This window comes from Schistocerca piceifrons, chromosome X (genome assembly GCF_021461385.2).
Source record: "Schistocerca piceifrons isolate TAMUIC-IGC-003096 chromosome X, iqSchPice1.1, whole genome shotgun sequence".
NCBI lineage: Eukaryota > Metazoa > Arthropoda > Insecta > Orthoptera > Acrididae > Schistocerca > Schistocerca piceifrons.
In genome coordinates, this window is record NC_060149.1 from 771,201,126 (window position 1) to 771,345,304 (window position 144,179).

General features: G+C 43.7%; 1 protein-coding gene across 1 annotated transcript; it reads left to right on the forward strand.

The window, feature by feature from the left end:
- The first annotated feature begins 6,958 nt into the window (after positions 1-6,958).
- Positions 6,959-120,697, forward strand: LOC124721114 (histone-lysine N-methyltransferase 2D-like). The gene is made up of 4 exons (XM_047245931.1): positions 6,959-7,035; positions 81,110-81,395; positions 107,317-109,854; positions 118,398-120,697. The coding sequence occupies exons 1-4, from the start codon at positions 7,017-7,019 to the stop codon at positions 118,621-118,623; spliced, it is 3,069 nt and encodes a 1,022-aa protein (XP_047101887.1). The 5' UTR covers positions 6,959-7,016; the 3' UTR covers positions 118,624-120,697.
- The last annotated feature ends 23,482 nt before the right edge of the window (positions 120,698-144,179 follow it).

Here is a 144,179-nt window from a genome sequence, read left to right on the forward strand (position 1 = left end):
TAAGTTCGCCTTTTTTTGAGAGGTGACTTTGTTCGATTGGCTTAATGTATAGGACAGCTTGCGCTACTTGTAAGAAGATATTTTGCTTCTTGTTCTTTAACGCTTCGTAATTCACATGATGCAAATATTGTGCTACAGGGTAGGAACAGTGATCAAGAAAGGCTGACCTTGGGATCTTACTAAAATGTGGGAATGATGAAATAATGTTTATCTTATATGGAGAAGCATTGCAAATTTGTATCGCACTGTTTGTAATGGAACTTTCATAAGCATGTGTCTTTATTGATTGGACATGGTACTGTCCTTTTCGTGGACGATGGAGGAAATGTGCCTTTTAATAGAGCTAACGTGGGGATTTTACGCCCGCCCATTTAGTAAACAGTGTGATTTACGAGCTAGAAACATCCCTCAACTGCCGCTGGAGTGCGTTGCGATCGCGTATATCACGTTGGGGCCCACGTACTGTATGCACAAGTCTCATCGTTTCTAAGCGTTCAGCAGCACGTTGAACTTAGCACGCTCAACGTTCACGTTCGACAACACGGACCATATGCTGACGGCTTTAGGCGCGATAAGGGGACTAGAAATCTGAGGATGACGTGGATACTTGCAGGGTGCAAAAGGTTACACACAACATCTGCGGATATCAGACTGTAGTCACATGAGTCGAGAGTGTAACGTAGCAAATTATTACGAGTCGCCATCGTGCGTTGAAAGCGTAGCTTGCCCTGGAGCCGGGAGGAGAGTAGATATGGTTCTCAAGCTCGCACAACTCACGTTGGCTTCTGTGCTGCGCGAGCGGTGTACTTGGCTAACGCTGCGTGCAATACGTTACACACATTCTCTCTGAATATGAAAAGCTACTATTAAATGTTAATAGATCTTCTTCATACTTATTGTACCTAATTCTATGGATAACACAATCATAGTGCTAAAATTTCATAACAATAACATCCGTACTTTTGGAGATATAAATTTTTACCTAAAACACATAATAACCGTGCTTTCATTGTGAAATTTGAGTCGCGGACTATAATGTGTTCATGTATAGTACCAATTAAAACTAAAACCAAGAGGATAGGTTCACGTAATCTAATTTTCTGCAATTTTCTTTAGTTTCCTTACCACAGATTTCTAACGTAATTAAAAATATTTTGGAAAACTATAATTTTATAGTGTTTTGATCGTGTGAGTGTTTTGGAGAGACTGAGTGAATGGAGGACATACGTGTAAGCGTGAGAAAGTTGTTCTGCAATAGCGGAATTTGTGGCGTAGTCCGAGTAAGCTTGATTTTGTTAAAAGGCAGCCAGAAGGGTCGTTGAGTACAAAATTTATTAGTAATTTATTCTGTGTAAAGCAATCGTATTTTGTTTTCATTAATTTCGGAATTACGAAATTTCTAGTCTAAATTACTTGCGGTTATCTCACTGGCTGACGTAAGAAATACCGTGCGTATAGAAGTCCTCGAGATGATTTGGGTGACTGCTTAACATATTAGCCAATAGCATTTCAGCACTTCCCGCGCGTTTGAGAATGGCTTTGTGCCTCAGATCTAAGAGTCGAGATAGTTGGTCGGGAGCCGTCTTCTGGTTACCACCTATGTTAAATCCCGCTGGTCAAATTTGTACCAAAACGAATAAATCTGCGCATTTCGTCGGTTCTCGTGTAGTTGATAAAAATCGACTACAGTGTTAGGTATTTTGAGAAAGTTTGAGCTTTGTGAGTGTTTTTTTTAGGAGATTTCTCGTGTGAACATTTCAATTCGTACATAAACTCCGTGTGGCGTGTTTCGTGGAAATTACGAGACATGATGGCGGGCACTTCTGTACAAGAAGACTACTGAACGACTGACTGTGTTAACTCGTAAATAGTCGTGTGTCAGTGACTGTTTAGGACGTTTACAGTATCGGGACGGATTAAATATCTTCTTGCTGCTTTTGGGTGTGAACTTGTTATAGAGACAGTCAGCAGCATTCCACGACTGATGTTGAGATATTAAATACGGGCTTGACAGCCATTTTTAGCGTTTTAAAGACAATAAACAACTAAAAGGAAATTTTTTACTTTTTTATTTTCAAACGATCCATGGAAGAATCCTGAACGCTCGGTAGTTTAACTAACTTTCAGTTACCGCCCATAGACTGGAGTTACGTGGCCTTTGCGTGGTAGGTATTTAGTTCTGCAAAGAGATTATAAAATGAATATCAACGAAAGTAAACAAGTTTAATGGAATGTAATCAGTTAAATCAGATGATGCTGAGGGAATTGAATCAGAAAACGAGACGCAATGGATGGTAAATGAGTTTTTCTGTTTAGGCAGCAAAATAACTGATGAAAGCTGAAGCGTAAGCCATTATTCAGACTGGCAATAGCAAGAAAAGCATTTTAACAAAGGTATTTGTTAACATCGAATAAATGTTTATTGTTAGGAAGTGTTTCTGAAAGTATTTATTTAGAGGAGCGGCAGTCAACGCAGTCCGTACAGTCACTACTAGGGCGTTCCTGCTTCCATGGCAGTAGGTGGCTTGAAAACATTTTCATTAGGTTTTCTTAAAATTTTGCCATAAACTATTTAGAAAGTAATTATTATTATATGTTTCAACTTGCTGTAACTCTGCTTTATAAATTTTGTGAACTAAAGTGGCTTCCCTACTTCATAGATCACCGTTACTGAGGAACCCGTGTGTGGTTAGAAAATTTTACTGTTAGCATAGATACTTCAGTGGACGGTAAGTATAAAAGGTTGACTAATTCTGGTCTAGAGTGTAGTCTTATACAGAAGCGGAACATAGACAATAAAAATTTCTGGCAAGCAGAGAATAGAAGCTTTCGAAATACAACGCAACAAATAATATAGGGAGACTTGACAACTGAGGAGGTGCTGACTCGAGTTTGGAAAATGAGAAGCTGTGACGCAACTTGATTAAAGAGCTGGATCAGTTGACAGAAAACGTCCTGAGCTATCAGTGAATCTCAGTTTGTTAATGTAGGGATGCACAGGGGGTAAAAATTATAGAGGGAGATTGACGACAGTAAACAAGTTCATTTGGATATAGGTTTATAGGTTGCTGTAGATGTGGAATTCGTGGTGGGCCGCATCAAAACAATCGGAAGACTGATGAAAACAAAAATGTAGATATGAAGAGGGTTGCACAGGATAGTCTAGGGCGGAGAGTGAGATCAAAAAATGGTTCAAATGGCTCTGAGCACTATGGGACTTAACATCTGTGGTCATCAGTCCCCTAGAACTTAGAACTACTTAAACCTAACTAGCCTAAGGACACCACACACATCCATGTCCGAGGCAGGATTCAAACCTGCGACCGTAGCGGTCGCGCGGTTCCAGACTGAAGCGCCTAGAACCGCATGGCCACAGCGGCCCGCCGAGCGACATCAAACCATTACTCGGACTGAAGACCACAAGAAAAACCACAATCTGGGAACCCAACGCTTCTGAGTCTCGTTCCTTACAGGGTCCGTCATAAAAGCCTTCAAATTGGTTATATCCAGGTTGAGCGACTCTGTACGAGCACTTGGTAACGACCTCGTGTATGAAGGCGTGTGCCACGTGTAAATGTGTGAAGGGCAGTGGATGAGCCGTTACAGGGGTGTCGTGAACTTTACGACCACGGGCTTTGCAATCCGTGAGGTCAACATGGTGTTTGCGACTACAAGTAATGTTTTAGCCGCGAATTTTCTGACCGATTTATTGGTGAGAACGTACCTTCACATTTTATCTGGGCTTAGGCATGTAAATTGGCATGTTGATACTTTTATTTCTGAATTACTGCAATACTGCAGCAAATGTCGTACTTAATATATTTTAATTTCCAACTCAATTTTTTGTTAGAAAAAAATAGATTTTAAACTTCTTAAATCCCTCTTATTGTCAAATATTCTTGTCTTTACCTTTAGTCAAGGTTAAGGTAGATGTTATTTCTTTCTTGAAGATGTAAGCAAGAGGAATACTTCTAACTTTCGGCTGAAGCCTTTACTGAGTCGCCCGCACCTCGTGGTCGTGCGGTAGCGTTCTCGCTTCCCACGCCCGGGTTCCTGGGTTCGATTCCCGGCGGGGTCAGGCATTTTCTCTGCCTCGTGATGGCTGGGTGTTGCGTGATGTCCTTAGGTTATTTAGGTTTAAGTAGTTCTAAGTTCTAGGGGACTGATGACCATAGAAGTTAAGTCCCATAGTGCTCAGAGCCATTTGAACCATTTTTTACTGCGTCCTTCTACGGATTATTTATTAGAAAATATACGTTTGGATGTTTTTGACTTATTGAGGACTTTAGTTTCTTGTGCTAGATTTCGACTGCAGGTATCGTCCTGTGCCGCTAGGGTTTTCCATTCACTGATTTACCATACAGTCTGCGAACTGCGTGGCCCTTTTTCCACAGGTCAACTCTTCCAGTTTCATCATCATCTGAGCATCAACACTGTTTAGCGAGCACTGCATCACACGTACGGAAAAACAATCGGACTTCATCTCTGTCTTTCTATTCGTCCATTAATCCCAGTTCTTGTATTTTCTTCCACAGACGTTGGTCGAAGTGAAAATCGCAACCAGGAAGGGATAGTTCGGGGAACATTGTTTTCATAGCTGTGTGTAACACTTTGGTTCAAATGGCTCTGAGCACTATGGGGCTTAACATCTTAGGTCATCAGTTCCCTAGCACTTAGAACTACTTAAACCTAACTAACCTAAGGACATCACACACATCCATCCCCGAGGCAGGATTACAACCTGCGACCGTAGCAGACCCACGGGTCCGGACTGTAGCACCCAGAACCACACGGCCACCGCGGCCGGCTGTAACACTATGGTTTTTGGTGACCACTCAGACATCTTATTGCACTGAAGCGCCAAAGAACCTGGTATACGCATGCATATTCAAATACAGAGATATGTAAACAGGCAGAATACGGCGCTGCTGTCGGCAACGCCTATACAAGGCAGAAAGTGTCTGGCACAGTTGTTAGATCGGTTATTGCTGATACAATGGCAGGTTATCAAGATTTAGGTGAGATTGAACGTGGTGTTATAGTCGGTGCACGAGCGATGGGACACAGCATCTCCGAGATAGCGCTGAAGTGGGGATTTTGCCGTACGAACAATTCACGAGTGTACTGTGAATATCAGGAATCCGGTAAAACATCAAATCTCCGACATTGCTGCGGCTGGAAAAAGATCCTACAAAAACGGCACCAACGACGACTTAAGAGAATCGTTCAACGTGACGGAAGTGCAGACCTTCCGCAAATTGCTGCATATTTCAATGCCAGGTGTGGCCGAGCGGTTCTAGGCGCTTCAGTCTGTAACCGCGCGACCGGCACGGCATGGATGTGCGTGATGTCCTTAGGTTAGTTAGGTTTAAGTAGTTCTAAGTTCTAGGGGACTGATGACCTCAGATGTTAAGTCCCATAGTGCTCAGAGCCATTTGAACCATTTCAATGCTGGGCCATCAACAAGTGTCAGCGTGCGAACCGTTCAACGAAACATCGTCGATATGGCCACTCGTGTACCCTTGGTGAATGCAGGACACAAAGTTTTACGCCTCGCCTGGGCCCGTCAACACCGACATTGGACTCTTGATGACTGGAAACATGTTGCCAGGTCGGACGAGTCTCGTTTCAAATTGTATCAAGCGGATGGACGTGTACGGGTATGGAGGCAACCTCATGAATCCATGGACCCTGGATATCAGCAGGGGTCTGTTCAAGCCGATAGAGGCTTTGTAATGGTGTGGGGCGTATGCAGTTGGAGTGATATGGGACACCTGACACATCTAGATACAACTCTGATACGTGACACGTACGTAAGCGTCCTGTCTGATGACCTGCATCCATTCGTGTCCATTGTGCATTCCGACGGACCTGGGAAATTCCAGCAGGACCATGCGGCACCCTACACGTCCAGAATCGCTACAGAGTGGCTCCAGGAACACTCTTCAGATTTTAAACACTTCCGTTGGCCACCAAACTCCCCAGACATGAACATTATTGAGCGTATCTGGGATGCCTTGCAACGTGCTGTTTACAATAGATCCCCACTCCCTCGTACTCTTACGGATTTATGGTGTCAATTTCCTCCAGCATTACTTCAGACATTAGTCGAGTCCATTCGACGTCGTGTTGCAGCACTTCTGCGTGCTCGCGGGGGTCCTACACGATATTAGGCAGGTGTACCAGTTCTCTTAGTGTATTTCAGTGTGTAACAATGTGGTTTTCGGTGACCACTCAGTCATCTTATTATTAAATCCGGAGCCGGCCGCTGTGCCCAAGAGGTTCTAGGCGCTTCAGTCTGGAACAGCGCGACTGCTACGGTCGCAGGTTCGAATCCTGCCTCGGGCATGGATGTGAGTGATGTCATTAGGTTAGTTGGGTTTAAGTAGTTCTAAGTCTAGGGGACTGATGACCTCAGATGTTAAGTCCCATAGTGCTCAGAGCCATTTATTAAATCCGGAAAAAGGTTTTTCATATTTATTTTGGATTTTATCTGGGAGCAAAAAAGTAAACAGGAAACACATTCGTCTCCTCTTCTGCGCTTCTGATATCGACATGTATTGTGCTAAACCTACAACAGGCTCGGGAGACGCCACAGTCGGAAAGTTCACTTGGCCATCGTAGGCTACTGCTGCTATGTCGCGAAACGGAGGGAAGGAGCGAGGGTCACCGCATGCGGTCACAGCCTGTCGACCTCTGTTAACGGCACATCGTCAGCTGGTCCGATGCGCCAGACTCCACGTCGGCGGCGGAAGGAAACGCTCTACTCGTATAACCAGAGCTTCCGATATTTGGAGCCTGTCGCCTCGAAAGTGAAACTGAGTTTTCCCAAAGGCTCCGCGGCGGTAAGGAAAAGGGGGGAGGCGGGGGGGGGGGGGGGGGAGAGACTGCGAGTGCCCCTCCAGCCTGTAGCGGCTTTGGCCTGCGCCGGCGTCCTTTCTCCGGACTTATAAAGCGGCGGGCGCGCCGCCCCGCGCCTAGATCGCTACACGCCGGCCGCGCCACTCCCTGCAGACATGTGGCTCCTCATTGCAGGTAAGTCGCACCTCGCAATCACCTACTGTTCGCGCTGAGCTCGTAACTTAGGCTGCAGGGTTCAATACCTTTTATGCTTTCGATCTCTTCCTCCTGATCGGCACTGGTAAATATTTCCCGGTTTACTCCTTTGCGGTTTCGTTGGTGGATAGTACCCTGCGTTGCGGGCACCATAAAATGAAGACACCACTAACTTGTTCTTACTACTGTGATAATGTTTTGGTTCTATTCTGCGTAATTGTATTACTGAACAGACAGCAGTTATATTGCTCGAACAGTCCACGGGTATACTGCCGGTTCATGGTGTCCAACGGGCACAATATTTCGGCGATCAGACATGTCGCTATCGTCAGGTGCGCTGACGATAGCGACATGTCTGATCGCCGAAATATTGTGCCCGTTGGACACTATGAACCGGCAATATACCCGTGGACTGTTCGATCAACAAATACGCCGGGAGAAACTCAAGAATCACAGCAGTTATATTGCTTTTGTTTCTTAGTTTTAACCTTTGTTTTCTCTGCAAAGCAATCGCCGATGCGGGATTGTGGGATATCTAGTAACTGATACTATGCGACAGGGCGTCACGGAGTGCGCGAGACGATTTTAGGAAACAATGGTTTAAATCGAGGTGTAGGCGGAAGGCCCGCGCCGGTTACTTTCACCGGCGCCGCGTGCGTTGGTCCGTTAGGTTGCAAAGTGTGGCTAGGTCCTTGGGCGGCGTCAGCTGCGGGCCTCGACAGCGATACGAAGGCCGAGGCCCCTCTGACGTCACGCCCACAGGCTCAAACGGCACATACAGCTCCGTTCTCTCGTTTCACAGGCTTAACAATTACAGTACGCTACCATAGTTCTTCAAGAATGTGGCGATTGTTTCGTTCTTTTTCCTCTCAGACTACTCTTCCACAGTCCTCTAGTACTGCCACAAACTTGGCATTTCATGCTAGTGCTTGTCTCGTGATAGAAATACAATGAAGCATTTACATAGTTACTTGTTTTTACTTTCACGGAAAAATATGAACGAATTATCTTACTTAATCGTACAATGTCTCCACCGCCGCTCTCAGGTGCCATTGATACGTAGCAGAATTGTCTGTTTCGGTCCGAGTTGTGCTTACATAAATTTATAAAATAGTTCGCGAAGAAGACCGTAAATGTGAAATTATGTTTCAGGCAGAGAAAGACTGTCAGTCCATTCAAACAAAAGCATTTAGGTCATTGCATAATTTATCTCTAAAAGACCTAGTCAACATTTTTCTTTAAATATACTCTTTGGCCCAACGAAAAATTTAAAAAGACTAACCAACAGTTCACTTTTTGTCCATATGAGAGGTTATCACACTAAAGGAATTGCATTCTGTTTTGCTTCTGTTCTTGTATTTATGTTGCTTTCGTTCATAGACCTTGTCTGAATTATTTCGGAGGGAATGATTTTGGTGTGTCAATTATTGGTATAACTGACGTTACTGTGAAGTTGCTGCTTTGAGTTTTCCCACTGAGTGGATTTTATATCATGTTGCTTTTTCAGTTCTAAATAATAAATGTTAGTTATTGAAATCAAATACTGGGGAGTGTTTAGTGTAACAGGTTCGAGCATAAATTAGAATCATGGTGTAGTAAAACTCTATGGTACACGCACTGAATGATTCGGAATAATCAAAGTTACTATGCACAGAAATGTTATAATAGGTTAAAGAGTATACTAGAATATCCGACGATTGCGCTATCGGTATTTAGATATAAAATGCACTCATTTTGAGATGAATACAGAGAGTGTAACTGATAACAATACTTTTCAAAATAAAAGCCATTTCCATACTATTTCCGTACATCGGGAGTAAGGAGACAGATAAATACGAATATGCTTACGCAAGATTACATAGAACCATGTTCCTAAAACAAGTCTGAAGATGATCGAACGTTACAAAGTTTTCAATGTGCCCTGTTTCACCCTATTTATCTTCTTAGTTTCAGTTAATTTTAAATAAAACATTGGTTGTTTAATTGATTACATCTTATTTTCTTTATTATTATTGGTTGTAACAAGTATTATAAGTAAGTAGTGGAAAAAGCCACAGATTTAATCAATAAATTTACATTAGATTTAACAATTATTTACATAAATTTATGGGATCCATTTGTATGATTCTGTACTAGCTCCGTTTCTTGGAAAGACAGTGTGTGAAAGCAGTGGACAGTAGTCACCGACTCTCCGAACTTCTTATGCTATTTATGTCGTAAGTACTTGTTAAGGAGCCTGCCTTTGGAACGACATTCCCTGCTTACCGACCTTTGAACTTGATAATCGAGGGCTCTCTTTATGCGAAACAAATTCGACCTCTTTGGCTCTATAAATTACAGCGTGCTGAAAAGCGAACTCATAAAAAAAGTTGCGTAAGTCACGAATTACGCAACGCACCGTGTGCTGTGATGCAATGCTGCAGAATGCGAAGCCGAGAAACTTGAAACAGGCAAGTTGCTTCCCACGTTGGATACCAGATACAGCTTCAGCCATGTGGTCCTTCAGCGTCTCAGATTCGGCGCAGCGGTTTATTGTCTCCTCCACTCTGAAGTGCGACCGTGAGACATGATTATGCAGATGCCGTCTGCCTTGTTTTTCATAAACAGCGCGATTATAGCATCAAGCGACGGTTCTGGATGGTAGACGAGAATGAATTATGCAGTGGAAATAGTATTGAAGAACTAAATCTTAATATTTTTTTTTTAAAAAAGGAAATGATGTTGCTTGAAGACTACACTTGACATCAGTGAACCATATACTTCCAGTATTTCTTATTTATCAACAACACTCATTACCGGTTGCTTGTTTACATTATGAATTTTTATTGTTCAATTTTGACCCGGGAGATGTGAATTATATGCTGTTTTGGACATATACTAGACACAAAACTAAGAAATTAAAATAAAGCTACTGGAGCTTTTGGTCATATCTAAACTTTAACGATTGTTGTGGTATTTTACTCCGAATATACTTCTGTGACGAAGCAGGCGGGTTTTTAAACCTAACGAAACGGTGAAAATAATCATGTGCTTATTTCAGATCATGTTAGCCTGTGACTCAGGAACTTCCGCATAGCAGAATAGCGAAAAAGCCGTTAAACGTTGAACACTTGCCTCGTAAAACTAAATTGCTTCTCGTGGGTGCAAATTTCAGTAATTTGACTCTTAAGTAGAGTAACGTTAAAGCCACTTAGAGTTCAGTGTAAACAATTAGGTGTCGTCAAGGATTTTTCGGCGCTCTCAGGTTAGTCTGTCGCGTCCTTGCGGCAGTGATTTGCATGTAAAGCAACGCTTGGCCTTGGGTGGTATTGCCGGTTCGACTGACGGAGTCAGGGCGAATATCTCAGCCACGTGTACAGTGCTGGGTGCATGAGTATCAGAGGAACTCGTCTGTAGTTTTCTGCGTTTGCTTAGAAGTATAGGCTTTAACAGAAGGAATTCTGGAAATATGTTAGTTTAGGAACGTAGAGATAGCATATCTCACTGCAGATGCTAAAGTAAGGTATTCTATTGGGCCGACTCAGCACATTACCTATCTCAAGGCGCAGAGAGTTAGTCACTCATAGTGAAGCGTTTTCTGTAAAGTATGATGTCTTCTTCGTTTATGACAACTATAGTAATCATGGACGATAAATAGTTTGGACAAGAAGAGAATAGAAACTTTCGAAATGTAGTGCTACAGAAGACTGTGAAGATTAGATGGGTAGATCACATAACTAATGAGTAGGTATTGAATATAATTGAGGAGAAGAGAAGTTTGTGGCACAACTTGACTAGAAGAAGGGATCGGTTGGTAGGACATGTTCTGAGGCATCAAGGGATCACCAATTTAGTATTGGAGGGCAACGTGGAGGGTAAAAATCGTAGAGGGAGGCCAAGAGATGAATACACTAAGCGGATTCAAAAGGATGTAGGTTGCAGTAGGTATCGGGAGATGAAGAAGCTTGCACAGGATAGAGTAGCATGGAGAGCTGCATCAAACCAGTCTCAGGACTGAAGACCACAACAACAACAGTAAACCTCTTGCTAGGTTATACGTGGATGGGCAACGAACTAGGGCGCGGAAGTTCTCTAGATACTTGTTCCTAAATGTAGGCTTTGTTCAAAATGATATTGCATATTCCTTAATTGAATTAGATATGGAGTATAGGTACATCATTCGTGGCAGAATGTTGCGTCATTCAAAGACCTTGTGGGAACTATTTCTAAGAAAATAACATTGATATACTCGCAGGCTCGATCGATATACTTAGTCAATTTCGAAATCAAAGTTCATTCAGTTCTTTGAGTTGTTTGGGATTATTTCCCTAAATCACTTACCCGAATATCACGATCTTTCTTTTTTTCTTCTCTTCTACTCCGCCTCTAATGATCTAATCTAGAAATCCGCCGCTCAGACCGCTCAGCTACTGAGCCGAACGAGGAAAAGGTAGACATGCTACTTTTATACGGCGAATGCCAAAGAAACGCTGTCGAAACAGTACGGCGGTATAAGGACGGCGAACCCGATCGTCGCTGTCCGTCGCGACAGGCAATTGCCCGAATTATGAGGTCACTAGTGTGAACAGGCAGCTTGAATGTCAAAAAGAGGACGAGCAGGAAGACTGCAACTGACAGAGCACATAAAGAAGCTGTTCTGGCTACGACACACTTATCAGTCCGCACGGTGGCACGAAACGCATTGCCAAGGAGTGTGGGATCAGCCAGGCGAGTGCCATTCGCATCTTATAGCGACATAAATTCCATCCCTGTCATCTGTCTCTACATGAGGCACTCGAAGGACTTGATTTCGACCATAGCACAGAATGTTGTCGGTTTGCTCTGCAGCGCCTGGGAGATGACACGACGTTTTTCCAAAGTGTGCTCTTTACCAACGAAGGCCGGCCGATGTGGCCGACCGGTTCTAGGCGCTACAGTCTGGAACCGCGCGACCGCTACGGTCGCAGGTTCGAATCCTGCCTCGGGCATGGATGTGTGTGTTGTCCTTACGTTAATTACGTTTAAGTATTTCTAAGTACTGGGGGACTGATGATCTCAGAAGTTAAGTACCGTAGTGCTCAGAGCCATTTTAACCGACGAAGCAACCGAGCGAGGTGGCCCAGTGGTTAGCACACTGGACTCGCATTCGGGAGGACGACGGTTCAATCCCGTCTCCGGCCATCCTCATTTAGGTTTTCCGTGATTTCCCTAAATCGTTTCAGGCAAATGCCGGGATGGTTCCTTTGAAAGGGCACGGCCGATTTCCTTCCCAATCCTTCCCGAGCCCGAGCTTGTGCTCCGTCTCTAATGACCTCGTTGTCGACGGGACGTTAAACACTAACCACCACCACTACCACCACCGACGAAGCACATTTTACGAACCACGTAATGTGCATTTACGTAATATGCACTACTAGGCAGCTCAAAACCCACGCTAGCTTCGTCAGGTACAACATGAACAACAGTGTAGCGTAAACGTATCATGCGGCCTGGTTAGAAATTCCATTGTGGGACCTTACATCAACCCAAGGGTGTTAAATGATAATACGTATGCACACTTACGATAAATTCCACACGTTTTTCTGGAAGATGTAACACTGGTTAAGCGACAGTATCTTTGTTCCAACAAGTCTATTGTGGTGTCACCGCCAGACACCACACTTGCTAGGTGGTAGCTTTAAATCGGCCGCGGTCCATTAGTACATGTCGGACCCGCGTGTCGCCACTGTCAGTGATCGCAGACCGAGCGCCACCACACGGCAGGTCTAGAGAGACGTACTAGCGCTCGCCCCAGTTGTATGGACGACTTTGCTAGCGACTACACTGACGAAGCCTCGCTCCTTTGCAGAGCAGATAGTTAGAATAGCCTTCAGCTAAGTCAATGGCTACGACCTAGCAAGGCGCCATAGCAATTGATAGTTATCGTATGAAGCATGTCTCATCAAGAACGATGTATACAAATGATGGATTAAAGTTAAGTATTCCAGAAGCTACGTACTTTTCTTTATAGCATTCATTACGTATCCTGTTTCAGACCTATCTCTAGCCTGCGTGGGTTAACGCGTGCATATCGGCTTCCTCACTCAGGTAGTGTTCGTAGTGTTGGCTAACTGCTAACACTACATCTATTTTGTGGTAAGGTCTTATAGGACCAAACTGATGAGGTCATCGGTTCCTCAACAAGTCTATTGCTCAGCTCACTCTTCCCAACAAGTCTATTTTGTGGTAAGGTCTTATAGGACCAAACTTCTGAGGTCATCGGTTCCTCAACAAGTCTATTGCTCAGCTCACTCTTCCCAACAAGTCTATTTTGTGGTAAGGTCTTATAGGACCAAACTGCTGAGGTCATCGGTTCCTCAACAAGTCTATTGCTCGCTCACTCTTCCTGCGTTGCAACGCATATACTAAACTAAAAGTTTCCTGACCGTTAAATAGACCGAAATGCTTCAGTACAATGTCCGGCCAGTTCCCCTGATTTCTCTCCTCTCCAATGAAAGATGCAGTCTATCGTGAAGCCCCATAAGCATAAAGCAGCTTTCATCCAATGTGTTTTCATCTGTCCATCTCTCTCTCAAACGATGATTTCAAATTTACCTCGCATTCGATGGCAAACAGTGTGAGCACAAGCTTAAGTAAAGTGTAAAACCACGTTTCGTTAAGAAAAGCATTTATTTTGTAGGTGAGATTTCGTCAGTCACTCTGAATAAAGTGTTTAGTTTTTTAAATGTGTATTCATTCTAATGACAATTTCGAGTAATTTATACAGACACATTCGTGCGGCAAATGGTTCAAATGGCTCTGAGCACTATGGGACTTAACTGCTGAGGTCATCAGTCCCATAGAACTACTTAAACCTAACTAACCTAAGGACATCACACACATCCATGCCCGAGGCAGGATTCGAACCTGCGACCGTAGCGGTCGCTCGGTTCCAGACTGTAGCGCCTAGAACCGCTCGGCGACTCCGGCCGGCTTCGTCCCACAGTAGGGTGTTTTAAGAAGTATTCAGGCATGACCAGACAAGGAAACGTCAGATATTATTATTATTATTATTATTATTACCATTATTATATAATTCGAAGAACGTTAATTAACTAGTTTATTTCTTCCGTGACTAGGGCTGTTTATCATTATGAAGTATGAACGACCGACGTTTCTGTTTCGGCTTTGACAAGCAAGCAGCAGCAAGGAGGTTTGAAATGGAAAATTGCCAGACAAAGTAGCCTCTGTTTCCACAAGCATTTGGAAATGTACCCATAACTGAAACAGTTTTCCTAAGTTCCATACGATGCGCCGAAGACCCATATACGAAACTCATAGCTGATCCTTTATCTATGTCGTACCGGGAATGGGGTTTTTCTTAGTGGCATAGGATTTTCTTTCCGGTCACGAAAGCTGACAACGGCCGGGAGAGCGGTGAGCTGACCACATGCTCCTCTATATTCGCATCCAGTGACGCCTATCGTCTGAGAATAATAGTGCGGTCGGTCGGAACCGTTGGGCCTTCCGGGACCTGTTTGGATGGAGTTTAGTTGTACTTTAGTAGGACTGTCTTGCTGCTTATAACGATGGAGCCTGACGCGAGATATGTGCTTGCCGGTGTTTACACCGCAATAGTCGCCTCTGATGACATTGCTTTCCAATTTTAGTACATTTCTCGGATTCTTTTGCGGAACGTTTCAACTTCATTATTCAAAAATGGTTCAAATGGCTCTGAGCACTATGGGACTTAGAACTACTTAAACCTAACGAACCTAAGGACTTCACACACATCCATGCCCGGGACAGGATTCGAAACTGCGACCGTAGCGGTCACACGGTTCCAGACTGTAGCGCCTAGAACCGCTCGGCCACCCCGGCCGGCCAACGTCATTATTAATAAGAAACATATCACTGCACTCATCTTTTCATGCGATTTCGGATGCTATTTAAAAAGGTATATCATTCCATTAAAAATGATACTTGCTTCAGTAGCTCGATCTGTATGATTTTTAAGACTCTTTATCACACAACAAAGCATGTACCCCTTAGTGTACTATCATTTGCTGAAAACCTCTTTTCTCTATCTAGAACTGTTCACGAAATAAAAGGGGTGTTACGTCTTATGTTACTCACCCTGCATACAGAGTGATAAGCCGCCCGTACTTACGTGTTTCACGCAATGCACAATGCCTTCAAAAACCAAAGGGAAGATTTTCATGTCCTCTTGCTCTCTGTGCGCAAACTATTAGTCCTACAGAAAAACTGAAGAAGTCGTTTTTGTAGGAAATTTAATGTAATGTACTTATTTAACTTTTTACTGCGATACGTTTTCGTTAGAGGTCACGGTTTTCAGATATTCAAAAGATACGCATATTAAGACCACTCTTATACATTATTCTTAAATAAATCGAAATCTATGTCGTTCAGCGAAAATGAATGTCAGTACAAAATTTAACTACATTAAATTTTCTACAAAAGCTCTTTTACATGTTTTATGTAGAACTAATGGTTCGAATGTAACGAGCGAGAGAATGTGATAGACCCGTGTGTCGTTTTTGAAGGTATTGAGGGTTGCATAAAACCCAGAGGTAGGGGCAGTGAATCATCCTAAGGCCAATGTCTACTGCGAGGTTGGATATTGCCTGGTGGCGTTGCGGAAAATGATATGGTAAGGAAAGTATATGAGAGGATCAAAGATAGATGGGGAATCATTCTAGCAACGACATGGACCACAAATGTACAAATCTACTGACGTAAGTGACTTTGACAAAAGTGATATTAATATTACCCAAAGCCTGTGAACGAGTATCTCGAAAACGGCGAAGCTGGTCGAATTTAACGTTCTGCTGTAGTGAGCATCTACAGGAAGTCGTAGAACGACAGTGAAACAACCACTGAGCGAAAAGTGGTTGGACGTCCACGACTCGTCATAGGACAGGGAATTTAGAGAGTTGCATGCTCTGTAAAGCAGGACAAGTTGCGATCTGTGGCATCTCTGCCGAAAGAGTACAACGCTGGTGGACGCATAAGTGTTTCGGAGCACGCCGTTCATCGGACATTGTTGAACGTGGGGCTCCACAGCAGACGACCATTACGTGTTCACATGTTGACTCGACAACACCGTGAATTACGACTGCAGTGGCCACGGGACCGTGGGACGATGACCCATATGTGCCCGATTCGTGATCGAGTAGGCCAATACACGTTTGTGCTACGCCAGGTCATTGTCGTCTCCACAAACGCCGTCATCCATGCGAATGGCAGTCTGAAATACGCACCCCGCCAAGGACGCTGGTTGGTGGGAACAGTATTATGCTATGAGAGACGTTCGGCTGCGCTCGCGTGGGACCTGCGGTGGTAATCGAAAACACGCCGACAGCTGTGGGCCACCTGCAGCCCTTCATGCTTATGTCTTTCCCGCTGGCTATGTCATCTTCCGGCAGGATTATTGTCGCTGTCTCAAAGTCAGAATCGTGTTACGGTGGTTTGAGGAGCATGGTAGTCTACTCTCGTTGATGTGTCTTCCACGAAATGTGCTTGATGTGAATACAATAGAACCCATTTGGGTCGCTATCAGGCGCCATCACAGCATACACAAATCAGCGGCCCGATGTTTAATCACATGACTTGTGGGTGGTCATCTGGTGCGAATAAACGTACTGTAAGTAGGCTGTTTAGGTTTTTATGTTGGTAACGTCACGTAGCGCTCTGTATGAAAATCACTGGCTATGCTGTGTGCAGTTTGTGGCTGGTTGGCATTGTTGGAATATTCGCTATTGTTGTGTTGGGCAGTTGGATATGAACAGCGCGTAGTCCGCAGCTCGTGGTCGTGCGGTAGCGTTCTCGCTTCCCACGCCCGGGTTCCCGGGTTCGATTCCCGGCGGAGTCAGGGATTTTCTCTGCCTCGTGATGACTGGGTGTTGTGTGATGTTCTTAGGTTAGTTAGGTTTAAGTAGTTCTAAGTTCTAGGGGACTGATGACCATAGATGGTAAGTCCCATAGTGCTCAGAGGCATTTGAACCATTTTGAACAGCGCGTAGCGTTGCGCAGTTGGAGGTGAGCCGCCAGCAGTGATGGATGTGGGAAGACAGATGGCAGAGTTTTGAGAGCGGGCGATCTGGACGTGTGTCCGTCAGAAAAACGAAATTTTAAGACTGGATGTCATGAACTGATATATATATATTATGACTTTTGAACAATATTAAGATAAATACATTTTTTGTTCTCTATAAACATCTTTCATTTGCTAACTGTGCCTATCAGTAGTTAGTGCCTTCAGTAGTTAGAATGCTTTATTTAGCTGGCAGGATTGGCTCTCGCTGTACTGCAGTAGTTCGAGTAACGAAGATTTTTGTGAGGTGATTCATGAAAGGTATAGGTTATTGTTAGTGGCGGCCATTCTTTTGTAGGGATTATTGAAAGTCAGATTGCGTTGCGCTAAAATTATTGTGTGTCAGTTTAGTGATGATCATAATAAGTAAAGAGAGATATGTCTGAGTACGTTCAGTTTTGCTCAGATGTTTGAAAATCAAATAACTTAAGGGGTTTAACAGCACAGTAATTCATAAATTTTTCTAAGGGGATGTTTCATAGTACCAACAAACTGTCGAATCCATGAAACGCTGAATAGGTGACGTAATCCGTCCCAAAGATGGGCCTACAAGTTATTAAGCAGGTGGTCATAATGTTTTGTCTGATCAGTGTATACAATAAAGGAAAAAAATCGCAGCTCCAAAAAATAATTAATGTAGAGTAATGAAATTTCTGGAATAAATTTGTCTAGGCAACATGTTTAAATGGTTAGCATTGTAAGATGACAGGTTAATGTAAGCGCGAGATAAGCCATTGCAGACGTCAAATGCAGGTACATTAGTAACCGATGTAACCGCCAGAATGTTAAATGCAAGCATGCAAACGTGAATGTATTGCACAGGTGCCGGGTGTCAGTTTGTGATATGAATTTCCACGCTTCTTGCACTTTTTTTTTCTTCTCTCATTTTGTTCGCTTTCGTTCGTTGCATCGACTCGGGGCGGACGTCGGAAGACACCCGTTTAAGTTCGTCGTTGATCTATTAACTCAGTTTTTTTTAATTACAGAGGGGAGTTAACCCTCTGACTGAACACGCTGAGCTACTGTGCCGGCTACACAACAATCAGTCCCTGACCGGAGAAAATCTCCGACCCAGCCGGGAATCGAACTCGGGCCCTTAGGATTGACATTCTGTCGCGCTGATCACTCAGCTACCGGGGGCGGACTACACTAGGTCGGTTAATATGGGGCCGCTTATTGCTGGTTATGAATGATGCTGCAGTTGTCGTCCGATGATGACCCACATGTGCCGGATTCGTGATCGAGTAGGCCAATACTGTAGAGCATGTTGGGTTACGACAGCAGTATGTGGGACGAGCGTCATCCTGTTTGAAAACACCTCCCAGAATGCTGTTCATGAATGGCAGCACAACAGATCGAAACACCAGTCTGACGTACAGTTTTTCAGTAAAGGTACGTGCGATAACCACGAGAGTGATTCTCCTATCATACGAAGTCGCATCCCAGATCATAGCTCCTGGTGTAGGTCCAGTGTGTCTAGCACTCAGACAGGTAGGTTGCAGACCCTCAAATGGCCTGCTTCTAACAAACACACGGTCGTCACTGCCACTGAGGCAGGGCCAGTTTTCATCAGAAAACACAACAGACATCCACTCTGCCCTCCAGTAAGCTCTCGCATGACACCACTGAGGTCGCAAATGGTGTTGGTTTGGGGTCAGTGGAAGGCACGCTACGGGGCGTCTCGACCGGAGCTGTCATTGAACTAACTGACTTGTAACAGTTCGTTATGTCACTGTGGTGCCAACTGTTGCTCAAACTGCCGTTGTATACAGGGTGTTACAAAAAGATACGGCCAAACTTTCAGGAAACATTCCTCACACACAAAGAAAGAAAATATGTTATGTGGACATGTGTGCGGAAACGCTCACCTTCCATGTTAGAGCTCATTCTATTACTTCTCTTCAAATCACATTAACCATGGAATGGAAACACACAGCAACAGAACGTATCAGCGTGACTTCAAACACTTTGTTACAGGAAATGTTCAAAATGTCCTCCATTAGCGAGGATACATGCATCCACCCTCCGTCGCATGGAATGCCTGATGCGCTGATGCAGCCCTGGAGAATGGCGTATTGTATCACAGCCGTCCACAATACGAGCACGAAGAGTCCCTACATTTGGTACCGGGGTTGCGTAGACAAGAGCTTTCGAATGCCCCCGTAAATGAAAGTCAAGAGGGTTGAGGTCAGGAGAGCGTGGAGGCCGTGGAATTGGTCCGCCTCTACCAATCCATCGGTCACCGAATGTGTTGTTGCGAAGCGTACGAACACTTCGACTGAAATGTGCAGGAGCTCCATCGTGCATGAACCACATGTTGTGTCGTACTTGTAAAGGCACATGTTCTAGCAGCACAGGTAGAGTATCCCGTATGAAATCATGATAACGTGCTCCATTGAGCGGAGGTGGAAGAACACAGGGCCCAATCGAGACATCACCAACAATGCCTGCCCAAACGTTCACAGAAAATCTGTGTTGATATCGTGATTGCACAATTGCGTGCGGATTCTCGTCAGCCCACACATGTTGATTGTGAAAATTTACAATTTGATCACGTTGGAATGAAGCCTCATCCGTAAAGAGAACATTTGCACTGAAATGAGGATTGACACATTGTTGGATGAACCATTCGTAGAAGTGTACCCGTGGAGGCCAATCAGCTGCTGATAGTGCCTGCACACGCTGTACACGGTACGGAAACAACTGGTTCTCCCGTAGCACTCTCCATACAGTGACGTGGTCAACGTTACCTTGTACAGCAGCAACTTCTCTGACGCTGACGTTAGGGTTATCGTCAGCTGCACGAAGAATTGACTCGTCCATTGCAGGTGTCCTCGTCGTTCTAGGTCTTCCCCAGTCGCGAGTCATAGGCTGGAATGTTCCGTGCTCCCTAAGACGCCGATCAATTGCTTCGAACGTCTTCCTGTCGGGACACCTTCGCTCTGGAAATCTGTCTCGATACAAACGTACCGCGCCACGGCTATTGACCCGTGCTAATCCATACATCAAATGGGCATCTGCCAACTCCTCATTTGTAAACATTGCACTGACTGCAAAACCACGTTCGTGATGAACACCAACCTGTTGATGCTACGTACTGATGTGCTTGATGCTAGTACTGTAGAGCAATGAGTCGCATGTCAACACAAGCACCGAAGTCAACATTACCTTCCTTCAATTGGGCCAACTGGCGGTGAATCGAGGAAGTACAGTACATACTGACGCAATGGAAATTAAGCATTTCCGGACACATGTCAACATAACATCTTTTCTTTAGTTGTGTGTGAGGAATATTTCCTGACCTGAAAGTTTGGCCGTACCTTTTTGTGACACCCTGTATACTGGACTATGCGCCAGAGCCATACGCCCAACACGATGGTCTTCCCTCTCGGTTGTGCCACGTGACCGTTCAGAGCGTTGCCTTCTTGCGATCGTCCGTTCTCGTGACCATCGCTGCCAGGAATCATGTACAGTGGGTCCATTCCTGCCACGTCTTTCTGCAATGTCGGAGAAGAAACATCCAGCATCTCGTAGCCCTATTAGACGACCTCGTTCCAACTCAGTGAGGTTTTAATAATGGGGTCTCTGTCGCCTTAAAGGCATTCTTAACTAACATCAACTCGCCACATCCAGTTTCAAAGGCAACTAAAGCTCACGACCAGTACAGCACGTATTTAAAACAGATCAGATTTGCATTCCCATAGTGTTGCTTCTAGCGCCACGTTTATGTGACCGGCGCTAAATTCGAACAGACATCATATTTCAGAGGTAGGAACACGTTTACCAATTTTTATGTTGCGAAACTCCTTCTTGGTGTTGCGAATTTTTTTCCGTTACATATATACTCCCTTAAACCAGTGCAACACTTCTATCAACTTGAATCCAAGACTTTGTGAACCGGTGCTGAGTGTCGTACAGAGGCAGTTTATACCTGACGTGATCCTCATTGTTAAAGAGTACTATTCTTCAAATTTCGCAAAGTTGGCTTGAGTTTGATGATATATAAAGGATTTTCACCATCAAGAGACTATTTCACATCTTATCAAATGGCTCTGAGCACTGTGGGACTTAACATTTATGGTCATCAGTCCCCTAGAACTTAGAACTACTTAAACCTAACTTACCTAAGGACATCACACAACACCCAGTCATCACGAGGCACAGAAAATCCTGACACCGCCGGGAATCGAACCCGGGAACCCGTGCGCGGGAACACATCTTACCCATTCGTGCTGTTGTATACAATGATTCTTTTTCCTCGTATGGGCTCACAGTCCTTGAGACTCATTAGTTGATGTATATCACTTCACCATGAAGCATAAATCACTGTTTTGCGACGCCATTAGGTGTTATAAGTTTATATAACGCCATATAGTGCAGCTTAATACATACGATGCCTTGTATCAGGAGGATGACGTTTCACCTTGTAAGAATACATGGCCAATCCACTCCTTCACAAAAAAACACGCCCATATTTGCTGCTGGGGTAGTAACGACGACAATCAGTTCTTAGTTCGTCATTTTGTTTCCTTGTATGCAGATAGCCAAGAAACAGCAAAAGCGACATAGTAGGGGCCCTGGGTGACACTACAAGAGCAGTGTCCTCTTACTGCTATATGAAATACGAAACAGTTGTCCATGCAGTGAATGCGTCGGTCCAGCTTGGCTAGAAGACCGGCCTAGGTGGCCGAGCGGTTCTAGGCGTTTCAATCCGGAACCGCGCTGCTGCTACGGTCGCAGGTTCGATTCCTGCCTCGGGTATGGATGTGTGTGATGTCCATAGGTTAGTTAGGTTTAAGTAGTTCTAAGTCTAGGGGACTAATGACCTCAGATATTAAGTCCCATAGTGCTTAGGGCCAATTTTTTTGGCTAGAAAAAAAGCCTCCCACCGCTGGACTAGCAGCCTCTGTAGGTCAGTAATGGTCTGAGGGTGATGTTGATCTGGAGTCCTTTGGCCGAGAGTTCTCTATGCATGCTGGATCGGATTTAAGTCCAGGGAGCGAGCTGGCCCTCCTAGATGTGGGATGTGCTCATGCTGCAGGTACTCGTCCACCAGCCTACCATCAGATGGAGTCAAAAACCCTAACACACCCCTAAGTGTGTACGGTATCTTCCATTTGGGTTGTGAAGCACGGCTATTGGCAATCATTGCATGTTCCACGAAATTCCATACCTGATGAGAGCTTAAATTCGAAATTTTCCTGCTGCTAAAATTAACTAACTGAATACTAAATTCAGTAAGACGTAAGATACAAGGTAGAGATAGTAGTAAAAACGGTACTGACTGTTTCAAAATGTACGGCGTACCGCGATTGCCATTATACTTTAGACAATGCTTGTAAATTTTAATTTAGGTAGGTGGGGCAGTGATAAGACACTAAACTCGTATCAGGAAGATGCTTCAAATCCGAGGCTTGAAATCCAGTTTTAGATTTTCCGTGGTTTTCCTAAATCACTTAAAGCGAAAACTGGTTTGGTTCCTTTGAAAGCAGACGGCCAGTTTCCTTCCCCTGGCCAAGCTTAATCTCCTGCGCTAATGAAGTCGTCGTCGCATGTTAAATCCTAATAACCATTCCTTGCTTCATTGTAGCTTTTAACGTTAATGATCCTTTATACTCCAAGAAAACGCATAACGTTTACATCCCATCAGAAAGAAGGCAACCGTAATTAGAACTGGAACACTTGCGGACATAGATATTGCTGTAGTAAGGAGGGAGACGTTGAAGCTGGAGTTAGAAACGGAATGAAGGTGACTATAACAATAATAACACTAGCTACATTGCGAAATCTCCAATGACTCACTTCTGAGTTGCTTTGTTTCCTACCCAGTCAAGTAAATATTTGTGAAATCGAAGTCGATGTAGTGCAAGCATCCAGGAATTTGAATTTGTGGTTTTTCTGATGCTTAACACTGATACTTTGAAAGTGTAAATCTGAAAACGTAATGTTTTTAGACGCCAAAATCGCTTGGCAGAGACCAGTATTCTAATACTAATACTGACGCTGAAATTCGCTGGCAAAAATTCGTTTTATTGAATGCTAACATGGAATAAACATCAAAGACCTGAATTACAAAAGAATAGTCTACATATATGTGAAGTACAGCAAATCACAAAACTTTTGATTAAAAAAGTTCGGATGTTGTTGTTGTTGTGGTCTTCAGTCCTGAGATTGGTTTGATGCAGCTCTCCATGCTACTCTATCCTGTGCAAGCTTCTTCATCTCCCAGGACCTACTGCAACCAACATCCTTTTGAATCTGCTTAATGTATTCATCTCTTGGTCTCCCTCTACGATTTTTACCCTCCACGCTGCCCTTCAATACTAAATTGGTGATCCCTTGATGCCTCAGAACATGTCCTACCACCCGATACCTTCTTCTAGTCAAGTTGTGCCACAAACTTCTCTTCTCCCCAATCCTATTCAATACCTCCTCATTAGTTATGTGATCTACCCATCTAATCGTCAGCATTCTTCTGTAGCACTACATTTCGAAAGCTTCTATTCTCTTCATGGCCAAACTATTTATCGTCCATTTTTCACTTCCATACATGGCTACGCTCAATACAAATACTTTCAGAAACGGCTTCCTGACATTTAAATCTATACTCGATGTTAACAAATTTCTCTTCTTCAGAAACGCTTTCCTTGCTATTGCCAGTCTACATTTTATATCCTCTCTGCTTCGACCATCATCAGTTATTTTGCTCCCCAAATAGTAAAACTCCTTTGCTGCTGTAAGTGTCTCATTTCCTAATCTAATTCCCTCAGCATTACCCGACTTAATTCGACTGCGTTCCATTCTCCTCGTTTTGCTTTTGTTGATGTTCATCTTATATCCTCCTTTCAAGACACTGTCCATTCCGTTCAAAGCTACGATAATGCTTGCAATAACTGAAGCGTGTTTCGTACAAGAGAGACTCAGATACTTGGAGAAGCAGCGGTGGTATCTGTTGATGACATCGTGCAGGAGCCTTCGCCCAAGTGAAGGGGGCTGCTCCACTTATTTATTATGCAAGAAGAAGGCAGTCCTTTCCAAGTACCACTCGACTCAACATAAAACTAGAGCCTAGGAGTAACTAGTCTGGCGAAAGTCTATTAGATGGACGTGGAGTATCGTGATTACATCATGTTAACTTGAAAGTGAACGACTACCACAATGGAACTGGAGGCATTGCTATTAATCTGTTGTGTTATGAGGCAATACACGCGTGTTAGGATCATGACGCCGTATGAGAAACTGATATACCACACGTCAGCTGTACAGAGCTAACGGCCTACACGTTTTTACCTACCGTTAAATCTCAGCCTCCAGTAATTTTAAGTACTACTGCTGTTGTTGCAGCTATCAAATATTCATACAATTATATAAGTTATCAGTGAAATGATCACCTAATGTAGCCTTTCGATACACGTCAGGAGAAAAACTTCTATTTTTCCGTTGCCAATATTTCTCGTAATATGTGTATGCCATTTCAGTGCTTGGAATAAATTTCATTCGTCTTTAATTTATTCCAACTTGAGTACTCTTCCTTTGAACTGCGCTAACACTGCAGCCCACTGCCGAATAGCTTTGAAGTCGCATAAACGAATATTTAAAACCATGTAAAACTGATTTGTCAAGCCAGTGTGTAGCCGTGCTAAAATCGAGTAGTACTTCGCAGCGACTTGATGGAGCCATTTCCTGCAAGTAAGTTTAGTACTTACCCACTCGTCAGATCTTCTAGCACTGAAAACTGTGTTGAATAACAGTTGAACCGAATAATTGTTCACACATTATTCGCTGCTTGGCATGAATACGTGCAAATTACATTTAAGTATGCGCAATCTTATGAAACCTTTAAATATTAAAAGGAAACGTTAAGGATAATTACGTGAACTATTCTTAGAGCTTATGTTTGTTCAAAAAAATGATTCAAATGGCTCTGAGCACTATGGGACTCAACTGCTGTGGTCATAAGTCCCCTAGAACTTAGAACTACTTAAACCTAACTAACCTAAGGTCATCACACACATCCATGCCCGAGGCAGGATTCGAACCTGCGACCGTAGCGGTCGTGCGGTTCCAGACTGTAGCGCCTTTAACCGCGCGGCCACTCCGGCCGGCTTTTGTTCAAATAACCTTTATTTCTGCATTCAGGGAACGATACAAGGTCAACCCGAACTCTTTGCAATCGAAGATGATTTCGACGTCTCGTGGAGCTTTAGGAATGCAGACTCTATACGATGTGCTGTTCTCACGACAATCTTCAGTAGGTATGATTCGTTAAAATGGAGGATACACGCTACAGGGCCTATTTCCTTAATGAGTGGGAGATACGATCAGCAGGAATAATTCATAACAAAACCAGATCACGTGCCATTAGAAGTATGAAAATAAGGAAGTCTGGTGAGAGCCTGTCGAATTGTTGACAGTAAAAGGAAAATGGGTCCAGCGGATGACGAGGTGACTGAAGACTAAGAAAAGTCGTACAGGACAAGTATGGGTTGCAGAACGGTCATGGCCTTTCCGAAAGGGCTATCTAGGCGTTCGTCTTTGCAGATATGGGGAAACGACGGAAAATTAATCTGAATTGTCGGTAGGGATTTCAGTTTAACTCCTCTAGAATGTTAGCCCTGAACCGTAGAATAAAAGTGCCAAGGCTTTATATAATTACTATTAAAAACAGTCTTGACCACAATTTATTTAATAAGGTGATCGGTTTCGACCACTACTGTGGTCATCTTCAGACCATTGAGTAGGAACCTCTTTGTTGAAATTTCCGTGTCCGGCAGTGTGCCTTGGTAGCTGTTGCTTCAAGTCTAAGCTGACGTCTTTTGAAAACTCTGAAAACTGATAGTATCAATTGCTCAACTGACCAGACCGGTACATGCGGTGGACAGCTAGAACTGATGGATACTGTATTCAATCGCAGCCAACAAGGATCAAGTTTTAGCAGATTATTTGGTGTCTTCATGACTGTACTCTGTTCTCGTCTCCATTGAGAGACAAAGGCTTTTCCTAAGTCAGAAGAATAAGATCGGCTTACTCCTAGGAACGGCGTGTCAGAGGAGAATGGTCGGCATACTGTTAATTACAAGTCAGAAAAGAAAGATCAGGTAAGTGGTAAGAACGACAGATTGGGACGCTTTCTGTAGACTTTTTTATGAGGTGTCTGAAGGTATCAGCGTTAATAACGAAATACTGATTCGAAAGCTTTCGGGGAACAGTTCTTTCGTGATCTATCAGTTGCAGGATCGTTTGAGAACCTTCTCTTTTCCTTTCCTAACTAGCACTCTGCATACTCTAATAGCTGTCATATTCCTTTCACTTTCCTTGTAGCTGCCATACAAGTAGTTTCCCAATAGCAACACTGCGCAACTTGGTAATAATTGTGATTACTTGATGCTCCCTTTCTAACTTTTCCCTTTTCCTAACATTACATATAGAAAATGTTTCCTGGTGGTGTGGGCGTACGCGATAATGCCACTAGGCAACTGTTTGCTACTTTTGAAGCTGATTGCAGAACATGCTTCGAACTGAAATGTCTGTTTTTATTCAGAAAAGAACTACTGATGAAACAAATAACATAGATATCTGTAACACCTGTAATTACACGGTGCAGAAGTAGTAAAGGGTCATTTCCTTGGAACTCCGTCCTTGTCCCCCATTGCGTCACAGAAGCTTTAAATTTAGCTGAAAGGTGACTATAGCTTTCCTCTGTAATTTTTTAAAACGGGTGGTGTCTTGCGAAGTCACTGTCGAGCTTGGCGACGCTGCGAACAGCAACGTATCGACACAGGCAAAAAAGGGCTAACGCTCAGAAGTTATTCTGAGTTGTAATGTGGGTAAGAGAGGTCACATTGGCATCAAATTTCTCCAAAACTCTGCCAAACGCCGCCGTGAACTGGACGTGTCACACGATGGGAAGGTCGTCCACACCCCCTCCCCCTCCCCGCCATTACAAACATCTCACTATTTCTCCTGACGCCTCTGCGATGGAGGTCAGAACTGAGACATCCAGCACTGAAATCACACATTTTTCTTATGAATGGCCGAGAAAAACAGTTTGGCCACGCCGCTGCTCAGAGTCGTGACGAAAATGCCTGAGGAGGTGACATAAAGGACGTTAATGACATCACCCCTACCCATGGGACGTCCATTTAACACATTTCGCAATCTAAAATGACTGTTTGCAGTGCAATGTGGAACAGAACGACGATCTTGATAAACTTTAACCATACTGACATCTCCCATACAATTGACTCTGTCTCTAGGGGCATCGTTTGAGCCTGCAACCACAATGAACGTGATCTGACCCCTTGTGAATGTACCACGGCCCTCAATTTTTGGTCTGGTATACACGATGGAATCACTAGGGTCACTTAAAATCTATTCTTTGAAATTTGAACGCGATATGAAGCAGCAAAGGATGTTTATATTTTTCTGTTCCTCCTATTCGTGGCCTCCTGTGGTGCGATCACGAAGGGAAGTTGGTCAGGGTGAGAGGTTTGCGACATGGACACATGCATGAATAAATGGTCCCTCTAAGACCCTCAATTCTGGGTCATCTGCACTCGTTTATTGAGAACTGAAAAAGGTACCTGTACAGACACAACACTTCACCGTTTCCTATGCGCCTGCCGGCAGGCAACCCTTTGAGACCCTTCAGATTGCGCATGCCCATAAGCAGGAGTTAGACCAGCAGTGTAGCACTACTAAATTGTGTGCCTGGGAATCAGCCAGGGGTTGTCTCTGTACAGGTACATTTTTCAAATGCTCAACAAAGGTGCTTAGGTGACACCGAAAGTATTGCCGAACTTGGGGTTCTTAGAAGGACCAACTGTCGTTTTATTCATAGACCTGTCAAATTTCGCAAACACTCCCCCCACCCCCACCCCGCTCCGCACCTCGCCATAAAGGCACAGAGGGGCGCGAAATAGAAACAGAAGGGGTGGAAAAAGCATAAACACCCTGTGCTACTTCGGATCACGTTCAAATGTCGTCGAATGGTTTTGAACGCTCCATAGTGATTCCATCATGTGTGCAAGAGCAACAACTGTAGTCGCGCTGAATTCCAATGTGTCAGGTCACGTTCACTGGGGTTACAGCCTTACAAATGTTATCAAGAAAAACTCTCTATTGGACATAGCACCGCAAACTGTCGTTTTCGACCGCAAGAGTGTGTAAGTGAACGTTCCAAGGGACGCCCTTTATAACATAACTGAGGTCCCTTCATGGCGATACCTAGCGCTGCTGTGAGTGAAATGTTTTTCTCAGCCTGCCAAAAGCAAACCGCGTGATTTCAGTGATATCTGTCGGGGTCCTGACCTCCATTGCAGAAGCGTCAAGAGAAGTGGGTGAGATGTGAGTAATGGGGAGGGGGGCTCTGAACACGTTCCCATCGTGTATCACGTCCACTGTGGCATTGGGAAGAATTTTGGCGGAATTTGGTGCCAATGTGACCTCATTAATCCACGTCACACTTCACATGAACTTCTGAGCTCTGGCCATATTTATGGCGTGTGTCGGCCATTTGTTGTTTGAAGCGTTGCTGAGCGTGAGGGTTACATCGCAGGGCGCCACGCTTCTGCACCATTACAGAGAAGGGTTGTAGGCACCTTTGAGCCAATTTTCAAACATGTAGGTCGTAAAGGGGGAGAAAGACAGGGTTCCAAAATAGTGATCCTTTAATTCTTTTGCGTGGTGGATTTACTTTTAATGCCCATCAAAAAATATACAGTGTGTATCGAGGGCATCGGGAATATGTGATCCATGAACTACAGCGTAAATGCCGTAAGTGTGCATGTACTGTAACAGATTTCACCATCATGCAACTTCTCCCTTTTACCTTGAACCATCTTCGTGCTTAACTATAAAAAAAAAGTATATCTTATGTTCCACATTTTCTCCAACTGCAAGTTACGAGCACCCCAGTTTCAGTTCAGACCGGAAAACTTCTAGTTTTGTAATTCTGAATGTGCTATTAATTTTGATTTCTAACGATACGCATCCTACCTCTCACTTTGAGAAGCTCTAAAGTCTCTTCGTCTCCAGAAATACAAATTTTAGACACTCCCACCTACCTTTGTTCTAATTTATTCACTCTCCTCCCTTTCTCCAGTACTAACTTCTACTTGTTTCTTAGAATATTGTGGTGCTGAGGAAACGCGAATTTCTTCTTTTATCTCTTACCAACAAGTAGTCGTTCCATTGCGCTGGTCATCTCGGCTGTTTTTATGTCTTGTGACTGACATGGCATCTGTGCCATTTATCACGTATCATAAGACGTCAGGGGAACCTCAGTATAAAATTGTTCCCTCACGTTTACAACACTGACATGCGTAACACGTAAAGTAAATGTGTCATGAATTCGGATAAACCGTAACCGCATGTTTTATATGCTGTTTGTATTTCAATGCCAACTGATTGCGTAGAGGGGCTACAATGTTAGTCTGTGTTCATCCACAATGGGTTGTGTAAGTACTAGAGAACATTCAGTGAGGAGGGAGGCAGGCAACCTATCCATGATGTATTTCAGCCTACAGCTTTGTCGTTTCTATGGAAAACACAACCATTACGAACTGTCTGTAAAACTACAGCAAACCACCCACTTGTAGTACCTCCTTGTCGTTCGTTGATGGTAGGGCAGCACATCGACAGAATTTTGCAGTCATATATCTGAACACGCGTATAGCTGCCCAAGAGCACCGCATTCCAACAGAATAACGCCTATTCACGCTAAGCGCCCAGTAATGCCAATTTGTTCGTATCACGGCATATTACCCAGCTAGAGGCGGTAATGATATCGTGTTAATCAAACCAGTGAATTGAAAGATCTCGTGCAATAATTGGTGTATTATCCTAACGAGCTCTTTAATAATATTTTACCCTGCATACCTGCCCAATTTCGGGCCATTACTGACGATTACATTACGGTTCTAGATCTTCTCTGTAAACGAGTGTGTGTCAACAAGTACCAGGAAGGTGGTTGTTGTTGCGCCAATCGATAGTTTTCTTGTTAGTCTATACGGATGCTGTGCATGATACCGTGCCGTAGTCCCACACATCCCGTTCACCTGACAGGCGCTAAGATAAATGTCTGGACGGTTGCGGGGCTACGGCACGGTCACTCACGTAACTGAGCGAGAGAAGGCAGCAGCCGACCCACAGGCAAGGAGAACCTCCACGCCTTTCTCCGCCAGAGTGGAAGCCAACCTTTCCATTCCAAGCTACGTATCAGATCCGCATAAAGGCCGCTGTTAATTGAGCTCGGCTGTGACACAGCAAAGAACGAGCAGTTTTACTGAAAGTAGCCGTAAAACGTTGATAGCTGCATTTAAGTAGTCGTTAGTACTTCACATTAATTTTTTTCCGCATAGTTCTCATTGCGAGAATCCACAAGCTGTTCTCTTCGCTGCAGATATTATGCAAAAGATGTTTCAACATTTTATGAACGATTTGCCTGAAATTTTCCCGCTAAGAACGCCGAGACGGTAGCACCTTAATCTAACAACTGGTGCGCTGGATCCAGCGGTCTCTTACAGTCGGTTGCACAACGCTGCGTCAACAAGAAGATTATATAGGTTCTGAAATTCCTATTAAATACATGTAGAAGGGACCTAGTAGATCGATTTTTATGGAGGATCCGCTATACAGGGTCATATTCGTTGCATAATTTTTATATGCTCATTAAGTTATACGTATACTCCGTCCACGGGCTCTGGCGGGCCCATCGGTAGCGACCCACCACCGTGTCATCCTCCGACAATGGCTTCATTGGATGCGGTATGGAGGAGCGTGGAATGAGCACATCGCTCTCGTGGAAGTTTTCACTTTTCATGACCTGGAGCCGATCTACCCGGTCAAGTAGCAAATCACGAGCCTGATTTCATCCCGTTCGTGGTCTCCCACCAAGGAAAAATCCCTGCCAGTACCAGGAATCGAACCAGGGTCTTCCGCATGGCAGGCAGCCGCACTGACAACTCACCTCCTTTTTTTCATCTTTCAGTTTGTATCGAAAAAGGCTTCTTTGGCTAGTTTCTCACACTATATTACTCACCGTGCTTGTTTCCTTTTTCCTCCACTTCTTTTTCGTTTTTTAAACTTAACTCTGGAAATTAAATTTCTTCGTGTTGAGAAGGGGAAAAAATTAAATTAAAATGCTCTCTTATTCGGGATTCGGATATATATATATATATATATATATATATATATATATATATATATATATATATATATATATATATATATCACTTCATAATATTCAGTATTACAAAGTTACTCTTTCTGGCGGACACACGTCCAGATCGTCCGCTCTCAAAATTCTGCCATCTCTCTCCCCACATCCACCACTGCTGGCGGCTCACCTACAACTGCTAAGCGCTGTTCACATCCAACTGCCCAACACTACATTAGCGAATATTCCAACAATGCCAACCAGCCACTGACTGCACACAGCACAGCCAGTGATTTTCATACAATATCCAGTATTACAAATTTACTCTTTCTGGCGGACACACGTGTATTTAAACCGACAAACTCTGGGGGGTTGTAGGGGACATCAAAATAAATATTTTTCCCTAACGTCATTTTTTCCTACGAGGATTATTTAAACCGCTGGAGGCCGTATTACGCTCTTCAGTTGATAGAGGCAGTATTACGATCTTCAGTAGTTAGAGGGCGTATTACGCTCTGCAGTTGTAGGCAACTGCTGTCCACCAGTGTAGCAGTGCATTGTCTCTGTTTACTAATGGAGCGATACACCTGGAGTGAGTACATTGATATGGTTGGTGCGTACTACATAGCGCACCACAACGGACGAGCTGCACAGCGGGTTTATCAACAACAATATCCTAATCGCCGTACCCCGCATCATACGACCTTTGATGCTGTGTACCAACGTCTGCGTGAGACCAGGTCATTTAGCAGATTACCTGGACAGGGATGCCGTCGCACGGTAAGAAAGCTGCAATTTGAGGAAGCTGTCTTGCAGCATGTGGAGCGGGATCCTTCAATCAGCACTCGTGCAATGGTACGTCACATGGGGACGAATCAGACGAATGTAAGAACAGTCCTTCGAGGGCAGTTGTTACGTAAATTTCACTTACAGCGTGTCCACAACCTGGAACCAGTTGATTATTCACCCAGAGCACAGTTTTCGCAGTGGTATCTGGAACAGTGTGAAATGCATCTTAAATTTCCATCCTAATTATTGTTTACCGATGAAGCAACGTTCGGGCGTGACGGAGTCTTCAACATACACAACTGGCATGTTTGGAGTGAGGATAACCCACATGCCACAGTTACTAACGCTCATCAAGTGCGGTTCTTTGTTAATGTGTGGGTCGGTGTTGTTGGAGACTGTTTAATTGGGCCGTATCTGCTACCTAGTTGTTGTCTCTTGGTCATAAAAAAATGGAAAAGTGTTTGTTGGTTTAATTAATTTGCCGCCAGAGAAATCTTCCTCTACCGGTTTAAATACTCCTCATAGGAAAAAATGGCATTAGGGAAAAATATTTGTTTTGATGTCCCCTACAACCTCCCAGAGTTTGTCGGTTTAAATACTTTTCACCCTGTATAAACGGAGAATGTGCTTTCTATGTTACTAAGAGCGTTGGAACTTCAATAGTGACAACTATTTATTAACAACTTATACACAATAGACACGTGTTTCAAAGTTTTACTGTCGTTCAAAGTAGTCACGAGTATTGTCTAAAATCCGTTGCCAGTGATGTGGAAGTCTTAGGATACATTTAGGAGCGCCGGTTGTGTTGACAGTTCGAGTGGAACGGCCAGTTGCCCGACGAATCTCTCTAATAGCTCTGAATCGAATGTCATGAAGTGCTTCCTGCAATTTAGAAATCGATTTGAAATCACAAGGGCTTAAAACCGGGTAGTGTGGTGGGTGGTACAGCACTTTCCCAGCCTCGTCAATCGAACAAATCAGTCACAACTCGTGTCATATGCGCCCGATCACTGTTCTGCAAAATGCTGGACGAGTTTTGCAGAAAATGTCGCCGCTTCATTTTCTAAGCTGCTCACAGGCTGCGTTCCAAAAATGAACAGCTTAGAGAAAGAAGTGGTGACATTTTCTGCAGGTCCCGTCCATCATTTTGCAGGACAGTCGTCTGGCGCATATGGCGTAAGTTGTTACTGATTTGTTTGATCGTTGAGGCTGGAATGTGCTGCACCACCCACCGCACTCCTCGCACTTAAGCCTTGTAACTTAAACTTGCTTCCTAAATTGCAAGAAGCACTTCATGGCTTTCCATTCAGAAATATTACAGAGATTCGTAGTGCAATAAACCGCTGCACTCGAACTATCGACAAAAATGGCGCTGCTAAGGGTATCCTACGATTTCCACATCGCTGGCAAAGAACAACAAAACTTTGAACCGTTTATCTATTGTGCATAAGTTGTAAGCAAATAATTGCCGCTATTAAAGTTCCAACCCTCATACAAGAACAAAATCGACCTGAGTTTCAGGGCCACACGCTAATTTTGATCCTTCTTTCGCAGTTAACTATGGAAATTGACCGGTATGACGACTGGCATATTCGTTGCATAAATTTTATATGCTCATTAAGTTATAATATACGTATACTCGGTCCACAGGCTCTGGCGGACCCATCGGTAGCGACCAACCGCCGTGTCATCCTCCGACAATGGCTTCATTGGATGCCGTATGGAGGGCCGTGGAATGAGCACATCGCTCTCACGGAAGTTTTCAGTTTTCATGACCTGGAGCCACTCTACCCGATCAAGTAGCTCCTCAGTTGAAATCACGACGTTAATTTCATCCCGTTCGTGGCCTCCCACCAAGGAAAAATCCCTGCCAGTACCAGAAATCGAACCAAGGTCTTCCGAATGGCAGGCAGCCGCACTGACAACTCAGCTCCTTTTTTTTCATCTTTCAGTTTCTATCGAAAAAGGTTTCTTTGGCTAGTTTCTCACACTATATTGCTCACCGTGCTCGTTTCCTTTTTTCTCCACTTCTTTTTCGTTATTTAAACTTAGCTCTGGAAATCAAATTTCTTCGTGTTGAGAACGGGAAAAAATTAAAATAAATGCTCTCTTAATCAGGATTCTGATATTCTTCCGGTTCAGTAAAAGACCATTAGCACTCCAAGAGCGTCGTCAGTCCTCATTGCAATTCAACTCGAATTCAGGCAGAGGTGATTAAAAACTTTTGGAATCACTCAACATATTTTCTGCCGTATCTTTGTCGCGTGATCCAGTGTTGCTGTTGCAGGTAAGACTGGTAGTCTAATACATGCAGAGTAGCTGTGGTAATCGAGTAATGAGTGAAATGAGCCGCGTACCAAGTATACCGTCGGTGTTTTGCAGCTGGCAACATGTGCCATTCTGGTTGAAAAATAACTGTCCTGTCGATACTGGTAGGGCTAATTAAGGTCAATTTATTTCTTGCCCACGACTAGATTGATGTTTGACCAGAAAAAATAAATCTCTGTGCGAGGATATCCTGTAATTGACACTTTATGGAGAGATGATTTGGGGTTACACTGATGTTGTCTGACTTCGCTATAGTAGGAATTTTCCCACTGACTACATCCAATCAGGTGGATTTAACATCTGACAGTAGTAATTTTGACGAACTTTTCGCCAAACTCTGCTGCAGCCTGCCGATGGATAACTCCAATAAGGTGGGTGCACTGGTACACGCTAAAATGCTTGTTAGTATAAAAAAGCTGTGGAATGATGGAAGGATTGCACCTCCATGTAATTTGTACGGAGGCGGACAAGTTTTGATATGCTCTGGCCAAAATGCTTGAAGAATGGCGGATAATTTCTCCCGAACCCATAAACAGTGCAACGAAGTCTCCCTCCACCTGTCCGGAATTCTCATAAACAATTATTCCCATGTAGCACCGCAAGAAAGAGTCTAATGGCGTTAAATACGAGAACTATGCCCGCCAACAGTTTCGGTTCATCTCCATCTATGAACTCTCATCGAGTGTTTGTTCGATACGATCTATAACGGGAAAAATGGGAAACGGAAAGTGCACTTCTTCAACAATGTTCACAGCCAAAATTTCCAATAACTCCAGCAGTACTACCTGGAGGAAAATATCGTACCTCTGACGCGTTTCGAGGGGAGGCAGATTGTCAGCACATTCAAATCTCCGTCAATAATATAAAGTATGTCCAAATGGAAACGAGACTAAGTCTGTCACACGTAAAAAAGTGTTAATAACAATATTACAATTGCAGTTCATGTGGAACTGCACAACTGTACATAATTGCATTGACATTAATGGTAGAAGCTGAATAACTGACTTAAACGTTGTGCCACGTCCAGGACTCGAACATGGGTCTCCTTGCTTCCTAGGCTGAAATGCTGACCATTACACCACCGCAACATTATGATCAACACTGCTGCACGAACTATTCAGATCGAATGCCCTCCCCAACACAAACTTCAGTTCATATCTTCAGCTTATTTTCCCCCTAAATTGCCACTATTGCCAGGGCATTGGAATAGCACTCCAGCGTTGGACGCAATGGGGAAGTCCCGTAGCACAGGTCATCGTATAGATCTTCTTCAGCTTCCAGCATTATTGTAGATAAAGATGAGACTTAAATGTCTTTGGGAAAATTTAATTGTGATGTGCAGTTCCTTTGCTTATAGACAGTTCAACAACAATGTCACGTGTGGTAATGAGACGATTCGTCCGTATGAGCTCTTCCACAGAACAAATCGTCGCACTGGCGGTGACAACGTGCGCCAGCCCAGGGCGTGGCGTGTCCTTGATGCTTAGACTTTCCGCCTCATTACGCTGACACGACCAGGATATTGTACATCGAGAGATACTGCTCTCCTTACACCTCTTTCAGCCTGCGATAAATCTGGGCGATGAAAATGGATAACCACTCCTTGTGCCGACCGGGAAAAGTCCCTCGTGCATCCAACTGTGGATACAGATCTCCAGAAATGAGGAAATTGCTGCGAAGCCGTTAACTCATCTTTTGCAACTGGGAATGCCATCACACCATCTCTCAGCAAACACATTCACCCACTGGGTTTACATAAAACTCCGCTACAGAAATAGCCTTCTTTTCCATTGGACGTGCCCTTTATTTTTTCAAAAAATGATGCCCAATGATTTCTGAAATCAAGAGGAATGGGCGTCTGGGGATTTACGTAATCCTAAGTGTGACTATTTCGACTGTCGACATTATCTTCACCAATGAAATAACGCTTTGGTAGCGTCTAAATGTTTAGCGACGGTCGAATTGGTGAGATGCCTTGTAAACATAGGCCAGCCAGCCAGTGTGGCCGAGCGGTTCTAGGCGCTTCAGTCTGGAACCGCGCGACCGCTACGGTCGCAGGTTCTAATCCTGCCTCAGGCATGGATGTGTGTGATGTCCTTAGGTTAGTTAGGTTTAAGTAGTTCTAAGTTCTAGAGGACTGATGACCTCAGATGTTAAGTCCCATAGTGCTCAGAGCCATTTGAGCCAAACATAGGCCAGCTTGTGAAAACAAGTACTCATACTATGTAAGGAGACACTGTGAGTAGCTTAAGATACAGAAATTTGTTGTGAGAAACGTCAACAACAGGGCGGGACTTACAAACGGACATACGTCAAACATTATACAGTAAGCCTCCTCCACAACTTCTAGAACTTGCAGAATGCATTGTATACGTTGAAAAGTCCACTAGATCTCCAGATAAGATTTCGTTTGCTCAGTTAGTGAGAAGGCTATAGGCTTTCTTTCGAAATACTAGGCTAACTGAAACCAAAAGCATTGCGGCTAATTATCACGCTTGTTCTGTAACAAACTTTGAATTGACTGTGTCCCTGATTCTTCTGTAATTTATTCAAGTGAAATATTTGGGGCCTAGAACGCACAATGAGACAGCTTCAATTTACAAATCTTCATAAACTGTGAACATCAGTCATTCAGTTTTTGAAAAGCTCTAATTGTACAGATGACTCTGACTAAAAAGATAAGAGGGAACATTAGAGCTCACCGTTTATCTACATACATACTCCGCAAGCCCCCTTACGGTCCCTGACACTCGAGTAGTATTCGAGAGTGGGTCGCACTAGCGTTCTCTACGCCGTCTCCTTTATAGACGAGCTACACTTTCCCTAAATTTTGCCGACAAAACGAAACCATCCATTCACCTCTCGTAATACCAGCTTAGTGTGCTCATTGCATTTCATATCGCTTTGCAGCATTATTCACAGATATTTAATCTATTTGAGCATACTACTAATGCTTTATTCGAACGTTACAAGATTGTTTCTCCTACTCGTCCACATTAATTTACATTTTAATACATTTAGAGCACCGGCCGCTGTGGCCGAGCGGTTCTAGGCGCTTCATCCCGGAACCGCGCTGCTGCTACGGTCGCAGGTTCGAATCCTGCCTCGGGCATGGATGTGTGCGATGTCCTTAGGTTATTTATGTTTAAATAGTTCTAAGTCTATGGGACTGATGACCTCAGATGTTAAGTCCCACAGTGCTTAGAGCCATTTTTTTACATTTAGAGCAAGCTGCCATTCATTACACCAACTAGAAAGTCTCTCTAAGACACCTTATACCGTCGCACCTTAACTGAACTGCGACACCATCCCGTACACCGCAGCGTCTTCAGCAATATGCCGCAAACTACTGATCACTCAGTCCGTCAGATCATTTGTGAGTGCAGAGAAAAGAACGGTCTTACCACAATTCCTTGGAGTACTCCTGACGATACACTTGTTTCTTGATAAGCACTCGCTATCGAGGACAATGTGCTGGGTTCTATTACCTAAAAGTCTTCGAGCCACTCACATATCTGGGCACCAAACCCTTATGCTGGGACCTTCATCAACAGTCTGCAGTGGAGCATCGTGTCAAACGTTATGCTGAAATCTGATGCGCCTGTCATGGTTTTATTTATTTAGGCTTTAGTTAACATAGCTGAAAAGTTCTCAGGTTTCCAACAGGGTGGCGGTTTTAAAGTAGCGCGACGGAAGAGTTTCCATCAGTATCGAATCCCTTTCCGCAGCATAGGCTTCTACAGCCATAAAATGTGATGACTCTCTACTCGGCGGTCGAGATGATTTCCCCACAAGTCGCAAGAGGTGAGAAGGTGACAACATGCGATTTTTGATCGCAAAGCTACGCGCCAGTCTCCACGGTCAAGTTACAAACTTCTCAGCGGTGTCTCAGGGAAAGGATGTGTCAAGCTGTTGATGGTGATTAGTTCATCGGATAAGAAAATTACGCAGAGAGGTCTTTTAGTGTTATTTGGGAGAGGCAGAGTATCTGTAAGCGGTAGGTTTCAATTTTACCTTCTCTCTCAGTCGCTACAGAGCTGATTATGGTTCGCCAGTGCTGTCTTAACGGATACATCGTTTTACTAAGCTCTACCTGAAAATACTAATTTCTGCAGGACCAATTGTAAACTAGCCGAAACGCTTGAAATACCTTATTTACGCTTCAGTAATAACACGTCTTTCAAGGATTGAAGTAAACCGGTTTTTTTTAACTTTACTCTGAAGAGAATATGCCCTAAAAAATTACATGGGGAAGTAACCTACGACAAAATAAAAACCTTAAATAGTGTGGTACAGTCAACTGGCTGACAAGACTCCAACCCAATGGAGTATTTCTAGAGGAGGCTCACTACAGCTGTATTTGCTTTATGCTACTTAAGGTAACACTGTCGATTATAGGCGAGATAGGTTTATAGGTTTACTCATTCATTTGACAGTGTTCATAATGCGATTGGAACTATACGACGAGAAATGAAGGGACGTTGTGAAGTTTGTGTTGAAATGTTTCGAGCGCATTTTGAAAAGAGGATACTTTGAAATGAGAATGAAAGAATTTTGGATGTTGGTTGATTTGCTGGAGCGGACCAAACAGCAAGGTCATCGGTCCCATCGGATTAGGGAAGGAAGTCGGCCGTGCCTTTTCAAAGGAACTATCCAGGCATTTGCCTGAAGCTATGTAGGGAAAACATGGAAAACCTTAAATCAGGATGTGGGATTGAACCGTCGTCCTTCCGATTGCGAGCCCTGTGTCCTGACCACTGCGCCGCCTCACTCGGTAATTTTGGAAGTATTGCGTTCAAAATACGAGGGGGCTTCAAAAATGAATTACTCGTTATTATGGGAGGCCAAGTAACTTTTACTGAATGCTCCACTAAGCTGCAGAGTGACATTAATAAATGGCAAAATTTTTCAACATAGTCAAGAGGTAACTGTAAACTACTGTCGGAACATTCTACTAATCTTTCAATTTGTCAACGACATAAATTCGCTCCTTGGTCTCGAAGCCATTCAAGAACTGGTTGTGAACTTACTCATCACTGTAAAATCTCCTTCTCACCAGATGTTCTCTCACCATGCAGGAAAGTTGGAAATCACACTGTACCAGAAATTGACTTCCAAATCGTCATCACCCACGTCTCTGCGGCCTTGGTCAAATTGTTGGTATCATTTCATTATGGCTCGAAACAATATTGATTTTTTTACATATAACGTCAGAATTTCAACATGAATTTTTGTGCTATTTAGACGTTATGACCATAATAATCGTACTACCCGCGTTTTTCGACTTTGGGGCACGTTTTTAAGGAGACCACTCCGTGGTTCAGGTCGAAAAAAAATCGATTTTCGGTTTTCATCATATTTAGACAATTAAGGTTTTATTTAAGTACTCTGAAAAGGACTTTGCTGAAAAAATTTTTTTTCTAGCATTTAAAGAGCATTTTCCTACAACGTGTGTCCCCTACATTGCAAGTTACAGATTTTTTTTTACTCCCGAGTGTGTTGGCTATCCTTGGAATGCAACGACCAGTATTCTTTTGTTTCTGCTGATTGTAAACAACACGCTTTCAAACACGGGGTTAGTTTTGTTCAAGTGTAATTGCGAGTAGTTGTTATAGAAAACTTCAGGTATACTATGGCAGGTAATTAGGAGAAATAAAGAAAATCTGGAGGCAATGAAGAGAGATGTTTGGGCCATATTCTTCCATAAGTCCTCTACTGGTGATAAGCCATGTCATGGATTGTGTCCATCAGGAGAAGATTCGTGGTGAAATACAATAGGGCTCAGGCAACTGGAGAATATTATTCTCGCCAGCATTCTCTTCCTGCTGCTGTTATTACAGCAATTAAACCTATTTTCAGAGACTTGGATCATCCTGACCTTCTAAGAAAATGTCTGGATGGGCAGACACAGAACCCAAGTAAATGTTTCAATAGCATAATTTGTAACCGCCTTCCTAAAACGGTATTTGTAGGCATGCATACAGTGAAACTAGGAGTTCATGATGCTGTTATTACATTCAATTGTGGTAATATTGGAAAGTGCTGGGTACTGAAAAAGCTGGGTATTAATCCTGATCACTGAGCTGCAGCATTGCGATAAAATGTGGATAGCCGATGCAGACAGGTCTGCATCTAATATGGCCAAGAATGCAAGAGAAACAACCAGGAAGGTGAAAAAGAAGCTGGAAGACCCGCTGGAGGCCAAAGAAGGGCCATCATATGCATCAGGACAGTTTTAATTAACTTTAAGTAACAAATTTTACATGTTTTTTCTTTAAAGTCAATTTCCCGCAAACTAAAATTTTCAGTACATATGCCCCATAATATCAGAAACTATCATAGATAAATGAATAAAATTTTCAGAGACTCTGCATAACAAAAAAAGCCACCTCTGGTACTACATTCATTAATATTCCCCCATTAGGAAGTTCACAAAAAAAATTCTGCAGAAAAAACTTAATATTTTTGTTAATAAATTTAAAAAAGTATTTCTTAAAAACTATAAAATGTATAAAGTAGATTTTAGTACAGTTGACTCTGTTAGCATCATGTAACATACAGTAAAAATATTAAGGTCGTGCATAAACTAGTTTCTTCAGAAATGGGTCAAATACTTACCTAAATTAACGTGGGTTCGATAGGAAGGGTGTGGTTCCCTTAATTGCTGTGCCATTTCAGTCGTACACTGTGATGCACCTATTATTCGTTTTGTTTATTTAGGCTTTAGGTGCCATTGGTGAAAAGCTCTCGAGATTCCACCAGAGCGGCACAGTTAAGATACCGCGACGTTTCGAAGAGTGTCATACTCTTCTTCTGACGAAGACCAAACAGCCAGTAATATAAAAATACAGAGTTAACATAAAACTTTGAGAACTGTATCTGGAGGAAACCGTAAAATGGATGTCTCTGCAGGAAATTGTAACATGCACTCTCTTCTGACCATGATCACTCTTGTAGTGCAATGAAAGGAGGAACGGAGATTAGTGTTTAACGTCGCGTCGACAACGAGATCATTAGAGACGGTTGATGTGAAATGGTCTTAGCTTGTGTTGGCAAATATGTCACTTTCTCATTTCCCTGCTGATATTAGGGGTTCTCATCTACAATAATATTCAGAGAAACGTCGATTTTCCTATTTCCTTTGGCCCGGGAACATTTTTCCGGACCATGTCTCTGACACCCTGTTACACTGAATCGCTAAAAATCTTCTTTTCGGACCCGTTACGTCGCAGTACGTTCGCAGTGACCTGAGTGGTTGTGATGGGGGCGAGCAGCAGCAGTATTTTCCATTGCGAACGTTAGTGAATTCTGGCTACCCATTAAAGAAATGATTCGTCGGTAACGGGTTACGCACTTTTAACTCGGTTGTGATGGCGATCATAGTCGCCGTCTTCAGAGTTTTGTTCGAACTACTACATTGAAACCTTCTTAGAACTGTTTCGACATCTGTCAGCACCTGAACCACAAAAACCATAAGCCCGCCTTAACGACGACGATAAAAACTTTCCAGGAAGGGAACGTACAGTACAGCGACTGTGTAAAAAGTGTAACTGGCGCGTTCCGTAACTGAAAGGAAGAATGCGAGCGCGATAGAACAAGACACGACTCGCGTTACGTGAGCTTTACGAGTACGCTGGCTCCGATTCCCAGACGCCGGCTATGCTCTCACACGTCGTTGCAAAAGCAGTTCCCTTCCTGCTCTCACCTTTCACCGTTCTGGTTCACTGGTAATACACACATCACACGCATTAACTGTAACAGCCGTGGTGGCGCGGTAGTTAACACGATCATCGCTTCTGGCACTACGAAATAGCACTGCTCGTGCCTGCAATCTTGGAAGTGCTGGCGCTAGGAATGGGAGTGTTCGGTGCTAGAAGAAGCACAGTCTGCATCTCCATCCGATCTACACTCCGCAAGGCACCTCACGGTGTGTGTCTGCTGCTACTTTGCGTAACACTGTTAGTTCCCCTTTTCCTGTTCCAATAAATATATGTAAATGTCGTGTGGCTAGGGCCCCCCGTCGGGTAGACCGTTCGCCAGGAGCAGGTCTTTCGAGTTGACGCCACTTCGGCGACCTGGGCGTCGATGGGGATGATGATGATTAGGACAACACAACACCCCGTCCCTGAGCGGAGAAAATTTCCGATCTAGCCGGGAATCGAACCTGGGCCCTTAGGATTGACATTCCGTCGCACTGACCACTCAGCTACCGGGGGCGGACCTGCCTGTTCCAATCACGAATGGTTCGCGGGGAAGAACGATTGTTGGTAAGCCCCTGCTTGACTTCGATTCTCTCTACTTCATGGTCTTTGTGCAATACACAAGTAAGAGGTATCATAGACTCTTCCAGTTACGTAAGTTATCTAAACGTTAACAGCAAAGGTTTGCCACTGGAGTTGGCGGATCATCTACGACAGCCGTGTTCAAATGGTTCAAATGGCTCGGAGCACTATGGGACTTAACACCTGAGGTCATGTCCCCTAGAACTTAGAACTACTTAAACCTAACTAACCCAAGGACATCACACACATCCATACCCGAGGCAGGATTCGAACCTGCGACCGTAGCGGTCGCGCGGTTCCAGACTGAAGCGCCTAGATCCGCTCTGCCACACTGGCCGGTGACAGCCGTGTCCTAGAGTATAGAGGGTGTCCCATTCTATCGGAGACAGATCTTCTAAAGCGACTAGGTTCAGCAACTTTTGCAATCAGAATAATTGTCAATTTTGAGGATATAGAAATTAGTAAGCTAACATACTGTGCATACTTTCACTCTCTGATGTCATACGGTGTAGTATTTTGGGGTAACTCAACATTTAGACAAAAATTATTCACTGTTCAAAAGAAAGTGGTTAGAATGTCTGCGGTTCATAGTCGCACATCTTGTAGACATCATTTAAAAGATTGGGAATTCTTACAACAACCTCACAGTACATTTACTCACTAATGAAATTTGTTCTCACCAACATGGACCAGTTTAAAAACAACAGTGACATTCGTGATTATAATATCACAAAAAAAGACTAACACTATCCTTTACTCAACCTATCTTTGGCACAGAAAGGGGTAAAATATGCTGCTATAAAATTTCTCGACAAATTACCAGATGAAATAAAATGTCTGACAGACAGCAGTAATAGCTTAAAAAATAAATTGAAATCATATCTCCCTGGCAACTCTTTCTATACCATAGATGAATTCTTGAATAGGAATAACTAAATCTATAAATATAGTAAATGCATTTAGTGCTGTTTAAGGTAATGGGGTAAATAATAGAAATATTAATCCTTAACTATGTATATTAAAGAATCTTGTTTCATATGTGCATTTCTTGTGCACTTGACACGTTCACATCATAACGGCTATCGTACCATGTGATTGATCAATGGAACACGAAACCAACCAACCAACCAACCAACCAACCAAGTACTGCAGTTAGGATTTGATTTGTATTAAAGAATTGATATTCAGTTCGCCAGTTCAGAACATAGCCAACTGGAACGATAAATAAATGTGTGGAAAATACTGCTCCAACACATTGAGCATTTAATGAAGAAAATGATTGTAACAAAATTAGTTACAAATGTTTATTTTGTTAATAAAACCGCCTTTTCTTCCTGCAACTTAATTTACGTTTCCCAGACGAGTTTCGCCTTTCTCTTTCTCTCTCTCTCTCTCTCTCTCTGTGTGTGTGTGTGTGTGTGTGTGTGTGTGTGTGTGTGTGTGTGCGTGCGTGCGTGCGTGCGTGTGTCTCTCTTCAGCAAACTCTCTCTCTCTCTCTCTCTCTCTCTTTCTCTTACACACACACACACACACACACACACACACACACACACACACACACAGCGAGAGAGATAAACATCATCAGTAGACGTTAGTTTTCAATGTATACTTCGTTTGGTAAACAAAGTAAACAGGAGGAAACACATAATGGACTCACAATATTTACGTCTTTTTCGAATAAATATCTATAACTAGTGGCAAAAGAATAATAGTGCACCGCAAAGAAGAATGTGAAACATGGTGTACAGTGTGAAAGAAAAAGTTCAGAATATAAAATTGTGCTTATATTTCGGAAATGAAGTGGTAGTGGACGAACTCCGACGAGATGAGAGAAAACGCAGATGCCAACAAATTGTAAGTAATTACTTATTTGCAAAAAAAGAGACGTGAACTGTTTTATAATCTAAAAATAACAAAACTGTATCGTTCTAGATTGCACTGAAGATGCCTTAGAGTAAGAAAAAGGCGAAATGCGCCTGGGAAAAATAAATTAAATTGCAGCGGTTTTATTAACAAAACAAAATTTACGTACTTGCTGCGCAAACAAAGTCGTTAATTACAAATGTACCAGGGTTGACTGAAAAGTAAAGCCTCCACCTTCGTAACTCTTCAACAGTTGGCAGCATTGGTATGCGTTAGGTACTGGCTTGTTCCGTAGCCTCTTCTCTACAGCTCCAGTTGGCGGGAAGCCTTAGTATCGAACGGTTGTGTTGTTACAGTGTAAAGTATGGAACCCTGCGCAGACGGTCGGTCAATGCGTGCTGTCATTGAATTCTTGACACCAGAAGGTGTCATTCAAAAGGAGGTTCATCGGAAAATGAAAACAAACTCTGAAACGACGGCTAACAAGGATCCGAAAGGAAAAGGGAAATGGCTTCCTGCAGCATGACAGTGCCAAACCACACACTTCACGTGCCGCCACAGCACAACTTCAGAGACTGAATCTCACCACCGTACGGCATCCTCCATACAGTCCAGATTTCGCACCGTCTGACTTCCATCTGTTACCAATAATGAAAGACGATCAGCGCGGACATTATTATGCTTTTGATGAAGACGTTGAGAGAACTGTGAGACTGTGTTTGCGAAAACAGAGTGTCAACTTCTTCCGTGACGGCTTCAGAAAACTAGTTCATCGTTGGCAGAAATGTGTCCAATTGGTTGGTAATTACGTGGAAAAGTGAATATTGGTAATTAAAGATAAGAGTCTAAGGATTATTTCTACGTTTGATTTATTAAAATATTCCCATCCAAACCCAGTTAGTGAAGGTGGAGGCATTACTTTTCATTCAACTCTCGTATTACAGCGTAGAACAAAGAAGTGGATATAAAAATATAAGACAATATTAATGTATCTAAGAACTATCTTTTGCGTCAAAGAACACTTGACATATGTCATCGCCGTATTTTTCGTAATCTGCTGCGTTATTTATTGAATTATACGGCTGACTTTCCCGTCCTAGTTCAGCATTTCTTGTACATCAAATATTTCACACAAACACGGCAATCACAAATGGTATCGAGGGTGGTCTTCTTGCTTCGTCGACCATCTCCCAATGCACCGAAAGATAGAACTGCTAGGCGACATGGTTCGTTGTTGATGTTGTCGCTCTGATTACGTCGCACAGCTCCGCGCTACCTCACGACCTTGCTATGAAGTGTCACGCTCGTATAAGGTGCAGACGAGGGAGTCGCGAGGATCATGACACACTCCGTCCCAAATAACAAAAGATTAATAAAATACAAAAAGACGTGGTTATTTTTCGACATATTTAACTATTCAGATGTCTTATATAATATCCGGAGAATAAACTGGTGTGTAAACTAAGAGTCCCGTAAATGCAAAGAATTCTAGATATTACGAGCTGTCTTCAAAACAGGATACTTTTTAGTTGCCTGTCCACGTGGATGGGCTTCTTCCCTGAGTACCTGCAGAGAAAACTTCAGCCAGGTTAAATGTACTCATTCACAGGCTGACGCTACCTACGACTAACAACGATCCAAATCCGAAACGGTTCGTGAGTCCGCAGGTGGAATTAACAAACCAGACGAAGTTCAATAAGGCAAGACTGAAAGAGAAAGAACCTCGATTTAAAAAAAAAATTAACAGAAAGGCTGACTTCCCGAATGTAGAGGGCAATGGCTCAACGAAACAGGATTCCTCTCATTTCACGCTCACATAGCCAATTCTTGGAGACCTGTTTACACAGTGGTAACGTAAGAGAAATTCTGATAACGGTGAGCGCACACTACGATTTTATATTGTGTAAATTGTGACATAACTTAAGGTGTGAGAGCTTTTTGCTATTATAGCTCATAAACCAGTTGCATAACAGTTGTATTTCTCGAAATTTCCGGATGAACGCTTTTAAAATGCTGCACATCTCTGAAATGAAATTCTTGACATTACACAAAAGCAGTGTAGCAAGGACTTACGTGAACAAATGACTTACTTGACTTAATTCCTTTGGCCCCTATGGGGGCATAGAGCATCCAGGAGAACTCGCCATCCGTCTCTGTCTTTGACCATTTGCCTCAATTCTGCCCAGGTCTTGCCAACTCTTTTTGCTTCCCCTTCCACTGTCCTCTTCCATGTTCCCCTTGGTCTTCCTCTCTTCCTTGTTCCCTGGGGATTCCATTCCAATGCTTTTTTCTCGATGGCTCCATCTGGTTTTCTCAAGGTGTGCCCCAACCAGCCTCACTTTCTCTCTCGTATCTGGTCTTCTATAGGTATCTGGTTTGTTATTCGCCAGAGCTCCTCACTACATATTTTTTCTGGCCACCAGATATTCATGATGCGTCGAAGGCATCTATTTATGAAGCTTTGTAACTGGGATGTTATCTTTTTATCCATTTCCAGCTTTCACTGGCGTACAGAAGGACAGCCTTCACATTTGTATTAAAAATACGGATTTTTGTTTTGTACGTGATATTTCTACACTCCTGGAAATGGAAAAAAGAACACATTGACACCGGTGTGTCAGACCCACCATACTTGCTCCGGACACTGCGAGAGGGCTGTACAAGCAATGATCACACGCACGGCACAGCGGACACACCAGGAACCGCGGTGTTGGCCGTCGAATGGCGCTAGCTGCGCAGCATTTGTGCACCGCCGCCGTCAGTGTCAGCCAGTTTGCCGTGGCATACGGAGCTCCATCGCAGTCTTTAACACTGGTAGCATGCCGCGACAGCGTGGACGTGAACCGTATGTGCAGTTGACGGACTTTGAGCGAGGGCGTATAGTGGGCATGCGGGAGGCCGGGTGGACGTACCGCCGAATTGCTCAACACGTGGGGCGTGAGGTCTCCACAGTACATCGATGTTATCGCCAGTGGTCGGCGGAAGGTGCACGTGCCCGTCGACCTGGGACCGGACCGCAGCGACGCACAGATGCACGCCAAGACCGTAGGATCCTACGCAGTGCCGTAGGGGACCGCACCGCCACTTCCCAGCAAATTAGGGACACTGTTGCTCCTGGGGTATCGGCGAGGACCATTCGCAACCGTCTCCATGAAGCTGGGCTACGGTCCCGCACACCGTTAGGCCGTCTTCCGCTCACGCCCCAACATCGTGCAGCCCGCATCCAGTGGTGTCGCGACAGGCGTGAATGGAGGGACGAATGGAGACGTGTCGTCTTCAGCGATGAGAGTCGCTTCTGCCTTGGTGCCAATGATGGTCGTATGCGTGTTTGACGCCGTGCAGGTGAGCGCCACAATCAGGACTGCATACGACCGAGGCACACAGGGCCAACACCTGGCATCATGGTGTGGGGAGCGATCTCCGACACTGGCCGTACACCACTGGTGATCGTCGAGGGGACACTGAATAGTGCACGGTACATCCAAACCGTCATCGAACCCATCGTTCTACCATTCCTAGACCGGCAAGGGAACTTGCTGTTCCAACAGGACAATGCACGTCCACATGTATCCCGTGCCACCCAACGTGCTCTAGAAGGTGTAAGTCAACTACCCTGGCCAGCAAGATCTCCGGATCTGTCCCCCATTGAGCATGTTTGGGACTGGATGAAGCGTCGTCTCACGCGGTCTGCACGTCCAGCACGAACGCTGGTCCAACTGAGGCGCCAGGTGGAAATGGCATGGCAAGCCGTTCCACAGGACTACATCCAGCATCTCTACGATCGTCTCCATGGGAGAATAGCAGCCTGCATTGCTGCGAAAGGTGGATATACACTGTACTAGTGCCGACATTGTGCATGCTCTGTTGCCTGTGTCTATGTGCCTGTGGCTCTGTCAGTGTGATCATGTGATGTATCTGACCCCAGGAATGTGTCAATAAAGTTTCCCCTTCCTGGGACAATGAATTCACGGTGTTCTTATTTCAATTTCCAGGAGTGTACTTTTCCATATTGGATACAATTGTATGAAGGCAGCATTTGCCTTTTTAATGCGGTTTTTCACGTCATCTCCAGCTCCACCATCTTCCGCCACTATACTACCCTGAATTTACTCTCATTTCCCTTGTTTTGCTTATATTTATCTTGAGGCCAGCAGTCTCTGCTTCTTCTTTCAGCAAGTTTAATTTAGCTTGCGTATCAGTCAGGCTTGGAGCTAATAAAACTATGTCGTCTGCTAAATCCAAATCCTCCAGACGTTCGTGGATCCCCCACTGGATTCCTCGTGTCCTGCCTGCTGTGACTCTTCTCATAACAGAGTCTAGAACGAATAGAAAAAGTGTTGGTGACAAAATGCAACCCTGACGGACTCCAGTTGTTACTTTTATGGGCTCTTTCATATTTCCCTTGTGGGGTACACAGCATTTTTAGCCATCATATAGATCTTTTCTGATGTTTAAGATCTTCTGTGGTATGCCATACTTCCGCACGCTTTTAAAATGCTGCACATCTCTGAAATGAAATTCTTGACATTACACAAAAGCAGTGTAGCAAGCACTTACGTGAACAAATGATATAATAATAATAGTAACTATTATTATTATAGTTATTATTACATCAAAACGATTTATACATGGTGTAAACGAGAATTGCTTACAACGTACCAGAGCGGTTTAGGGGACATCCAGACGATCAGTTTGATACAGGACACTTGTGGTATATCATGCCGGGAAACCACCTCAAATTGACCTATAAAAGTCAACCAAGCTACGGCGCTCGTGCACCACAACGTGCTTTCACACATAGAAATTATAGAACTAACCTTTTTTTCAGTTTTCTCTCAACATTTGTTAATTTTACTACCGTAAAATTAACAACTAAATCGATTTGTTTCTCTGGTGCCGCGCGGGGTAGCCGCGCGGTCTGAGGCTCCGTCGGAGGTTCGAGTCCTCCCTTCGTTTATGAAATAACACTTAAACTAGTTAACAGTTTAGGTTTACTCTAGCCGCAGAAGGATCAGAGGTCAGTTCTGTATTATCTCTTTTCATAGTTATAGACTACAAAGTGCGAGGCGTCAACTGATTTCCTCTGCTGGTTCCCACCAGTATGTCACAGATTTTCCTTGCACCTGTCATTAATAATTATAATTGCCTATTTCATAAACGATGCGGTATACTGGCACAGAATGTGGCACGTACACAGTTTCAGCAGGCGTAGATCGTCTTTAACATTACAAAAAGAAAAAGTCGCATGGTGCTGTTGGCTGGGAGACGCCTCATGAAGGAGCGCCCCCTTCATCCAAGCACAATGATCCCTTTCCTCTGCATGTGTGATAACTTTTTCTTAACTTTATCTGTTAACTGTAGGTGAACGTAATGGTTCTGTGTTTAGTGTGATGTCACGTTTGTGTTTCATGAAGATGAGAGAAGGGATAGGGTGAAACCAGGTGCTGGCACATAACCTACTCCCCTCATCTACATCTACATCTGCATCTACATGGATACTCTGCAAATCACATTGAAGTGCCTGGCAGAGCGTTCATCGAACCACCTTCACAGTTCTCTATTATTCCAATCTCGTATAGCCCGCGAAAAAAAAAAAACCTATATCTTTCCGTGCGAGTCCTGATTTCCCTTATTTTATTATGGTGATCGTTTCACCCTATGTACGTCGGCGTCAACAAAACGTTTCCCATTCGGAGGAGAAAGTTGGTGATTGAAATTTCGTGAGAATATTCCGGCGCAACGAAAAACACTTTTGTTTAAATGATGTCCACCCAAAATTCTGTACCATTTCAGTGGCACTCTCTCGCCTACTTCGCGATAATACAAAACGTGCTGCCCTTCTTTGAACTTTTTCGATGTACTCCGTCAGTCCTATCTAATAAGGATCTCAAACAGCGTAGCAGTATTCTAAAAGAGGACGGACAAGCGTGTTGTAGGCAGTCTCTTTAGTAGATCTGTTACGTTTTCTAAGTGTCCTGCCAATAAAACGCTGTGTCTGCTTAGTCTTCCCCATAACAATTTCTATGTGTTCCTTTCAATTTAAATTGTTCTTAATTATAATTCCAAGATATTTAGTTGAATTTACGGCCCTGAGATTTGACTGATCCATCGTGTAACCGAAGTTCGGATTTCTTTTAGCACTCATGTGGATGGCCTCACACTTTTCGTTATTTTGGGCCAATTGCCAATTTCGCATCTTATAGATCTCTTTTCTAAACCGTTTTGCAGTTTGTTTTGAGATCCTGATGATTTTACTACTCGATAAACGACAGCGTCATCTGCAAACAACCTAAGAAGGCTGCTCAGATTGTCTCCCAAATCGTTTGTATAGATAAGGAACATCAAAGCGCCTACAACACTATCATGGGGAACGCCAGTTACCACGAAATGGTACAGGATTTTGGGTGGACATCATTTAAACAAAAGTGTTTTTCGTTGCGCCGGAATATTCTCACGAAATTTCTTATCAACTCTTAGGGAAACAGGACGTCTGGTGAGTTGACCTCCAGCTTAAAATGCCTCCTCCATTGCCGAGGTCGCAATCGCACGCCTGTGCACTGGCACTCAACATGAAGGTGGTTTGTTCCAATCCCGGTGGTAGAATAGTTATTCACCATCGGAATTTGGCCGGCAAGGGGAGAAGAGGTAGAGGCGTAAGATTTCTGATTACCAAACCCCGCGCCACTATCCTAGACTAAATACCAAAGTTTGGTTGGGTTGGGTTGTTTGGGGGAAGAGACCAAACAGCGAGGTCATCGGTCTCATCAGATTAGGGAAGGACGGGGAATGAAGTGGGCTGTGCCCTGTCAAAGGAACCATCCCGGCATTTGCCTGGAGCGATTTAGGGAAATCACGGAAAACCTAAATCAGGATGGCCGGACGCGGAATTGAACCGTCGTCCTCCCGAATGAGAGTCCAGTGAGCTAACCACTGCGCCACATCGCTCGGTAAATACCAAAGTTCTCCCCAGTGTTTCACGAAGTGAGGATATGTGACATCATTGATTGTGATCCGTCTGTAAGGTGGGGACGTTAAGCCCGCCGGTCAAGCTAATACCATGCAAGGTAGTAGGAGTAAACTTCTTTGTGTTCTGCCTTCAGGCCTTGTCATGCGGGAAGCCTCGTCAGAGAGGTCCACCGCATGAGCGTCTAGGGAAGTGATTCCAGTGGTGGTTTCCCGTTGCCTTCCACTGAGGATGATGAAATGATAATGAGGACAACACAACACCCAGTCCCTGAGCGGAGAAAATCTCCGACCCAGCCGGGAATCGAACCCGGGCCCCTTCGCGTGTCAGTCCGCCGCGCTGACCACTCAGCTATCGGGGAGGACGTAGTAGGTGTAATCCACTAAATTACGGGCCCATATCATTAATACCGATAAACAGCAGGATTTTGAAACGTATATTGTGTTCGAACATTATGAATTATCTCGAAGAAAACGGTTTATTGACACACAGTCAAGACGGTTTTAGAAAACATCGTTCTTGTGAAACATAACTAGCTCTTTACTCGCACGAAGTGTTGACTGCTATTGACAAGGGATTTCAAATTGATATCGTATTTTTGGATTTTCGGACGACTCTTGACACAGGACTACACGGCGACTTGTAGTGAAATTACGTGCTTGTAGAATATCGTTTCAGTTATGTGACTGTCAGTTATGTGTCCTGTCAGAGAGGTCACGGTTCGTAGTAACTGTCATATATCTTCGGCGAGATTCACTTTGTCTGACAGCGCGAAGGAGCTATAGACTAGAGTCATCAGCATGGTAGTGAAACGGAACGCATATAAACAATCGAGCTCGATTACCATGTATCTTTTACTGTTGGGAATGAACCAGCTTTTTGACGATAGGTGGGACTGTCGTTCTTCTTGACTCTGCACTGGCTGACACTGTTGGCAAGAGCCCCCAAACCAAGTGTGTCTTCCATAAAGTCGATAATCTACTCTAAAAATTATCCTTATGTAGACGATCCTTATGACAGGCTTCTTTGAGGAGATTTTATTTTACAGCAAAGAGAACAATAACTGCATAGCGTCGCTTTCTTAACAGTCTGAAGCAAAGATACGATTTTCCATTTTTTACTTGTGCAAAATTCCCTCACGTTAACCGTATGGCACTCATCCTTGAGGAGCACGCGTAGGGACTCCGTTGTTCTCTGCCGTCTCCGAATTGGACATACGCGGTTGACCCACAACTATCTCCTTCGCCGTGAGAACCAGCCCAAGTGTCGCTGTGGTGCAGGGCTAGGGCTGACAGTGGTCCATCTTCTGATGGACTGCCCCCTTTTAGCCCCCTTGCGGCAGTCCTTTAATTTACCAGCTGCACTTCTTTTAATTCTAGGTGACGATGAATCTATAGCTGACTCAGTTTTACGTTTTATCCGCGCAGCTGGGTTTTATTACTCACTATAGTGTGGGTGCTCTCGCATGATTTCTCAGGCTACACCCACTCCAGCGCTTTTAATTGTGACGTGGATACCAAAATAGTGTCTTTTATGGTAACAAGTTGTGTTGGTACCTCTATCAAAGCTTTCCAGCTGGAGGTTCTTCGTTTGTAGTTGAGTGGTTGACCTTTTACCTGATCCATCAACCACTGTAGTCTGTTTTACTCTAGTCAACTATTTGCTCTGCTCCTTTTAAGTGTCCTCTGTTTTGTGTTATTGCGGTGTTCATTTTAGCTCTGTACCCCTTAGTGTTCCCTCCCTCTGGGTGCAGAGGTTAGCTTTTACTGTATAGGCCTTTTACAAGTATGTCTGTTTGGAACAGGGGACGATGAACTCGACGTTTAGCCCCCACTGAACCCCAAAACCAACCAACATACCTCACATTAAAAACATTCAAAAAGCTTTGATTCTGGTTGGTTAGGTATTATGGTGGAAATTGTGGCGCAGAATAAGTGATCATAGTATTTTTGTTGAGAGTGACAGATCACACATGAAGGCTACATCATTGTAAGTGAAGCTGTAGAGGTGTCCGATTTATTCCTAATCCGCATACAGTGTTCAGTGAATCGTGTCTCAGTGGATCCATCGGTCGTGATGTTCAGGATTTAAATGTCGTTCACAGTGCTAGCGAGAAGAAACGAAACAATTCGAATCACAGACCTATCTATCCATCCGAAACCAGCTGAACGGTGAGTAGGAGAGTAGCAGCATCACTCTCTTCTTTCGTTCATTATAAGAGCCGTTTTAACGCCCTGATAGAATGACGTGCAGAGAATATTTCTACCCTGACATGGTTTATCAAACATTAAACTCAGGTTCATTAACTGAAAATTCTATGTGACTGAAGAGCATAAGCAAACTCTGTAGTGTTAAAAACGCTGTTTTTGTCTTTGTTTCGTCGCCTTAGTCTACTCGATAGCAACAAAACTCAAGCAGCTCCTCATTAACATTACCTTTAAAATTTTTGTACAATATGAGGTCAATGTTAGCCTTTTACAGTTTGACTGACAGTATGATGTGGGGGTGAACGAGAGGGACAGTGGGAAAGAACGAGTGCGACTTTAACCGCGATTTTATTCTATTGTTTAACGCTGTAGACGTCTTAAATGTGCTAATAACTCCACAGCTGAGTGCCCTTAACCCTCAAACACACACACACACACACACACACACACACACACACACATACACACACACACAAACACACACACATACACACACACACAAACACACACACACACAGCCTCGATTATGTATTAAATTCATTCACAGATCTCGCAGGATACGAATTGTCTTTTATAAGTCAAATGACAATCATCTCATCTCATGCAGTATCTTCCTAGGGTATCTAGGGTTAATATTTGTCTGTCTTACAGGTGGACCGCGCCTACTCGTCATGACTGATTTTGTCCAAATTTATGGTCTATGCAATTTGAAGTGACACAAGTGAAAGCTCCAGACGACTGAGCATTTGGAAAAAAAAGTAGTTTTGGCGAGTGTCAGACGAGCCATGTGTATTTCTGTTAGTGTGTTGTCTTGGCGGTGGAAAGTATGCAGTTGTGGGATCGTGTCTCTAGGCGGAAGTTTTTGATTTTTGATTTTTACGTTGCTTCAACAGCAAATAAGCGCAAATATTGCTAAAAATATCGTATTTATTAATATTTTCATAAAGACATGAAACGGAAAGGCACAGGAAAATTTGGGAATGCAGATAAATTTCCAGGAAGGGATTGTAAGGCGTACACGAGAACTGTGTATGTCATACACGTGCTGGGATGATATTCATCGTAAAACAGGGGAAGCAGTAATTTTCTCAGCATCTTCCACACGTTGTAAACCTTGCATTTTTACAATTACATGGCTTTTTTAAAGTTTATATTAAAACAAACTCATAAAAATTTCTCTCTTATCACTTATTTGGCAGTAAACCACGTGCAACGCATCATTTCGGCAAATATTGGCGAGGGTAGCTGGTCATGTGTAGTGAAATGCATTTATATGCAATCTTCTCGGGAAGTGATTTCTTTTTCTCTGTCGATGTGATTAGAGCAATTTTTAAGATTTTTATCGAATTATTTACCTCACGGGTAAAATAGACATGGTAGCTGCCGAGGTCTACGCGAAGATCAAAGCTAAACTATCGCAGTACGCAGCCCCCTACACTTTAATTACAGTTCCTTTTTGGAAGTTAGTTACAGATTCCTCGTGGACGCTGTAAGTACAACCTTTTCTCGGAAATGACCATACGACCTTCGGCTTATCTTTACACGCCAACCGCTGCCTGGGCAGCACGCTAACATAAACGGTTCATACCTAGCCCAACCGGCGCCACGAATGTTGTTTTTTCTAAACACTCGGCCATCTGGAGCTCCCATTTTGTCACTTTCATCCCTGGCAAAGCCATTTATATACCATACATGTGGACGAAATCGATTATGACGAGCAGGCACGGTCGCTCTGTAAGACACACAAATATTAACCCTGCGTACTCTAGGAAGATATGAGATGAAACGACTATCATGTGACTTACAAACGATAATTCGTATCTTCAAGATCTGTGAACGAATTTCATACATAATCAGTGCTGTTACTGGAGGTTAGTAAAAAAAACGTTCATCTAATCAGTCTTTTGATGTAAACTGGATCACAGGAAACAGGTGAACGAAAATAGAGATAGGAATCTGACGGGGACATGCTAAAGGAATCATTGCCCAATTCTCCTTAAATGATTTAAGAAAACCACGGAAAACCTAAAATCTGTGTGACTGGATTGCGACTGGATCCGCCATATATGAGTCCCGTATCTTAACCAACGTAACATCACAACATTAATCGTCTAAGACTATATCTATTTCAATACTCATCAGATCACAGGAATCTATTAATGACTCCTCATTCTGTTCACATGTCGTGCCCGTGGACACATTACAACTATTCCAAGACTGCAGAGAATAATCGAAATTACGGTTCCACGTTCTTGTCCGTTAAAAGCACATACATTACGGGCGTTGCCTTCGGAGTACCGTGCCAGTCGCGGTGTATAGGGACGACATTCTGCAACGGCAGGAAAGCCTCTTCGTGGTTTATTTAGATGTAGACGCCATTTAATGGACAATAATGTCCACACAAAGCCCGTTCGATGTTGTAATACATGAAACATGAATAAGTCACAGGGCTAGAGTGGAGCGCTCACTACTCTGATTTAGATAATAATGAACAAGCGTTGGACGCGACTGGTGTGAGGAAGGTGGTCTTGAAACCACCGTTGCTGACTGCTATCTTCTAGATGGTTCTTACCCAGCAACTGACGGCGTGCTCCACAATATACGCAGCCGTTTTGCATCCTATACTTCCCTGTGAGCGCTTCACACACACAGCAAGCGTGGCCCACAGCCCGTGGTGACTTTCTGGGACGCCTTGCATTCATATCAGTTTGTTACGCCTCAAAATATTATAAAGGCACGTTTTGGCACACGTTATCGCCGTGTTTCGTGCTAGGTTTGGGATATAAGCCAGCTTATGAACTCGCCTGCTTAGCTAAGTGCTAAGAGTGCCTGACTTATGTGAACAACACGGTTCGATTCTCGGTACAGCCAGGGACTTGTCCATCGTGGGAGGACAAACGGCATGCATTCAGCATCGTGATGCCGAGTGAGGAATATTTGAGTGACAAGGTCTGGGTAGCTGGCAACTGTGGAGAGAGCGGTGAATCAATCCAGTACCCCTGCACATCGCAACCGAATGACGCCACTAGCAGAGGGTGACACGGTGGCCAGTCGGTACTGAATGGCCCAACAGAACCTTTTGGTGGAGGTTTCGCTTTTTAGTCAACTTATGAACCTGAGTGCAATTATCTTGTAGCTTTACAATTATTTTTGTGTAATTAACTTGTAGTTTCACAACGCATCAGTTAGGTCAGGTCGGATCAGTTTTCCCTTACTCAAGAAAATAGTTCCGGTGAGTGAAAATTGAGAAAGAAATTGTATATGCTGTACTAAGCAGCGTTAGATTACATCATTGTCTAAAACCCGCACGGAACAATACCAGTAGCAACCATCCAGAATGAAGTAAAGTAGCCGGCCGCGGTGGCCTAGTGGTTCTAGGCGCTTCATTCCGGAACCGCGCGACTGCTACGGTCGCAGATTCGAATCCTGCCTCGGGCATGGATGTGGGTGATGTGCTTAGGATAGTTAGGTTTAAGTGGTTCTAAGTTCTAGGGGACTGATGACCTCAGAAGTTACGTCCCATAGTGCTTAGAGCCATTTCAACCATTCGAAGTAAAGTAGAATGACCACACAAAAAAAGGAAGAAAAGCAGATGCCGAGCTGTCATTCATTGGGAGAATTTTAAGGTGAGTTTCCAAGGCCTATGTTGCCAATTTGATACACTGAAGAGCCAAAGAATCTGGTACACATGCCTAATATCGTGTAGGGCCCCCGCGAGGACGCTAAAGTGCCGCAATACGACGTGGCATGGACTCGACTAATGTCTGAAGTTGTGCTGGAGGGAATTGACACCATGAATCTCCCAGAGCTGTCCACAAATCCGTAAGAGTACGAGGCGGTGGAAATCTCTTCTGAACAGCACGTTGCAAGGCATCCCAGATATGCTCAATAATGTCTATGTCTGGGGAATTAGGTGGCCAGCGGAAATGTTTAAACTCAGAAGTGTGTTCGCGGGATCACTCTGTAGCAATTCCGGACGTGTGGGGTGTCGCATTGTCCTGCTGGAATTGCACAAGTCCGTCGGAGCGCATAATAGACATACATGGATGCAGCTTATCAGACAGGATGCTTACGTACTTGTCACCTGTCGGGATCGTATCTAGATGGATCAGGGGTCCCACATCAGTCCAACTGCACACGCCCCACACCACTACAGAGGCTCCACAAGTTTAGATATAAATGTTAACACCGATGCTTCACTGCTCAGAGAAACTTCAGGGCGAGATGGATGAACTAATGTAACATATGAACTACTCCAAGGAAATGAATGGAAGTTCAGGAGCATGTTGCCATTTGTACAGAATCCCAATCCGGATTTTTTTAAATTTTGAGTTTTACGTTACTTACACTGCAAATAAATCGGAATAAAGCTTAATATATTGGATTTATTAATACTTTTATTAAATGCATGTTAATAACAGTAAATGACACTTTGGGAGTGCAAATAAATTTAAATAAATTTCCAAGAAAGGATTGTAGCTACAGCGTCCGCGAATACTCCTATTCCTAATTTCATTTTGACCTTCCAGCTGCCAGCCCTCGGCAGCTGCACGCGAACAAGTTTCCAGTGCAAGTAAAATCAGCATATCTGGAGAAAAAGAATTACATCTCGAGAAAACTGGATCACAATACATTCCATTGTACATCACCGGCTATCCTCGCTAATATTTCGCAAAATGATACGTTACGCGTGATATACTGCCAAACTGTGCGACAAGGCAGAATATTCCATGAATGTCAACGAAGTCTGTTTTTTGTGGAAACTTTAAAACAAACATGTACTTGTAAAAATGCGGCGTTTATAACGTGTACAAAATGACGAGGTAATTGCTACTTCCCCGTTTACTACGCGTAAATATCACCCGAGCACCTGTAAATCATCAACTACAAAATAATAAAAAATCTTCATTTATATACGAATTTCTTGTGTGTGGGTTAAAACCTTTTTCTGAAAATTTATTTGCAATCTGAAATTTTCCTTTGCCGTTCCTTATCATGGATTTTACGAGAACATTAATAAATATTGGGTTCGTACCTAAGATCGTAGCGTTTATCCATAATTTAATAAACACAACAGATACAGATAACAGAAACTTTAGTAATCAATAATATATTCTTCTTCACGAGTTACAACAGTCTGCCAACGCTGGGGTAACTTTTCGATTTCGCAGCTGTAGAAATCATGTGGTTTTGAGGCGAAGAACTCGCCGAGCCATGTTAGGAGTAAATCTTCATTTGAAAAGGAAGTTGAGAGAGGACAAGTTACTCTCTCACCTATTTTTCGCATACGGAGAATTATTAAAGATTTTATTACAACCTGACGCACCTTGAGCGAGACTCCAGAAAGTTAATGGCCTGACCAGACGTTGATGGAGCCTGGTAGGGCGCTAAAAGCATGAGGTATTTTTATCGTACAAGCGGCTTGTTGGGAGTTGAATGCAATTGGTGGCGAGCCCCTCCCATAGTAAATCTTGCCGGACAAGTCCACAGCCGTACAGGGCAATTCATATTACACCACACCGTCACCGTTCCACCAGATGACTAACATTATCTTTTGTGGGAGCGCGCAACACTTTGTAAGGGGAGTTGTTGCCTTGTTTGCGGTCAGCCATTCCTTTCTTTTCCTTATGTCAACATAAAGACACCAATTCTCGTCACCAGCAGCGATACAGTATAGGAACGGTCTGTGTTGTTCACAAGCCAATTGTGCAGGGATGCACAATATGGCCGCCCGCTGCTTTTTGTGGTTTTGGCTTGGAGCTTGTGATACCCATACACCCGATTATTTGAATCTTCGCGACTACATGCTAATGTCACACGATGGTCGACTGATCACAGTTCATCTCATTTACCAGTTCTCGAGATCACTGACGTGTATCATTGCGTGTTAATGCATTTAAACAATCTTCATCAAACCCCGTAGGTCTTCTTGAATTCAGAGAGTCACTAATGCCAAAACGATCATACTTAAAACAAGAAAACCATATTATTGTCGAGCTCTGTCCAATGGTATTAATCCCATACACGGAGCAAATTTTTCTGGCTGCCTCCGCTTCTGTAACCCTTCACTTGAATTGAAACAGAAAAATATGACAGAAATGTTCCGTGTACTCCTTTGGGCACTCCAATTTCTAGGTTCGCAACTCCACTCACTATCTCCTACTGACAAAATGACAATATGTAAACTCAAATAACAACAATGAACTACAAATAAAAATGACTATCCGTAAACAAACTTAGGGTAACGGGAATAACAGCTTACAAAACAAACACGCTATGAACCTATGCACCAACCTACACTTGTGGCCATTAAAATTGCTACTCCAAGAAGAAATGCAGATGATAAACGGATATTCATTGGACAAATATATTATACTAGAACTGACATGTGATTATATTTTCACGCAGTTAGGGTGCACAGATCCTGAGAAATCAGTGCCCAGAACTACCACCTCTGGCCGTAATAACGGCCTTGATACGCCTGGGCATTGAGTCAAACAGAGCTTGGATGGCGTGTACAGGTACAGCTGCCCATGCAGCTTCAACACGATACCACAGTTCATCAAGTGTAGTGACTGGCGTATTGTGACGAGCCAGTTGCTCGGCCACCATTGACCAGACGTTTTCAGTTGGTGAGAGATCTCGAGAGTGTGCTGGTCAGGGCAGCAGTCGAACATTTTCTGTATTCAGAAAGGTGCGTACAGGACCTACAACATGCGGTCGTGCATTGTCCTGCTGAAATGTAGGGTTTCGCAGGGTTAGAATGAAGGGTAGAGCCACGGGTCGTTCAAAGTGCCATCAATGCGAACCAAGACGCCTAACCAATGGCACCCCATACCATCACGCCGGGTGATACGTCAGTATGGCGATGGCGAATACACGCTTCCAATGTGTGTTCACCGCGATGTCGCCAAACACGGATGGGACCATCACGATGCTGTAAACAGAACGTGGATTCATCCGAAAAAATGGCGTTTTGCCATTCGTGCACCCAGGTTCGTCGTTGAGTACACCATCGCAGGCATCCTGTCTGTGAAACAGCGTCAAGGGTAACCGCAGCCATGGTCTCCGAGCTGATAGTCCATGCTGCTACAAACGTCGTCGAACTGTGCGTGCAGATGGTTGTTGTCTTGCAAACGTGCCCATCTGTTGACTCAGGGCCGGCCGAAGTGGCCGTGCGATTAAAGGCGCTGCAGTCTGGAACCGCAAGACCGCTACGGTCGCAGGTTCGAATCCTGCCTCGGGCATGGATGTTTGTGATGTCCTTAGGTTAGTTAGGTTTAACTAGTTCTAAGTTCTAGGGGACTAATGACCTCAGCAGTTGAGTCCCATAGTGCTCAGAGCCATTTTTTTGTTGACTTAGGGATCGAGACGTGGCTGCACTATCCGTTACAGCCATGCGGATAAGATGCCTGTCATCTCGACTGCTAGTGGTACGAGGCCGTTGGGATCCAGCACGGCGTTCCGTATTACCCTCCTGAACCCACCGATTCCATATTCTGCTAACAGTCATTGGATCTCGACCAACGCGAGCAGCAATATCGCGATACGATAAACCGCAATATTGATAGGCTACAATCGGACCTTTATCAAAGTCGGAAACGTGATGGTACGCATTTCTCCTCCTTACACGAGGCATCACAACAACGTTTCACCAGGCAACGCCAGTCAACTGCTGTTTGTGTATGAGACATTGGTTGGAAACTTTCCTCATGTCAGCACGTTGTAGGTGTCGCCACCAGCGCCAACCTTGTGTGAATGCTCTGAAAAGCTAATCATTTGCATATCACAGCATCTTCTTCCTGTCGGTTAATTTTTGCGTCTGTAGCACGTCATCTTCGGGGTGTAGCAATTTTAATGGCCAGTAGTGTAATACAATAGATTGAGATTTATTTCCAATTATTTGCAGTGTAAGTAGGGTAGAAATGCAAAATAAAAATGGTTCGGCATAGGCATTCGACGCACGACTCTCGGATTACGTTTCTGTGCTCTTTCATCTGCACCAGCAGCTACCCAACACGGATTACTCATGCTTCGGCCGACTCGCGCCAAAAATGCTATTTCTTCTAAACGCGCCGCCATCCGGAGGTTCCACTTATTACGCTTTCACTTCTGTCTCAGACGTGGATACTTTACAAATTTGGACGAAATCGGAGATAAGTAGGCGCGGTGCCCTTGTAAAGTATCCTATCAGGATGAATTTTCGCACTGCAGCAAGCTAAATGTGCACGGATTTGTAACATCTTGTCAGATAAAAACTACACTCCTGGAAATTGAAATAAGAACACCGTGAATTCATTGTCCCAGGAAGGGGAAACTTTATTGACACATTCCTGGGGTCAGATACATCACATGATCACACTGACAGAACCACAGGCACATAGACACAGGCAACAGAGCATGCACAATGCCGGCACTAGTACAGTGTATATCCACCTTTCGCAGCAATGCAGGCTGCTATTCTCCCATGGAGACGATCGTAGAGATGCTGGATGTAGTCCTGTGGAACGGCTTGCCATGCCATTTCCACCTGGCGCCTCAGTTGGACCAGCGTTCGTGCTGGACGTGCAGACCGCGTGAGACGACGCTTCATCCAGTCCCAAACATGCTCAATGGGGGACAGATCCGGAGATCTTGCTGGCCAGGGTAGTTGACTTACACCTTCTAGAGCACGTTGGGTGGCACGGGATACATGCGGACGTGCATTGTCCTGTTGGAACAGCAAGTTCCCTTGCCGGTCTAGGAATGGCAGAACGATGGGTTCGATGACGGTTTGGATGTACCGTGCACTATTCAGTGTCCCCTCGACGATCACCAGTGGTGTACGGCCAGTGTAGGAGATCGCTCCCCACACCATGATGCCGGGTGTTGGCCCTGTGTGCCTCGGTCGTATGCAGTCCTGATTGTGGCGCTCACCTGCACGGCGCCAAACACGCATACGACCATCATTGGCACCAAGGCAGAAGCGACTCTCATCGCTGAAGACGACACGTCTCCATTCGTCCCTCCATTCACGCCTGTCGCGACACCACTGGAGGCGGGCTGCACGACGTTGGGGCGTGAGCGGAAGACGGCCTAACGGTGTGCGGGACCGTAGCCCAGCTTCATGGAGACGGTTGCGAATGGTCCTCGCCGATACCCCAGGAGCAACAGTGTCCCTAATTTGCTGGGAAGTGGCGGTGCGGTCCCCTACGGCACTGCGTAGGATCCTACGGTCTTGGCGTGCATCCGTGCGTCGCTGCGGTCCCGTCCCAGGTCGACGGGCACGTGCACCTTCCGCCGACCACTGGCGACAACATCGATGTACTGTGGAGACCTCACGCCCCACGTGTTGAGCAATTCGGTGGTACGTCCACCCGGCCTCCCGCATGCCCACTATACGCCCTCGCTCAAAGTCCGTCAACTGCACATACGGTTCACGTCCACGCTGTCGCAGCATGCTACCAGTGTTAAAGACTGCGATGGAGCTCCGTATGCCACGGCAAACTGGCAGGCACTGACGGCGGCGGTGCACAAATGCTGCGCAGCTAGCGCCATTCGACGGCCAACACTGCGGTTCCTGTTGTGTCCGCTGTGCCGTGCTTGTGATCATTGCTTGTACAGCCCTCTCGCAGTGTCCGGAGCAAGTATGGTGGGTCTGACACACCGGTGTCAATGTGTTCTTTTTTCCATTTCCAGGAGTGTATATGGAGGACCGAGACTTGAATCCGGAATATTTGCCTTTCGTGGGCAAATACTCTTCCGACTGAGCTTTACAGTAAGACTCACGAGCTTCCCTCAGAGCTCTCCTTACACCAGTCTCCTATCTTCCACACTTTATATAAGTGCAGTGCTGCATACCTTGTGCGGTTAACACCCTTTTATTCTAGGAATGCTAGCCCCACAAGGCATGCAGGGGAATTTCTGTGCATTTTCGACAGTATGAATAGGAAAGCGGTACTGATGGAAGTAAAGCTGTGAGGAAGGGTAGCACGTCACGCCTGGAAATCTTAGTCGAGAGATCATTTTCCTACTATAGACAGAGGTTCCTGGTTTGAGTCCCGGTCAGCCACACAGTTTTAATCTGTCAGGAAATTTCTAAGGTGTGCTTATCGGCAGATGTTTCGTCTCCGGGAGTCAAGCAGATGTGAGTCCTTAACTTTTCCCGGCGAACTGGATGTTCAAATAACATACGGGTTTGCTGCCGGGTGACGTCGTCGACCACCGCCGATATTTCGACAGGAGCACACCCTGCCATTCTCAAGGCACAAATGCAAGGCGGAAGCAATGTGCAAGGGAATTTAATATCTCGCTTCACAGAGGAGAAACAAGGAAGACACCACACACAGAACAAGTAACCGCAGAATCAACACACAACCAAAGAAAACCAACATCAGAAATATCGATAGTGACTATTAATCAACAATTCAATCCACCCGAATATTCAGTTCACTATGAAGGTGGAAAAGAATGGACGCCTTCTCTTCCTTGATGTGTTGGTCACAAGGAAACTGATGGTACGTTGGGACATTCTGTTTATAGGAAGCCTACTCACACTGACTTGTATCTGCGAGCTGATAGTTGTCACCATCCACCTCAGCGTGAAGGAGCACTTCGTACCTTGGTTCACAGGGCCCATGTTATCTCAGACCCTGAAAGTTTGGCAGCTGAGCTATCACATCTCGAAGTCACCTTTCGTCAGAATGGTTATAGTGAGAGCTAGATCAAACTTGCGTTGCGCTATCAGCCTTCTGTGCAACGGGTGAGTAACGATAGCAACGAAGTTGCATCTACGTCTACGGCCTTTTTGTCTTACGCAGGAAGGATTTCCAACAGGATTGGCCGTATTTGGCGGAAATATGATGTGAAATGCGTTTTTAGACCGCCTTCTAAGATTAAGGTTCAAAATGGTTCAAATGGCTCTGAGCACTATGGGACTTAACATCTGAGGTCATCAGTCCCCTAGAACTTAGAACTACTTAAAGCTAACTAACCTAAGGACATCACACGCATCCATGCCCGAGGCAGGATTCGAACCTGCGACCATAGCGATCGCGCGGTTCCAGACTGTAGCGCCTAGTACCGCTTGCGAGCTAAGATTAAGGCCCTGTAGGCGTCCGTAAAAGATGATCTTGGTTTGTGTAAGGCTGGTGCCTATCGTATCCCTTGCAGTTGTGGCAGTTCATATATTGGTCAGACAATCAGGACTGTGGAAGACTGGTGTATTTAACATAAGCGTCACACACGCTTACAACAGCCGAGCAAGTCCGCTATTGCAGGACATCGACTTCACACCGGTAATCCTATGGAATACAACAACACGGAGATTCTGGGTTCAAAAAATTGCTCTGAGCACTATGGGACGTAACTTCTGAGGTTATCAGTCCCCTAGAACTTAGAACTACTTAAACCTAACTAACCTAAGGACATCACACACATCCATGCCCGAGGCAGGATTCGAACCTGCGACCGTAGCGGTCGCGCGGTTCCAGACTAGCGCCTAGAACCGCTCGGCCACACCGGCCGGCACGGAGATTCTGGCTTGCACGTCCAGCTATTAGGATAGTGTTATTAAGGAAGCTGTTGAAATCAAACTATCAAGTAACCTTATAAACAGAGATGGTGGATTTTGTTTAAATGCTGCTTGGAATTTGGCTCTGTCTCTCATAAAAAAACAGAGGGACAGAATTAGTGCTACCTCATCTGTTGATTAATAGTCACTATCGATATTTCTGATGTTGGTTTTCTTTGGTTGTGTGTTGGCTCTGCGGTTACTTGTTCTGTGCGTGGTATCTTCCTTGTTTCTCCTCTGTGAACCGAGGTATGAAATTCCGTTGCACATTGCTTCCTCCTTGCATTTGTGCCTTGACAATGGCAGGGTGTGCTCCTGTCGAAATATCGGCGGTGGTCGACGACGTCACCCGGCAGCAAACCCGTATGTTATTTGAACAGTCAAGCAGATGTTTAACAGCAGGCAGAGTCGGAAGACCATCGTCGATTCACATCATCACATTCTTGTGGCGAGGAGGATGGTAGTTCGGCTGTTTGAGGACACGCCAAGCGGAGAGAGGGCGGAATGCATTGGCAGCCAGCGGTCCGCGCTCTGCTTCGTATTGTGTGGCACCGCGGGCTCTGGCCGGCTGCCCGCGGGAGAAAGAGCACAGTGAAAGTGTTCCGTGTATCAGCAGCCGGCCGTCTACTGGCACCGACTGGCGCCCTCTCCGAGTCACAGCACTGCGCTCCTTCCCAGTTTCTCTTTCTGTTCCATATCCAGAAACGTCTACCAAGGCAGGGAGAAAATTTCTCGGTCAATCCAGAAATTGCGTTCATATAAGTGCCATTACGTTTCTGTTTTGGTGCTTCATGTTTTCCAATAAGCCAACTGTCAGTTTCAATTATTTTCAGCCATAATGTCTATGTTTGTAAACCGTGACTGTGTGCGAAAATTATTTATTTCAAGTTTCTGCTACCAGCCACTTTTTATTTTATGCTTAACTTAACACAATGCAACGCGTTTCGAACATGTTTCCTTCATTTTCAAGCGTTAGTACATACATACATACATAGAGAAATGTTATTTAAAAATAAACAGTTTTAAACTAGATTAATCTAGAACAGTTTGTTTTTTACTGTAGCTGCTGGTGTGGCATTTGGGGGGAAGGAGGGCGGCTGTGTATACAAGGTGTTACAAAAAGATACGGCCAAACTTTCAGGAAACATTCCTCACACACAAAGAAATAAAATATGTTAGGTGGACATGTGTCCGGAAACGCTTACTTTCCATGTTGGAGCTCATTTTATTACTTCTCTTCAAAGCACATTAATCATGGAATGGAAACACACAGCAACAGAACGTACCAGCGTGACTTCAAACACTTTGTTACAGGAAATGTTCAAAATGTCCTCCGTTAGCGAGGATACATGCATCCACCCTCCGTCGCATGGAATCCCTGATGCGCTGATGCAGCCCTGGAGAATGGCGTATTGTATCACAGCCGTCCACAATACGAGCACGAAGAGTCTCTACATTTGGTACCGGGGTTGCGTAGACAAGAGCTTTCAAATGCCTCCATTAATGAAGGCAAGAGGGTGAGGTCAGGAGAGCGCGGAGGCCATGGAATTGGTCCGCCTCTAACAATCCCTCGGTCACCGAATCTGTTGTTGAGAAGCGTACGAACACTTCGATTGAAATGTGCAGGAGCTCCATCGTGCATGAACCACATGTTGTGTCGTACTTGTAAAGGCACATGTTCTAGCAGCACAGGTAGAGTATCCCGTGTGAAATCATGATAACGTGCTCCATTGAGCGGAGGTGGAAGAACATGGGGCCCAATCAAGACATCACCAACAATGCCTGCCCAAACGTTCACAGAAAATCTGTGTTGATGGCGTGATTGCACATTTGCGTGCGGTTTCTCGTAAGCCCACACATGTTGATTGGGAAAATTTACAATTTTATCACGTTGGAATGAAGCCTCATCCGTAAAGAGAACATTTGCACTGAAATGAGGATTGACACATTGTTGGATGAACCATTCGTAGAAGTGTACCCGTGGAGGCCAATCAGCTGCTGATAGTGCCTGCACACGCTGTACACGGTACGGAAACAACTGGTTCTCCCGTAGCACTCTCCATACAGTGACGTGGTCAACGTTACCTTGTACAGCAGCAACTTCTCTGACGCTGACGTTAGGGTTATCGTCAGCTGCACGAAGAATTGACTCGTCCATTGCAGGTGTCCTCGTCGTTCTAGGTCTTCCCCAGTCGCGAGTCATAGGCTGGAATGTTCCGTGCTCCCTAAGACGCCGATCAATTGCTTCGAACGTCTTCCTGTCGGGACACCTTCGCTCTGGAAATCTGTCTCGATACAAACGTACCGCGCCACGGCTATTGACCCGTGCTAATCCATACATCAAATGGGCATCTGCCAACTCCTCATTTGTAAACATTGCACTGACTGCAAAACCACGTTCGTGATGAACACCAACCTGTTGATGCTACGTACTGATGTGCTTGATGCTAGTACTGTAGAGCAATGAGTCGCATGTCAACACAAGCACCGAAGTCAACATTACCTTCCTTCAATTGGGCCAACTGGCGGTGAATCGAGGAAGTACAGTACATACTGACGAAACTAAAATGAGCTCTAACATGGAAATTAAACGTTTCCGGACACATGTCCACATAACATCATTTCTTTGTTTGTGTGTGAGGAATGTTTCCTGAAAGTTTGGCCGTACCTTTTTGTAACACCCTGTATCTAGAAATCGAAGTCAGTGATGTCTTCTGCTGGTTTTCTTCTTTGTTATTGACTATGTATATCACAGCCTGTATAGGATGCAGATAGATTTGCATCAGTTATGTGTTACGACAATAGTGTGAAAGACTTTAATATGACAGTTGATCACTTACAGTTACATCCTCTTGCTGCTTCAGTTGTATCACTGGTGTAATGGCGGAGCTGTTGATTGACATTACACTATTGCACATTATATTTTGTCACTGAATGCCACTGCATAAATTACTTCGATGTTACACACGCAACACACGATGTCGGACTGTAGCATGTGTGTCCGTATCGATTATCGAGGTTTTGTATCGATATTCTTGGTTCTAGTCGATTATTTACATTGAAATTTCGTGAATCTATTGAGTTAGAACTGGCTTCAGACTGTTGAAGAATTTTGAGTTTTCGAATACGGTTATTTCATTAAGAATGTTATCTCCATGCTTTGTGTTATGTATCAAAATTTCCATTTCTTCTATGATATCCATTCTTTTACTTTTTCCTATTTTGTCTAAAATTTCGAGTTTGTCTTCGATTTTCAAAGTGTTGTGGACTGGCAAGACAGCCAATCCACTGTGACGGGTAGCCGAAAGGCACGCGTTTAAGCTCACGCAGGCTGACGTGAGGTCTGGAACAGTTAAAGGAGTTGAGTCTAGTAAAAAAGGTACATAGCTGCTGGAATACTTAACTTTAATCCATAATTGGTTGAGCCGGCCGTGGTGGCCGTGCGGTTAAAGGCGCTGCAGTCTCCGCAAGACTGCTACGGTCGCAGGTTCGAATTCTGCCTCGGGCATGGATGCGTGTGATGTCCTTAGGTTAGTTAGGTTTAACTAGTTCTAAGTTCTAGGGGACTAATGACCTCAGCAGTTGAGTCCCATAGTGCTCAGAGCCATTTGAACCATAATTGGTTGACATCGGTCGGACGGTACATGCATCACAAGATAAATAGCAAATGATAATGTCGCCTTGCTAGGTCGTAGCAAATGACGGAGCGGAAGGCCATGCTAACTATCGTCTCGGCAAATGAGAGCGTAATTTGTCAGTGAACCATCGCTAGCAAAGTCGGCTGTACAACTGGGGCGAGTGCTAGGAAGTCTCTCTAGACCTGCCGTGTAGCAGCGCTCGGTCTGCAATCACTGATAGTGGCGACACGCGGGTCCGACGTATACTACCGGACCGCGGCCGATTTAAAGGCTACCACCTAGCAAGTGTGGTGTCTGGCGGTGACACCACAATAAGGATCGGCAAAGGAAAATTTCAGATTGCAAATAAATTTTCAGAAAAAGGTTTTAATCCACACACAAGAAATTGTGGCACAACTTGACTAGAAGAAGGGATCGGTTGCTAGGACATGTTCTGAGGCATCAAGGGATCACAAATTTAGCATTGGAGGGCAGCGTGGAGGGTAAAAATCGTAGAGGGAGACCAAGAGATGAATACACTAAGCAGATTCAGAAGGATGTAGGATGCAGCAGGTACTGGGAGATGAAGCTTGCACAGGATAGAGTAGCATGGAGAGCTGCATCAAACCAGTCTCAGGACTGAAGATCACAACAACAACAACAACAAGAGCCTTTGCTGCGGAGGTCGCTAACTCAGGTCTGTGCGGTGGCGCTCGAGTCTAATGTAAGCTGGTACCAAACCAGGTGGTAGATGAAATTTTCGCTGCCAGTATTTAGCCGACAAGGCAATGAGAGTTGATTACTAGACTTTGTGGCAATATCCTTTTCAAAATCGAAATTTCCCCGCAGTTTATCGTGATGTGAGGTCATGAGTCATTGTTGAGGGTGATCCATCCGTCTGACGTGAACGTTAAGCCCGACCATTGTCTTCGTGCTAGCCGAGAGGAGTAGGCTATGTCCCGGCACCGGGTTTTACCTTCTCCCTTCTGCCATTATCATCATCATTATAATAATAATACAGCATCAACAAAACACCACACTGTACGCACAGCCATTAGACTCACCCTTATTCAACAAACAGACATAAGACACAGTTCTCACATATTCGCATGCGAAGTGGCTGCTGTGCGAAGAGGAAGTAAACCCATTCCCACTAGGCACCTAACCAACCTCTTGTGGTCTCCCAATCTACAATGCCATATGATTTTACCGTTTTCTAATGATCTACATCTACATTTGCATCTACATGATTACTCTGCATTACACACTTACGTATTTCGCAGAGGGTTCTCAGAATAACATTGTTTATTCTCGACCGTTCCACTATCGAAAAACGCGTAGGAAAATGAACTCCTAACTTTTTTCATGCCAACTCCGAATTCTTTGATTTCATTAAGACGATCACTTTTCGCTCTGTCGGTAGCAGTCAACAAAACATTTTTATACTCTTGGTGGAGAAAGTTAGAGGCCGAAATTTCGTCAAAAGAGCTGGATACAACGAAATTCTCCTTTGTTTTAATGATTGCCACCCAGTCGCTTACAATATCCGTGACACTCACTCCCCTATTTCGCGCCAATACCAAATGTGTTGTGTTTCTTCGAACTTTTTCGAGATCCACCGTTATTCGTATCAGGTAACAATCGCATACCGTGAAGCAATACATCAAAAGAGGAGAGTCAAATGTAGTGTAGGCAGTCTCTTAAGCAGATTTGTTACATCTTCTAAGTGTTCTTCCACTAAAACAGTCTTTTTTCCTCCTTCCTGATAACATTTTCTATGTAATGTTTCCATCGCCGACGGATCGTTAAACCCTTATCTTCCCTTCTTTTGACAGTCGAGATAAATCGCGACGCGTTGAATGCGCCACACTTATTTGTCCAGCTGATTTTTTTCGTTTAGAGCGTGCAATGGTGGTGTTCCGCGCCATACTGATTTACATGCTCTGTGACGAGCGGCTAACTGAGGCTTTGTTGTGGGGCGACGGCATCCTTACCTCGTAACGAGGAGGGAGCGACTGATCACGGCTCCCGTCGGGATGAGGTCACTGTAAATTTCTGACAAGATATTAGTGGGAATTGATTACATTAAATAATAATTCGACAATTGTATTCATTTCTTAGTTACGAAATACTATTAATCACTCATGTTCTCGGCGCCAATTCTTAATGGACAGAGATAGTACTAATTGAAACCGTCTTTGTCAGTCAAAGTCCTGCGTCGCAGCAGCAGCGTAGTTCCGGACTGAAGGGCCTAGAACCGTTCGGCCACTGCGGCCGGTCGAGAGGCAAATTCAGAAATTAATTTACATATTAAAAATTAATGAAATTTGTGTTAATAAATATGTGAGGTGACCTTATAGGTATCAGAGGATATGGCCACCTGTCTCTAGATCAAATCAACTGTCTCTGGTTCAATGGTTTATGAGTTCAAAAATGGCTCTGAGCACTATGGGACTCAACTGCTGTGGTCATCAGTCCCCTAGAACTTAGAACTAGTTAAACCTAACTAACCTAAGGACATCACAAACATCCATGCCCGAGGCAGGATTCGAACCTGCGACCGTAGCGGCCTTGCGGTTCCAGACTGCAGCGCCTTTAACCGCACGGCCACTTTGGCCGGCTGGTTTATGAGTGCGTAAGAACATGGAGAGCGTTTTCCTTTTTAGTGATGATGACACATACAGTGGTCCGTTACGTGACTGATATGTAGCGAATATCTGAAATATTTCACAGACTTCTGAGAAATTTCTTCTTTCTTCTTCATTCGCTACTGCCTTTATCCCTCAGTGAGCGCTGTGTCGGCAGGGTTAAGTATGGAATGGGCATGGTTAATTTTAAGGGGTGGCCGGATGCCCTTCCTGCCGCCACCCCATACCCCGGGACGGAAGTAGTGTACCCCAGCTGTCTGCATCTAGTGTAAATCGTGATATAGAGTGAATGTGTTTCAAATGTCTGCGAGTCGTGGAACTGAGGCGGACGTAGTGACCAGCCCGGTATTCACCTAGTAGGTTGTGGAAAACCGCCTAAAAACCAAATCCAGGCTGGCTGGCACGCTGGCCGTCGTCGTTAATCCGCCGGGCGGATTCGACCCGAGGCCGGCGCGCCTACCCGAGTCTAGGAAGCAGCACGTTAGTGGCCTCGGCTACCCTGGCGGGTTCACAGACTTCTGACTAACATAGTCTAGTTTTCCCCCTAATTGGGGCTTTGCCGGCTGGGGTTGCCGAGGGGTTCTAGACGCTACAGTCTGGAACCGAGCGTCAGCTACGGTCGCAGGTTCGAATCCTGCCTCGGGCATGGATGTGTGTGATGTCCTTAGATTAGATAGGTTGAAGTAGTTCTAAGTTCTAGGTGACTTATGACCACATCATTTAAGTCCCACAGTGCTGAGAGCCATTTTAAGCATTTTGTTAAGTTCCATAGTGCTCAGAGCCATTTGAACCAATTAGGACTTTCCGCAGGATGTTGTGTTTTCACATCAATTGTGCTCCAAAACAAGGACTGAGACAGGCGTTCTGTGACGTGGCGGAGACAAGGCTGCGCCAGTAATTGGCCGCGTCGGGCGCCGCGTGTCGCGGTTCTGCACGGCTGGCAGTGAGAGGTGTCAGATGGAAGTGAACGTGCAGGGAGCGCAGCCGCAGCCTCTTTCAAGAACGACTACTTGATCTGCATCACATACCAGCCACTTCATGACCTAACTGCGTTTGCAGGAAATGTTACACTCTCTCAAGTACTTCGGTATTAAGAAACCTAATGTTCTTTAACTCATACAGGAGCGTTAGCACGTTGAACATGAGAAACTTCAAACGGTTCAAATGGCTCTGAGCACTACGGGACTTAACATCTGAGGTCATCAGTCCCCTAGACTTAGATCTACTGAAACCTAACTAATCTAAGAACGATCACACATCTATGCCCGAGGCAAGATTCGAACCTGATACCGGAGCAGCAGCGCGGTTCCGGACTGAAGCGCCTAGAACCGTTCGGCCACAGAGTCCGGCCATGAGAAACCACCCCATTTCAAACTGTACTGCACAACATAGTTAGAGAGTCACTTCTTTGAAACCCCGTAATTGTCTCTCAATGCGACGCAGAAATTTGAAACGTGGCTCAAAGGTGTCTATAATCTACCTTCGCAACGGGGCAAAAGCGTGGCGTCCTATGACGTCAACTTGGGGTTTAGGACACTTCTAACAACAAGGTGTTGGCACAAGCGAAAAAAATTCCAGAGCTCAGAAGTTCATGTGAGGAGTAACATGGGTTACTGATATCATATTGGCACCAGATTTGGCCACTAAGAAATGCCCAACACCACCGTGGACGTATCACACAATGTGAAGGTAGAATGAGATTTTCACTCTGCAGCGGAGTCTGCGCTTATATGAAACTATCTGGCAGATTAAAACTGTGTGCTGGACCGAAACTCGAACTCAGGACCTTTACCATTCGCGGGCAAGTGCTCTACCAACTGAGCTACCCAAGCACGAGTCACGCCCCGTCCTCACAGCTTTACTTCTGCCAGTATCTCTTCTCCTACCTTCCAAACTTTACAGAAGCTCTCCTGCGAACCTTGCAGAACTAGCACTCCTGAAAGAGAGTATATTGCGGAGACATGGTTTAGCCACAGCCTGGGGGATGTTTCCAGAATGAGATTTTCACTCTGCAGCGGAGTGTGCGCTGATATGAAACTTCCTGGCAGATTAAAACTGTGTCCCGGACCGAAACTCGAGCCGGCCGGAGTGGCGGAGCGGTTCTAGGCGCTACAGTCTGGAAACGCGCGACCACTACGGTCACAGGTTCGACTCCTGCCTCGGGCATGGATGTGTATGATGTCCTTACGTTAGTTAGGTTTAAGTAGTTCTAAGTTCTAGGGGACTGTTGACCTCAGATGTTAAGTCCCATAGTGCTCAGAGCCATTTGAACTGAAACTCGAACTCAGGACCTTTGCCTTTCGCGGGCAAGTACTCTACCATTTGAGGTACCGAAGCACGACTCACGCCCCGTCCTCACAGCTTTACTTCTGCCAGTACCTCGTCTCCTACCTTCCAAACTTTACAGACGCTCTCCTGCGAACCTTGCAGAACTAGCACTCTTGAAAGAAAGGATATTGCGGAGACATGGCTTAGCCACAGCCTGGGGGATGTTTCCAGAATGAGATTTTCACTCTGCAGCGGAGTGTGCGCTGATATGAAACTTCCTGGCAGGTTAAAACTGTGTGCCGGACCCAAACTAAAACTCAGGACCTATGCCTTTCGCGGGCAAGTGCTCTACCATCTGAGCTACCCAAGCACGACTAGCGCCCCGTCCTCACAGCTTTACTTCTGCTAGTACTTCGTCTCCTACATTCCATACTTTACAGAAGCTCTCCTGCGGTTCGCAGGAAAGGCAAAGATCTTGAGTTCGAGTTTCCGTCCGGCACACAGTTTTAATCTGCCAGGAAGTTTAATGTGAAGGTAGTCGAGTCATTTCTTACCCACACCTGACTCCTTCTTTTGAGGCCCTAGCGATGGAGTCAGAACCGCGACGCCTAGCCTTGAAATCACGCGGCGTTCTTATGAGTGGCCGAGGAGAATATTTCAGTCACACCGCTGCTCAGAATCGCCACAATGCCTCAGGAACTGGCGCAAAGGACGTCAACGATACCACCCCTTCTTCTGGAGCGTGCTTTACACGCATTTTGGGGTCGAAAATGACAGTTTGCGGCGCGATAAGCAATAGGACGACGTTCTTGACAATAAGCAATAGGACGACGTTCTTGACAATGTTACAGAAGTAAATTATAGGCACATTTGAGCCAAATTTCAAAGTGCTGCGTCACAGTGGGTTAGAATTACGGGGGTTTCAAAGAAGTGACTCTTTAATTGTGTTGCGTAGTGTATATGTGTATTACGTACATTCCATTTCCTGTGATCTACTTTATGTAAACAAGTCCATTTTGCGTCTACTTTAGGTATAATTTCGTAACTAATACATCTGTACATATTAAAGTTTTCTGAAATTACTTGTAGTACGGCGTCCCCAGGGTAAATGGTCGGCACAAGGAAAAACATTCTCGATTCTTGTAGTTCAAAATGGTTCAAATGGCTCTGAGCACTATGGGACTTAACATCTATGGTCATCAGTCCCCTAGAACTTAGAACTACTTAAACCTAACTAACCTAAAGACAGCACACAACACCCAGCCATCACGAGGCAGAGAAAATCCCTGACCCCGCCGGGAATCGAACCCGGGAACCCGGGCGTGGGAAGCGAGAACGCTACCGCACGACCAGATTCTTGTAGTCTCTCCTCATTTGAAAAGCAACTTGGTTGATAGCGAAAGGCCACTTACTAAAATGGCTCTGAGCACTATGGGACTTAACATCTATGGTCATCAGTCCCCTAGAACTTAGAACTACTTAAACCTAACTAACCTAAAGACAGCACACAACACCCAGCCATCACGAGGCAGAGAAAATCCCTGACCCCGCCGGGAATCGAACCCGGGAACCCGGGCGTGGGAAGCGAGAACGCTACCGCACGACCAGATTCTTGTAGTCTCTCCTCATTTGAAAAGCAACTTGGTTGATAGCGAAGGGCCACTTACTAAAATGGCTCTGAGCACTATGGAACTTAACATCTGTGGTCATCAGTCCCCTAGAACTTAGAACTACTTAAACCTAACTAACCTAAGGACATCACACACATCCCTGCCCGAGGCAGGATTCGAACCTGCGACCGTAGCAGTCGCGCGGTTCCGGACTGCGCGCCTAGAACCGCGAGACCACCGCGACCGGCGGCCACTTACTCCCACTTCCAGAAATATTCTTCGAAACCACTACAACTGCCTCAAAGGGTACACCAATTCTACGCCGGCCGGAGTGGCCGAGCGGTTCTAGGCACTTCAGTCTGGAACCGCGTGACCACTACGGTCGCAGGTTCGAATCCTGCCTCGGGCATGGATGTGTGTGATGTCGTTAGGTTAGTTAGGTTTAAGTAGTTCTTAGTCTAGGGGACTGATGACCTCAGATGTTAAGTCCCATAGTGCTCAGATACATTTGAACCAATCTTTGAACCAGTTCTACAACCCACATGCGCAGCCGGCTGATTTCTCTATTTCATGAGCTTCAAATCGCTACACGAAATTATTTAATCCAGGCCTTCCTACCAACCACTATCAGTGGCCGAATGCAGGAATATCAGTTGTCCTTTTCGTGGTCCTTCTAATAGCAGTAGCATTCTGCCAGCATTCTCAAAAGTTTCTTTGACCCATCCAGGTAGCCACGCGCGTTGACACACCGCTTCCGGTATTTATGGAGGCGTGCCACTCCTGGGTCGAATCCACCTGCAGATGAACGACGAGGGCTGGTGTGCTGGACAACCTAGATGTGTTTTTTAGACTGTTTTCCCCATTCTACTCGCTGAATACCGGCATGGTACCCGCATCCCACTTCAGTTACACGATTTCCAAACATTCAGAAAACGTTCACACACTTTAACATACCATAACATTAGATACAGACAGTTGGAGTACAAAACTTCCGTCGTGGTGGGGGGGGTGGGGGCTATAGCGAGGGCAGCTGATCACCCTCTACCACTAATTCTGACATATCCAATAATTAACAAGCACAACAAGTGAAGATAGGCTAGGAAAAAACGAGAAAAAAGATTATCAGTAGTTCCTTTCCAATGTGCGCTGGGAAATATCAGCCGTCAGGGGAAGGTGACAGGCCCTAAAGCCAGTCCCAGGGGCCTGAGCACTATCAGTTTACTAGAATTATGGGAAAACCACCCTATCGGCTGGATAGAAGACCTCATCCCCCAGATACTGGTAAATAGCCTTAGCTTCCTCAATAGCGAATGGGAATAGCAAACAGGTACGACTGGGAAAATATATTATGGAATTGTATTGGTGTGGAGAATGTTAAAGGAATGCATTCTCTATGTTTGGCCTATTAGTGGATGCAGTCTCTTATTGGTTGTCCGTTGGACGGGTAGGTGAGGTTTGCGTATTATTCAAGTGTTTGCGTATTAGTCTAGAGTTAGTCCATCATATTTTAGTGTGTTAGTTGACTGGATGGGACAGTCGTGGATGGTTAGGGAGAAATTGGAAATTTGTGGTAAGTTCAATGGGACCAAACTGCTGAGGTCATCGGTCCCTAAGCTTGTTGTTATGGTCTTCAGTCCAGATACTGGTTTCATGCAGCTCTCCATGCTACTCTATCCTGTGCAAGCTTCTTCATCTCCCAGTACCTACTGCACCCTATGTCCATCTGAATCTGCTTAGTGTATTAATCTCTTGGTCACCCGCTACAATTTTTACCCTCCACGCTGCCCTCCAGTACTAAATTGGTGATCCCTTGATGCCTCAGAACATGTCCTACTAACCGATCCCTTCTTCTAGTCAAGTTGTGCCACAAACTCCTCATCTCTCTCGAATTCTATTCAATACCTCCTCATTAGTTCTGTGATCAACCCATCTAATCTTCAGCATTCTTCTGTAGCACCACATTTCGAAAGCTTCTATTCTCTTCTTGTCCAAACTATTTATCGTCCATGTTTCACTTCCATGCATGGCTACACTCCATACAAATACTTTCAGAAATGATTTCCTGACACTTAAATCTATACTCGACGTTAACAAATTTCTCTTCTTCAGAAACGCTTTCCTTGCCATTGCCAGCCTACATTTTACATCCTCTCTACTTCGACCATCATTAGTTATTTTGTTCCCCAAATAGCAAAACTCATTTACTACTTTAAGTTTCTCATTTCCTAATCTAATTCCCTCAGCATCACCTGAGTTAGCTCGACTACATTCCATTATCCTCGTCTTGCTTTTGTTGATGTTCATCTTATATCCTCCTTTCAAGACACTGTTCATTCCATTCAACTGCTCTTCCAGGTCCTTTGCTGTCTCTGGCAGAACTACAATGTCATCGGCGAACCTGAAAGTTTTTTTTTCTTCTCCATGGATTTTAATTCCTACTCCAAATTTTTCTTTTGTTTCCTTTATTGCTTGCTCGGTAAACAGATTGAATAACATCGGGAATAGGCTACAACCCTTAACCTTACACACTACTTAATCTAAGTTAAACTAACTTACGCTAAGGACAACAAACACACCCATGCCCGAGGGAGGACTCGAAACTCCGACGGGGGAGCCGCGTGGACCGTGACAAGGTGCCCAAGACCGCTCGGCTACCCCGCGCGGCGCTTAGGGAGAAGTCATGGAAGCAGCACCTGTGGTCTTTTGTCTTATAATTACTGAGATTACGAAAGACTTATCTTGAGGAGCTGCTGGTTACACCAGGAAGTAAACTGGTTGGAGGGAACGTTGTGACCCCTGTAGTACACGGTAGACGACTAGGAAACCCGTGTCATTCACGTGCCGAAGTAGGTGAACGAGAAAAGGCGGAATAATCATGTCTGCAATGTAGAGCTATAAACGAGAGAAGAGGGAACAGTGCCTCGGGGCATACCCGCAACTGGGTGGAAGATACAGGTACGCATCGCGTTAAAAATTTGAATTAGACACTATAGGCCTATATTGTTGACATCGATCTGTTGTCGAATTTTAGAACATGTTTTTTGCTCGCATATCATGTCATTTCTGGAAACCCAGAATCTACTCTGCAGGAATCAACATGGGTTCCGGAAACAGCGATCGTGTGAGGCCCAACTCGCTTTATTTGTTCATGAGACCCACAATATATTAGATACAGACTCCCAGGTAGATGCCATTTTCCGTGACTTCCGGAAGGTGTTCGATACAGATCCGCACTGTCGCCTGATAAACAAAGTAAGAGCCTACGGAATATCAGACCAGCTGTGTGGCTGGATTGAAGACTTTTTAACAAACAGAACACAGCATGTTGTTCTCAATGGAAAGACGTCTACAGACGTTAAAGTAACCTCTGCCGTACCACAGGGGAGTATTATGGGACCATTTCTTTTCACAATATATATAAATGACCTAGTAGATAGTGTCGGAAGTTCCATGCAGCTTTTCACGGATGATGCTGTAGTATACAGAGAAGTTACGGCATTAGAAAATTGCAGTGAAACGCAGGAAGATCTGCAGCGGATAGGCACTTGGTGCAGGGAGTGGCAACTGTCCCTTAATATAGACAAATGTAATGTATTGCGAATACATAGTTTTGTGTTGGCAGAAGAGCCAACACCGTGTTACGAGTGGAGGCCGAAATGCACGCGTTTTAGCTCACGCAGGCTGGCGTGAGGAGGGAAGAACTATACTGACGTGAGGTCTGGAACATGACAAGGAATGAGAATTCAGAAAGCGGACGTAATAAGTTTGATACTTAACTTTAATCCATTAATGATGAACGTCGCTCTTGACGGTACATGATTCACAATATTATCTGTTCAGAATACATTCTTGAAGTAATTATAGTACTTATAGTAACTGAATACGGCGCCTTGCTAGGTCGTAGCAAATGACGTAGCTGAAGGCTACGCTAAACTGTCGTCTCTGCCAATGAGAGCGTATGTAGACAGTGAAATTCAGCTGTACAACTGGGGCGAGTGCTAAGGAGTCTCACTAGACTAGACCTGCCGTGTGGCGGCGCTCGGTCTGCAATCACTGATAGTGGCGACACGCGGGTCCGACATATACTAACGGACCGCGGCCGATTTAAAGGCTACCACCTAGCAAGTGTGGTGTCTGGCGGTGACACCACTCATAGAAGAAAGAAGGATCCTTTATTGTATGATTATATGATAGCGGAGCAAACACTGGTAGCAGTTACTTCTGTAAAATATCAGAGTATGCGTACGGAACGATTTGAAGTGGAATGATCATATAAAATTAATTGTTGGTAAGGCGGGTGCCAAGTTGAGATTCATTGGGAGAGTCCTTAGAAAATGTAGTCCATCAACAAAGGAGGTGGCTTACAAAACACTCGTTCGGCCTATACTTGAGTATTGCTCATCAGTGTGGGAACCGTACCAGGTCGGGTTGACAGAGGAGATAGAGAAGATCCAAAGAAGAGCGGCGCGTTTCGTCACAGGGTTATTTGGTAAGCGTGTTAGCGTTACGGAGATGTTTAGCAAACTCAAGTGGCAGACTCTGCAAGAGAGGCGCTCTGCATCGCGGTGTAGCTTGCTGTCCAGGTTGTAATGGTACTTGAATTACGTAACCAATATGGTACCTCACCTGAACCTCTCGATACGAGCAATATTCTACTGTGTTTTTGTAGAGTAGTTAACATATTTCTGAGACAACATTCAGATTTGATTTCATTAATGTAGAGGTACTTTGATACATCGATATGTTTATATTGCAATGATATTATTTTTATGTGTATTCTTTCTTTTCTCACTATGATCTTTGACGTACTTGTAACTCTGATTTTTGGGCGCGTAAGCGGTTATTAGTTAATTGGAGAGTCGGACATTGAGAAAGTCAAGTCTTGGACGTCATGTTGGAAAGATGCATATTGTAGTTAGCTTATAAAATGTAAGGAAGATGTTTTCAAGTATGTTTTGTATTGTTAAGTGATGTTTTGTGTGTTACGCGATATTGCAACAAAAGGAATAAAAAAGAAGTGTAACTTAAATTTGGAGTGCTGATTATTTTTTTTACATCACCATTGTGCTAACTTTCAGAGGTTTAATCTTCAAGAATGGTTTGTGAAACACATCTATAAAAATTTTGAATATAGCATCCGAGCTTGGAATCATCACCACCTAGGTTTTCGACGATTGAGCCATGATTTTACAACAAGACCAGCGTGTGAAACACGAAAAGATGAGTGCCTAGTTTATTCATTGTTACATTTAATGACTTTATTAACTGAGCTCTAATGACACCTGCCACATAATAATTTTGTTGTTGCCGGAAAACGCAGTATTTAGCAGCGTGAGCAACACCACAATCATTATTAAATTTTTACCTTTGTTGTGGGAGGGTTGTTAGAATGTTTCGAGAGGGTGCGTTTCTGGATGAGGTATCGCATATATTGCTTCCCCCTACTTATTCCTCCCGAGGAGATCACGAATGTAAGATTAGAGAGATTCGAGCGCGCACGGAGGCTTTCCGGCAGTCGTTCTTCCCGCGAACCATACGCGACTGGAACAGAAAAGGGAGGTAATGACAGTGGCACGTAAAGTGCCCTCTGCCACACACCGTTGGCCGGCTTGCGGAGTATTAATGTAGATGAAGTACGAGAAAGGGGTCGTGTAATGCGGCAGTGGTGGAGCTGACGAGGTGGTGTGTGGTTGCAGCGTGCCTCCTGGCAGCAGGCGTGCGCGGCCTCCAGGCGGGGTCCACGCAGGCCCTGTACGGAGCGTCCCCCGGCCAGTACGTGCTGCGCTCGCAGGAGCCGCAGCCGCAGCCGCAGCCGCAGGCGCAGGCGCAGCCCCAGCAGGCGCTGCAGCAGCTGCCTCCAGAGTACCTAGGGCTGCTCCAGCAGCTGGTGGCCCAGCCGCAGCAGCAGCCGCAGCAGGCGCCGCCGGCCGCCGCCGTCCAGCAGCAGCAGCAGCCCGGCCTCAGGCAGATCGTCATCACCAGGTACTCGCCTCTACGTTCTTTTCTTCTGGGTCGTCAGTCTTCTCACTAGTTTGTTACGGCCCACCACCAGTTCCTCTCCCGTGCCTACCTCTTCACCTCAGAGTAACCCTTGCACCCAACATCCTCAATTATTCACGATATGGGGGTTCGTGCACTGTTGATGGAGATCCATCCGTCAGATGAAGATGTTAAGCGCGGCGGCCCTCTGGTTGCTATTCAAGATGAACTGTCTATTTGCGTGCACTCATTCCGACAGGAGCCTGAACTCATCCCAGGGGATATCCCAGCCAACAACGCTCTATGCTATTTACACTTTTAGTAGGGGGTTCATTTCAATCACCGCTTTCTGTTCAATTACACTACAGGCCATTAAAATTGCTACACCAAGAATAAATGCATATGATAAACAGATATTCATTGGACAAATATATTATACTAGAACTGACATGTGATTACATTTTCAAGCAATTTGGGTTCATAGATACTGAGAAATCAGTAGCCAGAACAACCACCTCTGGCCGTAATAACGGCCTCGATACGCCTGGGCATTGAGTCAAACAGAGCTTGGATGGTGTGTACAGGTACAGGTGCCCATGCAGCTTCAACACGATACCACAGTTCATCAAGAGTAGTGACTGGCGTATTGTGACGAGCCAGTTGCTCGGCCACCATTGACCAGACGTTTTCAATTGGTGAGACATCTGGAGAATGTGCTGGCCAGGGCAGCAGTCGAACATTTTCAGCATCCAGAAAGGCCCGTACAGGACCTGCAACATGCGGTCGTGCATTATCCTGCTGAAATGTAGGATTTCGCAGGGATCGAATGAAGGGTAGAGCCACGGGTCGTAACACATATGAAATGTAACGTCCACTGTTCAAAGTGCCGTCAATGCGAACAAGAAGTGGCCGAGACTTGTAACCAATGGTACCCCATACCATCACGCCGGGTGATACGCCAGTATCGCGATGACGAATACACACTTTCAATGTGCGTTCACCGCGATATCACCAAACACGGATGCGACCATCATGATGCTGTAAACAGAACCTGTATTCATCCGAAAAAATGACGTTTTGTCACTCGTGCACCCAGATTCGTCGTTGAGTACACCATCGCAGGCGCTCCTGTCTGTGATGCAGCGTCAAGGGTAACCGCAGCCATGGTTCATACGGTTCAAATGGCTCTGAGCACTATGAGACTTAACTTCTGAGGTCATCAGTCCCCTAGAACTTAGAACTACTTAAACTGGTCATCCTGATTTAGGTTTTCCGTGTTTTCCCTAAATCACTCCAGTCAAATGCCGGGATGGTTCCTCTGAAAGGGCACGGTCGACTTACTTCCCCATCCTTCCTTACTCCGATAAGACCGATGACCTCGCTGTGTGGTCTCCTTCCCAAAAACAACCAAACCCAACTACTTAAACCTAACTAACCTAAGGACATCACACACATCCATGCCCGAGGCGCAGCCGTGGTCCCCGAGCTGATAGTCCATGCTGCTGAAAACGTCGTCGAACTGTTCGTGCAGATGGTTGTCGTCTTGCAAACTTCCTCATCTGTTGATTCAGGGATCGAGATGTGGCTGCACGATCCGATACAGCGATGCGGATAAGATGCCTGTCATCTCGACTGCTAGTGATACGAGGCCGTTGGAATCCAGCACGGCGTTCCGTACTACCCTCCTGAACCCACTGATTCCATATTATACTAACAGTCATTGGATCTCGACCAACGCGAGCTGCAATGTCGCGATACGATAAACCGCAATCGCGATGCGCTACAATCCGACCTTTATCTAAGTCGGAAACGTGATGGTACGCATTTCCCCACCTTGCACGAGGCATCACCACAACGTTTCACCAGCCAACGCCGGTCAACTGCTGTTTGTTTATGAGAAATCGGTTGGAAACTTTCCTCATGTCAGTACGTTGTAGGTGCCGCCACCGGCGCCAACATTGTGTGAATGCTCTGAAAAGCTAATCATTTGCATACCACAGCATCTTCTTCCTGTCGGTTAAATTTCGTGTCTGTAGCACGTCATCTTCGTGGTGTAGCAATTTTAATGGCCAGTAGTGTATTTTGATAGATGTACTTGAGTACTTTCTGCAAGGGAGCCAAACCAGTAGCTTTGCAGCGTATATACAGGGTGTACATAAAGTCCGGGAACGCTTTCAATTATTTATTGCACAAGAACCAAACATTGTACAGATATCATACATATGTCATTTTGAAGAGAGACCCTGAAAGTTTTTTTTCCTTGTGTACCGTCACACCGTAGTTTGGTAATTTGCCGCTAGTGAGCACTAGTCGCAAACATGGCGAGTACAGATGCCGTGCTAAAGAAGGGGATAGTTATTTCATAGCTCCCCGATGACCAGTTCTCACTCCGTGTGACTTTTTGCTTTGGGGGCACATTAACAATCTTGTGTATGTACCGCCTCTACCACGTGATGTAGCAGAGCTCCGGGAGAGAATACGGGAAGCGACTGCCACAGTCAACGATGCTACGCTGGGACGGGTATGGCAAGAATTCGATTACCGTATTTACGTTTGCCGGGTCACTCATGGTTCGCATATCGAATGTTTGTAAAAAAGAAAAACTTTCAGCGTTTTTCTTCGAAATGGAATAGGTATGACATATGTACAATGTTTAGTTCTTGAGCAATAAATAATTGAAAGTGTTCCCGGACTTTATGTACACTCCGTATCTTAGTTGCTACCGAAAGCCACATGGGCTTCTAGTAGTCAGAAAGTGCGTTATTGTCCTGGTTAAATCACAGACTTCTCTGACATATTTGAGATGGCGGTGTTTGTGTTTCCCGTAACTTTTATCCTCTCATCTCATTTTGCTCCCATTATCACACAAAACAGTGGCCTGCTGATGGTAACTGAAGTTCGCTCTAATTTTATCAAAAAGTTGCGCCCTCTGAAGACTTTTTACCATTGTTCCTTCTCCAGGTAGAGAAGTATACGTACACGATTGAGCCCAGGCGTCTACTGGTTGATAAGGAATATTTGAATGAGAAGAAATAATGCTAGTTACGTAATTTAAAGCAACAAAAGAGGAACATTTAGTGTAATAATATCCGTGGTAGTCACAATTCCGCCTACGAAATTTTAAACACATCAAAAAGAGTGAGAAGGATGCAATAAGAATACGACTATTGGGTGAAGCACTACAGAGAACTACGGTGCGAGCAGAGACAATAGGAAGACCTATCGCAAAACAGACCCTGATCTTGATGAACCTCACCACATTAACAATGGGAAGCTTCAGAAGACCTTGACTGAAGTTAAACAGGAAAATAAAATTCAAATGGTTCAAGTGGCTCTGTGCACTACGGGACTTAACATCTGAGGTCAGCAGTCCCCTAGAACTTAGAACTACTTAAACGTAACCAACCTAAGGACACCACACACATCCATGCCCGAGGCAGGATTCGAACCTGCGACCGTAGCAGTCACGCGGTTCTGGACTGAAGGGCCCAGAACCGCTCGGCCACAAAGGCCGGAAACAGGAAAATAAAGGCAGAATTGGTAAAACATGAATGCAGAACACTACAGAGGAGATAGTGACACTTTATCAATCTCTGTTTGTGCACAAGTATACTGCCAAAAACATCGAAAACGGCAGAGTCAATACATTTAATTAAGAAAGATGGTAAGAATTACAGCTTCATATCTTCTCAAATCATTATATAAGTTACATGCAAGAATAAGAAGTAGCAGGTTTTAAATAACGTGTAAAATTCTCGTTTGTGAAGAATATAATGAATTTAGAAAGGGTAAATCGACTGTAAACAATTAATTTATTCCACATTAAGAAAGGGAGAATAGATGAAAATACAACTCACAGTATACAAACAGCTTGCATAGTCTTTCCAAAAGCATTTGGTAATATAAAGAGAAATTATTTTCGACAGTAACATAAACGATGCCTATCCTAGGAAGTTAATAAAAGCCCTGATATGTCTACAATAGCCATCGAAGAATGTACTAACAGTAGATAAATCAAAGATTGATGTAAATTTAATAAATAGAGGCGTAAGATCGGAGTATTTATTATCATTTATTTCAATAGCTATATAAATAATATATAGAATTAAAAGCAATATATGCAAGAGTATCAAAACATCAAACTAAAGCATTTGAAATTGTATAACACTGTAGACAGATGTTTTAATACAGCAAAAAAAGTAGACTTACAACATGCATTTCACCATTTGGGTTATTTATGTACAGAAAACCAGGCTGAGATCTCTAAAGCTTAGGCTACAATGACGGCTTTCTGTTGTGAAGCTCCAGGCCGAAGCAAAATCGTGGTGGCAAATATAATCTTGGAAGAAGTATGTATTCGGGCTATCAAACTGGACAAAGAGTAATAAATATAGTTGTAAAACTGTTTATTTTTGGAAGTATGTGGGACGACATCCACAAGACAATAAAACTTCCATAAAAATGGTCTTCCAGTACTTCGTTATAGGAGCGATGCGAAGAAGGTACGACTAAATGAGAGATGGACAAGTGCAAAAAGAGCGATAAGTAGAACAAGCTAAATGAAAAATAAATGAATGGCTCAATTCCTGGAGCTAATACATGACTTTAGTAGTTAACGTTAGTTTATAATTCGCAGATGGAACAGATTTAGGAAGATAAGCAGAAAACAAAACAGGCTTAACGCTTAATCAGTGGAGAAGAAGGAGAAGATGAAAAAGAAGATCAATATATGAATGTGAATGTTGAGGAATACCACATGCCCATTGTTTTAGAAAATTGAGTATCTATGATTTTTTACTTCAAACATATAAGTCCATCGTGATATAGAGAAACTCCATATGTTCTGACATTTTCTATGTCATTATGCAGCCTTTGTATCAGCTAAAGCGAAGGGGAACCCCCACATGTACAAAAGATACGGACTTCTTCAAAATTTTATGTTGTCAGCACTGTTTTAAACAGAGAGAATTATCGATGTGTGCCTACATATGTCAAGAAAATGCGTGACCTAAGGCGATTTCTACCATTTCTACAAAAAGAAGAAATCATCCAGAAATTTTATGCTGACATATACAACTGGCCAACATGTGTCAAAGAACCATGAGTGGAGTATAATTCCAATGACAATGGAAAATAGGCATAATTTGGTTGATTTTTGTCCATATCAGCAATAAAGTACGAGTTGAGTAATGATTTATGCTTATTTACTGCAAAATATTATCGACTGAAAAATTTTATTCAACGTCGAGGAAACGTATCACAACCGTCTGCAGTGCATTGGCATTCTTTTCTCTACATCCGTTTAACGAAAAATAAGAAAAATAAGGTAATTTTAAGAAGTTCAGTGTTTTTATATGTCCTAAAAAGTTTTTTTTGAACTTGTGGGGTTTCTCGTATTCCAGTTCGTATGAAGAAGAAGACGAGGAGAAGGAAGGGCGAGATATAGTAATGTAGCAAGGCTGTCCTGCGGTGATTCTATGCAATGCCCTCCGGAACCTTCAGTCGACAGACTCAATCGATATGTAGCGCTGTTCTGGCTACCTTGGACATGCCATTTTATGTCAATATTTCATTGATTTGTTGTGTATCAAATTGATCATGGAAAGAAGATTAACACCATTAATTTCTTTTCATTTTCGTGTAAAACATAAAACCCTCCTCTGAGTGAACGTGAGTGTGGCCTGTTAAAAAATTATTGTGTATATTTTTTAAATACGATTTACAGCGCTTATATGCAGTAAAGTGTTTTTTATGTTAGCCTCTCAATTAAGAGATTTTATTGAATTGTTAATAGATTTCGTTGCTGATTGCTTACCGACGGGACGAATAAATTTAAAAAAGAGATGGATATGTACGAGTAACACGTTACAGTATTACAGAATGGCATATACTAAAGACGGTCAAATTATTTGTGTGACCTTGATAAAGAGGGAAGCGGGGTAAAAGCGCAGTTTGCAGCCTTTGCACTGTGATTAAGGTACTGGACTCCCATTATCAGTCGTGGGACCCAAACTGCCGGCCACATTTTAACTTCGATTTTAACTTCGATAGTTTCCTTAATCACTGTAAGTGTATGCCGAATGGTTGCTTTGGAAAGGCTTCGGCCTATGTTCTTCCCCGTATTTGTCCAGTATTGAGCTGCTCTAATAACTAAACGTTGACAAGACGTGAACCTTTCTTCCTGTTGTAGATTTCTGCTATGAGGTGCTATCTTCCTTCGTTATGTGAAATGCAATATCTAATAGAGATGAGCTCGCTTTCTACTTACCCTAAGTGAGAAAAATACATTGTTCTCCCTTTATTGCCAAACTTTTTACCAGCGTTTCATCGTCCTACACCTTAAACAATGTACGTCGAAGACCGAAAATGGAATCGGTGGCGCAATCAGTTGGCTGCCCAGATCAGGCGACATAAATCTGTCCCGCACCGACATCGACGAACAGACGCTTTCAGAACGGGACAGCATAACCTCACAACTCATGAAAAAGTGACGGCCAGCAACTTCTTCAGTCTCGGCGGCAGCACGTTCTCGGCAAGCGCAACGTCCAGCTTCGAAAGCGTTTGGAGACGCACGAAAACAAGTTAGGTGGCTTCGAGAGATCAATCTGTGGCGTGTTGCAACGGCAAGTCCACTCACTGGTGCAACTCTGGTGTCGCAATGCTGTTCTACTTCCCCGGCACGCAGTCGTTTGCTGGCGTGGTCACAGTCCCCGCGACTGTAGATTGCTATCTCGGAAGCGTTACGATCGTATTGTTCTCCTTCTGTAACTTCAAACTGCAAACTATGATTAACTCCTCTAAAAACATTAGTAGAATGCTTTAATGATATGTGTTTATGTTCAGTGTAGAGACGTACGAAGGAACAAAAAGAATTAACACAGAGATAATAAATCAGTTTCGTACTAAGACAAAGTCGAAAGTAACTGGTTTTCCTGGTAAGGTCGAGTTCATTGAGGTTGCCTGAAAGTTCCCTGAATCACTTGTACGCATAATACACCACTATATACATTGCAAGCCATTGATATCTTTGTTGTGAAGCGAATAAATAGTTTTACACTGCAGTCGGGATTTCTCATAGCTCCAGTCGACACTTGGCCTTGGATTTTGGTCTAAATATATCAACGAAACACCGCCTTTAGAGGACGAAATGCTGCTGGAACTTTGGAAATTATCTACACATTCGCTATGGTAACAGAAAAAAACGCATTGCAGTCGTCAACAGCAAGATTATCTTGAAGTTATATTTAGTGTTAGATGGTGAATTCGAAAGTTCAGATATGTAAAAATCCTTTGATAAAAAGGAGATATAAAAGAACAGAACATGAAACGGGTGATGCTAACGACAGGTCATGGTTGCTAATGATAAAAAAATGAAAAGCTTGTAGAAGTTGTGAAGAGATAAGTCCTAAGAAAAATGGGATGAAAACTGAAATCTATTATAAAATTACGCCCACGAACAGATTTCATAAATTGGTCCATTTGATTTAGTATCTAAAAAACAACTCTAATTTGTTAGTTAGTATGGGGCAGATGGACGTCAATAGTTCTCGCGGCATCGGACTTTAAACGATTTGAACATCACATTAACGCATAAAACGTGGAGACAATTATTGCTTGTACTCCTCGATAAACTCTGCAATGAATATAATTTGTTGCCTTTTAGGGTCGTTATTATGGTCATATGCAAGCAACTGCATAATATTTCATGATTATTCAGTGAAAATCTGTTTCTTAAATTTTATAAGTAATTTTTCGTGATAGAATGGATACACTTATTCAGTGATTCTCTAGTTCAGATTGTGTATACCCCACGTACAAAGAAATACACACAAGCTGGAGCAACTAAGAGAGCAGTAAATCCGAGACAGGCACACGGAATTTTCCAGAATTGGTGATATAAGCCTTTCCCAGCATATATTGATTTCTATAACACAAAATCAAAATTTAGTTATGGTTCTGTTTCATATAATTCATTGTTATTCCCTTGTTACCTGTCAGGTTATTACGGTTCGTAGTACGCGCTGCCGGGCCCACGTTTAATAGTTGATTTGCAGCTCTGCGCATGTTTATCGTAACAGAGTGGGTACTTGTAATACCTTGTTGCGCTAATGCTTGATAATAAGCACGGAACTACATCGTGTGTAAGGAATTTGGTTATTTGTCCACGCAATGTTTTCGTCTGTTCCCGCGTAGAGGGTAACCTGATGTCTTGGCAGTTAGGCCTACTCGGGTACAGGAACAGGTATCTGTGTTTTACTCTCATGAGTAGGGTTTTGCTCTACCAAAACTACAGTCCGGCAGTTTCGGTACCATATATAAATGATGAAGCAAATGGTAGGATCACCGTAGTATTCGTAGCATTGGTAGGGAAATTAAAAAAAATGAATGTGTGAGAGAGAAACTTGGAGCCGACGAATTATCTTCGTTTTTTGTTTGTTTATTTATTTTGCACATCATTAAAACCGCTTATCGTTCAATGTTAGTCCACTGAGTAGTTTATATCCTTCAAAATTATAAGTAGCATTTTGTGGGTAATAAAAATTAGTTGATCGCATAACATATGCGTTTCTATGTAAGGGAAGCAACTCCTTTTGCTGAAAGCACAGTTAAATGCATAGACATAAAAGAATCTATATAATCAATGCTGTTTTTTGTTCTAATTAGAACATGCTTTCTCATGACCAAATGCAAGAGTTTCCTGTTATTACTGATTAATGCGAGAGCAGTTTATGAATAAGAGAAACATATTTTATACAATCTTGGCGAAGTAGTGAAGCGATGTTTGATAAGTTTTTGTTTTGCTGTTTTTTGTGTCTTACGTTCTTTTTTTGAGGTAATTGCGGTTTCTAGCGCTATGTGATAATTCTGCATTTTTTTTTCGCGTTTACTACAACACCCCTCTGTTCCACGTTACAAATCAACAATTTTCGAATAAAATCAGAATTAAACACCGATAATTTCAGTTTTGGTGTAAATACTGTTTATTTTTAGGGAACAAACAGAAGAATGACTGCGTAGAACAAAAATGTTCCGTAAATTACGCCGCCCTTTATATATCCTCAGTCAGTTTGTAAATGGTTCATCGCTATCGACATCTAGGGGAACCTAGTAAGACACTGATCGCTTACGCAAACAAGGCAATCAAAATCAGGTGAGCAAGGAACCTAACTCACAGGTCATGCGGTTGCGATTTTAATGAAACAAAAGTACTATGAGAACCACTGTAGTGCTACGCTGACTTACTATGGTCTACAGCAGCTTACGGTAATTTCACATCTGTACTGATGAGCCAGAGCATTATGGCCACTACCCACAACGAGATATAATGCCGCCTGGTAACGTTACGGGCACGTGATGAGGTAAGGAAAGTACATAAGCGGAGCTGAGACGAATGGGATATCATTCAAGCGAAGATACTGGCCGCAAAAGGAGAAATCCACTGTCACAGAAGAATTCCACAGAAGATACATTGCTATGACCCGACTCCTCAGAAGCAGTGCCTTAGAAACGGCGAAGATAATCAGATGCAAGGTTTCACGAGTTTCTATGTGACCTGTGGTACTACACTACTGGCCATTAAAATTGGTACACCACGAATATGACGTGCTACAGACCCGAAGTTTAACCGACAGGAAGAAGATGCTGTGATATGCAAATGATTAGCTTTTCAGAACATTCACGCAAGGTTGGCGCCGGTGGCGACACCTACAACGTGCTGCCATGAGGAAAGTTTCCAACCAATTTCTCATACACAAACAGCAGTTGACCGGCGTTGTCCGGTGAAACGTTGTTGTGATGCCTCGTGTAAGGAGGAGAAATGCGTACCATCACGTTTCCGACTTTGATAAAGGTCGGATTGTAGCGTATCGCGATTGCGGTTTATCGTATCGCGACATTGCTGCTCGCGTTGGTCGAGATCCAATGGCTGTTAGCAGAATATGGAATCGTTGGGTTCAGGAGGGTAATACGGAGCGCCGTGCTGGATCACAACGGCCTCGTATCACTAGCAGTCGAGATGACAGGCATCTTATCCGCATGGCTGTAACGGATCGTGCAGCTACGTCTCGATCCCTGAGTCAACAGATGAGGACGTTTGCAAGACAACAACCATCTGCACGAACAGTTCGACGACGTTTGCAGCAGCATGGACTATCAGCTCGGAGACCATGGCTGCGGTTACCCTTGACGCTGCATCACAGAGAGGAGCGCCTGCGATGGTGTACTCAACGACGAACCTGGGTGCACCAATGGCAAAACGTCATTTTTTCGGATGAATCCAGGTTCTGTTTACAGCATCACGATGGTCGCATACGAGTTTGGCGACATCGCGGTGAACGCCATACTGGCGTATCACCCGGCGTGGTGGTATGGGGTGCCATTGGTTACACGTCTCGGTCACTTCTTGTTCGCATTGACGTCTTTTTGAACAGTGGACGTTACATTTCAGATGTGTTACAACCCGTGGCTCTACCCTTCATTCGATCCCTGTGAAAACCTACATTTCAACAGGATAATGCACGACCGCATGTTGCAGGTCCTGTACGGGCCTTTCTGGATACAGAAAATGTTCGACTGCTACCCTGGCCAGAACATTCTCCAGATCTCTCACCAATTGAAAACGTCTAGTCAATGGTGGCGGAGCAACTGGCTCGTCACAATACGCCAGTCACTACTCTTGATGAACTGTGGTATCGTATTGAAGCTGCATGGGCAGCTGTACCTGAACACGCCATCCAAGCTCTGTTTGACTCAATGCTTAGGAGTATCATGGCCGTTATTACGACCATAGGTGGTTGTTCTGGGTACTGATTTGTCAGGATCTATGCACCCAAATTGCGTGAAAATGTAATCACATATCAGTTCTAGTATAATATATTTGTCCAATAAACACCCATTTATCATCTGCACTTCTTCTTGTGTAGCAATTTTAATGGCGAGTAGTGTAGTAGAAGGCACCATGACAGCTGTGGAGTACGTGAACGTTATTCCGAATCACCTGCATCCCTTTATTTTTGATGTCTTCCTCGACAGCGAGACATCTATCAGTAGGATAACTGTTCTTTCTCACAAGGCCAGAATCGTGCTGAAGTGACTTGATGAGCATGACAGTGGATTCATTTTGATGCCTTGGTCTCCAAATTCACCTGATCCGGACCCAATGGAACACCTCTCGGTCGCTAACAGGTGCCAGCTTAGCGCCCTCAAACAACCGACCCTCAATTAACTGGAACTGCGTGACCTGTGCTTAGATACCTCGTGGCACACAGTCCGGAAACCTTCCATTCACTTGTCTAATCCATGCCAGGCAGAATCGCTACTGGTTTCCGTTCCAAAGCATGGAACAAAACGTTATTAAGCAGGTGGTCATAATGATTTGAATCATCACTGTATGTTCCATTTGGAAATAGCTGTAAGCAGATTAACGTCTTACTGTGTTGCGCCATGATATCTACAGTCAGATGGATCGATAATACAACTCGATATACCTCGAAATTTTCTTCTTTTATTCATGGCTCTATGTATTCTGTACTATTAGCAAATGTACCATCGCATGTACCAAGAGTGAACAAAAATATGTATACACCGAACAGACAACACATTTTCATGCCTATTTCGGTGTAGGGAAACCGCTGAAATACAAAACAGCTTCCAGTTGTCTCGGAGTATAGATTTAAGTGTCAGGAAGTCATTTCTGAAAATATTTGTATGGGTTGTAGCCATGTATGGAAGTGAAACATGGACGATAAATAGTTTGGACAGGAAGAGAATAGATGCTTTCGAATTGTGGTGCTACAGAAGAATGCTGAAGATTAGATGGCTAGATCACGTAACTAATGAGGAGGTATTGAATAGAACTGGGGAGAAGAGAAATTTGTGGCACAACTTGACTAGAAGAAGGGATCGGTTGGTAGGACATGTTTTCAGGCATCAAGGGATCACCAATTTAGTATTGGAGGGCAGCGTGGAGGGTAAAAATTGTAGAGGGAGATGAATACTCTAAGCAGATTCAGAAGGGTGTAGGTTGCAGTAGGTACTGGGAGATGAAGAAGCTTGCACAGGATAGAGTAGCATGGAGAGCTGCATCAAACCAGTCTCAGGACTGAAGACCACAACAACAACACAATACTTCGCAATAATGTGACCATGCAGACTAACCATGGGGCCCATGCCCAGACCATCACCGAGGCGTATACTCAGCCAGAAGTTGGAAACAATATGAAACAAGACTCATCCGACCAAACGATTTTCTTCCATTGCTCCATAGGACAGGTTTTATGGCTCTGGCGCTACGTTTACCTGTTACGAGCGTTTGCATCACTGATTATTAGTTCTGAAATTGCAGCTCGCCCTACAGTCCTCCGTTTGTGGAGCTCCCTTCACGCTGTTACGGATCGGAGTGGCTTCGCGAGTGCAGCATTCAGTTCTACAGTCACGTCTGCATTATGATCCTCTTAATTTTCGTCCAGTCCTACTCAATGACCGTCTGTCACAGACACTCAGCATACGCTTTCGTCTGATTTGTGGCTTAGCGAATGATGTTTTCCCGCTTTCTCTGTATGGGGTATAAAGCTTCGATACGGTGCCTCTTGAAACTTGGAACACTTCGACTACCTTGGTTACGCAAGCAGACACCATACAAGCATTGACAAGTTGTCCACGTTCTAGTTCACTTAGGTTCGATATAATGCACTCACACCTACACAGAACTCTGTTCTGACCACGAATGAAACTTGCAACTTACTGGCAACATTGCACAGGTCCCTTTCGTTATCAAATGTCAAGCGCAACTTGCAGACTTGGCTAGCAACTGCATCTATGTTCAAGCACGCATTTCTCGAGGTGTTTCTATATTTTCGTGCAACTCCTGTACATGATAGTAGAACATTACCATATGGTAGAAACTGGCCTACAGTAGCGAACAAAACATTTTATTCAAATAAATTCAAGTATCAGACAACCACAGCGGAACCATACTTCATTGAACTTAATGTAGAGCATTTATGATTGTGCTGCAATAACCCTTTACGTTAAGAAAGTAAATTTGCATTCTGCCTCTGAATCAGTACTCAGTCCAGTCCCAGCTTCTGACAGATATCGTACAGAAACTTGTTTTCTTTCGAAGCTCGCTGTGTGGTGCTGAATCAAGTGCTGTAATGTATGGCAACTGGTAATGAAATTACGTGATGTTCGGTGTTTGTGGGGACCTCTGGGAGATTCCATTGTGACTCATGTTAAATTTTGAAATCAGTGTTTTGTTGTGTTGCCCTTTAATCAATCTATAAAACTTTATTTTCTTTTGTAAATCATCATTATATATTATGTTGTTCGGGCAAAGATCTGGAATTAATATTTAAGCAGTTACGAGTATTAAAATTAAAGGACAAGAATGTAATTTATATTGTGATTAATGTTATAAATTTGGGACATCCTATTGCTAATGTACATTTTAGGTCAAAAGTTTCCTGAAACTATGAGGAGTGTGGATCTAGTTTTTATCACAGAATATCCATATTACGTTAGCATTCAAATAACAGTTCTAAAAATATACATACCATGTAAAATATTGTAAAATATTGTAATATATTGAAAACAGCACATGACACAATGTTACATGACTCATGTTATTTACTACTTATTGTGAGAAAAACTTTCCCTGCTAGCAGAGAATTGGAAATATGACGTTATTTGCAAATAAGATAAACTTAACATTAACATTTCAGTTTTTAAACACAGTAAAAAATTATAAGAGCATGACATCTGGGAAAATAAACTGTAAGCTCAGTGAGAATTTAGAGAACTGAAAATATCGCCATACATGACGTCAGGTGAAACAATTTTCTTTATAATTTTGTCCTGTGTCAATAGAATTTCATCACATTTTGAAGGCTATTTCAAATATTGACCAGCATATTCCATTGCACTGATCAGGTAAGAATTTCCAAAAACTGCGTGTACTTCTCTGCATAGAATTTACCATCATATTCTACTTTGTATCAGTCTCCGATTTTCACCCTTTCTATAGCTCCTTCAGTATGATGATCTGCAGCAGGGAAATTATTGGAGACAACAGATACGCTTGTAGTACTCCTTTCTTGTAGTGAAAGCAGTGAATGATTTTTATGTTTGGTACTGATGATGGTGAAGAAAATATTTGAGCCAGATTAAGTTTCGCATTCATTCCTTGAATTTCACCAGTGGTCATATGAAAAAATTGCATAGTTGTTGTACCTGCAGCTGCCTGAGCAAAAGTTAATGCATCACCTACTATGAATTTTAACCTTTTTACTGCATTCCACACTTGCCTTTTCACAAGTGCATCAATTCCATCCATGGCTCCTTTCCTCATTGAGGAACGATTAAAGTCGAGATACAGGTGCAGTAATATATTTGTTTTTAAATTTTGAGGCAGGTCCATCTGACCAGATTGAAATTATTTCCAAATTTTCAGGTATGGTTGACAGTACCCTGCTAATGTATGCAGTCACAGTATGCTTGCAATGGGTTAAGCTGCCTGAAACAACAATTGTGTGATGAGAACCTGAATGCCACAGTGACACAGTGAAAATAATAATTTGTGCTTGTGCTCAATATCCACTTTGAAACTCATCTTGATAAACAGAAATGTAATTTTCAGCAAAATCAATATGCAGCAGTGCAAACTCCTTAGAACCGTGGCTCAGACCCATATCCTTTTGCTGATAATAAGATGCAGACTGAGCTCTGTATGTATAGCAATGAGGAAGAAACCGAGGAAGTATGGAAATTTAGTGTTTCACTATATCAGCCGTAGAGCCTTCTTCTTTGACTTTAATAATTTTAGAGTTGTTTTCTTCCATGTTCCAAATATACCATGATAAATTCACAATTTACAGCTCGTCAATTTTATAGGCTTCTATGAAACCTATACCATTCTGACAATTTCATTCATTCTGCCGACAAAGCTCACTTGGTGGCTGGCATATGATGGTTGATACAAATTTGTTGCTCTAAGCTGGGATATTACGTTTCCTATGAAGGCTGCTGATAGCATGTATGAAATTTTTGTGATATTGAAACAAACATAAGTTCTGAGGTACTTCCCTGCTTAAGTGATCATGTGGTGGCCGGATTTCTGCAAACTTAGATTTCCCAATTTGAGCTTCAGAGTGTTCCTGTTTGAATACATCATATGTTTCCGTGATGGACATGAGAAAGTGACGAATGTAAATTTTCTCTTTCTCATTATTTTCTCTAATCACTTTCGTATCCTCCCTGCTGGGTGTCTGGCAACTGACATCACGACAGTAAAAACCAATTACCAAGTCTCTAGTTACAGAATTAAGAGCTCTATTTTGTGGACTACTGGCATGACTGGGTCTTTCAGACTTTCTGATGAATTTTCATACACGTCACTGAACAGCTCACGAAGAACTATGACTTTACATTGTGGTGAAGATGGCAAGAAACGATCAGCTCAAGCCGTGGCATCACCTAAAGCACTATGTGACTTATATGGTGACAAACCAGCTTTACTAGGTTTCTGCTTTTGTATCTTATGTTACGCTATGCTTTCTAACTATCTCCCTAGTTTTAGCTCTTTCTTCTAATAAGTCATTCTCAAATGCAGAAACTTTTGTTTATGCTTCTGTTGACATTTTCTAGCTTCTTCCAGATGCTGCTTGTTAAATTCTTCATAATTTTCTTCACTCTTTAAGTTTCCCTGCCTCTTTTTCTGTCTTTCTGCTGCTGTTAAGGGCATCGTGTTCTTTTAACCTTAAAAAAAATTTATAACAGTGACTCAGATTAAGTGAATCACGTTACGCACTTAATTTTCTGTTTATACAATGTTGCTTGGAATAGGAAAATTTTTAATAGTGATGTTAGTTACACATTCACACAAAGAAATAAATTACTGTACAAGATGAAGTCAGCTCTAATTTTCCACTTAATATAAAAACTTCATTACGTGAGAGTGACTCGTGTTACATGAAAGTTCATGCTGTTGTATTATGTTATTTATCCTAACCTGTAATTTACCTACCTCAATTTTATACTGTTTATGAAACACATTAGGCTATGTAGCAGTAATTAGATGTGATATACTAATTCTTACCTTTCAGTTAGTTGAAATCAAGGTCCAAAATCTCCAATAATTCACACTGCCATCACATGAAAAACACATGGCCTTATAAAAATGGCTAGAAATTATCGAGGGAAAGCAATAATGAGCAATAAACATTGTTGACATCCAGCTTTTTCAAACAATATATAAAAAGTACCAAATTCTATTTTTTTAAAATCATAAGTGTATCCTGCTTTGCATGGAATGTCCCTTCTAATGACGATTTTGACGGTTGATAGCGGTTATGATAGAAAGGAATAATAGTATGTACTGTCAAGAAGCATGAACTTGGCCTGAATACTGCAACAGAGGTAGGATGATTCGAATTGAATTCGCTGAAATGGAACGAAAAATCAGTCAGATGTACTGGTATGTTGCGATATTAGTGATATCCGTTTAGAAATGTTGAACTGGCAGTATAGTGAATAAGTCATCACGAATGAATATACGCTGCGCAACATAATTAAAGGGCCACTTTTCCGAAACAACGTAACTGTACCCCATTGCAATGGAAAAGTTTGAAATTTGGCTCAAAGGTGCCTACTACCATACTCCTTAATGGTGCAAAAGCATGGCGCCCTGAGATGTTACTTTGGGGCTTGGCGACTCTTCAAACGAAAAGGTGTCGACAAATGCGACAAAAAGACCAGAGCTCAGAAGTTTATGAGGGGGGTTTAAAGATATTACCTCGGTAACAAATTTCGCTACAATTCTGCCCAACACCAACATGGAAATGTCACACGATGGGAAGGACGTCATACTCTCCGTTACCCACATCTCACCGCTCTCTGCATTGGGAGTCAAAACCGAGACGCCCAGCATTGAAATTACCCGGTTTCCTTGTGGGTGATTGTGGAAAAGATATCAGACACACCGCCGCTCAGAATAGGCTCGAAAAGGCTGCAGAAAAAGGCATAAAGGACATCAATGAGACCACATCGTCTCTTGGAGCATCCATTCACACAAATTTCGCGACCTGAAACGAGAGTTTGCCGTGTGGTGTGCGATAGAATGACGTTCTTGAGAACCTTTGACACTCCTGATACCCTCTGGACTATTAAACCCTTCTCTAAGGAGATCGTGGGGCAGGAACAAAGCTGAACGTGATCAAACACCTTACTTCACGCTATGCTCTTGTAGACAGTATGGAACCACTGGGGACAGTTCAGAACCATTGGACGAAATTTAAACGTGATCTGAAGCAGCAAAACGTGTTTATGCTTTTTCATTCCTCCTGTTTCACGCCTTCCTATAACGTGATCATGGGAGGTGCGACAATGCTGCACATGTGAATGAAAGGCAAAGGGTACCTCTAAGTTCCCCAATTCGGCAACAGCCTCAGTATCCGCTGTGCACCGTTGTTGCTACTTGGAGAGCCATTCACTGACTCCTAAGCGCCTGTGTGACAGGCAACCATTTCGACACCCATGAGCTGAGTGGCGCTACGTTGCTGAAATAGCGCCTGCTGACCACATGTAATAACGAAGGGGTGCCGAAAGGGATGCCTGCGACGCCAGCACATTGGAATCAGTGTGTGGCTTTCTGTGTACACAGGACGATTTTTAAAGTGCCCAACAAAGATGCACAGATGGCACCTAGGGTACTGCCGAACTGGGAGGTCTCGCAAGTACTTTTTGATGTCCCATTCGTGCGTGTGTCTATGGCGCAACCCTCTCCGTCCCTCCCTAACATTATCACGGCACAGAAAGGCGCGAAATAGGACGGTCGAATAATAAGCATAAGCAACCTTTCCTGATTTTGATCACGTTCAAATTTCGTCGAATGGTTTTGAAGGGTCCCTAATGGTTCCACCCACTATGTAGTAGCAAAAAGAGCGGTCGTGCGACGCTCCAAAAGGGTCAGATCACTTTCACTCTGTTTGCATCCCCTCAATATCCTTAGAGAAGAGCTGAATAATCCAGGACGAGGGGGGAATGTCAGCAGTTTCAAAGATTCTCAAGAACGATGTTCTGTTGCAAACCGTACTGCAAAGTATTGTTTTCTACTGTGAAAGGTGTTTAAATGCACGCCCCAAGAGAAGAAATTGCTTCATTTACGCCCTTTATGCCATCTCCTGAGGCCTTTTCGTACCGATTCAGAACGGAGGTGTGTCTGAAGTCTTTTCCTCGGCCACTCATTCGAAAACCACGATACTTCAACGATGGGCCTCGCGCTTCCTATCTCCATTGGAAAGGCGCCCAGAAAGAGGTGAGACATGGGTAATGGACATTTTGACAACCTTCTTATCGTGAGACACGTCCACGGTGGCGTTGGCAAGAATGATGGTGGAATTTGGCGCCAATGTGAAGTCACCTTATACTTCACATGAACTTCTGAGGTCTGGACTTTTTCACATGTGTCAACACCTAGCTGTCTTTGTTTCAAGCGTCTCCGAGCCAGAGGGTGACGTCGCAGGGCGCCACGCTTTTGAATCGTTAAAGAGGTAGGTTGTAGGCACCTTTCAGCCAAATAGGAGACAATTACGGGTTTTCGAAAAATTACATTTTAATTGTTTTATGCGATGTGTATAAATAACTAATACTTGATACAGCATCTTCATCTGATCGCGAGCAGAAATCTTGACTGATCAGGCTATCCAGCATACTGCAGATTGTGATTGTCACCATGGTTTCGCTCTTACTTCTCGCGAATACTGCAACCAGGGGTTCTCTCACATCTAAATCTACATCGAAATACATACCCCCCCCCCCCCCCCCAGCCACCGTACGGTGCTTGGCGGACGGTACCCTGTACTATTACTTGTCATTTCCTTCTCTGCTCCACTTGCAAATAGAGCGAGGGAGAAGCGACTGCCTATATGCCTCCGTATGAGCTCTAATAAAGCAGCATTGGGTGGCCGATTTTGATGAAAAGCCAGGTTGTACCAGAATCCCAACAAGGCACAACTTGCGTGCCCAATTCAAAGAAATATAATGCTGCGAATACATCGCGAGTTCAGAATCGCTATAGGTAAAGGAGTTAAAGCTTAACATCTGATTAACTCTAGACAATTCTAAGAGTTCTGTACTTCTTCAAGGTCAGGCACAAGGAAAGGACGAATATTGTTGGAATTTAAACAAGTAGTTGGATTGTGACACCTTAAATAAGGAACAAGTAACTGAATAAAAATACATTTTTTAAAAAAAAGAAAACGCTTGTATCTGTGGCTAACATAATTTATCAGTACAGAAGTGCTACGTCGGGACGTTGAGAAACACAATATGTCTATGAAAATATCGAAAGCATAGTGAAAAACAAAATTTACTGAAAAAAAGTGTTATGCAGCACATCGGATTCTGTAGTGCCAGCAAACCCCCGAATCTATAAAGAATCTGACTCGCATGATAAAAACGGATCCATACTTCTGATTACTTTAGAAATGAGTTAATGTGTTAAATACTTGACAGTAAGCATGTGAGCGAGAGAAATTTTGGAAAAGGTTTGAAATTATGTTTAAATTTCATTCAGAGTCACTAATTGGTCTCATTATCAGACACTGGATGAATATATTCTGAGAAATTAGCGCTCCGTTTTAAGTAAACGTTAGATTTTTATGCATTTCAGTGTTTATGACATGATATCTCCTGAACAATGTGTTGTACAATGATATAATTTTGCAGGTACATTTAGCTATATATGGACACTGTCTGCAAAATGTGTCGCGAACATAGTTAGTAATAAAGAAAAAAATTAATTAAAATGCCGTACATGAAACAGGAGTCTTACTGCATGAACAGGGTACATGATTTTTTAGGTGGTGTCAGAAAACTTTCGTAAAGATTTGAAATTATGTTTAATGTTTGTTGCAAGTCAGTAGGTGCTCTCATTCTAAAATGCTGGATGAATATAGTCTGCGTATCTGTCTCAAGACACGTACACAGAGTCTAACTGTAAAAGCTTGATTTTCAAGCATCTCAATTATCATGACGTCATGTCTCCTAAACTATGAGTTGTCGAATGATATAATTTTGCAAGTACATCAGTAGTATATGTGGATAATGTTTGCAAAATTCATTGTGAATAGAGTTAGCAGTAAAGAAAAATTTTCTCAAAGGTCTGAAATTACGCGTAAAGTTGCAAGTCCCTAAGTTGGTTCAAATGGCTCTGAGCACTATGGGACTCAACTGCTGAGGTCATTAGTCCCCTAGAACTTAGAACTAGTTAAACCTAACTAACCTAAGGACATCACAAACATCCATGCCCGAGGCAGGATTCGAACCTGCGACCGTAGCGGTCTTGCGGTTCCAGGCTGCAGCGCCTTTAACCGCACGGCCACTTCGGCCGGCAAGTCCCTAAGTACTCTCATTCTCAAATAGTGGATAAATAGATAGTCTGGGTATTAGCGAGCGGTGAGTTAGGCAGCATACACGCAGTTCGTAACTGTAATACTTGTTTTATTGTCTTGAACCTTTCACATAAAACTATACCTTTTAATGAGTAGATTATGCCAGCACTAAATTTTGTTTTTAATTCGATCACTATTTATATGAAATATTGAAAATCAAATTTCTGCTGCCCCAGGAAGCCTTTATATAGGTAACCTGCAACTAGAATTTGGTTCTTTGCCCTGACAGTCGCTTAGTAATGTACGTAAGATAAGAAAAAATGTGTAGAAGAACAGATGCTGTGAGTAATAGAATAAATGAGCTGTGTAGCTCGACGTTTGGAGATTCTGAACCATAAAACTGTTACAGAAGCAAATAAAAAATGGTTGAATTCAACATGGAAAAATATTGGCCTTGTAAACTGGAAAGGAAATGACCTGTAGTTTCTGAAATATGGATATGGCGGAAAATAACAAGAACGACCTGGACGGAAAGAAAAACAACCCTGTAGGTCTTAAGGACAGTCAACGAAGAGATCAGATTACTAAAGGAAATGAAAAAGAGAAATTAAAATGCGTTGTACATGTCATCATAAGCAACACTTTTGTAATTAACATTTTGTTGGGAAGTGCTGGAAAAGAAAGCAAGAGGATAGCGTAGGAGGAAGTAGTTGGAAGACATCTAGAAGAGGATACGATGTGACGTTACAAGGAACTCAATCGAACATCCAATGGCATAAGAGATTGGTTGCATCGACAAAACATGTTTGTAAACAGATGACAGAAAAAACTGATTTTCGCTGCTGACGAAGTTACAGAAGATATGAGGATTTCTCAGTTACCTGTTATACGAAGACACGTCAAACATGACACATGACTACAGGTGAAAAGAAAGGTGAAAGCCATGGCACAAAAGAACAATTTCATTCGGAAAGTTTTTGAGGAATCATTTAGATATCTTTACACATAAAATGGCATAAATGACTAACCGCATGGAAATACGGGTACTGGTTGGGAGAGAAATTCATTACAAACTTCAATTATCGTCGAACACAAAGCAGTGACTTCACATTGAATGTCTCGTAGTTCTGTTCAAACAAACAAAGCTGACATCTTTAGAATTCAGTCCAGGACATCGTGGCACCTCCAAAATCTGGGTTCAGAATTAATACAAATGCGCAATAAAAGCGTCAAGCGGCTTTATTATTCACTTGGAATACGAAGTAGACAATGAGAATAGTATAGTGATCTACATCTACATAATACTCCGCAAGCTTCCGTACGGTGCGTGGCGAAGGGTACTCTTTACTACTACTTGTCATTTCCCCTCCCGTTACACTCGCAAATTTAGCGAGGGAAAAACGACTGTCTATACGCCCCGTATAAGCCCTAATTTCTCGTATGTTATGTTCTTGGTCCTTAGGCGCTATGTGTGTTGGCGGTAGTAGAATCGTTCGGCAATCAGCTTCAGGTGCCTGTTCTCTAAATTTTCTCAATGGTGTTTCTCGAAAAGAACGTCGCCTTCCCTCCAGGGATTCCCATTTGAGTTCCCGAAGCATCACCGTAACACTTACGTGTTCTTTGAACCTACTCGCCTCTGAAGTGCTTCGATGTCTTCCTTCAATCTGACCTGGTAAAGATCCCAAACACTATATCAGTACTCAAGAATAGGTCGCACCAGCGATCTGTGTGCTAACGACATGCCTCTGCGATAGGTGTCGAATTTAGCGTAATGTAGTGGCGGTGTAGCAGTATGTGCGAAAGCACAGTTCTACCGAGACTGCACTGCCCACGATCTCGTTGTAAACCTTATCGTTCGGTGAAAAGTCCGAGCAGTTTGGATACTGGTGAGGCACGCGGGCTCCGTCATTTTCAAAATGCTTTGATGTGAAAGCTGAATTTATACAACATTACGACCAGCTTATTTACCCTTTGATTACGGTCTCTGTCTCTAACTCACTGAGATGAATTCAGAGGAAACGCCATTATAGAACACTTAGAAAATGTAGCAGATCTACTAAAGAGACTGCCTACAAAACGCTTGTCCGTCCTCTGTTGGAATACAGTTGCGCGATCTGTGATCCTTACCAGATAGGATTAACGGAGTACATGGAGAAAGTTCAACGAAGAGCACCACGTTTTATATTATCGCGAAATAGGGGAGACAGTGTCACAAACATCTTATCCGCGTAGCTGTAACGGATCGTGCAGCCACGTCTCGATCCCTGAGTCAATACATGGGGACGTTTGCAAGACAACAACCATCTGCACGAACAGTTCGGTGACGTTTGCAGCAGCCCGGACTATCAGCTCGGAGACCATGGCTGCGGTTACCCTTGACGCTGCATCACAGACAGGAGCGCCTGCGATGGTGTACTCAACGACGAACCTGGGTGCACGAATGTCAAAAAGTCATTTTTTCAGATGAATCCAGGTTCTGTTTACAGCATCATGATGGACACCATTAAAACAAAGGCGTTTCTCGTTGCGGCGGAATCTTCTCACGGAATTTCAATCACAGCTTTCTCCTGCTAACGCAAAAATATTTTGTTGACGTCGACCTACATAGGGAGAAACGATTATCATAATGAAATAAGGGAAATTAGAACTCACACAGAATTATATAGGTGTTCGTATTTCCCGCAGGCTGTTCGAGATTGAAATAATAGAGAATTATTGTGAAGGTGGTTCAATGAATCCCCTGCCAGGCACTTAAGTGGGATGTTCAGAGAATCCGTGTAGATGTAGATGTAGATGAGTATAGTCTAGCGCCTCACCCTTCTTCCACAGTGTGTGTGACCAGTTTATTCAGTTCCGACGGTGTACTCTTATGTTTCACACAAATTTCTAACCTTACTGAAACAACTGGACACACATTTTTGCTCTCAAGACAATCTGACCTTAAAACTATATTCAGTCGCTGAAAGCTATCAAAAGAAATGACTTATGAACCTGTCATTCTAAGCGAAAATAATAAAAGTTATTCAGGTGGAAATGTCTAGAGTAATTAGCAGTGATTTAAAGGAAAGTAGGAACTGACTTAGTGAATCGATATCAGTATATAAAAGAAAGGAAACTTGTCTTGTAAGAAGTAAAGGTGACAACGTTAAAGAGATCTCAGCTCTATATTGGAATTTCATACAGCGAAGAGTCGAGAAATGTAATCATTACCGGCGAATGTGAGGATGGTTTCTTGCATCTAAGTATACAGTGTACTTCACAAACCGCTCTAAGTGAGATCCTGTCTTACAAAATCTCAAAAGGAACTCAATGGTAATAACTATGGGTAGGTGAACATTCGAAACAGAAGAATAAAATGAGGAGTTATCTAAACGTTGCGATTTGGATGTGAATCTCCCTTAAAGTCGGATATCTTTTGTTTCTCACTTTCTGCTTTTAGTAAGTACTGACATTGTAGCTTCCTAAAGTACTCTTACACATACCACCTGTTTTCGTCTCTTGGGTTTCCGCAAAGTTCTGATCATCTTCGATAACGTCACTAATATTGGGACATGGAGTAATAACGAACATAAAACGAACCTAATTGTAGTGTCTCAGCTCTTAAAGACTCATCGCTGCTAAAGCAGCTCACTACAAACTATTTTTTGGAGTAGACAATTCCGACAGAGTTACTGAGGTTTCCACTCCAAAAACACTTACAAAACTGCTTGCAGTTCACCTTCAACAATACGATACACCGAATAGTTTAGATCATGTATCACCACCTGAAGAATGCCTCAGTTATACAAAAGTAGTATAATCAATTATTTTTGTAATGTTAGTAAGAATGTGTGTGTTATTCAGACAAATACCCTAAGACAAAAAATTAATTTAAACTCAATGTCATAATTTTAGTTTAAAATAATGCTGAACCCGGTATCTCGTGTAAATATTCCAGACCAGTTTAAAATTAAAGTTAATGAAGTGAATGTTACCTGTGCAGGTTTGGCTTCAGCTACGGCCAAGGTCTTATTGTTTCCGAGCTCCCTTTCGAAAAGTCAGTGTTGTCGTTTTACTTTACCAAAGGTCATGGTTCATTAAGAGCTTGTTTGCCTTGTACAGTTTTGTTAGCTAACTTGCACTGGAACTCTGATGGAAAAAGACTGGGATGAGTGTAGATCAGAGAAAGAATCAGTATTATTCAAATATTACTGGAGTCACACATCTGAAATGCTGCTACCAGCATAGCTACTCAAGCAAGGCCAAAGTCGTGTACAGTCTGAGTTTTTCCAGTTTGAGCTGGGTCTCTCGCTCTGATAACATTGCTATCCTGACTTTACTTAAAAAGGTTCTTCTTGGCCCCATTGAGAGCTCGAGTATTAATTGTATGTCACTGGCCCACGTTGATGGAAAGGCCTGTGAAATTCCTCCCCAAAGTATTTTTCATTGTCTATTGTCGTGAATAATATCTGGATGTTTATTTTAATGTATAAATTAGGGTACAAAATGATATTAAATACAAATAATCGATAAATCTAATATGAACCAACGCTCCAATTTGTTTGTGCAGTTTCAGAAGTGATAACTTGAAAATAAAGTGTAGTTTGACGTTAATGGGATCTCCAGTGAGCATCATAGAGAAAATAATTTGGCCGTGTTAGTAAACGTATGTTTATGAATTAAATTACAGTTCCATGTTTCTAAATAAGTGATGTACTTCAAAATACTAACTTGTTCGAGTAGTGTGAGTTTTTGCATCTAATGAATATGGGAAGCGATCACAGTATGGTGTCTTCCATTGTTTACTTACAGCAACCACTTCAAAAAGTGTGTGTGTGTGTTTTGAAAACATGAAGCTGCATTCAAGAATTAGGTTTTTAAATGTCCATTTCCAGTTACATATTGGGGAAAATTTGTGAATGGACTTGAAATTTATCTATAATATTTGACCTCATCACTTTTAAGACGTTTGTTTTATATTTCATGCTATTTTTTCAAGGTGCTGATTTCATAGCGAATGTTTTCGTATTTACACTATCAAAATTTTAAAAAATGGTTATTAAATATGGTGTAGAACGCACTTACTCATTGTCAAAGCTGTTTTTTCCTCAGTCTCTACAGTTAATATTCGAGAGCATAGTTTCATTGTCACTGTGTAAGCCGTTGTCTCTGTCAGACACGTATTGCTTTTGTGTTTACCCAGTGCTGCAGAACTGTTTATTTTGTGCCTAATTTTCTGTTTCCAAAATCTTCAAATACTGGGTAGTAAAGAAGAGTTCCAAATATTCTTGAAATAAAAATATTTAATGTGCAGAACCCGCAAAACTGCAGCAGACGTTATCAGATATTAGGTTTAATCCCTAATTGAGAAATAGTATTTTATTCAAACTGTTTAATGTTGATGAATTTTACAATCTCTAATCACCAGCCTAAATTTGCAGCCAATTAGTAGTTTACTTTTTGTTTACAGTGAGGTATCTGTTAATATTTATTTTATTTTGTAACCTGGTGCGATAATAAGCATTTTTAATGTGTGACTTCTTTTGTTTTGTGCACAGAACTCCTGAAGCAAATGCTGTGCAGTATACAGCTGCACAAGCACACCAAGCTCAGCAGCAGGCACGGGTGCAACCACAGCCTCAGGCTCAACCGAGCCCACAAGCCAGGCTACAGCTGGTGGCTGCAGAGCCCACAATCGCCGCCCAATACTACTCTGCACAAACTCAAGCACAAGCACAGGCGCAAGCACAAGCACAAGCACAGGCACAAGCTCAAGCTCAAGCTCAAGCTCAAGCTCAAGCTCAAGCTCAAGCTCAAGCCCAAGCTCAAGCTCAAGCACAAGCACAGCTGCAACCCCAACCTCAGCCACAGCAGCAGCTGTTGACTCAGCAACAGCTGCAGCAACACGTTCTGACCCAGGCACAGGCCCTCCCACAGCAGCAACTAGTGGTTGCTACATCACCACGCTCAGTCGCTCTCGTTCCTCAGCAGCTGACACCCTCCAGAGCCCACAGTGTGCACGAAGCGCGACTGAGGGCCTCGTTGGCCGGTGAGGATCCGAATGCAGCCGTTCAGCAGCTGATAGTGGCAACTCCGACGCCTACACAGACACAGTATGAAGGTGCACAGGTGGCACAATTCCTGGCTCTGTCCCAGCGACAGCAGGCTCAGGAGCAACAGCAGCAGCAGCTGCTACAGCAGCAGCAGCAACAACAACAACAACAGCTGCAGCAGCAGCAGCAGCTTCAGCAACTGGCTCCCCAGCAGGCTGTCCAACAAGTGGCTATACAACAGTCTCATGCTGGCCTTGCTGAACAGCGCCAGCAGGCTGCTCTGAGGCAAGCTCAGCAGCCACAGATAGTCTACCAGAGTGTCGAAGACCAACAGGCCGTCCTCCAAGCCGCTCGACAGCAGTCAGCCCAGCAGCACGCCGCCGTACAGCAAGCCGACCGGCAACAGGCGGCACTCCGAGAGGCACAGCAACAAGCTGCGCTGAGAGAGGCACAGCAACAAGCTGCGCTGAGAGAGGCGCAGCAACAAGCTGCTCTCAGGGAGGCGCAACAGCAAGCTGCCCTGAGAGAGGCGCAGCAGCAAGCTGCTCTGCGAGAGGCTCAGCAACAGGCCGCACTACGAGAGGCTCAGCAACAGGCTGCACAGCAGGAGGCACAGCAGCAGGCCGCGCTGCGAGAAGCTCAGCAGCAAGCTGCACTGCGAGAGGCACAGCAGCAGGCGGCTCTCAGGGAGTCCCAGAGGTACAGACCCGTACAGCAGGTGGAACAACAGGCTGTGGTTAGGGAGCCACAGTCCTATCAGGAGTACGAGCAGCAGCAAGACTCCCAGACCCAGATACCCGTGTTGCAGCAAACACGCAGACCGGCACCGGAGCAGTATCTGCGTGAGACGACTCGCCCTCACCAGGCGAGGCGGCCGCAGGCTTTCTCGCGCACTCGTCAGCGCATTACGACTCCCCCTCCGATCCACGACGAGGAAGTGATCAACTCTCTTCTCGGCCAAGCGCCAGAAACTAGGACCATCTATCAGTCCACCGCACGTCCTTCGTACTTCGAACAGACTACTCAACCCTCTCAGTCGTCTGTCTTCGAATCGACAGCCTCGGGAAGACAAAGATCTCAACGACCGACAGCTGCACTCGACAACGGACAACCTGCTGAGCCCGAAGGAGGAAACTCTCTACCTGTCGTGCGTCTGCCCACACCTGACGGGCAGCGTCCTCTCACCCACTCCGAGCTCCAGGCTCTTGTTGACGCCGGTTTCAAAGTAGCTCCAGTGGCAGAGAGTGACACTCCTGCTCCCAACCCCGTGTACTATCAGCCACAGCAGCAGTTAACCTCCACTAAGAGACAAAGGTCGTATGCAACGCCGACCCCTCCTTCTCAGTCAGTGGGTCAGGAAAGAAGCAAGTCACGCAGGATACAACGCCCACAAAGGCCGCAGAGGCCACACAGCGCTCCTCCGACTACGAGGCTGCAAGACGAGTATCTCAGTTCCTTCCCTAGCCCGTCCCCTACAGCTGGTAGGCCCGTGTACGAAGACTCGACAACACAGCGTCCTGTCTACCAAGAAATTGTAACCCAGGCTCCAGTTTACCAGGAAAGTCCGACAGCACAACCCACGTACCAAGAGCTTAGTACCGTCCGTCCTGTCTACCAAGAACCGACGACAGCAAGTTCTGCCTATCAGGAGATAGAAACACCTCAGATTATTTTTCAGGAAGATCTGAAAGGACGGCAGATATACCACGATGCTCAGACTCTGCAGCAACAGAGGCCTACCTACAACCCACAGCCCGTAGTGCCAGAAGCTGCCCCAGCACCTGTGCAGTACGTGGCAGCGACGACGGCCGCACCAGCCACAGCGGCGGCCCTGAAAGACCCTTACCAAGCGGTGCAGGAACATCTTCGCGCCCAGCAGCGCACGCAGGCTAGCGCGCCCCGGCGCTTCCAGCAGCAACAGCAACTGGTGCAGCAGCAGGAGCAGCAGCAACACCAGCAGCAACAGCAGCAGAACCGCTACGACCAGCAGCAGTTCTTAGAACAGGACCAAGAACAGCAACAGAGGCCGGAACTGGACTACAGGTAACATGTCATTCCAATCGTTGCAAAAACCTTCTATTTCCAGTTTGTCAAATAACTTTAGATTTAAAATGAAAAACACATTAAACTGTCTATTTACTTTGCTATTTAACATTCAGTTCGCAGTAGATTACTAGGTGACAATAAACTATGAAAAAATATTTTCATATCATAAAGGGCTGCCATGGGGAGGGGGGGGGGGGCTCTAAGCACTATGGGACTTAACATCTGAGGTCATCAGTCCCCTAGAACTTAGAACTACTTAAACCTAACTTACCTAAGGACATCACACGTATCAATGCCCGAGGCAGGATTCGAACCTGCGACCGTAGCAGTCGCGCGGTTCCGGACTGAAGCGCCTAGTACCGCTCGGCCACCGCGGCCGGCGGGCTGCCATGACAAACATCTTTAAGACATAGTTAAAACTTTCAGAAATTTTCTGTCGACTGATTTAAATCTTTTCGTTGCATTCCTTTTTGTTGCCAAGCATTGATATTTTGAACGCATTTAATTATATTTTAGTAACAATGAATTGCTTGGTTTTGTTTTGTTTTGTTAGCTGCGAGTTCCATATTTTAGTCAGTCATGAAGTGTAAAATTCTCGATTGAAAAAAAATTGGAAACATTCCACAGAAAAAAATCAATATGTTTAATGTATCAGACCCGGACGGGGAGTGCTGCAGCTGTGGTTAAACAGCTTTGTAATGTTCAGAAAACGTTTTGTTGTCCTGTAATCCACTGTCAAAACCGGCCGGGGTGGCCGAGCGGTTCGAGGCGCTACAGTCTGGAACCGCGCTACCGCTACGGTAGCAGGTTCTAATCCTGCCTCTGGCATGGATGTGTGTGATGTCTTTAGGTTAGTTAGGTTTAACTATGTCTAAGTTCTAGGGGACTGACGATCTCAGAAGTTAAGTCCCATAGTGCTCAGAGCCATTTGAACCACTGTCAGACATTTTATCTCCACTCGTAAGTTTTAAAAGAGCTTTACAACTCTAGGTCTAACTGCGACAGCTTCGCCACGAGTAGTGCAGATGATTTTTCTTTCTGTGTCTTGAAAATAGGATCTAAGACGAACATCAACAAAAGCAAAACTAGGATAGTGGAATGTAGTCGAATTAAATCGGGTGATGCTGCGAGAATTAGATTAGGAAATGAGACGCTTAAAGGAGCTTTGATATTTGGGGAGCAAAATAACTCATGATGGTCGAAGTAGAGAGGATATAATAAGGTAGACTGGTAATGGCAAGGAAAGCCTTTCTGGATAAGAGAAATTTGCTAACATCGAGTATAGATTTAAGTGTCAGGAAGTCGTTTCTGAAGGTATTTGTATGGAGTGTAGTCATGTATGGAAGTGAAACGTGGACGATAAATACAGGGTGATTCAAAAAGAATACCACAACTTTAGGAATTTAAAACTCTGCAACGACAAAAGGCAGAGCTAAGCACTATCTGTCGGCGAATTAAGGGAGCTATAAAGTTTCATTTAGTTGTACATTTGTTCGCTTGAGGCGCTGCTGACTAGGCGTCAGCGTCAGTTGATGCTAAGATGGCGACTACAGTATCTGGAGATGTTAGAGAATTGGCTGTTCCCTCAGCTCGAACAAGAAGCACAACAATTCATATTTCAGCAGGATGGAGCGCCACCACATTGGCACTTATCTGTCCGTAACTACCTGAACGTCAACTACCCGAGGCGATGGATCGGCCGCCAGGCAGCCCGTGACAGAGCACTTCATCACTGGCCTCCAAGAAGCCCTGATCTTACCCCCTGCGATCTTTTCTTATGGGGGTATGTTAAGGATATGGTGTTTCGGCCACCTCTCCCAGCCACCATTGATGATTTGAAACGAGAAATAACAGCAGCTATCCAAACTGTTACGCCTGATATGCTACAGAGAGTGTGGAACGAGTTGGAGTATCGGGTTGATATTGCTCGTGTGTCTGGAGGGGGCCATATTGAACATCTCTGAACTTGTTTTTGAGTGAAAAAAAACTTTTTAAATACTCTTTGTAATGATGTATAACAGAAGGTTATATTATGTTTCTTTCATTAAATACACATTTTTAAAGTTGTGGTATTCTTTTTGAATCACCCTGTAGTTTAGACAAGAAGAGAACAGAAACTTTCGAAATGTGGTGCTACAGAAGAATGCTGAAGATTAGATGGGTAGATCACAAAACTAATGAGCAGGTATTGAATAGAATAGGAGAGAAGAGAAATTTGTGGCACAATTTGACTAGGAGAAGGGATCGGTTGGTGGGACATATTCTGAGGCATCAAGGGATCACCAATTTAGTATTGGAGGGCAACGAGGAGGGTAGAAACCGTAGAGGGAGACCAAGAGATGAATGCACTAAACAGATTCAGAAGGATGTAAGTTGCAGTAGGTACTGGGAGATGAAGAAGCTTGCACAGGATAGAGTAGCATGGAGAGCTGCATCAAACCAATCTCTGGACTGAAGACCACAACAACAATAACATATATATACTTTCAATGTCAAATGGACTCATCGCTGAATAAATACTCTGTGAAACAGTGGTTAGTATTCCGAAATGCTTAAATTAATGTCTACTATAGACTGAGTTGACAAAAGTCGCGGGATACGTCCTTTTGACCGGGATAGTGCAGCAACGCGACGTAGCATAGTCTCAAATCGTTCGAAATCCTCTGCAGAAATAGTGAGCCATGCTGCCTCTATAGCCATCCATAATTCCGAACGTGTTGCCAGTGCACGATGTTGTGCACATAATGACCTCTCGATTATGTCCTGTAAATGTTCGATAGGATTCATGTCGGTCGATCTGGGTGGCGAAATAACTCTCTCGAACTGTCCACACTGTTCTTCAAACCAATGGTAAACAACTGTGGCCCGATGATATTACACGGTTATTTGGGAACATGAAGTCCACGAATGGCTGAAATGATCTCAAAGTAGCCGAAAATATCCATTTCCAGTCAATGATCAGTTCAGCTTAACCAGAGGAGCTGGTCCGGACCATGTAAACATAGCCCACACCACCAACTTGCACAGCGCTTGTTGACAACTTCGGTCCGTGGCTCCGTGGGGTCTGCGCCACACTCGAACCCTACCATCAGCTCTTAGCAACTGAAATCTTGATTCATCTGACCAGGGTATGGTTTTCCAGTAGTCTAGGGCCCAGCCCATACGGTCACGAGCCCAGGAGAGGCGCTGCAGGCGATATCCTGCTATTAGCAAATGCCGGAAGTCTGCTGCTATAGCCCATTGACGAGAAATTTCGCTGCACTGTCCTCACGGATATACCTATGGTCGTCGTACATCCCACATTGATTTCTGCAGTTATTTTACACTGTGTTACTTGTCTGTTAGCACTGAAAATTCTATATGCAAACGCCACTGCTCTCGGTCGTTAAGTGAAGGCAGTCACCACTGCGTTGTCCGTGGAGAGTGGTAATACCTGAAATCTGATATCCTCGGCTCACTGTTGATACTGTAGATCTCGGAATATTGAATTCTCTAATGACTTTAGCACATCAGTAAAAAATAGCAGACATCTGTTTCAGTGTTTCGGAATGCCAACCACTATCTCACAGGGCATTTATTTAGCGATGAAATGTGTTAAATATGTTGTCAACAATCAATTTGAGATAGAAAATAATATATATATATTGTGATGCCTGATCGATTTTCACTTTTTCCAGTATCGCCTGGATTGTAATACGAGTGGCTCCACTTCTTTTGCTATTGTCGGTTCTTTACGGAGAGGCGGTCTGCCACTTCGTTCTGCGTCATTCAGACTTGTTTGATCACAATGAAAATATCTGGGCCTACTAACTTTTATGTCATATAACGGTGTATTATTACATACATTTCCACCAAACCAGCATGGATTGTTGCGAGATTGTTCCCCTTCAAGCGCAAAAAATTTAATTACCGTATTGCACGATTTTCCACTTTATCAACGGGCTGCGCCATTTTGTTTTGGATCTTCTAGCGACCATTACGGTACTGTGGTGCAGAGATTTCAATGTGCACCATAAATGCAGGCGTGTACCTATAAACAAACAGAAGAAGTTCAAACGATTTCGGCGACGCAGCCGCGTCACGTCTTCGACAACCGCAGAAATTTTAACAGGTGCACACCTTGCCGTTTACAAAGCACAAATGCAACGAGAGAGCGCTATGCAAGGTTACTTGAAACCTCTGTATGCAGGACGTATAGTAAATACTAGCGCCACCACACAGCCAACCATGACCTACATCAACTTCCGAGTTTGGTTTCTTTTTTTTTTTTTTTCCGATACGCACCCATATAGCTATCTCGATAGTGGAAAGACGATGCGACAGGGTGCTTCTACAGATAAGGATATTCATGAGTGTTAAATTACCCTGGCGGAAAGTTACATAGGTATGGAAATGAGCGTTTGGCGTCATTGGCCGGGAGGCCCCTCGCGGGGCAAGTTACATAGGTTTAGACTTGTCACTCGATACCATGCAGGCGACTTTCGTGTTGGTTATGGTAGTACGAATGACAACACAACACCCAGCCACCGAGCGGAGAAAATCTCCCATCCGGCCGGAAATCGAGCTCAGGCAACTTGCGTTAGCTATCTGCCGCGATGACCCTGCATTTCTGAGGTGGACGAGTGTGTTGCCCTTCGGCATATGCCCTGCTCACCGAGGTTTTAAATTTCCTTACAAATAGCTTTCTCATTGCATTTGAACCTTGTAAATGGTGGGGTGTGGACCTGTAGAAATATCGGCTGTTATCGAAGACGCCACCAGGTGCATTGCCGTTAAAAAGGGCTTTGAGCACTATGCGACTTAACTTCTGAGGTCATCAGTCGCCTAGAACTTAGAACTAATTAAACCTAACTAACCTAATGACATCACACACATCCATGCCCGAGGCAGGATTCGAACCTACGACCGTAGCGGTCGCTCGGCTCCAGACTGTAGCGCCTAGAACCGCACGGCCACTCCGGCCGGCCATTGCCGTTAAGTTCTTTTAATATTTCATATGGTGGGAGAATCTCAAGCTTCACTTGCAAAAAAAATTAATGGCGTGATTTTATTTTTTTCTGGGTAATAATTAAGATATCGAGTACCCTCGTATAGAACGATCAGCGTAAGCTATAATATTTTGGACATAGCTGCACTACAGCAACGGTTACAGAACAGCGTGAATAAAAGATAACTAACCAGCTGAAGAAATGGTGGTTTTCAAATAAACTTGACCACTGTTTCGACGGATCTAAACCCGTCTTCTTCAGAAGGACAGACCTGCATACAATGCAATAGCTTATAATGAAAACGCCATGGAACAGTATTACTTGTCTAGCAGAAGGTACTCTCTACAGTAGGTGTAGGACTATCACAAACAATATGGTAACTATCACAATAGGGCAAGTAGTACTTACAACATCACATTAGCAGTTTACCCAGTAAAATCTGTCTCCACATGACATTTATGGGCAACGTTCTGTATGTCATATTTAAAAACTGAGGTCCCTGGCATCAAGGGCTTGTCACATCAGTAAAAACAATTACTTAGAATAATAAGCCATGTTAGTAGATAGATACCGACTGAGGGAGAGCGGAGAGCGTGGATGTAAGTAAAGCAATTCCTGAGGCACATGCACCGATAAACATGTATACTTGGCGGTCTAAACAGCCAATAAGCGTAAGCACATTGAATTTACCAATACAAATATACCATGCATATCAGCTAGTATAGAATAAAATGTTAAAAAGACAAATACATAAAATATACTGGCATAAGTTAAGATCCTTATAGGACTGTCAGTACATTATCATACGGAAATAGTGATATCTATGTATAAGTACGTTATTACAAGCATATTGACAGAAATGAAATTAATATCACCTCCAGTACATCATCATATTGGAAGCAAAACTGCCAGTGCGTAAACACGCTATTAAACGTAAAGTCAGTAAAAAGCAAAAATTTATAGGTATCTGAAGAGTGGCAAACATAACAAAAGTGGGTGGCATCAATATCCCAGTACAATATTAACTTGAAAACGAATACATATGCACAAAAATTTTATAATACAGAGGGGTCCAAAAAATGTATCCACTGTTTAAACGTCCATAACTTGCAAACTAATTGACGGAGTTGTCTCATTTTTGGTAAAAGTGTAGCTTAAAGTCCAACTTAAAGATATCACTGTAGGTGTTCAGAATGGTCACCATTAACATCCACACACAAACGATGCCGCCGAACTGCAACACGAACTACTGACTGCAACGTGTTCCGTTGGATATTTGCACATGAATGTTCGATGGATTCTCGAAGTTCATCCAATGTGCATGGCTTTTGTCGATAAACGACGTCCTTTAGTGCTCCCCACAGGTATAAGTCCATGGGAGTTAGGTCTGGGGAACGTGGTGGATACCCCACAGCACCTCAACGGTCTATCCATCTTCCAGGTAGATTTTCGTCGAGATACGCCCTAACACGACTTTGGTAGTGGGCTGGGGCACCATCTTGTTGAAAGTAAACTCTTCCGTCTCCATACAAGTCTCGGATGGCAGGTAAAATGGATGTCTGAAGCTTCTGAAGGTACACCTCACCGGTAACTGTGCCGTCAAAGAAGAATAGCCCAATCAAGCCCCGGTAAGACAACCCACACCACACATTTACTCCTGGCAAATTCACGGCTTTGTCCACATGGACGTTCGGATTTTCGGCGGCCCAGTAGATACAATTGTGGCGATTTACTGTACCATTGAGTTTGAACTGTGCCTCGTCAGACCACACAGTCATCTCTGCAAACTCTTCACCGTTGCGCACCATGTTAGTAAACCACTCGCAGTACTCCATTCTACATATGAGTCGTCCTCGTTCATTGCGTGTAGTAATCGTGGGATGTAGCACTTCCACTTTGCAGTCTTCAAAATTCGCCGAACACCTGAGCGACTCACACCAGTTTCACGGGCACACTGTCTCACAGACTTCTGTGGTGAGCGAGTGAATTGTTGTAACACACGACGGGAGTTAGCTGGACTTTTTACTGTTACAGGTCGTCGAGATCGTTGTTTGTGTACATCTTTAACACAGCCTTCGGCTTCAAATTTGTCTCGAATGCGACGAATCTTTAAACGTGTCAGTGGCTCTGTTTGATACTCATTTCGCCATAGCCGTTGAACCTCATTAATGATTTCGTACTTAAAATACCACAAAGACAACATCGAATGTAAGGCTTGCGCCAGCCATGTTTACTCGAGTAACTAGGTGCAACTAAGAACAAAACACTGACTATCTGGCGTCTGTCATCTGACGAAATAAAACAACGCAATACAACGCTAGTGTGGCGATTGCCGGAACTACAAACTATTACACTACCAAAGATGAGACAACTCCGTCAATTAGTTTGCCAGTTATGGACTTTTAAACAGTGGATACAGTTTTTTGGACCCCTCTGTAAAATTTTGAGGAAATGTACCACTCGTAAAGGCTACGGTCCGTCGTATGAAGATTTTTTTGCGAACAGTATAGGGTTGAAACTATCGAAAAATTGTCCACAGCCAAGCTGCAGCTGGTCTTTTAGTAAATTCCCGTATTTGCGCTCAAGATGTTTATAGATCTCTAATTCTTCCCAAAGGTCCATCTTGCGCCCTTTGATTTCTCTATGAAGAACAACTGTGTCTTCCAATTTTTTCGGAGCTTGGTTGGTAATCAGTAGATGTTCAGCTAACGTAGAGTTATGTACCGGGTGATAAAAAAGTCAGTATGTTAACGTTACCTGAAAAGGCGCTTTTAGTGAAACTGCATTATCAGAATGGGGAATGTGCTCGTTCAGCGTTACGATGCTATCGCCATAGGAAGGGGATTCAAACGGGTAAAGGTCCGTTGACAGAATCGCATCATCCCCAGCCTGGCTGATAAACACCTGCTGGAACGTACGATGTTTATGCAGGGTGGCGTTCCACCCCATATCACTAGACGCGTGAAAGATCTCTTGCGCGCGTCGTTTGGTGATGATCGTGTGCTCAGCCGCCACTTTCGTCATGCTTGGCCTCCCAGGTCCCCAGACCTCAGTCCGTGCGATTATTGGCTTTGGGGTTACCTGAAGTCACAAGTGTATCGTGATCGACCGACATCTCTAGGGATGCTGAAAGACAACATCCACGCCAATGCCTCACCATAACTCCAGACATGCTTTACAGTGCTGTTCACATTATTCCCAGACTACAGCTATTGTTGAGGAATGAAGGTGGACATATTGAGCATTTCCTGTAGAGAACATCATCTTTGCATTGTCTTACTTTGTTTTGCTAATTATTGTTATTCTGATCAGATGAAGCGCCATCTGTCGGACATTTTTTGAACTTTTGTATTTTTTTAGTTCTAATAAAACCCCATGTCATTCCAAGCATGAATGTCAATTTGTACCTCTCTATCTACATTATTCCGTGATTTATTCAGTTATCAAATTTATACTGACTTTTTGATCACCCAGTATATAAGTTTCTTTCTTTTCTAATAGATGCTCTTTACAGTTTCGAAGCTGATTGTTACATAAACGAATGTTTGGCAGGTTCGCCGAGGTTGCCGCGGCGCCGATAGTGGTCGAAGAGCCAGCGACAGTGGCGCCGCCGCCGGCTACGCGCGGCCGAAGGCCGTACCACGCACGGTCGCGGCTGAGGGCTCGCCAGCAGCATCCCCCGGGTGACGGCTACTCCGGACAGGACTACGACGCCGAAGCCTACTCGGCCGCGCGCAGGGTGCGTGGCCGCCGACCGCTGCCCGCCGACAGGTCCTGAGCTCACACTACTCGCTGACACTGGAGCCGAGTCTCACCCCAACAGAATCTCGTTTGACACTAAATCTGTCGTACGGTCTTCGGATACAAAATTGTAAATCTCATCATTTCAGCGATAATCATCTAGAGTGGGGAAAACTTTCCGCTCGTCTCTGGCATTAGTGCTGTCTCTACTACAGTGACGCAGCCAACAAGCTGTTCTATATTTGAAAGTCGCAGGTGTAGACACAGGAACTTTTGCTACATTGAATGAAAAAAAAAAAGAACTGGTTAAGATCAAATGGACTAGTTTCACAGATGGGTAAGCAGTGCTGCGGAGCTCAAACATTGGTGCGGGAACATTTCGTGGTCTGCCATTCGTCGGTTTTGATACTTTCGTGCTTTCAATTCCTGAAGTTTGTTTCGTAGTAGGGGAATCGTATACATTCCCAATGACTGACACGTTTTACTTGACTCACAATTGGAATCTATGATCGGAACGCAACTTCACTTTGTGGATTCGAAAACTCTTAACCACTGGTTCCGAGTAGCTCAAGGATGGAGGTAAACTGATAGGTTTTCTAATTGATATTTTTCGTCAAACTACGTTTTCCTGGAATGTCTCTGTAACGCATTTTAATTTGTAACGTTGCAGACTATTAGCCAATTTTCTTCATGACTCAAAAACTGACGCTAACACAGAAATCTTGATTAACTTCTCACGATCTGGGTTCAAAGTCATGAAGAACTCTTTAAAGGTCATCACATTCGCGGTTGGCTCCAGAAATTATTTATTTCACAACTGCAGTTTCAGGGTTTGGATATTTTCAAGTAGTACTGCAAAAGATTCGCATGTAAACAGTGTGTTGGAATACTGATTTGTGGCGATTTATGTAAAGAATGTTAACACTGGTAAAATTTCACGTAAGTTACTCATTTCACAATGTACAGAGACTCGCACTCGTTTGATGTTACTGTATTTCTGCAGTGAAAAGGCTCATTTATGACGCTGACATGTGTGCATGTCGGAGTATTTCAAAGTCTGACATCTGCTGAAGCGTAATCTTTTGCAGTAGCATTTGAAAATGCCCCAAAGGCCGAAATTGCAATTGCAAATAAATAATTTCCACAGTCAAAGGCGAATGTGGTGCACTTCAAGATGACAAAAACCTTGGTACACTGAAATTGACAAGTTTTATGCTTTTAAATTTTGAAGTGGTTTTCTGGCCTATTCATTCTTGAAATGATTCCAATGCTCCCATAGCGTGGAAAAAGTGATAACCTACGACGTAAGGTTTGAATTTCCCGTGTTGTGGAAATTTTACAGATGTATATCTCTAATCATAGAGAATATTAAAAGAGGGCAGGGAAAAATGGTGCAGTATTGCGTGTTCGTTGTAGTTAGAGTATTTTTCTCTCTGGCGGGACACGTAGCAATATCGTGAAAAACAATAGAAGGATGAATGATATCGTTTAAGTATTTAGATGCGTGAATGTTGCTGCACATGCCTTTTTTTAACAAGGACGAATGTTGTCAAATTAACTACTTACTCGTTGTGCTTTCGAGTTATGTATATATGATTTTATGTTTTATGAACAAGAGTCGGTGTACAAGGAATATTTTGCGAATAACATGCCTGAAACGTGGGAAGCTACTTACGTATATGTGGATTTTTGAAAACTAGAAGATTATTTTCAGTAGTTGAATGAAATGCGTGTTTCTTTCGTGCTTAAGGTCTACAAAGCTATCTTGGCCTAAACTTTCCACTATTCATAAGTAATGTGCGGTATCTTCTCTTATGCCTTGTAATGTTCATGGGAAGCGTCCAGTGAATTAAACGGACTTCAGGTGTGTGAAATGCGGCTCTTAATACGAAGAATTATGTATGTTTAAACGAATATTTGGGATTAATATACAATATTTTAATTTTTGTTGTCGAGTTCCTGTGTTTTTGAATGTTTATTTTATGTCTCGTCCTGATTAAGTTCAGGCAGTACCTGTGTATACTCACTTTGTAGAAAGAAATCACGTAATATGTAACATTATTGTGTGTTGGAAAGAGTGCTTAATAAAGATGTGTGCATATCACAGATTATTTCTGGTGAAGAAGGTTGCTAGTTTTAAATACATTTCTAACATTCACATGCATAAGCACAGCTGCACCACAACGATGCTACTCTCTTAGCGCTACGCTGTTCAACTCTTTAAAGTACACATCCATCGATTTTGCATGGTAGGAGGAGAACACATAAATTCGTCATTATGTAAAAGTCCTGTTTGCATATCAAGAACGATTGCGTCTTAAATTATTGCTTGGAGGCTGTGTTTTCCATAGTGAAAAAATGCTACTAACAACATTCCGAAACTTATTTTCCCTGTTTAGTTCTGAATAAATTAACCGGATCATGTCTATACTTGATCAAGAACATATCTTCTTAATTAGAACCATGACCGACGACATGTGATGGAACTCTCATTCTCTACCAAAGAAATGCTATTTACATGCCTACAGTGGCAAAAAATTTGAAACACGAATGGACTGTATGATAACGAACCTAAAGGAAGGGGACTGTGAAGACGTCATACTAGTTTAAGGTACATATAAAGAAAGTTTATAGGTTCCATCTTTGTAGATAAAAATATTGTAGAATATATGTTTCACTCTGTAGTGAAGTTTGCATTATATTGAAATCGCCTAACGTACTAAAACTGCACGCTGGACCAAGAATCGAACACAGATCCTTACCTTTGGTGAACAATGCTCTTACTGACAGCTGCCGGTGTACAGTCATTTATCTCTTCCATTTTATTTTTCTTCTTTCTCTCCTTTAGAGAGATTTGGCAGTGTCCCTGGAATGGTGGGGTCTATTCAAGTCCTTGCTGGTAATTCAGAACATGCATGCTGCTCTTGTATAATAGTGAATAAATAACTCAAGTTAAATAAATCACCTAAAAGATGTAATTAAATAAATAATTTCCTCTTTCGATGGCATCCAAATCCTTCCTCTTGTTAGTATAATATATTTTTAAATGAAATTAAGCTTAAAATTTCCAATTAAATGTGGTATTCAAACCTACCAAAAACCGATGGTTTATTGTGTCCTTGATTTAAGATTCAAGGAACAGTTTTCTTGAGGCCTCGTGAATTCTTCTTCCCCATACGGTTTAGTTCCGTTATACGAGATCCTAAGCCTTTATCTCATTTTATTAACCAATTCCTACTTTGTAAGTGTAATTTATTGCCATTCTTTTTGGTCATCAGTCTACTGATTGGTTTGAGCTGCCCGCCACGAATTCCTTTCCTGTGCTAACCTCTTCATCTCAGAGTAGCACTTGCAACCTACGTCCTCAATTATTTGCTTGACGTATTCCAATCTCTGTCATCCTCTACAGTTTTTGCCCTCTACAGCTCCCTCTAGTATCATGGAAGTCATTCCCTCATGTCTTAGCAGATGTCCTATCATCCTGTCCCTTCTCCTTATCAGTGTTTTCCACATATTACTTTCCTCTCCGATTCTGCGTAGAACCTCCTCATTCCTTACCTTATCAGTCCACCTAATTTTCAACATTCGCCTATAGCACCACATCTCAAATGCTTCGATTCTCTTCTGTTCCGGTTTTCCCACAGTCCATGTTTCACTACCATACAGTGCTGTACTCCAGACGTATATCCTCAGAAATTTCTTCCTCAAATTAAGGACGGTATTTGATATTAGTAGACTTCTCTTGGCCAGAAATGCCTTTTTTTGCCATAGCGAGTCTGCTTTTGATGTCCTCCTGGCTCCTTCCGTCATTGGTTATTTTACTGCCTAGGTAGCAGAATTCCTTACCTTCATTGACTTCGTGATCATCAATCCTGATGTTAAGGTTCTCGCTGTTCTCATTTCTACTACTTCTCATTACCTTCGTCTTTCTCCGATTTACTCTCAAACCATACTGTGTCCTTAGGTTAGTTAGGTCCAAGTAGTTCTAAGTTCTAGGGGACTGATGACCTCAGATGGTTCAAATGGCTCTGAGCACTATGGGACTTAACATCAGTTTTAATCCAATCCACCATTTTAGGTACTCTTGCAACTGTTTACACCTTAATTTTAAGCAATTCAGCTTGCGATATGTTGACAATAGGAAGCAGATTTTTCTCTATTATTTTGGGCAAAGGCAATATCTGTGCGATCTACTATACCTCCTATGACATTAATGTCATTATGAGTCAGTTTCACTGTGTTGTATCAATATTTTTTCCGTTTATTCTCTATTAAAGTTCATTTATCTTTTGTCGTGACATCTCTCCTATTCACTGCTACAGCGGACATACATCAAGAGCAACTACTCAAGTGAAGCGCTGATTCTCAATGCCCAAGCCATGTCCTTTCCTTTCATTCCTCGCGCATTCAAAATGAGGCTTTCCAACTATACAAATTTATATGTTTTATATCAGTTTCTAGAAGGTTCATGTTCATTTCACATGTTATAGCTCCTTCGTCCTTAACGTACCACATGATCGTCAAGGGCTTTCTTTCTAGTGCTATACTTGTCAACTTTACACTTACCCGTCTTAGAACAGATTCCACAAAAATAACAAAATGGTTCAAATGGCTTTGAGCACTATGGGACTTGACATCTGAGGTCGCCTCAGGCATGGATGTGTGATGTCCTTAGGTTAGTTAGGTATAAGTAGTTCTAAGTTCTAGGGGACTGATGACCTCAGATGTTAAGTCCCATAGTGCTCAGAGCCATTTGAACCATCTGAGGTCATCAGTCCCCTAGAACTTAGAACTACTTGGACCTAACTAACCTAAGGACATCGCACACATTCATGCCTGAGGCAGGATTCGAACGTGCTACCGTAGCGGTCGCGCGGTTCCAGACTGAAGTGCCTAGAACCGCTCGGCCACACCGGCCGGAGACCTCAGATGTTAAGTCCCATAGTGCTCAAAGCCATTTGAACCAGGCCGGCCGGTGTGGCCATGCGGTTAAAGGCGCTTCAGTCTGGAACCGCGTGACCGCTACGGTCGCAGGTTCGAATCCTGCCTCGGGCATGGATGTGTGTGATGTCCTTAGGTTAGTTAGGTTTAATTAGTTCTAAGTTCTAGGCGACTGATGACCTCAGAAGTTAAGTCGCATAGTGCTCAGAGCCATTTGAACCATTTTGTTATTTTTGTGGAATCTATTCTAAGACCTTACAATATTCCTCATTACGTTTATTATAGTTTTCCCCCAAACCCATTATCTTCATGACTTCTTCTAGGTGCCTGTAACTTACATGAAAAATGCTTTGCAAAAGTCTCAAAACACCTATGCACGTTTGATGTTTCTAATCGAAGTGATCGTTACTATGTCTTTATTTTCAGGTGTTGTTTGCAGGATAGATCTTCTTGGGAAACAGTGATGGTGCTTTTGAAGTAAATTTTCTGTTTGCTGAACAAGACTTTTGTTCGTGCCCTAACCACAATCTTGCAATCAGCTGTCAACGTTAAGAAAAGTCAGAATTTATGAACTAGAGTTTGGAATCAGAACTACTTTGCTGTCTTTAAGTACCATGCACTAGGACTGTTGAAATTTTTAGAAAGATAGGGAATGCGATATGTCGATATTTAAAAATATCATTATGTGCCCACATTGTATCTAAATAAGAATCGATGTATCTATTTATCGACGGAGAAACTATCGACGTACTGGCCTACAAAAATATCGGCTGCACATTGTAAATATGCTGCCGGTTTTAGAGCTGTATATTTAAGTACTGATTTATTATTAGAAATTATGTACATTACCGAGCTAGCAGCCTGTCTGTCCCCCTCAGAACAAGAACTGAAAGGAAAAGGATGCACGTTCACGCTTGGTGATAACCACTTTGCTAACAATGGTAACTGCTTGTAAGCATCACAGTAAAAAGTGTCCGATGGGTCGGTCGTTCAATTCCGTCACATATCGGATTTGTCCGGAACACTTCATGTCAACCTTCCCTTTTTTTTCGTTTCTGCAACGCCAGATACCTAGCAGTCGTAGTGTCAAAATTGTATGGTGAAGTTGAATGTTGATGTTTCTGTTGGTAGTACCGAGCGCCGATTACGTCAGCATTTGCCCTCACGCATCGCCGCCCACTGCAAAGACCAGTCTTATGATTTAGATTTTTATTCGTCAGTTTCAGCAACTGTTTTTGAAGAACGCTGATGTGAAGAAATAGCACACTAGTTGCGTTAAAAATTGTTCAATCTTGTTATTCCACTTACACCGCCACCCCCTAGCGCAGTCAGACTTCTTCTATATGCCACCTATACTTGCTTCACACAGTCAAAGAGAAAAGACTAGACGTGATGAAATCTCAAGAAATAGTAAGACTCCTTTACACAGTGAAACTGAAATTATATTCTACAATAAATTCAAAAGAACAATTTCAAATATTTACCGAAAATTGCAAAAATATATAAAATAAAAGAAAATAATCCACCCTCGACATTGCCTTTTTGATATCGATGTATGGTGGAATGAAATGTCGCCTGCGTATATCGATATTTTTTGGGAATGTATCGATATTTCACCTTCTGCCCTACTATGCACCCCCACTACGTATACTCACAGCTTCCGCTTTGCCAGTAGCTCCGTACAAGTATCCAAATATCACGTTCGCTGTCCTAAAATTTTTGCTGGGCTACCACTAATGGAACAAAATAGAGGACAGGTGCTGGTAGAATTGAAGCTGAAAGAGGGGTCATCAGGCGGTAAAGACGTTGCCATTAGATAAGAAAAGTAAGGTTCCTGGTTGAAATTCAGAAACCTGTTAGTGTGATAAGGTTTAATATAGTACTTATTCCACTTATTGGAAATCTCAGACATGCCTGTTGCACACTTATGTGTCTGACAACAATCTGAAAACCGACTGCACCGCATGTGATCAATAAGTTCTAGTCCAGTCACACTTCATGGAAACTTTATTTCATTATGATTTCCTCGTTCTATGCTGATTACAATAATTAGAAACTCGACCATGATATGCTGACTCACATTAAATTAGGTACTGTGAAGGTTACGTACTGAAGGTAGGCAGTTTCGCTCACTTACGCATGTGGGTTCGTCCTTTCACAGTAGTTGGGGAAGAATAACTGTCAAGTGCTGATGTTTAACAAACCATCCATGTTCAGTACAAGATTTTATTTCGGGCCGGATGAGGCGATGCATTGCTTCGTCAAAATTATTTTCTATCATCATGTAGCATCTCTGAAATGTGTGAGTTGGTCAGTCATTAATGCAGGAACGCCTTAGTGCAGTTGAATTAATTAGAAACAACGGAAAGTGCTCGAACAGATCGGGAAAATGCCATTGGCGGTTGCATACAACCAGATGTGTTGTCGAATTACAAGCGATCGAGCCTTGCAGCCAGCAGTAGGAATTCGAACTTCCCGCTGTGATCTTCGTTAAGGTGTAATCTACACTCATCAACAAAAATTTTGTATCAGCCCTTAGTTTCGAAATTCTTCCCACAAGAAACAAAAACTAGCTCTGAGGCATACGCATATATTCATTTGCAATGTGCTCAGCCCACCACTCCTCCTAATGAAAACTAACGACAAAATCGTCTGTTTGCTATGGAGCATTTTTCACAGTACTCTCGAGCAATATATGGTGGAACGTCCCCTTGCTCTGATGCAGACTTGAATCCGTCGTAGCATACCACTGATGCGATAATCAAGCCAGCACTGGTCCAAATTGTCCCGCTCTTCAATGGCAATTCTGCGTAAGACGCGCTGAGTACTTGGTCGTTGGCGACGTCCAAAAACAGGTCCTTTGAATCGATACCACACTTGTTCGGACAGGTTCATTTCCAGCGAACAAGCAGGCGACTCGTTCCTAGCATACTGAAGGAACCCGTTCACGAAAACAGTACGATGAACGCTAGACTTATCATCCATCAAGATTAAATTGTCACCAAAATGTTGGCGACACGGTCCCGCTGTTGGCTGCAGTATCCCGTCCCTGTGCCGAAGAGCACTGAGACTGCTCTCAACAACCACGAGAGGTGTACCGTCACCCCATGGGATGCCATCTCAGAGCATTAATCCATCACCACCTTGTTGTACATGTTGGAGGCATACGACATTATCGGGTTGTTTCCCAACACATTGTCTGAGATTGTCATGGTGCAACAGATTTGTGTTTCGTGCGTAAGCAACATCCGACGACAATCCTTTGGCGCCCATTCTGCATAATTTCTGGCCCATCTATAGTGAAGTCCACGGTTCTGTGGTGTTTGAAGTGATGCTCGACACAGTCGTTAGAAATGGAGATAAGCACCATGCAATCGACTTCTAACAGTTTTATGCGATGCATGACGTCCTGTAGCCTCTTCGAACGCCGAAATTAGCAACAGAGCACTCAGCCCACGGTTCCTTTCGTTCAAACGTCGGTGAATATCGATAATCCTTTGCACCTCTCGAACCAGGACGGCCTGTGCTGTGTAAGTTTTTAACACTACCTGTCAGTTGGATCCGTTTGCATGTCCACACTACATCGTTTTGATTCGGGTACACACGTCCAGTAACTTTCTTCGTTGACAAGTCTACGCGTAACGTGATGATGCGAACCTGATAATAGGTTGGGACTCTCCTACGTGATATGATGGATGTTCACTCTGTCGTTCCACAGACGTGTCTAAAGCGTTAATACTGGTGTTTTACTTTCAACTTAAATGCTGCAACCCATTCGAGTGTGGCGTTTTACCCGTAGGTAATTGCGTGTATTCTTTTATCCATTTTGGTTGGAGAACACCGCAGCTGTTTTCATAGATTACGCTGTAGGGAATACTGCAACCAGCCACACATTTGCTTGAAATGATTTTATTACACCATTGCTATTTTCGGTTCTGAGCCCATCGTCAGATGATAACGTTGGCTTCTATTACATTTGGGTCTTCCTGAAAAGCCCTCCTCTATATACAATAGGACAGAGGTTTGATTTTCTTCTACAATCCATACTAATCAATGAATTGAACTAAGTTATCTTGTTTTAGTTCATTTCACTGAACAGTATAGATTGTAATAGAAAATAAAATCTCTGTTCTAAAATGAGTAGAGGAGGTCTTTTCTGGAAGAGGCAAATGCAAAAGAAGTCAACGCTATCATCTGACGATGCGTTCAGGCCCGAAACTAGTAATGGTATAACAAAATCATGTCAAGAAAACTTGTGGCTGGTTGCAGTATTTCCTACAGTGTAATTGTGCATATGTTTACAAACTGCGTCAGGAGTGACCTTATATTCGGTGCAGGGGCAGTCACAACAGCAACACATCTGCACGACATATCAGAGTGATGCAACACTTCTGTTGACGAGTGTATATTCTAGGGCTGACAAATGGTTCAAATGGCTCTGAGCACTATGGGACTTAACATCTGAGGCCATCACTCACCTAGAACTTAGAACTGCTTAAACCTAACTAACCACCGGCCGCGGTGGTCTAGCGGTTCTAGGCGCTCAGTCCGGAACCGCGCGACTGCTACGGTCGCAGGTTCGAATCCTGCCTCGGGCATGGATGTGTGTGATGTCCTTAGGTTAGTTAGGTTTAAGTAGTTCTAAGTTCTAGGGGACTGATGACCTCAGATGTTAAGTCCCATAGTGCTCAGAGCCATTTGAACCATTTTGAACCTAACTAACCTAAGGACGACACACACATCCATGCCGGAGGCAGGATTCGAACCTGCGACCGTAGCGGTCGTGCGGTTCCAGACTGAAGCGCCTAGAACCGCTCGGCCACTAGGGCTGACAGAATGTGCTTCATTTACGATACGATCCCGTATTGTTGTATGAAATTGGAGATAAACATCGCTAGTACCTAACAGAAGACTACATATTTTCCAGATATAAGGCTTTGCTGTTGTGTAGACTTATGAGTCACGTGCGTCCTCTCTCTTAGTGAACTAGAAAACTTAAACGAAGCTACATCTGTGCACGAAACATTCTTATATGATCGTTGTCGAATCAGCTTTAGGGGATACAAATGGTTCAAATGGCTCTGAGCACTATGCGAATTAACTTCTGAGGTCATCAGTCGCCTAGAACTTAGAACTAATTAAACCTAACTAACCTAAGGACATCACACACATCCATACCCGAGGCAGGATTCGAACCTGCGATCGTAGCGGTCACGCGGTTCTAGACTGAAGCGCCTTTAACCGCACGGCCACACCGGCCGGCTAGGGGATACATGTGGACTTACCACAGTTTGTTCTGTCGTACGCTGATATCATTATTAATTCGTTTTTTCTTATGAACCATTATACTCGTCTAACCTGAAATTGTATAATCAACGACTAGTTGCAACGAGAGGGTCGCTGAACAACACCGCACGTGAGACATTATTCCCGTAGCATATATCTGGGCTGTATTTAACAGAGGCGCAACAATTCCATCGGCTGTCGTTTCTTTTCGAGGTGACTGACAAAATGTCTCTTAACGTCACATCTTAACCTCCTTGCCGGCCGCTGTGGCCGAGCGCTTCTAGGCGCTTCAGTCCGGAACCGCGCTGCTGCTTCAGTCGCAGGTTCGAATTCTGCCTCGGGGATGGATGTGTGTGACGTCCTTAGGTTAGTTAGGTTTAATTAGTTCTAAGTCTAGGGGACTGATGACCTCAGATGGTAAGTCCCATAGTGCTTAGAGCCATTTGAACCATTTGAACCTCCCTGATTACCTTGGATGTATATGACTAGCAATGTCAGCGACTCGAGGCACTAGTACACCATTGTAACGGAATGTTTTTTTGTGGCTTGCTTTTTAATGAGCGATTTTACGCAGTTGCCCTTTCCAAAGATAAGCTATATCAATCTGTATATACCACACCATCCTGTCACATAAAAATATGTTCTAACGTCTCAATCAAATAAAACAATTGTAAGATGTGTGATATTTAGTCTGATTTTCAAATCACGAGGCTGAAAAAATAAATTGCTATGACCAGAAGAAAATGAAACACTTATTGCAAATAAATAGTACTGATATTGGGTAGTTCGGCTAAGCTACTCACCTCAGGTATTTCTCGAGCCGTTTAAGATATCGCAATTCTGGTATCACCCAGAAGAACTGTGAGAAAGTCCTCACTAAATGACGTACCGTTTCTTTCCATAGCTGTATTAATTACAGAGGTATCGGTGTCAATCGCTTTTTCAAATTAAACTATAGTACTTTGGGCCGCTGATATCTTAGTTCTAAGAAAGACAAATTCAAAGGCGGCTCAGTCTTCAAAATTTTGTTAGCACTTTCTGAGAAATTACAACATTTATGACTTAGGACTCGTCAGTTTTGAACATGAATCCAATTGCTGTCTTATGAGGAAGTTCGTGCTGTTATGTGGAGCTGTTGAGGCAGGCTGACGTGGCAATAAACTTTGACACACCCAACAGTCTACTAACAAAGTCTGAATAATGGAGACAAGTTTCATGTAAAACTGATATTAATCACACTTGATTATATGTGGTTAAACCGACGTATCAACTGGAAGGCAAAGGACGTGGCACCATTTAACTATAGTAATAGTTCTGCTATTGTTTCTGCTAGAGCCTTCAAGGAAAGTAAAAAATTTATTCGGTTTGTAAAATAGGCAACTGTGGTATAAAGATTGTTAAATAATAACTTTGCTTCATGAAATTAATGTAAAGATACTTACATTGCACAATCACATCAGCAACAGGAACAAAAATGGAATCACCAAAAATACGATTATAAAAACTTCCATAAAATTCCATTAATGTAATCAAGTACTCGAAAAGTCATCCGTCTATTGCAATACATATTTGCAATCGTTGGTACGAGAGCTTCTGCATAGATCGAAGCTATTCTTCCCATATCACTGCACCTGGTGCCACAATGCGATGTTTTAAATCCTCTTGGGTCGCTGGGACTTGTGCATAAACTTCATCAGAGAAAACCGTGCAGCGACGTTAAATCAGGTGAACATCCAGCACAACTGATAATGCCTTCACAAGCCATACAGCGACCAGAAAGAGCTTTTCTAGCCTCAAATGCCGATGTCCATCGTGCTAGTACCTCATGCATCTACGTATTTCAAGAAGTATTTCCTCTAAGAGAGCATGTAGGACTTTGGTATCGAACTGTGCGTATCTTTTACGCGCTACAGATTCTTCAACGAACTAAGGACCAGTCACTTAGTCTTCAATAATCCCGTAACAACTCTTTGCACACCACTGTCTTTGATATTCATATTGCCTCAGCCAATGCGTCATCTCAGCGGCCGAATAATGTGCATGGAGGGGTAAATAAAAGTGGCCCGGCGAACAGAGTTCCAGGGTACAAAGAAACACAATAGAGGAAAGGAAATACAGTACTAACCTGATTATAGCAGATGTTCATTGTTTGGTACCTTAACACCCTAGTCAGCAAGTGACTGAAGGCGGATCGAAGCCAGACTACTGGAATTGCTGCAATCTCATCCGAAATGTTGTGCTGGAGTTCTTGAAGACTACGAAGATAGTTGTGATACACCTTAGACTTTAGGGCTTCCCACACAAAGTAATCGCACACTGACAGATCGACCGGGGCGCCAGCTAGGGCCGCAATCAGACTGTCACTTGATCGACGTCATGTGCCGATGTCTTGCGACAGGCGTCAGGTTGATTTGATATGACTCTGAAACATTTTCTTATCAACTGCAGCCATATTTTCTGATGTGCGGGCACATTTCGGAATGCTTTTCGCCTTGTTCAAAACAGATCTTGAATGACGACATTTTCAGACTAAGCTTTGCACAGCACTGGACTTTGACATCATTTAACAACTCAACCGTCCGCAGCTCGTGGTCGTGCGGTAGCGTTCGCCTTTCCCCCGCCCGGGTTCCCGGGTTCGATTCCCGGCGTGGTCAGGGATTTTCTCTGCCTCGCGATGACTGGGTGTTGTGTGATGTCCTTAGGTTAGTTAGGTTTAAGTAGTTCTAAGTTCTAGGGGACTGATGACCATAGCTGTTAACTCCCATTGTGCTCAGAGCCAAATAACTCAACAAACAACTGACCACGCTGTTTCCAGGACTTTGTGTTGTAGTGTAACCTTCCACAGCAAACACCGCTGCTCCGCTGTGAGTACCATCATCCCATTGGTACCACTCCACTCACGCTAACACAGACCGCACTACGCTCTGAACCGCTGTGGATCACGGGGTGGATGCACACGTGACGTGCGCGTCACGGGGTGTGGTTGTATGCATACATTCACGTCCAATCGTGTCCACCCGTCCGGGCCACCTTTATTTGCTCCACCATGTACCGGGTGATCCAAAAGTCTGTATAAATTTGAAAACTTAATAAACCACGGAATAATGTAGATAGAGAGGTAAAAATTGACACACATGCTTGGAATGACATGGGGTTTTATTAGAACCAAAAAAAAAAACAGAGTTCACAAAATGTCCGACAGATCTCTTGCGCGCGTCGTATGGTGATGATCGTGTGCTCAGCCGCCACTTTCGTCATGCTTGGCCTCCCAGGTCCCCAGACCTCAGTCCGTGCGATAATTGGCTTTGGGGTTACCTGAAGTCGCAAGTGCATCGTGATCGACCGACATCTCTAGGGATGTTGAAAGACAACATCCGACGCCAATGCCTCACCATAACTCCAGATATGCTTTACAGTGCTGTTCACAACATTATTCCTCGACTACAGCTATTGTTGAGGAATGATGGTGGACATATTGAGCATTTCCTGTAAAGAACATCACTTGGCTTTGTCTTACTTTGTTATGCTAATTATTGCTATTCTGATTAGATGAAGCGCCATCTGTCGGACATTTTTTGAACTTTTGTATGTTTTTGGTTCTAATAAAACCCCATGTCATTCCAAGCACGTGTGTCAATTTGTACCTCTGTATCTACGTTATTCCGTGATTTATTCAGTTTTCAAATTTATACTGACTTTTTGATCACCCAGCTTTCCATGATTCATAAAGGTAGCTTCATGGGAAAGAGAATTCTTTGAAGGAAGAACTTATTGTCCTGATGTCGCGTCTGAATCGAGCAACGGAATCCCATGTGTCTTCTTCAATCCCGATTGTTAATATGATAGTGAAGTGACACACGATACGGACTAAATCTGCCTGTACGCAAAATGCGAACAATGCTGGGTTGACTTATTCCTGAGGACCTCGCAAATTTTTGGAGCTGACTTATGGATTGGGAGCCAGTACATCTAATCCATTCGCTTCGATCTTTGTAGGCTTGCGCCTCAACTTCCGCATGGTATTCTACTGTCCTTCAGTCAACAATTTTTTGCGCTTTCTATTAAGTTTTATTCTTCTCACCGCTTGTCGGTATAACTTGGTGCATACAAGTGAAATGTTCTACTCAAGGTCTCTCTGCATTCTGCGTAAATAAGTAGTATATTTACACCGATGCGCCAAAGAAACTGGTTTAGGCATGCGTATTCCAATACAGAGATATGTAAACAGACAAAATACGGCACTGCGGTGTCTGGCGCAGTTGTTAAATCGGTCCCTGCTGCTACAATGGCGGGTTATCAAGATTTAATTGAGTTTCAACGAGGTGTTATAGTCAGCGCACGAGCAATTGGAAGCAGCATCTCCGAGATAGCGATGAAGCGCGGATTTTCCCGTACGACCATTTCACGTGTGTACCGGTCATATCAGTAATCAGGAAAAACATCAAATCTAAGAAATCGCTGCGGCCGGAAAAGATCCTGCAAAAACGGGACCAACGACGTCTGAAGAGAATCGTTCAACGTGACAGAAGTGCATTCCTTCCGCAGATTTTAATGGTGGGCCATCAACAAGTGTCAGCGTGCGAACCATTCAACGAAACATCATCGACATGGGCTTTCGGAGCCGAAGGCTCACTCGTGTTCTCATGATGACTGCATGACAGAAAGCTTTACACCTCGCCTGCGCCCCTTAACACCGACATTGGACTGTTGATGACTGGAAACATGTTGCCTGGTCGGAAGAGTCTCGTTTATAATTGCATCGAGTGGATGGACATGTACGGATATGAAGACAACCTCATGAATCCCTGGACCCTGCATGTCAGCAGGGAACAGTTGAAGGTGGTGGAGGCTCTGTAACGGTGTGGGTCTTGTGTAGTTGAATTGATATGATACGATTAGATACGACTCTGACAGGTGACACGTACGTAAGCAGAAGGACAGTGCGACACCCCACACGTCCAGAATTGCTACGGAGTGGCTCCAAGAACACTCTACTGAGATTAAACACTTTCGCTGGCCACCAAACTCCCCAGACATGAACATTATTGAGCACATCTGAGATGCTTTGCACCGTGCTGTTCAGAAGAGATCTCCACCCCCTCGTACTCTTACGGATTTATGGGCAGCCCTCCAGGATTCATGGTGTCCATTCCCTCCAGCACTACTTCAGTCATTAATCGAGTCCATGCCACCTCGTGTTGCGGCACTACTGCGTGCTCGCGGAACCCCTACGCGATATTATGCTGGAGTACCAGCTTCTTTGGCTCTTCAATGTAGTTTCTCTTCGTTTGTGAAATATATTTATTTTTTCAAAGTAAACGGCACTAGACACACGGGAACGACCAAGACATGATGATAGCTGGATATCCTCTGTGCCCCTTTTATATTGGCATTGAATCGTCGTAGCACTCTGTTACCTGTCATCTGATGTGACGTATTTCCTAATTTAAGTATTAAATCACGAACTTTTGTATAAGACAGAGGTCGTTTTCGCGTTCGAAATAGATACATCGTAAGTCCTAAATATTTTATTTATTTCCGAACTTCTAATCGGATTCTGAAGTGGGAAGTGCTGTTGAAACTCTCTTTTTCAAAACTACTGTACTGGCACCAGAAATTACAGTAATTCCATTTGAAGAAGCGAAGTTGGTATTGATATCTCGGTAATTAATATAAGTACGAAAATAGACTATTCGTGGTTTATTGTGAACTTGCTCTAATTCTTCTCGGTGAAAAACGAATTACGATATCTTAAACTGTTCCATGTTACTTGACAGTGACACATCATGGAAAAGTTATTTTTGTCCTTGCGTTTTGCACACCAATATATATTAACCAATATATGAACTAGTAAGAAATGGCTGGTAGCCACAACTTCGATGCCAATAGTAATTTATGAGATTTTATGGCGAGTGAGAAGCGGGAGAAATTAAATTCCAGGCTGTGGTTTCTAGGCACTGCCTCGAATTGATCGCGTTCAGAAATGGAAGTACGAATATTGCAGAATAAAAGAACGTTGAATTGGGAATAAGATGTGAAAAAGATTAGACATTCCGTATCGTTGCTGCTCATTACCGTATCTGGCTCACAAGGTATGACACAATAAAAAAATCACAATTGATTTCATTTGAATTTTGGCAGTGCTGTGCGTGTTACAGCTCAGTGCACCATTTAACAATGTCCAAAATTAATATTTTAGTAATGGTGACTATTATAGTTTATATTTTGAGGTATCCAATCAGAGAATGTTCAGAGTTCACACACTATCTGAACAAAAGTATCAGGAAACATATTGGTGCACATTGGTATGAAGGGAAGGAAGACTGGTGTTTAACGTCCCGTCGACAGCGAGGTCATTAGAGACGGAGCACAAGCTCGGATTGGGGAAGGATGGTGAAGGAAATCGGCCGTGCCCTGTCAAAGCAACTACCCTGGCATTATTCTGAAGGAGTGTAGGAAAATAAAAGAAAAAATCAATACAGTCGCATGCGGGTATCAACCCATGTCCTCCCGAATGCGAGTCCTATATGTTAATCATTGTTCTACCTCGCTCGATGACATTAATATGGAGTGTGTCCACCCTTCGCCTTTATAACGGCTTCACCTCTGGTGGGTACACTTTGAGTGAGGTGTCTGAATGTCTGTGGAGGATTCGCAGCCTATTCTTCCTCAAGAGCCGAAACCAGAACAGCTAATGATGTTGGACGCTTCTGTCTGGAGGAAAGTCGAGGTTCTAACTGATACCAAAGGTATTCCATTGGGATCAGATCGGGACTCGGGCCAGATCAGTCCATTTTAGGAAAGTTATTGTCTACAAGCCATTGCAATACAGAAGCTTTATATGGCAGGGAGGATTGTCATGCTGATACAAATTGATCGTCTCCAAACTGTGTGTCTACACAATGCTGTAAAATGTGTTCCTCCTGTATTTAGTGTTTCGTTAAACACGATAAGGAGACCAGACCCTGAACACAATAACACTACCTTCTGCTTATTTCACTGCTGGCACTTCGTTCTCCAGGGATTCGCCAAAACCGAACCCCACCATCGGATTGCCACAGTGTATCGCGTGATTCGTTACTCCAAATCATTTGTTTCTACATCTACATCTACATCTACATGGATACTCTGCAAATCACATTTAAGTGCCTGGCAGAGGGTTCATCGAACTGCCTTCACAATTCTCTATTATTCCAATCTCGTACAGCGCGCGGAAAGAACGAACACCTATATTTTTCCGCACGAACTCTGATTTCCCTTATTTTATCGTGGTGTCAACAAAATATTTTCGCATTCGGAGGAGATAGTTAGTGACTGGAATTTAATGAGAAGATTCCGTCGCAACGAAAAACGCCTTTCTTTTAATGCTGTCCAGCCCAAAACCTGTATCATTTCTGTGACACTCTCTCACATATTTGGCGCTAATACAAAACGTGCTGCCTTTCTTTGAACTTTTTCGATGTACTCCGTCAGTCCTATCTGGTAAGGATCTCACACCGCGCAGCAGTATTCTAAAAGAGGACGGACAAGCGTAGTGTAGGCAGTCTCCTTAGTAGATCTCTTACATTTTCTAGGTGTCCTGCCAATAAAACGCAGTCTTTGGTTAGCCTTCCCCACAACATTTTCTATGTATTCCTTCCAGTTTACGTTGTTCGTAATTGTAATACCTAGGTATTTAGTTGAATTTACGGCTTTTAGATTAGACTGATTTATCGTATAACCGAAGTTTAACGAGTTCCTTTTAGCTCTCATGTGGATGACCTCGCACTTTTCGTTATTTGGGGCCAACTGCCGCTTTTCGCACCATTCAGATATCTTTTCTAAATCGTTTTACAGTTTGTTTTGGTCTTCTGACGACTTTATTAGTCGATAAACGACAGCGTCATCTGCAAACAACGGAAGACGGCTGCACAGATTGTCTCCTAAATCGTTAATATAAACAATGAACAGCAAAGGGCCTATAACACTACCTTGGGGAACGTCAGGAATCACTTCTGTTTTACTCGATGACTTTCCGTCGATTACTACGAACTGTGACCTCTCTGACAGGAAATCACAAATCCAGTCACATAACTGAGACGATATTCCATAAGCACGCGATTTCACTACGAGCCGCTGGTGTGGTACAGTGTCAAAAGCATTTCGGAAATCCAGGAATACGGAATCGATCTGAAATCCCTTGTCAATAGCACCCAACACTTGATGTAAATAAAGAGCTAGTTTTGTTTCACTGAAGCGATGTTTTCTAAACCCATGTTGACTGTACATAGAAGGGGCGCTCAACTGCGCGGTTATCAGCGCTCGTACAAGTCCCAACCTTTACTCAGTCCAATCTCGTCACTTTCACGAATGAAGATGAAATGATGAGGACGACACAAACACCCAGTCATCTCGAGGCAGGTGAAAATACCTGACCCCGCCTGGAATCAAGCCCGGGACCCCGTGCTTGGGAAGAGAGAACGCGACCGCAACACCACACTCTGTTACACGAGTTAAAGCGTCGCTTGGCACAATACAGTAATACAGTGACGGAAAAAAATCCGAAATGCTACTTAAACACTTTTTTCAGTAAATTTTGCTTTTCACTATGCTTTCGATATTTTCATAGACATATTGTGTTTCTCTACGTTCCGGCATAGCACTTATGTACTGATAAATTATGTTAGCCACAGATACAAGGGTTTTCTTTTTTTTAATGTATTTTTACTCAGTTACTTGTTCCTTATTTAAGGTGTCACAGTCCTACTACTTGTTTAAATTCCAACACTATTCGTCCTTTCCTTGTGCCTGACCTTAGCGAAGTATAGAACTCTTAGAACTGTCTAGAGTTAATCAGATGTCAAGCCATTCCTTCTCTTGGGGCGTGCATTTAAACACCTTTCACGGTAGAAAACGGTACTTTGCAGTGCGGTTTGCAACAGAACGCCGACCGTTGTGGCCGAGCGGTTCTAGGCGCTTCAGTCTGGAACCGCGCAACCGCTACGGTCGCAGGTTCGAATCCTGCTTAGGGCATGGATGTGTGAGATGTCCTTAGGTTAGTTAGGTTTCAGTAGTTCTAAGTTCTAGGGGACTGATGACCTCAGATGCTACGTCCCATAGTGCTCAGAGCCATTTGAACCATTTTGAAATAAATAATGTAGAGCAATTAAATTTCGGGAATACATTTGTCTAGGTAACATATATAAGTGAAACATCACAGCGCTAGCTAAGTCATTAAAAATGTGAAATGCTGGTACATTGATAAACGGTGTAACCGCCAGAATGTTGAATGCAAGCATGCAAACGTGCATGCATTGTGTTGTACAGGCGCTGGATCTCAGTTTGAGAGATGGAGTTCCAAGCCTGTTGCACTCGGTCGGTCAATACAGGAACTGCTAATGCTGTTTGTGGATGACTCATGAGTTTCTGTCCGTAATGTCCCATAAGTGCCCTTTTTGAGACAGATCTAGTTATCGAGAAGGCCAAGACAACATGTCGACACCATACAACAGCGGTACGTGTACGAGCGTTATCCTGTTGGAAAACACCCCCTGCAATGCTGTTCATTAATGACAGCACACAGGTAGAATCACCAGACTGACGCACAAATTTTCTGTCAATGTGTGTGGGACAGCGATGAGAACGCTCCAGCTCTCTTTCAAAATCGCACCCCGAACGATAACTTCAGATGTAGGTCCAGTGTGTCCAGCATGCAGACAGGTTGGTTGCTGGCACTCACTATCCTTCTTCTTCTTCTAAACAATACACGGCCATCACTGGTACCGAGACAGAAACAGTTTTCATCAAAAAACACGACAGACCTCCATCCTGCTCTCCAGTGAGTTGACACCGCTGAAGTCGAAATTGGTGGAGCGCTTGCTACAAGGCGTCTGGTTCTGAGCTGCCCGTGACATAACCGATTTCTAACAGTTCGTTGTGTCACTGTGGTACCAACTGCTGCTCAAATTACTGCTGCAGATGCACTACGTTGCTCCAGAGCCATAGGCCGGACACGATGGTCTTCCCACTTTGTAGTGCCACGAGACCGTCTGGAGCCAGGCCCGCTTGCCACCGTACATTCCCGTGACCAACGCTGCCAGCAACCATGTACAGTAACTACATTCCTGTCAAGTTTTTCAGCAATACCACAGAAGGAACATCCATCTTCTCGTACTCCTGTTACGTTATCTTATCAAACACAGTGAGGTGTTGATAATGGCGTCTTTTTCACCTTAAACCTATTCTTAACTGGCATCAACTCAGCACGTCAAATATGAAATGTAATTAACACTCACGACCGTTACAGCGTGTATTTAAAGCAAACCTGATTTGGATCTTTCAGATGTAGGAACATGCCTATCAACTTTCGTTTACGCCACACAAATCATTCTTGGTGTTGCGATTGTTTTCTCCGTCAGGTTTATCTACATCTACATATCTACATATATACTCCGTTAGCCACCAAGCGGTGTGTGGTGGAGGGCACAATTCGCGCCAAAGTCATATCCCCCCCACCCCCCCACCCCTCTGTTCCACTCGCGGTTCGCGCGAGGGAAAAACGACTGTTCGAACGCCTCAGTACGAGCTCTAATTTCCCTTATCTTTGAATGGTGATCATTGCGCGATCTGAAGATCTACATCTACATCTACATTTATACTCCGCAAGCCACCCAACTGTGTGTGGCCGAGGGCACTTTACGTGCCACAGTCATTACCTACCTTTTCTGTTCCAGTCGCGTATGGTTGGCGGGAAGAACGACTGTCTGAAAGCCTCCGAACGCGCTCGAATCTCCCTAATTTTACATTCGTGATCTCCTCGGGAGGTATAAGTAGGGGGAAGCAATATATTCGATACCTCATCCAGAAACGCACCCTCTCGAAACGTGGCGAGCAAGCTACACCGCGATGCAGAGCGCCTCTCTTGCAGAGTCTGCCACTTGAGTTTGCTAAACATCTCCGTAACGCTATCACGGTTACCAAATAACCCTGTGACGAAACGCGCCGCTCTTCTTTGGATCTTCTCTATCTCCTCCGTCAACCCGATCTGGTACGGATCCCACACTGATGAGCAATACTCAAGTATAGGTCGAACGAGTGTTTTGTAAGCCACCTCCTTTGTTGATGGACTACATTTTCTAAGGACTCTCCCAATGAATCTCAACCTGGGACCCGCCTTGCCAACAATTAATTTTATATGATCACTCCACTTCAAATCGTTCCGCACGCATACTCCCAGATATTTTACAGAAGTAACTGCTACCAGTGTTTGTTCCGCTATCATATAATCATACAATAAAGGATCCTTCTTTCTATGTATTCGCAATACATTACATTTGTCTATGTTAAGGGTCAGTTGCCACTCCTTGCACCAAGTGCCTATCCGCTGCAGATCTTCCTGCATTTCGGTACAATTTTCTAATGCTGCAACTTCTCTGTATACTACAGCATCATCCGCGAAAAGCCGCATGGAACTTCCGACACTATCTACTAGGTCATTTATATATATTGTGAAAGGCAATGGTCCCATAACACTCCCCTGTGGCACGCCAGAGGTTACTTTAACGTCTGTAGACGTCTCCCCATTGATAACAACATACTGTGTTCTGTTTGCTAAAAACTCTTGAATCCAGCCACACAGCTGGTCTGATATTCCGTAGGCTCTTACTTTGTTTATCAGGCGACAGTGCGGAACTGTATCAAACGCCTTCCGGAAGTCAAGGAAAATAGCATCTACCTGGGAGCCTGTCTCTAATATTTTCTGGGTCTCATGAACAAATAAAGCGAGTTGGGTCTCACACGATCGCTGTTTCCGGAATCCATGTTGATTCCTACAGAGTAGATTCTGGGTTTCCAAAAACGACATGATACGCGAGCAAAAAACATGTTCTAAAATTCTACAACAGATCGACGTCAGAGATATAGGTCTATAGTTTTGCGCATCTGCTCGACGACCCTTCTTGAAGACTGGGACTACCTGTGCTCTTTTCCAATCATTTGGAACCTTCCGTTCCTCTAGAGACTTGCGGTACACGGCTGTTAGAAGAGGGGCAAGTTCTTTCGCGTACTCTGTGTAGAATCGAATTGGTATCCCGTCAGGTCCAGTGGGCTTTCCTCTGTTGAGTGATTCCAGTTGCTTTTCTATTCCTTGGACACTTATTTCGATGTCAGCCATTTTTTCTTTTGTGTGAGGATTTAGAGAAGGAACTGCAGTGCGGTCTTCCTCTGTGAAACAGCTTTGGTCAAATGTGCTTAGTATTTCAGCTTTACGCGTGTCATCCTCTGTTTCAATTCCATCATCATCCCGGAGTGTCTGCATACGCTGTTTCGAGCCACTTACTGATTTAACGTAAAACCAGAACTTCCTAGGATTTTCTGTCAAGTCGGTAAATAGAATTTTACTTTCGAATTCACCGAACGCTTCACGCGTAGCCCTCCTTACGCTAACTTTGACATCATTTAGCTTCTGTTTGTCTGAGAGGTTTTGGCTGCGTTTACACTTGGAGTGAAGCTCTCTTTGCTTTCGCAGTAGTTTCCTAACTTTGTTGTTGAACCACGGTGGGTTTTTCCCGTCCCTCACAGTTTTACTCGGCACGTACCTGTCTAAAACGCATTTTACGATTGCCTTGAACTTTTTCCATAAACACTCAACATTGCCAGTGTCGGAACAGAAATTTTCGTTTTGATCTGTTAGGTAGTCTGAAATCTGCCTTCTATTACTCTTGCTAAACAGATAAACCTTCCTCCCTTTTTTTATATTCCTATTAACTTCCATATTCAGGAATGCTGCAACGGCCTTGTGATCACTGATTCCCTGTTATGCACTTACAGAGTCGAAAAGTTCGGGTCTGTTTGTTATCAGTAGGTCCAAGATGTTATCTCCACGAGTCGGTTCTCTGTTTAATTGTTCGAGGTAATTTTCGGATAGTGCACTCAGTATAATGTCACTCGATGCTCTGTCCCTACCACCCGTCCTAAACATTTGAGTGTCCCAGTCTATATCTGGTAAATTGAAATCTCCACCTAAGACTATAACATGCTGAGAAAATTTATGTGAAATGTATTCCAAATTTTCTCTCAGTTGTTCTGCCACTAATGCTGCTGAGTCGGGAGGTCGGTAAAAGGAGCCAACTATTAACCTAGCTCGGTTGCTGAGTGTAACCTCCACCCATAATAATTCACAGGAACTATCCACTTCTACTTCACTACAGGATAAATTACTACTAACAGCGACAAACACGCCACCACCAGTTGCATGCAGTCTATCCTTTCTAAACACCGTCTGTGCCTTTGTAAAAATTTCGGCAGAATTTATCTCTGGCTTCAGCCAGCTTTCTGTACCGATAACGATTTCAGCTTCGGTGCTTTCTATCAGCGCTTGAAGTTCCGGTACTTTACCAATGCAGCTTCGACAGTTTCCAATTACAATACCGATTGCTGCTTGGCCCCCGCATGTCCTGACTTTGCCCCGCACCCTTTGAGGCTGCTGCCCTTTCTGTACTTGCCCGAGGCCATCTAACCTAAAAAACCGCCCAGTCCACGCCACACAACCCCTGCTACCCGTGTAGCCGCTTGCTGCGTGTAGTGGACTCCTGACCTATCCAGCGGAACCAGAAACCCCACCACCCTATGGCGCAAGTCGAGGAATCTGCAGCCCACACGGTCGCAGAACCGTCTCAGCCTCTGATTCAGACCCTCCACTCGGCTCTGTACCAAAGGTCCGCAGTCAGTCCTGTCGACGAGGCTGCAGATGGTGAGCTCTGCTTTCATCCCGCTAACGAGACTGGCAGTCTTCACAGTCTTCGCCAAATCAGATAGCCGCAGATGGCTCTGAGCACTATGGGACTTAACTTCTGAGGTCATCAGTCCCCTAGAACTTAGAACTACTTAAACCTAACTAACCTAAGGATGTCACACACATCCATGCCCGAGGCAGGATTCGAAGATGCGACCGTAGCGGTCGCGCGGTTCCAGACTGTAGCGCCTAGAACGGCTCGGCCACTCCGGCCGGCGCGCGATTTGAAAGTTGGTGGTAATAATATATGCTCTACATCCTCGGTGAAGATCGGATTTCGGCATTTAGTGAGCAGCCCATTCTGTTTAACGCGCCGTCTATCTGGAAGTGTGTCCCACTTCAGACTTTCTATGAGATTTTTAACGCTCTCGCGATGGCTAAATTTACCAGTCACGAATCTTGCCGCTCTTCTTTGGAGCTTCTCAATCTCTTGAATCAGACCCAACTGGTAAGGGTCCCATACAGACGAACAATACTCCAAGACTGGACGGACTAACGCATTGTAAGCTATTTCCTTTGTTGAAGGACTGCATCGCTTCAGGATTCCACCAATAAACTGCAATCTAGAGTTCGCCTTACCCGTTGCTCGAGTAATCTGATCATTCCATTTGAGATAATTTGGAATAGTCACACCCAGATACTTGACGGATGTTACCGCTTCTAAAGACTGGACATTTATTTTGTACTCGTACTTTAATGGGGATTTCCGCCTTGTTATACGCAGTAGCTTACACTTACTAATATTGAGAGATAAGTGCCAGTCATTTCACCACGCATTTATTTTCTGCAAATCATCTTTGATTTGTTCACAACTTTCGTGTGATACTACTTTTCTGTAGACTACAGCATCATCGGCAAGTCTCAGGCCGCTGTCAATACCATCAACCAGATCGTTTATGTAAATCGTAAAGAGCAGAGGACCTATTACGCTGCCCTGGGGCACACCTGAAGTTACGCTTGTTTCCGTTGAAGTCACCTCGTTCAGGACGACATACTGCTCCCTGTCTGTTAGAAAACTTTCTATCCAACCGCATATGTCATCGGATAGACCGTAAGCGCGCACTTTATGTAGCAAGCGACAGTGCGGAAATGAGTCGAGTCCAGGAGTTATTCCACCGTTTTACCCCATTCTTACTTACTCCTTACGCAAAGTGATAGTACTGGCTCGACAATTGGTAGGGATTTGGAACTCACGAATTTCCCCTTCTGTTTTTCTTATCCACCCTCCGCAATGCTAGACGATCCCTGTCCGTCTTGCGTGTCTCAGGTTACGTTTCCACTTCACAATCACAGCACCAACCAACAGTCGACTTAACCAGCTGTAGAAAAGTTGAATGTCCCTGACGGATTGTTAGTTAGGTGACATCCTAGGACTAGCACACGTTGGACAGTTACTGCTTCTATTGTGATAACACAGTGCTTCCCGCCTCCAATTATACTTGCTGGTTCGCCTCTCGTGACATCTACTGGTCATTTCCGTATTACATAGGAGTGCCTGAAGAAATTTGATTGTGTACTGTTCATCAGTTTGCAGCGATGAAATTCCCTAAGGAAAAAAACTATCGTCGTAATATCATCATTCCGTGAGGGAAACA

Excerpts from the sequence above, each read along its gene's own strand:
- LOC124721114 (XM_047245931.1), top strand. Across the intron at positions 81,396-107,316 it reads AGGCAGATCGTCATCACCAG|AACTCCTGAAGCAAATGCTG; the intron begins GTACTCGCCTCT and ends TTTTGTGCACAG. Across the intron at positions 109,855-118,397 it reads AGGCCGGAACTGGACTACAG|GTTCGCCGAGGTTGCCGCGG; the intron begins GTAACATGTCAT and ends AATGTTTGGCAG.